This window comes from Ursus maritimus, unplaced genomic scaffold (genome assembly GCF_017311325.1).
Source record: "Ursus maritimus isolate PB19 unplaced genomic scaffold, ASM1731132v1 scaffold_4, whole genome shotgun sequence".
NCBI classification, from domain to species: domain Eukaryota; kingdom Metazoa; phylum Chordata; class Mammalia; order Carnivora; family Ursidae; genus Ursus; species Ursus maritimus.
The window spans coordinates 24044616-24188794 of NW_024426552.1; positions in this window are offsets into that span (position 1 = coordinate 24044616).

Here is a 144179-nt window from a genome sequence, read left to right on the forward strand (position 1 = left end):
TGAGAAGTTCGCTTAAACCTATGAAAATCAGAAATTTTATTCTAGCCTCTCTTTGTGTTTACAAGCACTGAAGAATCACATCTTAAAAAAAAATGTGTATCTTCTTGGCAGGGCCATTATCTTTCTTGATGTGATATGAGCATATTAGAGTTGATTCCCATGTGAAATTACTAATGGTGTTAGATGGAAAGAAAGGTAAAATTAAAATGAATTCACTTCAGACTAACAAGATATGAAATCAGAGATGTGGGAGATTGAGGGATTTAAACTTTGTACCTTATTTTTAATACAGAAAGATCACAAACACCTGGGAAATGTCTTGTGTTCAGGTGGAAAATGAAAGTGCAATATGTTTAGAGGTATCTGGAGGCCTGATTGCATTTATTTTTGGAAGGGCGAGGTGCTGTTAATACAAACACTGGTATATCCCCAGAGTTTCAAAGCAAGCATTAGGTGGTTTCCCATATGAAATATGTCCCACGTCCCAAAATGTTCTGCTTTGATAATAATAACAAAAAGAATCTTGTACTGAAATGTACGTACCCTTTGTAAATATCTGTTATATTTAGCTTGGATTCCATACCTTGGCTGAAAATAAGATTTTGATCCCATTGGGTCAGGACATAAAAAAAAAAAAAAAAAAAAAGGAAAAAGTCCCTTTGCCTAACGAATGGTATATGACTCCCAATGTTTTAGAAAAAGAATGTAGATATTTTCTCTGTATTCTCATCAATCTCATCACCTTGATTGATGCTTAAAGTGAAAGAAGTGGGAGGAAGTAGGTGGTTAAAAATCTGAAAGATCAATAAATTAAAATAAACTGCTTTAATATTCACTTTATGGAATACCATTAGCATTCAGATCATTGCCCAATAAAACTGTCATCTTAAATATTGTATCTTTAGAATAATAATTAAAATCTAATATAGTAAGGAATTCAATATGCATGCTTCTAATTTCTATGTAATGTGATTTTGTTGATCATGTAACATTATTGCAGATTATGATCACAATTTAAAGTAATAAACTATTAAAACACAATGATTTAATAGGTGTATACAGATGCATATACATTCATGTAATATTTCTCTGAAATTCTATTTTTCCTACCTGTATTTTATAGATAAAATTTTGAGCTCATTAAAATTGTATATACACCTTAAGACACTAATATAGTGATAAAATATTTATTCTGTATAGTTTGAGTCTTCTTATCAACTTCCTAAATGAATGCTAGTGTAAAAACAAACCAAAACAAACAAAGCACATCATATTCTATGTGAAAATCAAGGTCTATCATAAGAACATGGTAAATTTTCTCTTTAGAAAAAAATTATATATATATGTTATATGTATATATATATATGTTATATATGTGTGTGTGTGTGTATATATATATATAAATATGTTATACATAACATACATAACCAAGAAGTAAGCCAATTTCAGAATCTCAGAATTACATGTTATTTAATAATTGAGAAAACATTGGATTTAAACTATGTTCCTGGCACAGTTACATACATTTGTTTTTAATTCAAAGTGCACTTGAGCTTCTACGGCAATACTTATAAACTTTAACTGAGGAAATTAAATGATGTAGAGTCATTAGTGAGTATAAATGGACATTCAACTTTCACATATTGCTTAAGATTCTTGGACACTGACAGAAACCCGACTTAAATTAACATAGGAAAAAATAAACAATATTTTCTCAGAGAACCTAATAAAAAATGTAAATAGCCAAAATAGAAAAGGCAAAGATGAAATTAGGCTTACTGGACTAATTTCACTGGACTGGGGTCTACAATGCAACCAGGACTCTATACTGATTTCTTTTTTTTTTTTTTTTTTCAATATGCTTGCTGGCTTTTTTTTTTTTTTTAACTTTAAAATGGTTTCTTCTAAACAGTAGGAAATGTAACCATTAAACACGCTAGTGCTTTTTTTATGACTGACAACTTTCACCAACATGAAGAAATTGTCTTTCTTCCAGAGTAATAGTTTGAAAAATTTCAAGCAAAAACACTGATTGGGGAAATTGTCCAGTTGCTTGCCTTTGGAATAATCAGTCATGATGTGGTATACTCACGAGACTGGTTCAGATTTTGGATTAAGGGACTCATTTCTTCTTGTGTTAGGGAGGTTTCCCCAGAGGCAGAGCACTGGGGACCCATTTATTCAAGTTAGAAGTTATTGTAGAGAAGAAGGAAACAATGAGTGTAAAAGCCGTCACAATTTGTCTATTATATTTTTCTAATGTGTCACAGAACTGGGGCAAATTTATGTTGAAACTAATAATCACAGACTAATATTCTTCTGCCTGCATTATTATCTGTATTTTAGAAGTTTCCATCATCTTAAAATATAACCCTAATATTTCTCTGAAATAGCAAAATCTAAACCATGTGCATCCTATGAGCCAGAATTTTAAGTCAGCATTCAAATAAAATCCACAATATCTTTTTTTTTTTTTTTTGCTGCTTAAATTACCTTTATGATATCACTTTTTATGCCAACATCCAAAGCAGTACTTATGCCATCGTTGCTCACCAAGAGCCTCCTTGCCCACTGGAAAAATGAATGTAACTGTCGAGTCCTTTAGCGATATTGTGGAGACTTTCCATACTCTTTGCAAGGGGTGCAATGTTTGTCCCAAGGTGTCACATCTTCCATCTTTGGCAAAAATGCTTCCACCAAAGGTGGTGAAGCCAATCAGTGTCAATATCTAACATAATAGAGGCAATAAATATTCTTTCTAGCAAAGCCCTAGCAGAACTTTACATTTGGTCTTAGCAGGTGAAGAGACATAGTAAATAAGGCAAGTACTGGGGACGGCAAATGCAGACCAGCAGAGCCAATCCATTGAGGTCCTATCCTGACAAACACTGAACACTTTTTCTTTATCCCAGAATAAAGGGAAAGAACAATTCACTAAAGAAAATTTCCATGTAGACATGGAAATGGGGTGCAACGGAAGCTGTGGCATACAACCTGGAACACCAGAGTGAAGTCTCCCTGATTCTGACATTTGTCCAGGTGGAGAGAGGCACCACCTTGAGCTGCCACTGCCAATTACTCATTAAAATGGAGTGATATGTTATGTCTGAATACACCGAGGTCTCACTCAGCCTTCCTCAATCAAAGGAGGAATCTTTCCTCCAATCTGTGGAGGAAAACAAAAACTGATGGCAAAGGCTGGAAAACCTGCAATAACTACTTATTCTAAAATCTATAACTCCGTCTATAAATATGATTGAATACACAAAGAACATCGATATCTGAGAAAAAGCAACAGCATAAAAAGTAGGGACTGAATAAAGAAACAAAAAAATTGGAGAAGTAGTAAATTTAGAGATAAAAGAGCACTTAAATCGAGTAAAAATATACAGGGTGGGGACAGAAGCTAATTAAGGCAACAGTAGGACTCAAGGAAATCTTCCAGAATGTAGAGCAAATACTGAAAGAGGTGAAAAGAGAATGAAATTTTTAGAGAAATGAAGATTAATCCAGGAAATCCAACAGGAATTTCTCTTTAAGAAAACTGAGAAAAAGCATGGAAAATAATTAATAAAGATATAAGTGACTAAAGTGTTCCTGATCTCTGAAGAAGATATTAATTTTCAGATTAAAAGGTCTCATAGAGTATCAGCATGGGAAAAATGATGTAACACCTAGAAATGTTACTGTGAAAGTTTGAAACAAGAATAAAGATATACCAATAAATGATAATAGAAATAATAATTATACAAGTTATAAATAAAGGTTATAAATATACAGAAATCTGATTGGCATCATCGTATTTATCTGAAAGTAAGATGTTAGAAGAAAATTATCATTGATTTACGTTACAAAGTAGGATGAGTTTAACTCTGCAATTTTATATCCACTGACAATATTAATCAAGAGTGAATTTTAAATTAGCACATTTTCTGAAATGAATAATTTTAAAAATCCATAAATTCAACAAAGTCCCAATGGAAAAATTAGCAGACTTCTTGTAGATCTCATCAAGCCAATTCCAAAATCATATAGAAATGCAAAGTGTAAGAACTTATACTACATGATGTCAAAACTTACTATAAAGCTATAGTAACCAGGAAAAAATGATATTGGCCTAAAGATGTCAAATAAATCAATGACCAGAATAGAGTGTCTGGAAATAGAATCAATACATATGCAGTCTATTAATTTTTGAAAAACGTGCTGGCAGGAATGTAAAATGGTATGGTCATTTTGGGAAGTAGGAAAGTTTTTGAGTTTTGGTTGTCAATTTTAAGATTGATTGATTAATTTTTAGAGACAGAGAGTGTAAGCAGGGGGAGGGGCCACGGGAGAGGGAGAGAAAATCTTCCAAATGTGGAACCCAGTGCAGTGCTGGATCCCAGGACCCCAAGATCATGACCTGAGCTGAAAGCAGAAGTCAGATGTTCAAGTGACTATGTCACCCAGACACCTTGTTGTTGTCATTATTTTTAAGAAATCAAACATAAAACTACCATATGACCCAGTCATTCCACCCTTAGAAATATATGAAAGAAAGAAAGAAATGTATGAAAGAAAGAAAGAAAGAAAGAAAGAAAGAAAGAAAGAAAGAAAGAAGGAAAGAAAGAGAATCCATAGAAGCGCTTGTAAATGGATGCTTATTAACATTTCATTTATAGGAGTTAAAAAACAGAAAAAAACCAAAGTGTACAACAAAGGTGGTGGATCTATAAAATGGAGTACTACTCAGCAAGAAAAAATAGAACAATTGTGTTAATTGAAATAAGTTACATTTAAAAAGTATGAACTGTATAATTCTATTTATGCACAATTCTAGAAAATATAAACTAATGCAGTGACAAAAAGCAGACCAATGTGGCCAGAGAGGTAGATTGAAGAGAAGAGGGATGGAGAGCTGTGAGGGCAAAGATATTACAATGAAAATGTAACCTTGATCAATTATTTTGTACCATTTATTAGGTACTTACTTTATGCCACCGTATTCTCGATGACAATTTTTAGATTTTATTCCATACCCAGAGCAAAACTCTCAACACCACTGGGGCAGAGACCAAGTCCTATATTTCTTTATTTCTCTAGCACATAGGAAATTGTCTTGCAAATAAGAGACAATCGCTCTCAATTAAATATGATGGTGAAACCAATGAAACTGGAAAAAATCACATTTATGGAATAATTTCCCTTTTCTAGCATGTTGCTATTGAGAGAATGAAACAATTTCCATGATGGCAAAGACTAGGAAGCTTTCAGCATTCTTGGAACCTTTCCTGATTTGTGAAGGAGTTTNNCAGGGAAAGAGAGACAGAAATAGAAAATTAGAAAATGAGGCAGGGGAGGGAGACAGAGAAGAGGATATTAAGGGAGGAGGTGATAAGTGTGGGGAGAGCAGAGAAGGAGCAAGAAACAGTAAGAAAACAGCAGTGAATAGCATCAAGGGATTAAGAGAAATGGGTTACTCGCCGTTATATCACTACTTGCTCCCCACTGATCTCTCCCTCTGGAAACATTGTTACGGCATACCTAACCTACTCAGAGGAGTTTTATCATCCCCCAGGCTGGGTTCGGCTTTATCCCTTACATGCCTTATTTAACTGAATTTTAACCTTTGTTTAAAGGCAGTTTTCAGAATTGCAGGACAGAAACGTCATGCAGTAGTCCCTGGGATAATCCCACAACAAGGCTGATTTCTACCTGCATTCTAGAGACAGGTGTAGTTTGAAATATCACACGGAAATACAGGATCGCAGGGAAATCAACAGCAGTGGGCTTCGGAGTCAGCGAGGGAGAAGTGCAGTCGTGAATAAAATCAAGTTTAGAGCCCTCCCCCTTTATTTTCATCTCCTCCCTTCCAATTTCTGAAAACGGAAACATCTATAGCTGGTCATTTACGCTGCCTGTGGAGGTCTAATGACTGCTCTGCTAAGGAAACCTACTGAGCCGGAGGTAGAAAATAATGACTATCTGGCAGAGGATGTCATCCAGAAGGTCAAAGAGTGAAACTTGCAAGGCATCTGCAGCCGAATGAAATGCCATCCCTGTGCAGCTATTGAGGTGAATTCAGTCTGGCACCAAAGTAATTTGTCTCTGAGCAGCTTCTGCTGAAGTAGGGAAACTCACATGACAGCGCTCGTGACTGAGAGGGGTTCAAAGGGTCAGTGATCCAATTGCAGTTACAAATTTCCCATGAATTCATAGAACTTGATATCGAAACTCTAGCTCATGAATGCTGAGTCCATTCTATTTGTTTTGTTTTTACAAACTCACAAACCACCATGTAATATTTAAAGCATATTTTCCAGGTTCATATATAATGGTGTTAAAATGGCAACATTGATAACACTTAGAAGTCCTCAAACTGAAATCTAAGCGAAGGAATGCGTAACAAAGAAATCAGAATGAGTGGGTTTTGTTCACAGAACGTCTTATGGATTTTTGGGATTCTTTTCCATTAACTTCTGCTCATTGAGGATTATTATGGACTAGGTCTCTTAATTCAGTTATCTTAGATGAGAATTCACAAATCTGTTGTTTTACTAAATTGATTATCAGTTTATGGACATCTCCTTGCGTATTTCAATTCCCCTTTAAGATGGCAGGATATTAATCTCTCAGAGGCAAAAAAAGCTCAAAATACTGTACGTATCCTTAGGTCATAGAAGCAATCATTTCCCTGTCTCCTCCTTGGCCCCTAGGAGCTGATGAAGGCAGTCTGCACATACAAAGAATTTTTGTTTGAATCTGTTACATATATAGCAGTTAGTGGACAGGCTTAAAGATGAAGAACAAAGGGATAAAAAAATTGGCTAGACATGTGGCTACTTGTGGAGGAAATAACCCCTTCACCAGCATCCTTTCTCAATGTTAGGAAAGTCAAGGAGAGAGAAAAATTGTGATTGTCTAAAGCTTTTATACACTTATTTTTCAAAATGAGTGTATATGTATTGATTTGAGTGATTAAAAAGTACTACATGCTCCTTATAAAATTTGAAATAAAATTATTGGAAATGCATCAAATAATAATAAAAGGTTACAGCGTATAACATTTATTAAGAGCACATAGTGTCCTACACACTGCTAAGTGTCGTATATATATTAACGTTTAATTCTACAATGATTCTCTGACATAAGTATGGTTATTAGACCCATTTATATATAAGAAAATGGAGACTTATAAAACCTAAGATTAAATAATCTGCCAGAGACCCCTCTTGTGACTGATAAGTCAGGCTATTGAACTCCCCAACCTTTATCCTGAGCACAACCCTCTGCTGCTTCCCAAGGTCGTGACTTTAAGTTTATTATAATAATGTTCCCAGAGACAGCAATTGTAACTCTTTGTTAAGCCTGTTATATACATCATTCCATATTTTTTAATTTATATATTGTTATAAATTGACATATTAATATAGACAAAGAGGCATCTCTTTTTTAACCTCGATGAAATATATCATTAAGTAAAATATCAGAGGCAGTGATATATCTCCATTTCAGTATCCATTGTCACTGCCCATAATTTCACTGATTGCATATCAAAAATTGCAGTAATGCATGAATGTACAATACTCATTAAACAAAGTCCTATAAATGAGTACTTAAGACTGTTTTGAATCTTTTGTTATTTACACATGATGCTGTTAATTAAAATCTACCTACATGTATATTTATGCACTTGTCGATCCATTTACAAATTAAATAACTATTGACAGGTTGAAAATTTAGAATCTACTTTTATTCATATATTTCAAAATGTGATGGTTTGTTTTCTATAACTGATCTAATACTTCTTATGAATATGACTAAGTAATGATATCTTAGGCTTTTCTGGTTCAAATCATCTCCTTTTTATGACCATTCTAAACTAAGCTGTATTTCCCCAAAATTCATAGGTTGAAGTCCTAACTTCCAATGTGACTGCATTTGGAGATAAGGACTTTAAGGAGGTAATTAAGTTCAAATGTGGTCATAGGGTAGGGCCTTAATCTAATAGGACTGGTATTTTTATAAACAGGGGAAGATATACCAGGATTACGTGCTCACAGAGGAAAGGCCACGTGAGGACATAACAACACAGCAAGGAAGTGGCCAGTTGCAAACCAAAGATAGTCCTCACCAAAAACCAACCCTGCTCGTATCTCGATATTGGACTTCCAGCTTCCAGAACTGTGGGAAATAAATTTCTGTTGTTTAAGCCACCCAGTCTGTGGTAGTCTGTTGTGACAGCCCTAGCAGACTAATACAGATGACTAAGGCTCTTTCTAATAAATGCTCCATATTTGCTATGTCTTATACTTTCCCCTTTCCTCTCCACAAGTGATATGATATATATATTGGGGCATAGGAAATGGAAGCTTATGTGATTTGGTCCCTGTAGGAAATAATGGGGCCTCATGGCCTAATATTTATCTAGCTTTGACTTTGAGTGGTTGGTTGAATACAGTTCTTGCCCTGAGGACTGCTGAGGTTCAGTGGCTCTGATTTTTCATTTGGGGATTATAACCTATTGGGAAAGACTGAAAAGAAATTTTTAAAAGTCCAATACAAAAATATTTAATTAAAGTTATCATTAGTGCCAAGAGAGGTACTATAATCACACAAAAGGGCCATTTGGGAAGTCTTCCATGGAGAAATGACACCAGAGTTGAAAACCCAGGAAGCAACAACCACAAGAGCCCTCAGAAGAAAGAGCAAATGGTGGGAATAAAGAATAGCAGTGGTCAGGAGGGAGCACAGTGTACCCATGGAGGGAAAGAAGGGCACAGTATGAGTTTGAAGAATTCTGTAGAGGCAAATAGATAATTCAGTATATAGAGTCTACAATGTGTACCTCATTTCTACAGGACACTGGGAAGCCAAATTAAGAGGTTAAACTGAGTAGTGTCATGATATGATTGCAATTGCAAATTATTTCTCTGCATGCGGAGGGCAAGAGAGGAAGAAGGAAGCCTGGTTAAGATTCTTGCCCTTGCATTAAAGAAATTCTGGGGGGCATACAGGAGCACGAGGGCCATGAAGGTAGACAGAAATAGATGTGTTTGAAGCATGTTTTGAAGCTGAAGCAATGAAACTTTGTAACTGACAGTTCATGGGTAAGAGAGTTACTACATAAGAAAGAGTTCAAAGTTTTAGGGAGGGGGAAATGAGGTGACACTGGTATCACTAAATAATAGAGGTTATGCTGAGGGAGAAGCAGATTTAAATAGGAAGGGAAACGTTTGGGAAGCATTTAGTGAGGGGTATCTGTAAGGCAGGTGTGGAAACAGTATAGAATTTGCTTATATTTCCTAAGATAACATGCTGGGAATTTTAGTAGATTGTGTTCAAAATTTGTTACATATTGAAAGATTTTTTTTAAAAATGTTGTACCTGTAAAAACAATCTCAGCATATGGGTCATCCTCTTCTCCATCCCCTCAATACCATTGGCAATATGATCTTTTAAAGTTGTATCTATCTGATGGAATAAAATTAATTTATTGTCTTAATTTGCTTGTATTTGTTTCATTGGTGAGTTGAAGAGTCTCATGATTATTGGCCATTTGTGTATAGATTTTTTTGAAGTTCGTAGTAGTATATTAATTTCCTTGTTGTGTTATTAATCCTCGCTTTAATCTCGACAAGAGAAGCAGTATAATGTAGTCATAGGTCCATGGGTTTTGGGGCCACACTGTCTTGGTTCAAATCCTGGCTCTGCCACTTAATAATTGTGTGCCTCTAGGCATATTTTGAAAATCTTTGTGCCTGAGTTTTTTGATATTTAAAATGGAGATAATAGTAATCTAATGTCGTTGTAAGGATTGATTGAGGTAATATAGCAGACCACTTACAACAATGCCAGGTATAGTAAGCTTTATAAATTGCATTCTCTCAATAATCTCACACCTCTTTTACTACTCTTCCGGTTGTAATTTCAGTGTCATCTTTTATGTCAAGATTTTACAACAGCGCCCAAATTGAAGCAAGATGTCAAACTAAGTTCTGGTTAAATGTCACTCTGGTTTTCCCAATCCCATTGCCAGTCCCCTACAATGGGTGATCTTTGACTCCAATATCATTTATCTAAACCATCCTTGTATCTTCCTACTTGATTTTACTACTGACCACTATGATCTTTTCCTCTTTTTTTTTTTTTTAATCTCCCACTGACATCAACACCAGCTTTGATACCTTTTCTATCCGCCAGGACCCATTAACTCATTCAGAAAATACTTATGACATGCCAACTCTTCAGAACCTCACAGGCTGCTCTGGGTTGAAGGATATAAATGAAAATTAAAATAGAGAAAGATAAATATATATATATATAAAATTAAGTAAATATATGCATATATATTAAATATATAAAATATACTGAAATACTAAAATAGAGAATGACATATATATTAAAAGGTATGCACAGAGGAAATAGCACATGATTTAACTCATTAAAAAGAAGTAGAATTTATCTACGAAAGTAAATATGTGGCTAATATAAACAATAGCATGAACAAAGGAGTGGTGTATACAGAAGGCTTCCAGATCATTAGGTTCATGGCAGGAAGTGGTCATGGTTAAAGCCAGATTGAGGAGAGCCATGGAAAGCATTATAAATCACAATCAGAGGCTCTGGCTTGATGTACTGTAAGCCACAGAGATTATTTCAAAGGTTTTAGGGAATGAAGTCTTATGACCAGAATGTATTTAGAATAATATATTATGGAATAAATTCATTTTGAGAGAGGATTTAAAACTAAAAGCAAGGACATTAGGCAGAAGTAAATTTAAAATACTAGGTAAAATATTGGGGGATATAAATTAAAACAGTGCTGATAAGAAGGATGAGAAAGATGAAGAATCTAGAAGTGTTTAGGAACTTCATTAGGCTGAATTTTGTAACTGGTTTAGAGCAAATGGTTTGAAATAAGAAATAGTTTAGAAAAACTCAAATATTTCTGTCTGGAGTAAATGAATGAATGACATCATTATTAATTGTAAGTAAAAACAGAAAAGTCATCGGTTTTAAGGGAGTTTATGTTGAGGGGTGTGTTTTTGAGTATTTGATAGATATATCTAGTAACTAACTGGTTCTCCGAGTGTAAAGGATAATGGGTTGAATACTCATATAAAAAGAATTTACAGTGTTAATTAGGGCCTAGAAGGGGAGGTAATCGATGGAAGAATCTAAAAATAATGATTAGCCAGGGTTTCTGACTATACAAACTAGAAAAATCATATTGGTTGTCCTAAGCTAAAAAGAGCAGCAGAACTGAAGGGAGACTGAAGAGAAAATGGTCAGTAATCATGGGGAGTTTGGAGGCTAGGCAGAGAACCATGTGAATCTGCTCCTAGAAACACTATCCCTTGTCCTCATGCCCCACTCCCAAATATATGGCTGCCTTGGAATTTATGTAGCTGACAAGTTCTGTCAAAAGACATACCAAGGTACATTAAAATGTTCAAGTTTGTTTATACAAGTATAGATATGAATGTGCAGTCTAAACCAAAAGTGGTTGGGAGTGTTCTGCCCACAGGAGCTAAGGGGAAGTCTTTTATATGGCTGATGAGGAAGAAAAGCAAGAACACTGATTGGCTATGGCTTAAGTAGCAGCCCTATTTGGGAAAGTCTGCTGGGCTGTTTGTGATTGGTTGTTCTTATATTTCATTTTTTCAGATAGGACTACATTTATAGGAATTGACTCTGGCTTAGGTTTTGGCCTGCTTATGTAGGCTACCAAGGCATTAGAGTCATCTCTGTTTAACAACCTCCTTGTTTAATTAATTTAACAGTGCTAACAATCCATTTGATTTGGACTCATTCAGTCTGGTAGCAAAGTCTGAGCCATCAGAGTCAGCAGTCTAGGTCATTGGTCCACACCCCCATGGCCAGTTACCATGGAACTGTGGATAGACTTGGTCTTGCCAATCCTTACCTCTTTTACCAAGTGTCACAGAAGGATTTTACTTCAAGGGGCCAAAGCAGTGGGAAGAGGTGAGGGAAGCAGGGCAGGAATTATTATTATTATTAATTATTATTATTATTATTATTTTAAGCAGAATGGTTAGATGGAAACAATAGTGAATTTTTGCATCGGAAGTAAAGAAAATTAAAATATTTCAAAGTGTGAGGGGAAACACACACACACACAAAGACACACAAACTCTCCATATGTGCACATGTTTCAGGAACATTAATGAACAAAGTGGACTTAAAGTTTTCAACTGAATTATCATTTGTTCTTTGTAGATTGTCATTTCATATTTCATATAACCAAGCCAATTTTGTTATCTTAACAAAAGAAACTTACCTTCAGCATTCTGACATCTTTTAAAACATACTTTAGGAATTTTTATCTGAAACTACCCATGAATGTATTTGATCATTATTTCCCTCCTGCTATTATAACAGACTTCAACTTTGATATGCAAAACCTTCAGCAGTTCCTTATTTTTTGTACATAAAGAAATGGATAATTAGTGAGTTAGTAAGGCTGATTAGCATTTTTTAAAAATCTGCCCATTTAGCTGCTAAATTTGTATCAGTTTCAACATAATGATGTTCATAATAAGATATGATTTTCTGGGAGTTATAAAATTTCAGAAAGCTGAAATTTAGCAGTCTCAGAATAAAAAATTTATCTGCTTATGATTTCATTTAAGTTTGCATATCATATTTAATTATTTTAATAACTCGTCTTGGCTTACTTTTCAAAGACCAATAATCCTACACATTTTGTGGTTAAAAAAAATTTAAATAAATAAATAAAATCCAAAGAACTAGACTTATACATTTTATAATAATACCAGATGTTCCATCTCTTTAGCAGCATGAAAAATGTGATGATATTTTGTCAGTCTGAAAATTATAAACTAAAGTCAAACTAAGATGTAAGATTGCTAATACTAAGAATACCATATCTTTTACTGTAATATTTTGCATCTTCACCTTCATTTTCAAATCCTTTCCTATTCTTCTTCCATTTCTATCATAGCTAATATTCCATTTTCTCTGCTCTTCTTCAGTTGTTTCCCCTCCTTCATCTTATTTAGAATAATTAATGGAAAACCTTAAATATGAACAAAATAATGTACCAAAATATATATTGAAAATGATTGGTTAGGGTCACCTGAGTGGCTCAGTCTGTCAACTCCAACTCTGGATTTAGGAGCAGGTCATGATCTCACAGTCCTGAGATGGAACCCTGTGTTGGGCTCTGTGCTGGGGGTGGAGACTAAGATTTTCTCTCTCTCCTTTCGTCCCTCCCCCCACTTTAAAAAACAAAACAAAATGAGATGATTGGGCTCTATTACAAAGCTGTAATCATCAAGACAGTATGGTACTGGCACAAAAACGGACACATAGATCAATGGAACAGAATAGAGAACCCAAAAATGGACCCTCAACTCTATGGTAAAATAATCTTCAACAAAGTGGGAAAGAACATTCAATGGAAAAAAGACAGTCTCTTCAACAAATGGTGTTGGGAAAATTGGACAGCCACCCACAGAATGAAACTGGACCATTTCCTTACACCATACACAGAAATAGACTCAAAATGAATGAAAGACCCAAATGTGAGACAGGACTCCAACAAAATCTTTAAGGAGAACACAGACAGCAACCTCTTAGATCTCAGCTGCAGCAACTTCTTGTTAGACACGTCTCCAAAGGCAAGGGAAACAAAGGCAAAAATGAACTATTAAGACTTCATCAAGATAAAAGCTTTTGCACATCAAAAGAAACAGTCAACAAAACCAAAGACAATGACAGAATAGGAGAAGATATTTGCAAATGAGATATATGCAAATGACATATCAGATAAATGGCTAGTATCCAAAATCAATGAAGAATTTATCAAACTCCACACCCAAGGAACAAATAATCCAATAAAGAAATGGACAGAAGATGTGAACAGACATTTCTCCAAAGAAGACACACAAATGGCCTATAGACACATGAAAAAGTGCTCAATATCACTTGGCATCAGGGAAATACAAATCAAAACCACAATGAGATACCACCTCACACCAATTAGAATGGCTAATATTAACAGGTCAGGAAACAACAGATGTTGGCGAGGATGCAGAGACTGGGGAACTCTCCTACACTGTTGGTGGGAATGAAATCTGGCGCAGCCACTCTGGAAAACAGTATGGAGGTTCCTCAAAAAGTTGAAAATAGAGCTACCCAATGACCCAACAATTCCACTACTGGATATTTACCCCAAAGATACAAATGTAGTGATCTGAAGGGGCACCTGCACCCCAATGTTTATAGCAGCAATCTCCACAACAGCCAAACTATGGAAAGAGACCATATGTCCTTCAACAGATGAATGGATAAAGAAGATATATATAGATATATATATATACACACACACACACACAATGGAATAATACACAGCCATCAAAAAAAATGAAATCTTTCCATTTGCAATGACGTGGATGGAACTAAAGGGTATTATGCTAAATGAAATAAGTCAATCAGAGAAAGGTAATTATCATATGATCTCACTGATAGGAGCAATTTAAGAAATAAGGGAGAGGATCATAGGGGAAGAGAGGAAAAAATGAAATAAGATGAAACCAGAGAGGAGACAAACCATAAGAGACTCTTAATCCCAGGAAACAAACTGATGATTGCTGGAGGGGAGCCGGGTGGGGGGATGGAGTAGCTGGGTGATGGACACTGGGGAGGGTATGTGTTGTGGTCAGCACTGGGTGTTGTGTAAGACTGATGAATCACAGACCTGTACCCCAGAAACAAATAATACATTATATGTTAATCAAAAGAAAAATAAAAGGAAATATTGACACAAATATCATATTGACACAACGTGATAAATAATAAATTTTAAAATTCTAAAAAAAAAAAAACCCAAGATGATTGGTTAAATTGTCTTTTAAGAGAGAAGGATCATGGAAGGTATTAAAAAAGATGAGGAAAATTATATATGAAAACAGAACATTGCAAATTACTGATCCTATAAAATCATTACAACACAGAAAATTTTAAAATACTGGATAAAATATTTTTATTTTTTATTTTTTTTTTTTTTAAGATTTTATTTATTTATGTGACAGAGAGACAGCCAGAGAGAGAGGGAACACAGCAGGCGAGTGAGAGAGGAAGAAACAGGCTCCCAGCAGAGGAGCCTGATGTGGGACTCGATCCCGGAACGCCGGGATTACGCCCTGAGCCGAAGGCAGACGCTTTAACGACTGCGCTACCCAGGCGCCCCGGATAAAATATTTTTAAAAAGAAGTGTTAAATGCATGGCTGACCTGATAAGATGAAAGGAAAATTATCAGGCCAGAATGAGAGAAGGGAAGGACTTCAGAGATGTAGGCAGGCACTGGAGCTCAAGACTGCCCTGAGGGTGTGGGCATTACCTAGTGATAAATGACTTTGTTTCAGTGGCCTACGGGAGAGAAAGGGTAGACAGGAGACAGAGCCTCAGGCCTTTGCATCAAGCTAAGACTCCAGAGTACTACAACTTCAGGGGAAAAAAAAAAGCCTCCATACAAAAGGAGATGGAAAAGAAACTTGTCTACTTGGACTGTTGCTATGAATGGAAAGAAGAAGAGGAAAAATAGAATTTATGATGACAATAAACCCCATAGGTCCATATAGAACTCAGTTAAAGTCACACTTGTTGTGTGTTCCAAAAGCTAATTAATTTTGAGTAAGCAACAATTTCAAGTGCCATAATCTGAAAACAAAGCATATCTTCAAAACATTGCTATCAATTAAATGGTTACTGGTGATATCTTGTTAGCATTACCAGTAAGTTTATAAAAAATTTCAGGCAGAATGCCCATCACCACTTTGACTTAATATGTATTTCAGGTCTTAGCCAGGATAGAGAAATCGAGGTGAATAAATACAGAAACAAAGGAAAATAAAGTAAAATAAAATAAATATTGTAGGGGCACCCCAGTCAGTGGACCTTGCGACTCTTGACTAGGGCTTGTGGATTCAAGCCCCACATTGGGTGTGATTACTTAAAAATAAAAAATCTTTTAAAAAAAGTAAACATTGTAAATTCTTAGAAAAGAATAAAGAGGAATTTTTGTGACTACAAATTACATAGAGACTAAATAAGACGTTAAAAGCATTAGGTGAATATGCACATTTTTTTTAAAACAATGGGGAGCACAGGAAGGAATGTTGACTATGACAAAATAATCTAAAGAATATAAATATAAGATAACAGAAATGTATGTTGCAAATATATGAGATATCCTCAATGAAGGGGGCCTGGGGGAAAAGAAAGGACTGACCTCAGGAACTTTGGGAAATTGGATTTTGAGTGGAAACTTTATCTAAATCCGCAAGGAACTGTGTATAACTGTTCTAAGTTGATTAATTTGTTTCACTTGGGAATCTGAGTAAAAATCCTGTAAGTGCTTTATGTGCACACTGAGGTCCAACCCATTAGTCAATGAATGATGACAAATGATGGAGACATGCTCAATGGACATAGAAGCCACATCTAAAGAGCTTCCAATGGCCAAAGCTGGAACAGGTTGAGCTGCAAAATAAATAGCATAGTACTGCATTACAACCCAAAGTATAAAATACCACTAAGTCTGATATGAATGAATAAATGAATTCTAATATAAATGAATGGATGGATGGATGGATGGATGGATGGATGGATGAACAAATGAATGAATAGCTGAGGGGTTAAGAGACATATCTTCCTTACAGAGTAATTTCAAATATTTTATATAAGTACTCCCTACTCCAGTATGTGGAGTATAGCCCATCTCTCCTTGAGTGTAGGCTGAACTTAGTGATTGCTTTTAAATAAGTAAGTGTGGAAGGGGGTGAAAATTAACTTTACAGATGAGACACCTGGCAAACCATATTTTCACCAGGTGCCCAAGGTTAACATCATCAGTGGTAACTAATGTTGATATATTCTCACTGATACGATGAAACAAGAAGGCACTTCATCTCTGTGTTATTCTTCTCCAAAACCCATAACCCCAAACTAATAATGAGAAAAACATTAGAAAATCCAAATTGAAAAACATCCTACAAAATACCTGACCAATACTCCTCAGAACTGTTAATATCATCAAAAACAAAACAAAACAAAAACCAAAAATGTCACAGACCAGAGAATTTTAAGTAGGCATGATAGCAAAATAAACTGCTGTATCCCAGATTTGATTCTGGAACAGAAAAAGGCATTAGTGGAAAAACTAGTGAAGTTCCAATAAAATATGGAGTTTGTTTGCTTAATATAATGTACAAACATTTATTTCTTAGTTGTGACAAATGTAGGATAGGTTATGATTTTAGCAAAAGGGAAGACTCTTGAGGGGTATGTATATCTTTGTAACTGTGAATATAAACTTATTTATAAAAAGTTTATTAAAAGTAGAAGTTTTAGGTTACATGCAAATTGTAAAATGCTACAAACTGGGACGGATAGTTGAACATTGCTAACCCATAGATCTTTAGTAGCCAAAACATACTTTTTAACCATAATAGAAATTAGATAAAGTAATAGAAAAGTAGGTAAAAGATACTGACAAACATTTTACAAGTAAAATATTCATATAAATCATTAAGATTTGTGTGAAGATGCTCAAATTTATTAGTTATCAGGAAAATAAAAATTAAAATCATAATTATTCATATTTTAGCCTTCAGCAGATTGATAATGTAGGAGTTGCGGGGTGCCTGGATGGCTCAGTTGTTAAGTGTCTGCCTTCAACTCAAGGTCCTGGGATCGATGCCCACATCTGGCTCCCTGCTTAGTGGGGAACTTGCTTTTCCCTCTCTCTCTACCTGCCACTTCCCCTGCTTGTGCTCTCTCTGTCAAATAAATAAAAAAATAAAATCTTAAAAACAAGTGTAGGAGTTGAATAATAACAAGGGTGATGATGATCTGGAGTGCCTAGAGACCATATTCTCCTTATGGAAGAGTTCATTGTAGAAATAATTTGGCAAACAATTCGGTATTTTAAGCAAAGTGGAAAATGTGCATATTTCCTCATACAGTAATTTCTTTCCTAGGTATTCAATGTTCATTATGGGTCATAATAAGATGTAGCATAGTAGAATTGTAAGCACAAAAATCTGTAAGTAACTGATTTTTCAAATGAGAGTAGAATAGATAAATTTTATTATTTATACAATGGAATACTGTACAGTGATTGAACTATGGCCACATACATAAACATGGGTGACTCTTACAACATAGTAGTGAACAATAAAAAGCAAGTTATATAAGGATTCACACAGGATAATCCTACGTATTTAATATGTAAAAACAAGCAAATAAGTCTGTTTGCAAAACTACAGTGGAAAAGATAATATTAAATAGGATATTTGGAACTATGGTTAGATCTGGGGGTTAAGCTTGGGATGTGATCATGGAGAGGTTTCAAAGATATCATTTATATTTTATATCTAAAACTAGGTGGTGATGTATAGTAATTTTTTTTCTGAAGTTCCCTACTTATTCTCTATGCTGTATATTTGTGGAAAGGATTGTAATTAACGCAGTGGGGCAAAGTAAAACTAGGTACATATGTGTTACACGTTAAAGATTCCAAATAATTCAGAAAGGTAAGGATTTCAAAGAAAATGTAAAAGTAATAAAAACGTAGTTATATTGTATATATTTACATTAAAGATCAAAAAATAGAAACAATGATTAGGAACTGCTTTCTCAAGAAAATAAGAGTCAGAGATCAATCTTTTCTTCAAATGTGGAAATGAGTTATCTACTGGCAGTGTCAGGAAATTTTACCTTTCATGGATGTAGTTAAATGGGAAACAGTCCCTCATAAGGTTCTTGCTTAAACTGAAAAAGAAAATCTTGAAAACATTTTGCAAAAAGAGGACATACTAAGAAGAAGTAATAGCAAGTATTTTAAAAGTGGTGAGTGCAGGAATAGCCGATTAAAAGTAGAAGTTTTGGGGGCCCAAAGAATTTTACATGGTTTACTAACCATCACAGGAATAATAATAATAATAATAATAATAATAATAATAATAATAATAATAATAATAATAATAATAATAATAATAATAATAATAAAAATAATAGATCTGTATGCTTCTGGTAACTTCCCTAAGATGAGTGGTACTTAAAATATATCAGAGAACTGGAATAAATCTGCCACCTTAGACTTAAAAAAAATAAATTGATTTGTTACAAATTATGTTATATGAGGAGACACTTGGAGATCAGCATGGACCAAGGCATGGAGAGTTTTAAATAATACCAAGTAGACCTTTTTCAAGGACAATGAGAAGCTTCTCTAAAAGTTTGAGGCATGGAATATCCTGAGTAGCTATGCATTTCACTGCTCTGTGTATAGTAAATTGAAGGGGAATTCACTATCCATATTCCAGGTAAGAAATTATGTTGTCCTGGAGTAAGATGGTGGCAGTAAGATACAGAAATATACAAACTCAGAAAATTAACTTGAGAGGACTTGGTAAATTGACTATCCCTAGTATGAGAAAATGAAGAGTCAGAAATTACACCCAGAATGCTAGTTTGTGCATCTTGGTTGATGAGTCACAAACTGAGTCAGATTGTGAATGCAGAGAGGTGACAGCCCATTTTTAATATGTGGAGTATGAGGTGCCTAATGAAACCTCTTCACAGAAATATCCAGAAAATAAACATCCAGAAATGGAGAGGAGAATGATTGAAAGCAGACAAATAAGTATGGACCTCATCAACCATGAATAAAGGAGTCATCAAAATGGATCTGATCACCCAGGAAGAGTGTGTAGAGTGAAAAGAAAAGAGGATAACACAGAGCCTGGAGACCAGCACTGAAGGTAAGGCAAAAGCAGCCTGAAGGAGGAATGAGAAAGGCCCAACTGTTCTCATGGTAATTTAAAAAGTTTAGAGTAAATCAAAGGGGAGGCAGTTTTAGATATTTCCAACAATTTAGCATGGTTCTGATAGTTCCATAAACTTTTCCAATGTGGAATTAATCCACCGTCTTGGAAGAAGGGGTCTCAGTGGAGTAATGGGACCTGAATGATTGAAAGGAGTTGAAAGTAAGTGGCAGATGGTGACAAGGTATATAATACTTTCATTCAAAATGAATGTCTTCAAGAGAAAAGGGAATTTTGTCCTACGTTGGAATGTATGTAAGCGAAGTTAGAGGATTCTTATCCAGAGGCCAGAACTCTAACAAAGTTTTTCTAGTCCTCAATATTTGTGAAATTTTGGTGAGAACAAGGACAATTTGTAATGGTTAATAAAAGTGGACTTCAATACTTTTTGTTGTTTGGTTAGGTTTTTAAATTTTTTTTAAAGATTTTATTTATTTATTTTGTGAGCGAGAGAGTGAGCACGAGCAGAAGCGGAGGTAGAAGGAGAGACAGAATCTCAAGCAGACTCCATGCTTAGCATGGAGCCCAACGCAAGGCTCAATCCCATGACCCTGAGATCATATGCTGAGCAGAAATCAAGAGTCAGCGGCTTAACCGACTAAGCCACCCAGGCACCCCCGGACTTCAAGGTTTTTATATCAATCATTTATTTTGCATCTCATTTTAACTTAAACAATTAGTTTGGAAGAAACAAATATACTTGAGGAAGTTCTGTTCATTATCACACTATAGCATGTGAGAGTATTAAAATGTGAGCACGTGAAAGAGCTATAAAATATACTTGTATATATGAATATTGTGTTTATTGAGTATTTTACAATTTAATAGGACTACACAATAATAATTTTGGTTATATTTAAAATTTTATGTATGCCTGGCTTGTCCCTTAGTAATACACTTTTTGGTAACACACTTTCTAATAGATTTATTTCATAAAGCCTTTTTGGATGGATTTTTATGTTCTTACTTTACCATGTGGTAGTTCATTTCAGCAAAAGTGACTTCACTTAAAACTGCACAGTATTTTATAGATTTAGAAAGTGCTCTATTAGACATGCTATGTAATTTTCAATAGATAAACATGGGGAAATATTTGAGTGGTGATGATGAAGTTCAGGTTATTTTCCATGTTTTATGCCCTGAGTACTCGCTTGCACAGTGGGGATTTCTCTGTGTTCATAAAGATTAATTTCTCAGCATACAGGCTGTAGGGCAGTGTTTTCTTCAACAAATCTACTCCTTTTTAAAAGTGAGCGATTCATCCCCAGGTGTATTTTAGTTCACCATGTGTGCATATGCCAATGAATGGCTGACATCATCAATAACCACAGAGAAAGACCCTGGGGAAAATGTTAAACATATTCACTTGAAGATATAAATAACAATAGCAAGCAAAGTACATTTGACCAATTCTTCACTCAAGAGGTGACTTGTATGTAGTTTATTAAGAAACAAATTATTGCCTTCAATGCTGTTCATCATCCAGCTGGTCCTGCATTTTAGATTTTCTAAGCAATATACAGCTCAATAGAGCTTATATTTACTTGGGCCTATGGAAAATTATGAAATAATAAAAGATAAAAATCTTTAAAAGTATAACTATTTTAAAAAGCGTTTTTCTTTTTACCTAATGAAAATATGTTCATTAAAGAATATTTAGTAAATGTTGCTCAGAAAGGAAGAAAATTAAATTATCTATGTTCTGTGTTCTCAACCAGAGATAAACACCAAAACAACTGATGATATTTTGTTGGATATGTGTCCAATTATTTCAACCTCATTATTTTAACATTTTTCTCTTGGATGTGTGTGATATATATCTATGTAAAATGTATATATGCCTTATAAAAATGTCATATAGGGGAGCATGGGTGGCTCAGTCAGTTAAGCATCTGCCTTCAGCTCAGGTCATGATCTCCCGGTCCTGGGATCAAGCCCCACATTGGGCTCTCTGCTCAGGAGGGAGCCTGCTTCTCCCTCTCCCTCTGCCCTTATGCCCTGCTCATGATCTCTCTCTCTCTCACAAATTAAAAAAAGAAAAATCTAAAAATGTCATGAAGAATGAACACTTTCGTGATCTGATTCATCACTATATTTAGTGTTTTTAAGAAAATAAAATATTTTTTACGGAAAATAAGTGGTAGCTAATATTACATTTTACTTGGTCTGGACTTAATAAAACCAAAAGGGAATCATGTGCACTTACATTGGTGAATGGCAAGCGCCATGGTTAAACTTTAAAAAAAGAAAATTTTTTTTATGTCCTTTGATTTTCAGTTACACATGTCAATTTGAATGAAATATCATTTTCCCTCAAATAATGTTAACATTTTATCAACCTCTGCATGGATATCTCCTTACTCTGATTAAATGATTCTGTCCTCATTCTGTATACACAGCAGGAGTGAAATTTTACTCTAGCTGCTTAATAGTAATGGCTTTTAAAATCCTCCATTCTTCAGTTACTAGCCAACCTGTAAGAACGTAGTCTTTTGTACCATAATACAGTATAACTAGGTTAGATCATTAACAAATATAATTCAAAACAGATTTAACAGAAGGGAGGGGAATGGATGGATAATTGCTTAAGCGCCTGGTTTTTTAAGGTCAAGGAAAACAAAGTCGCTTTCTAGACCAAAGTTTTAGTTGGAGATGCCATTGTACTATAATTTAAAAATTACTTCACGTTAAACCAATTTAATGATTCTCCTTACCCCCTATTCTGCTCACAAGCTCACACTCATCGTGGGGTTCTTTGTCTCTCCACCCTCCCACCCCTTAGATGTTTATCCACAAAGCATATACCTGAGCGGCATTTGGAATATATTTATACTAGAAAATTATTCCTTCTTTATCTAAAACTGAAATTTAGCTGTGCATCTTGCATTTTGCTGTCAACTCTCTACTTACAAAATGGGAGACTCTAAGAGATAGCTTCTTAAAGACATTATCATTTACAGTGAAATCAAAGTGTAAATTAGGAATAAAGGAAAGACAGGTAAAAAAGGCAAACATGTCTGCATAGATGGACTCGAATAGGAGTTTCCGTGACTGTAACGTGGTCTTTGTTACTGTAACATGAATTATGGAGAAAGAGAGTAGAAAAATGGCAAGAGATGAGTTAACATCTCAACAGAGAAATCATTTTCAGGAAGGAAGAGTGGTTGGATAGACAAACTTAGAGAAAGAGGAGAGATATAGAGGTAGAGATTCAATTTCCCAATGGTTGTATGACAACTGTAGTTTGCAAGCATGTGAGGGCCATTCTGTGTTAGGCCTCATAAAAATTTTGGATGTTTTTAATCTCCTTAGAGAATAAATAAAGGATAAGTGAGGTATGGAAATGTAAAAAATTTTGATTCTGCTTCTCAATTATGTGTATTAATGAAATTCTCCTCAAATTGACTCATGGGTGCTTTCAGTGGGCAAAGGCCCATGGATCTCCGATTATTCCTATGACTAGACCTCCAGTTGCAGTCCATGATACTTAAAAAAAACTATTGTGCCCTTTTATGTGACAAAATGAAATGTGTCTTCTTGTAAAAAACAGAGTATTTGTACATTGTGCAGGGACAAGATTAGGGCAAGATTATTTGCAGATTTCAAGTGTGTGGCAATATGTATTGTGTGAAAGAGAATACAGGAGCACCTGAGTGGCTCAGTCGGTCAAGCATCTGACTCCTGATTTCGGCTCAGGTCATGATCTGAGGGTCGTCAGATAGAGCCTGGCCTCCAGCTCCACACCACAGTGGGGAGTCTGCTTGAGATTCTCCCCCTCCCTCCCTCTCTCTTGCTCTCTCAAATAAATAAATAAATCTTAAAAAGAAAAAGGAAGAAGACAAATATATTATTGGTTTAGGATTATAAAAAAAGGACCCAAACTTTCCATACCATGGTGTGTATATGTGTGTGTGTGTGTGTGTGTGTGTGTGTTACATAAATGAGGGTATGGCAACATAATTGCTGTTTTTCATTGAAATGATTTTGTCAAACCTAGATTCTCTCATAGAATCTACATTGAATAGCGAATGTCATTTTTTTTTCTTAAGATTTTATTTATTTATTTGAGAGAGAGAGAGAGACAGATAGTAACTGAGAGCATGAGCAGGGAGGAGAGGGAGAAGCAGGCTTCCCGCTGAGCAGGGAGCCAGATGTGGGGCTCTATCCCAGGACACTGGGATCATGACCTGAGCAGAAGGCAGACACTCAACCGACTGAGCCACCCAGGCTCCCTACAAATGTCCTTTTTCAGAGAGCCTTCCAACTTAAAAAATTATACACACAGAAGGGCATTCTTTGTGGCATTATCAGATTTTCTTTTGAAATTATTGATACATTATTGTTTTCCTAACACAGTATTATATAGTTCCTATGTGAATCAGATTTTGACTTACATAAAAAAGCAGAAATATAAAATGGTAATAGCCTATATGCTTACTCGGTTTACACATTTCTTTATATTACATTTTATGGTAGCTTTTCCTGATCAGGGAAAGATAAAATCATTTTATAGTTTAGTTGTTTGCATTTTGTATTCTTTTAGGCACATTAACAATGGAAGTGCTTGAATCATAAGTATTGACTTCCTCCTTGTGTCAATATTTTATCTAAATAAGTACCTTTTCTGGCCAAGGAAAAGTATACTGTACTTGTTAAAATAAATCAGCAAAACTTATTAAGCTTTTATTTGTGGTGGAACCCTCTACATAATCAAGAAAGAACATCCAACATGAGGAAAACAAAATAAATGAAGTGATCAACTCTATTAAATATCCTGATTTCTAGTGATGGAATTTTATGAAATCGGAATTTCTATTCTTAATAGTTATTGATTAAATTAGGCAAATGGCATGAATTTTTTTTAAGGTTTTATTTATTTGAGAGAGAGGAGAGCAGGAGCAACTGGGGAGGGGAAGAGGGAGAAGCAGACTCCCCACTGAGCAGGGAGCCCCACGGGGGGCTTGATCCCAGGACCTTGAGATCATGACCTCAGCCCAAGGCAGATGCACAACCAACTGAGCCACTGAAGTGTCCCCAGGCAAGTGACATGAATCTTTTTTAGAAATTATAGGAAAAAAAAAAAAAACATGATTGACACTAAGTGGGAAGTGTTTGAATTTTAGGAGTGATAATTGTTCAGACCCTAAAATCTGTGACAACTTCCAAACAAATTGACAGATAAAATTTGGGAATCAGATGGGTAGAGATTAAATATCAGATCCATTACTAATGAAATAATGTAAAACATGTCTTAAATTTGAGGACTCTTGGACTTCAAAATGATCTGCTGCGATCCTCTCTTCAAATTTTACTCATTCTCTGAGTAACAGGAAAGTCTGGACCCCTGAAAGACCGCTGCATTGCATTCATGGTTGAGCTCTGAGCCAAGTTTTCTGCAAAGGATAATCTGCAATGGGCATGCAGGTCATGTTCAGTCCTCTCTCTCAGATAAAAGGGAAAGTTCTCTAAGAAGGAGTGAGCGGCAAGTAAGTGACTTGTGAACAGGAGATGGAAATGTTCTTTCCATATCTTTGCCTCCGGAGGAGTAGACCAGAATGGCATGCTCAACCTCTCCAAGAAAAAGAGGAAAAGTTTGCTGTGCACATCTGTAACTTTAGGGGCATCTAGAAGGCTCCCTGCTCCTCTAAAACACAGAGCATTTTACCTGAAGTTCCACAATTACCCCGTCACCTGTTTAACCATTCCCTCCATACTTCTTTCTCCTCTCAAGAATATAGAAGAGTAGCCACTAACGATATTTGTTAATCAAGGGATAAACTTTTCATTTTGGTACAGTGAAATTCTATGTTTCAAAGTATTTTGCTAATTTGAAGCTTAATTCATTTTATTTAAAAAGAAAACACTCTGCTACTTGCACGGACTTTAAATGCCAGACATTGTTCTCTCTCCATCTTGCTCCCTTCATTCATGGGCCATGTATTCTAATTCAAACCCAAAAGACTGAGTGGTGTAGAGGTCTCTTCAAAATCGTGTAAAATGTATTTTGATTAGCAAAATATCTACTTATAGTCTTTGATTCTGCTTGTTTCCCAAGCAGATTAGCTTCTGCCTAGCAGATACTCCTGGATTTGGACTTTAGTAAGAAAGAACATGCTGCCCATGGACACTTGGGCGGAAATACAGGGAGCCTGAAGTTTGGTTGAGTTACAAAATTCCAGGTGGTCTGGACTATAAAATAAAAAACTAAACAGTGAGCAATTTTGTAAATGTTCCTGTGAAATGTGTGTTCTTTAAGATGGCTCCTATTTTTCTAAGAAAGGCTTAGGGTTTCTGTCCCTAAAGGCATAGAAAGTTTTTCACAATTTTAAAGAAAAATACAACTAGGATTTCCATGCACTTTTATACTGCACAAATTGCATTCCTCTAAGCTTTCAGCCAAAAGGCATGTATTTCATTCCTTAGTGATAAATTTCTACTCCACTGCCTTCAGCTAATATTAGGGATGCTCTTTCTGAATTGGATACAGGGCTCAGCTATCAGAATCCCCAGATGCGCCAAACCCTTGAAAAATGGTGGGCACTTGGGAGGAGGTGGCGGCAACTGACTCGTTCTCTGACTGGCTAATTACTCCAGCTTCTCAATTCCTGAGACTGTCAGGCTTATTATAGTCTGCTTAACTTTTCTCTACACTCATCATCCACTGGAAATTTGCCATATTTTTAGGTGTTTTATTCCTGTCTTAGCTTTCTAGGAGTTATTGGTATTGTTTCTAATAACCATACAAAGTCCATTTCAGTTTGGATATTTGCAACCTCAGTTTATGAGTCAATGAGCATATCAAGGGCAGGATTTGAATGTAGCCAAACGGTTTCTTACCTACTATGTCTGTGAATAGTCTGTCTATGCTGAAGTATTTGTGTGGCTTTAATGAAAGTGAAGGCTTCATAAGCTAAACAAAAGTATGTTTGGTCAGAATAATAAACCAATAAAAATTCTCTGTGCAGTGCTTCTATTTTTCTCAAACATGATTAAGTACAGACACAACCAAGCTCAAGTAAACTATGGTACTAACATACTGTGATATCCCTAGTCTCTTCTTTCTATAATTTCTCCCCAAAATATGCTTCAGATGATCTCCTTTGTTTCCAAGAATAAAAATAAGAGTTTACTAATGATTGCTGAACTAAATTAAACAGAAAATGGACACTTTTTTTTCTTTTTTGCCAATATGTTTATTTTTTCCCTGCCTAGCATAAAATTTCGTCCTGCACTCTTCTCATGATTTTTTACCATCTTTTCCAAATCTTGATGGATCACTCTGGGGCATTCCCTCCACCACCCCCTTCCCACACTTACACACATCACACAAACCATTGTGAAAATCCTTTCTTGCCTCTCACACTACCACATCTTTGTTCTTCCCATTTCCCTGCACCAGTCTGGGTCTTGGTAAAAACACTTGGCACGTTCCAATAGTACAACTGAGAATAATTTAATAAAGCTTCCATTAAAAAGGAAAGGCAAAACAGCAGGAAATGGATAGGGAACCCCACTTGTCCCCAGGCTCCCACCATTGACTACAATCAGCTGGGGACAGTGAGGTTAATAACAACCAACACATTGTGACAAGTCAGAAAGACGCCACAGAAACAAACTTCTGGACCTTATTCTTCTCCTTCTATCTCCTTTGGCCAAAGCTGAAGGGAGGCCAGAGAGCAGGGACATAAACTGGTCCTCAGATTTTGATACTGGGCATAAGGCAGTGCAGATTTAGGGGAGAAGTGGTTAGGGAGAAGAAGAGAGAAAATAGAAAATATTCAGTTCAACGTCTCCCCTCTTCCCAAGGTTTTCTTTTCATCTATGTATTTCTAAGACTTTGGTATTCCCAAAGACTATCCCTGGCGATTTTCACCTCACTCTATTAGACACTTCATAGATGTTATCCTATTTTGGAATGATCTTTAGACTCATATCCTACTGATAAAATATGCCGTAAAAGCTGGCTTTACAAATATGCGTTATCATTTCCCTATAAATATTATCCTTCTCTTATAAGGTATAATTCTTTTGCTGCCATAAGAGCAGATATATAGAACTCTTCTCCTTAATATTTGATATCCAGGCAGTCATCAAGTTCCTTCCAAGCAATCAATCAATCATGGCTTAGCGCGTAAATATTTCTAAACTGTGTTTCCTCTTTTCTATCTCTACCGCTAAGGCACTGTCCATATGCGCTCATTTCCAGAAGGTTTATATGGTCAATAGTGTCATCTGGAGAGTGGTCAAAGATTCTGAGGATTGGCAGAGTCACTGGATTTGGTACCATGGAGAACTCTATGGATATATGAGAGATTACTTTTAACAAAGATGGGACCAATCTCTGGAAATTTATTAACAAATGGGTTATAAGTTGAAAGAACCAGCATGGCTGTAAGGTAATGGAGAGAGGGAGAAGCTCAGTTTGATGTGACAAAATGTTAGAGGGAAGTTTTATTGTTTTATTTATTGTTTTGAGGTGGCTTTTTTGGATAAAGGAAACATAAGTTTGGGGAAGGTTTATGATAAGCAGCAACAGTAGGAGAGCATTTTTGGGGAAAAAAAGCAATAAGTGATAAAAATAATAAATGATAATAAAAATTGCAGGATCCTGGCAAAGGATGTTAAGAAGGGGAGATGGGAAAATTAAAGTTAGTTTATATTTTTTTAAAATAAAAATACTGGGAATAAACAAAAATTTTAAGGTCAAAAAGAAGAAAACAAAATACATTGATGATCATTTGTACATTTGTATATTACTCCATGATGTAGATGAAACAATTTATTAGGCCATTCCTCGATATTTTATATTTGGACATACACTGTATTTGCATTTTTTTCTTTTTGGTTATTATGGAAAATGCAGCAATAAATATCCTTACACATAGAATCTCAAATAAAAGTGAATTTACTTTTGAAGGATCAAGTCATACAATATAATTACTCAGTAAAAATTTATATACGCTTTTCTAATTTTAATATTTTCTCTAAATCCTTTTCAAAAGTTTGAACCCATTCACATTATTCAACCTGTGTAACTGAATCTTTGTACCCTTTGACCAATATCTCCACATTTCTCCCAATCCCCAACCCCTGGCAACCATCACTTTAGTCTCTGATTTTATGAATTCAAATTTTTTAGGCTCTACATATAAGTGAGATCGTGCAGTATTTATCTGTATCTGGCTTACTTCATTGACTGTAATGACCTTTAGTTTCATCCAAACATAACTGATATGCCTTATCCATGTTGTCCCAAATAGCAGGATTTCCTTAATTTTTTAAAGCTGAAAAATATTTTATGTATATGTACCAAATCTGTATCCATTCCTCTGAGCACTCTTACTTTTCCCAGGAAGAGAAGTCACAGGCCAACGGAGTCTGGCTCAGAACTGAGCTGTGCAGCCTTAGGGGAGAAATGACAAAAATAAAGTAAAGCTGATCGTCTTACCCTCTTCAAAGCGTCCATCCTTGTTTGTTTGTCTTCCTTCAACACGCTTTTGGGACCTCTCCACTGAACTCATTGGTTCTCAGAAAGGTACTTTCATCTATGGGTGATTGTCAAAATCAGTAACTCTGTGAGAGGATGAGAGCTGGGAACTCCTATCCTGCCATCTTGCTGATGTCACTCCCTACTTAATTCAGAATGGGTACTTCAAAACATTTTATCTGCCTGCCCAATGTCACAGTACATCTTTCTATTGTTCTGAGCTTCTATCATGCTCTTTAGTAAAAGTTTTTAGGTTTCATATTTAGAATGTGTGCCTTTTCAAACATTTATTCCTAAATGTGTTATAGTTTTATCCTTATTGCAAAACGTGTATTTCTTCATTTTAATTTCTAAATCCTTGATAATATAAAGAGAAATATTAATGTTTATACTTTATCTTATTTATTTATTTATTTGAGAAAGAAACAGAGACCAGGTGGTGGTGAAGAAAGGGACAGAGGGAGAGAAAGAGAGAGAGAATCTCAAGGAGACTCCCTGTTGAGCGTGGAGCTCAAGGCGGGGCTCTAGCCCAGGACCTTGATATCATGACCTGAGCCAAAATCGAGAGTCAGCAGCCTAACCAACTGAGCCACCCAAGCATTCCTGTACTTTCTTATATTATGCTATCTTCTGGATTTTCTTATTAATGCAAATAATTAAAAACTATAATCACCTTAATATTTTAGGTGGGATATAAAATATATACATTTCAAGGGGAATGAATATGTATATCCAAATCGATTTTAGTTGATGCAATGTTGAATTTTTAGAGATGAGTGTAATTATTCATTAGGTTTTTATTTTTTATTATTTTTTATTTATCCATTGATATCATCCCCCAGCCTTCTTGACCTCAAGATTGTAATAATAAATATAAAACTTGATGTATTTTTTCTAATTTATTTTTAAGATCCAAACATAACTGATATGCTTTAGAGAGTATGCCAATTTTCAAAGAAATTTCAGTTACATATTGTCTTATTTCTTCAAAAGCCAAACTATTTGGCAAATGTAACTGTGCTTATTTTCCAGATAACAGAACAAAGTTTTGAAAAATTTGAAATATGTGTCCATGATCATTAAATGTTAGAACCTGGTTTTCAGTCCATCTCTGAATGTAAATCTAGTGAACTTTTTATGAAATCCTTTATTTCCAAGTTTATCTTAGTGGTAACATTTAGTAGCTCCAGTTGAAATATATTGCCTGAAAGAAGGGAATGTACTTTATACTATACTAATTAATTCATGATTTATTTCAGAAACAAAATGTTTATAGAATTTTAAAATAAAACTGGCAAGGAATTTTTTTAAAATCTTGATTTTTCATTAACACAAAAAAATTGTAGAGTATTACCTATAGGTTTCATTTTAATAATTTTTCTTTTTAAGTTAAGAATGTATTTTACAAGGGGGGAGGAAGTTGCTCTTGCTAGAAAAAGAATAATAGTGTATCTTGGTCTAAATGATGCCATAGATCAGAAAATTGTTTTACTGTCACCTAATGAAAATAACTATAAAAAAACTTGAGAAAAATATTTTCCATTTTAAAATAGCCCCAGGTATTTCCTAACTCAGTGAAAACATCTTAAGGACAAACTTATCTTAAATGAGTGCTAAGGTCTGTTTGTTTTTATTCATTTTTCTATTTGAAAGCTTAGTCTATCTATTATTTTCTCTGGAGTTTTATTTGATGGAATGTAAAATATTGATGGTATATAATGAACACACTAATGAAAAGCACTAAATTTAAGCACTTAGGAACTTTCAAAAGTGCAGCATCATGAAAAGTTTGTGGATTTTGTAGTCAGATAAATTTAGGTTTTAAACATGAACATGCCAGTTACTAGTTTGGCCGTCCTACATATATATAATTTAACGCTTCTAGGCTACCGTGACTCTGTTGAACTGAAATTAACTGCATGTAGTGCATTGATTCACTGGCTGGTAATAATCTTTGAATATTTTTTCACCTGATAAAGAAAAAGTTGAAAGTGCAAATCAGTGTATGATCAATTAGGATTAAAAATAAACACTACAAGGTGCCTGGCTGGCTCAGTCAGTAGAGCATGTGATGTGATCTCGGGGCTGTGATTCAAGCCCCACATTTGTTGTAGAGATTACTTTTAAAAAGACAGAGAAAAAAATAGCTAGAGGACTCCCCTCAAGAAAAATTTAAAAATAAGATAAAATAAACATTTTTTTTAAAAAAGCTGCAAATCCTTCCTAACACAAACCTTGATGAGTCAAATAACATTCATCTAGAAAAGCGTTTCTCAAACTCAGCACTATTGACATTTTTGGCAGATGATTATTTAGTGTGGGGGCTACTGTGTGAATGGGAGATGTATGGCTATATATATGGCCTTTACCTTCTAGATCTCCCAACCCCTTATGACAACCAAAATTGTCTCCAGACATTACCAATATCTTGGGGGGGAGGGTGGGAATCACACCCTTTGAGAACCATTAATGTGGAAAATAGAGTTTTGCCTTACTAAACAAGGACCTTGGAATGAGAAGCATGACATAACTCTGTTAAATCAGAGGTTTCTTACATAATTTATGCTATTATCTTCTGCTTACTGAAAGTGAAAGCCAATATGTCTTGTCTTATTTCCTGGCATTGCAAAAAAAAAAAAAATCTTATAAAGTTTCAAAGGAATTATTGATTTTTAAATCTTGCTTTCCTGAGTCTACATGTTTGAGAGTTGTGGCTAGCTATGAAGTGATACACTTTATAAAAAATAATGTTCTGAAAATTTTAGCAAGATTTTGTTTCAGAGTGAAAATTAGTGATTATCAGTGCTAATTTTTTAACACTGTGACTTGAAATACCTTTTTAAGGAAACAATAAATTATTAGCAATTTCACAAAACATTAATCGAAAAACCTAAATAAAGATGGTACTTATTTTAATTAAACTATTTGATTGTATTCATCATATATATATGTATATTTATGTATACATATTTTTAACAGTATGTATTTGAAAGACTCAGAATTGTTTTCCAAGTAAGAGTATGGGGATGTATATTAGTGCATTAGAGTGAACTATTGTTTTAAATGAAGACATTTGCATATCAACAATCACAAATCTTATTGGTTTTTTTAATTATACTTTTCCATAGAAATAAATCATATATATATATATATATATATATATATTTTTTTTTTTTTTTTAAAGTAGGGCTCATACCCAACACAGGGCTCGAATTCATGATCCTGAGATCAAGACCTGAGCTGAGATGGAGTTGGACGCTTAACTGACAAAGCCACCCAGGAGCCCTCATTGGATATATTTTTTATTGGATTGTGTGTTTTCCTTTGCTTCATGTTTTCTGCACAGAACCCTTTAAAGAGCCATATTTCTGCCCTTTTGCTGTTCTCTGTTATTCTTCCCCAGGGGACAAGATGTGACTTCCCTGGTGGTAGGAAGGAACTGAACCTGGGCAGGTCAACTCCTTCTCTCTCCATTTTTTGGTGATCTTCCTAGAGCAAGCATGGACTTTTCTTCCTGACACCATTAAATCTATAAAGTTGTGCAGTAAGCCCGTGATTATCCAACTCCACCAGTGACTGTCTAGATATGTATCTAGGTAAGAGGTGACACATTTGTAAGCAGATTGTTTATCCAGGAAAAAAGCCAAAATTTTTGTCTCCATTTGGTTGGCACCTATGTCTATCATTTGACTTTGAACATGAGTTACAGTAAACAGAGTGTTTTTTAATGGATTTCAAGTGATTCTGATAAAGTTTTTTATCCTAATAGGAGCTACTAGATGAGAAACACTCTGTTGCATTTTTTTTTCTTAATTTGAGGATAGAATACAGGATTATTTATCGGCAATAACTGAAAATAACATATTTTTAACAGTATGTATTTGAAGGACTCAGAATTGTTTTCCAAGTAAGAGTATGGAGATGTATATTAGTGCATTAGAGTGAACTATTGTTTTAAATCAAGACATTTGCATATCAACAATCACAAATCTTACTGTTTTTTTTAATTATACTTTTCCATAGAAATAAATCATCATTAATTGAAAGAAAAATATGGAAAATAGATATTTATAATTTCATCATCTTGGTCTATTCAAACAATACAAGTTTGAAATTCTTAGTATTATAAAGTTATTTTATGCAGTTTGTATTTAATTTTACTTAATGTTTCCTTTCTAATAAATATTAGCTGGGTCATTTTTGTAAATGGGATAATAATCACAGCAATACTGATAATAATAAAATCAACCAGATTTTATAATGTGCTCATCACAATTCCACTTACTGGGCCTCTATTTGCTCATTTAGTATTTGCACCAGTCCTACAAAGTAGGTATTATTATAATCCCTTAAAAAAAAATAGAGGCACTGAGAAAACGTTGATATTCTAAATCCAGAATTATAAAAATTGTGTCTTTTTTTAAAGATTTTATTTATTTACTTGACAGAGCTATAGAGAGCACAAGTAGACAGAGCAGCAGGCAGAGAGAGAGGGAGAAGCAGGCTCTCTGCCAAGCAGGAAGCCCCACATAGGAATCAATCCCAGGAATCTGAGCTGAAGGCAGACGCTTAATCAACTGAGCCACCCAGGCACCCCCAAAAATGTGTCTTTAATACCAAATTTAAGTATGTGTTGTCAAAACAAAATAACAATGTGCTTAATGGTCTAGTGACCACAGACACAATTGTAATATATATATATTCCTTTATTATAATTAAAAAGAAGCCTTATGGGGCACCTGGATGGCTCAGTTAGTAAGGGGCTGATTCTTGATTTCAGCTCAGGTCATGATCTCAGGGTCATGGAATCAAGCCCTGCATTGGGTTCCACACTGGGTGTAGAACTGGCTTAGGATTCTCTCCCTCCCTCTTCTTCTGCCCCTACCCTCCACCTCTCTCAATCTCTAAAAAACATAATAAAATAAAATAAAATAAAATAAAATAAAATAAAATAAAATAAAATAAAATAATAAAATAAATAAAATAAAATAAATAATTTTTTAAAAGGCTTTACTACAAAGAGCAGGGGACACTGCAGCCCTTTCAGTTGGTTGAGCAAGTTATTTGATTCAGGGTATCTTACCAAGGAGAGATTCAGAGAGACTCTATACTTTTAATTAGTTCAAAGTTACTTCTCTCATTTATATATTAAATGAAAGAGTTGAACTTGCTTGGGCCACCTTCAGACACACTTGGCTCAATGTACCCTTTCCACTTACATGACTACACCCTACTCTAGCTTAAAGAAAACCACTGGCATAAAGATTTAAGTCCTGTGATTATGAAGACTTCAATTCTTTGCATATATTTACAAGCAGTAACTAGTTAAAAATAGGAGATTTAAAATGTGTTTACAATGGTAAATGTACATATACGTTGAAACCAAAAAACTTTCTCAGTTAAAAAGCGCTGCAATCTAATGTAAAGCATACATGCTAGCTCTCTTTCCTCACACTATTAAATATATGTGAATATTAGTCCATTACCAATATAATTTGACCTTTACTCTTCTTCCTAAATAAAAAGTTATGAAAAGGTCCATTTTCATAACAACTAGCATATCATCAGGCTAAAATAGAGAACTGGATATGATATAAAATATGTATGATGTAAATATATATAAAAGTATGACATAAAATATATATATTACTATATTTTTTCACATGCATTATTAAAACAGTTTAAATTTATTTCTATACCATGCTGATGTTGAAATAAATGCAAATAGTCTTTTAAATTATTTCTAGTAAAGATCAATTTATCTAATTATTGACTTTTTTTCTCAAATTTGGGTACTTGAAGAAAGAGAAAACATCCTAAATAGAAAGCAAAATATGTCTTAATAACTAAAGAAAAAAAGATATTCTTCTTATATGAAGAATAAATTTGTTTGATTGAGCCAAGTTGATAATTACTTTATCATGAACCATCAGAATTGTGGTTGTATTTATCAGTAGACAAGTTTACTCTGATATCTATTCCTCAAACCTTATTTAACAAAGAAAGATTAGGGTTTAATAATAGAACTTACAAACTGTCTTCGTAATTAATGATATCAAAAACATGCAGCTGCTGTGTACTATACCATAAGCAAGTGTTATGCATTATTAAAAGTACTTTACATAATGTGTGTGTGTGTATGTATGTGTGTATTTAATTGAAAGCAATCATGTAAGTGAGGTATTACTCTATTATTCTCTGAAGACTAGGCAAATTAAATAATTCCCTAAGGTAAAAATGATAGGGAAATGACTGATTAATCTAAAGTCCAACCCGGCAACATGCAAAAGAATGAAACTGGGCCACTTTCTTACAATAAATTCAAAATGGGTTACAGATCTATATGTGAGACCTGAAACCATAAAAATCCTAGAAGAAAACATAAGCAGTAACTTCTTTGGCATCAGCCACAGCAACTTCTTTCTAGATATGTCTCCTGTGACAAGGGAAACAAAAGCAAAAATAAACTATTGGGACTACTTCAAAATAAAAACCTTCTGCACAGCACAAGAAACAATCAACAAAACTAAAAGACAATCTACTAAATGAGAGAACATATTTGCAAGTGACATATCTGATAAAGGATTAGTATCCAAAATATATAAAGAACTTATACAAGTCAACACAAGAAAACCCACAAATAATCCAATTAAAAATGAGAAGACAAGAACAGATATTTCTTCAAAGAAGACACATCAATGGCCAATAGACACATGAAAAGATGCACAACATCACTTATCATCAGGAAAATGCAAATCAAAACCAAAATGAGCTATCACCTCACACCTGTCAGAATGGCTAAACTCAAAAACATAAGAAACAACAAGTGTTGGTGAGGATGTGGAGAAATAGGAACTCTCTTACACTGCTGGTGGGAATGCAAACTGGTGCAGATACTGTGGAAGACAGTATGTAGGTTCCTCAAAAATAAAACTACCCTACAATCTAGCAATTGCATTACTAGGTATCTACTCAAAGAATACAAAAATACTAATTAAAAGGGATATATGTACCCTAATGTTTATAGCAGCATTATCTAGAACAGCCAAATTATGGAATCAGCCCAAGTGTCCATTGACTGATGAATAGAAGATGTGATACAAGTACACGCGTGCGTGCACACAGACACACATATACACACAATGGAATATTACTCAGCCATGAAAAAGAATGGAATCCTGCCATTCACAATGACATGGATGGAGCTAGAGAGTATTAAGCTAAGCAAAATAAGTCAGTCAGAGAAAGACAAATACCATATGATTTCATTCATATATGGACTTTAAGAAACCAAACAAAGGGGAAAAAATAGAGGGAGAGGCAAACCAGGAGACTCTTAACTCTAGAGAAGAAACTGATGGTTACCGGGGGGGAGGTTGGTGTGGGAACGGGGAAATAGGTGATGGGAATTAGGAGTGCATTTTGTTGTGATGAGCACCAGGTGTTGTATGGAAGCTTTGAATCACTATATTGTAAACCTGAAACTAGCATAACACTGCATGTTGGCTAATTGGAATTTAAAAAAAAAACCTTGAAAAATAAAAATAAGTAAAGTCCAACCTATTAGACTCTGTAGCATATCTGTATTTAAAGTTACTCACTGAACTTCATATGCATTTCTCAACTAAATTATGTTATCATTAACCTGTGAAAACAAGCCAATTCAGGATGGACTTCTCAAATTGTGCTTAATTTTGAAACAGCACTTCTTGGATGCATGTGGATGGTATTGAATCTCTCCCTTAATTCTGTTCTTCTTCAGTTTGTTTTCCACCCCCCCCATTTGAGTTCATTAATTCTGATGCACTAACCAGAGCCATGTAGGAAATGAGGAGAGGGCAAGCATATACAGAGTTCTGCTGACAGTCTGAAAATTCAGGAATAAAGATCTAGAAATTTGGGAGTCAAACCCTCATTTGTGTAAAACATATTTTTTGTGTGTTCTGTCTTACTAAGTAGTATAGGAAGGAAGTGATACATAATTTTAAAAACTTTGAACCTCTTTTCAAGAGCTAGTTCTGCCCTGGGCTTTTATATATAAGGAGACTCAAGAGTCCTTTCATGCTGAGCTAGAATGGACTGACTCCCACAGAGCTGCAAAGAGCCAGCATTCACAAGAAAAATGATGCGACTCCGTGGAAAAGAAGTTTCACCATATTTCTGTCTTGCAATAGAATTCTCTCTTCTTTACAGTAGTTATTTTTAATAGGTATGACTCCTGGGCCTCAAAATCAGATGTGCAAGAAATATCATCTGTCTTTATCATCTAAAATTTGGCAGCTCTATCCTGCTGGAATCACAGAAAATTTGGGGGAACTCCCTCCCCAACCTATGATTGTAAGCAGTGGTGTTATTTACAAAGCTCCAAGGTGTTTGAAGAGATGGCTCTCTTGTCATCTGTCATCTAATTGCATAATGACAACTGATTTTCTGCCTTTGTACAATATTTTTAATGCTGCCAGCTTTATCCAGCTTCTGGGCCATATACAGGAATGTGAAAATTTCTAGATTCTGGCTATGATTCTGCTTCCAACTGAATCACATACCTCTCTTTTTCAGAGCACTTGTCATCTTTCTTGGGAGCTTCCAGGAAGCAGGAGTACTCCTGTAAAAATGTAAGTAGAGGCCTCTCCCTCCTTGCCCAATCTAGTGTGCCATCTATGTAACATATGTGAAATCTCTATAATGAGAAATAGGAAAACACATAAAAAAGTACCCATGGATATCTAAAACATTATCCAGGAACATTTGCTATGTAGTAAATCCACCATAACAATTTTATTTTCCTTTCAGATATATTTTTCAAGGTGGTTGGACCAATATTTCTTTGCTAAGTGAAACTTTCCCTAAAGTGAGCAGTTACCTGGGTTCACACCTGTTTTTTGTTGTGGTTGTGGTGGTAGGTTTTGTTTTTGTCTCTTGTGGGGTTTTTTGGGCACACCTGAGTTTGTGACAGAGATTAGTACTTGCTGCAGACTGATTGTGAAACAAGAACGATAAAAATTGGTGAAGGTGATTAGTGTTGATGTAACACCCAAACACTAACAACCAAATTGATGTTTGGGAAGTGTTATGGACTGAATGTTTGTATCAGTCCCAAACTCATTTGTTGAAATCGAATCCCTAGTATGATGGTATTTGGAAGTGGGGACTTTGGGAGATAATTATTCAGGAGGGTGGAGTCCTCATAAATGGAATTAGTGGCCTTATCAAACAGACTGGAGAGATATCGCTCCCTCTTTCTGCTGAGGACACAAGGAAAAGTTGGCTCTTTGTAACCTAGAAGAGTTCTCTCACCGGAACCCAACCATGTTGCCACCCTGATCTCAGACTTCCAGCCTTCAGAACCATGAGAAAGAAAATTCTTTGTTTAAAGGCCACCAAATCTATGGTACTGCTATAGCCTCCAAACAGACTAAGACAGAGAGCGTACATTTTACTAGATCATAAAATGGATAGGTAGAAAGGAAAAGTCTGCACAATTATCAACTTTCTTTAGGATACCAGTCATATATTATGAAAACAATAATAATCATAGATTATGTAATTCAAAATTTTAAAATTTCATCAAGTAAATTTTCAGATTTATGTTGATTATTTTTGAGTACTTCAAACCTCAAGGTGGAAAAAGCATTGAACCACATATTGACTTTTAGGTATGCCTGGGGTAATACCTTCTACTTTGCCAACCAGAGTATAAACTTTCGAGAAACAAATAATTGAAAAAAATCTGCTCATAGGCATGTCTGTTCCCCTTTTTTTGTGAGCCATCTGTGTTATCTGGAATGAATTTAGCTCACTCCTTTTTTAGGATTTGGGACTTTGCCTTGATAAACTTGCAGGAATTTTTCTGGAGGGAGCATCTATAGCGAATCATATCTACGGACTGAAAAAAGGCAGCCACCTTTATTTTGGCTATTTGAAATTTTGTCATGTGAGGTTATAAAGTGCCATGAAAGAAAGGGCACGATTTCAGAGGTGGAAGCATTAAAGGGAACGGTAGGATAAAAGAGTATAAACACATAATGGTTAAGACCAGATTTACTTATTCAACAAATTTAATTTTCTTTTTTTTTTAAGATTTTATTTATTTGACAGAGAGACAGCCAGAGAGGGAACACAAGCAGGGGGAGTGGGAGAGGAAGAAGCAGGCTCCTAGAGGAGAAGCCTGATGTGGGGCTCGATCCCAGAATGCTTGGATCACGCCCTGAGCCAAAGGCAGACGCTTAAAGACTGCGCCACCCAGGCGCCCCAACAAATTTAATTTTCTAAGGAAAGCAATCTTATAAAAAAAAAAAAAAGTAGCAAAATCATTCCTAAGAAGTAGGATAATAAATGAAATAGGAATTCAAATAAAAACAAATTCTTGAAATTTCAAATGGTTTCTGACAACCTAGATCGCAAACTTATTTCCATTTTGAAAAAATAGCTTCTTAAAATATTATGCCAGTCATATCACATTGCCTAAAATGTAAATAAAATGCATTCATAGATGTAAAGTTTAAATACACAGATGTTCAACAACATATGTGAGTTCTGAAACCTCCTGATGGGCTAAATAAATTACATAAATTAGTACTGTTAATTACTCTCCAAAGGGCAATGTCAAAATGATAGATGGATAATTCTGATTATTGAATGTTCTCTGTCAAGCTTAGAAAATGAGTGAGATCAATACAACCAGAGCAGTATTTTGATATACCCGATATTTTCAATATTTTTTTGGTCCTTTCCTTCTCTATTAGTTTCCTTATTATGATGATCAGTAAAATAAATAACAACCATATCTTTTGGTTTGTATGCTAGATTTTGGAATAATCTTCATAAAAAAGAAATGAAAAAGTAATAACATTCTTAATTAGCATCATATTTATTCTACTAAGGTTATCCACAGCCTTTTGTTTCTAGCCATTCAATTTGTTGTCTTTTAATTATAGGAAATCACAAACAAAGTATTTGAACATAACAATATATCGAAAACCTTGCTTCTTACCTACTTACCAGGGAACATTTCAATCAGTATTTCCTATATGCTGTGCTTATCTTTTTATGGAAGACAAATTATAATTTCACTATTGAACAAAATCATGATACTAATTAATTTATAATAAGTAAAATAAGAAGTTGTCAGGTCCTTACCTGGTTGGGGGAGGATGGAGTACCCTAATTGCCTGCAAAGGAAGCAAGAATCAACACCTCTCACTCATGGCTGTCCTATAAATCTAGGTCTTTTAAACTAAGAAAGTAGACTCCAGAAGTTTAAAGCCACATGCAACATATCACAGAGAGAGTAATTCAATCCAGAAGATATAATGGCAAATATGAGTGGTCTATCTAGATGAAAAATCAATTCCAAATAATTTGCCCATCATAGAATAAGCAAAAGATAAGATGGCAACATTCTATGAGCTATTTTTGAGCTAGTAATAGGAATTCTCTTTATATTAAGTAGAATTCTCTTTATATTAAATTATCTTTATATTAAATTCCTGATATTTTATTTTGGGGAACAGGCGTGTTATGGTATATTGTACTGGATGGTTAAGGAAACTTGAGTAGAATAGATAGGCTTTTACTAAAAGATATGAGAAGGAAAAACTCCTGTTTTTCTTCTCTACTCTCATTCTACTCACAGAATATCTTACTTCTGATAGTGTGATGTCTGTTTTTTGTTTTTTCTCACACCAAGCAATTCTTTGACTCCAGCTGAGTATCCTACAATTCAATTCAGTTCTGATACTATCTACGTGGACTTACCATTAGATTCCATCAGTTAAGTATCATGCCCTCCCCAACACACACAGACACAGACACACACACACTTCCAGATGTCGGTCTTGTGATTGCAATTGCCCGGGTTGGTTTTTACCTGTGCCTCTGACAATCAGATATAAATTAGAGGTCCCCAGGACCTCTTCATTGGGTTCATTCATAGAGTTCTTCATTGGTTCTTCATTCATAGACCTCTTCATTGGTTCTTCATAGAGTTTCTCACAGAACTCAGGAAAACAGTTTACTTACTGGGTGACCAGTTATTATAAAAAGATATAACTCAGGAGGAGCTGGATGGAAGAGATACAGAGGGTAAGGTGTAGGGGGCAGTCTCAGAGCTCCCATGCCCTCCACAGGTGATCCACCATCCCCGGACCTCCAAGGATTGACCGACCACAAAGATCTCTGAACATCCAAGGGCTTTCATGGAGGCTTCATTATATAGGCATATTTGGTTATTTTATTGGCCACTACTGATGAAGTCAATCTGCAGTTCATTTCCCCTGCCTGGAGGTCAGAGGGTATGGGCGAGGCTGAAAGTTCTAACCCTGTAATCATAGGGATTGCTCCTCTGGTACAAAGCCCCCTCATCCTTAGAGACTTTACAACAGTCACTGCATTAACAGAAACTCAGGAGTGGTTGAAAAAGACCTTAAGAATTAACAAAAAAACACCTATATCTTTCTTATCACTTAGGAAATTCCAAGGGTTTGGGGAGCTCTGTGTCATGAACTGGGACAGAGATGTCAGAGATAGGAGAATGAAGAAAGCAAGGAAAGAAAAGAGATAGAGAGTATTAAGAGGACTGGCTGGAGAGAAAAACTATAGTAAAGCTAACAATTTCATCATATATTATTAGTATGTGCATGGGAGAAGAAAGAATAGACAAGAATACTTTAAAAAGTGAAAGAACACTCTATCATTACTGTAATTTTCATTTAACTCTTTTAATAAATATCCATTCATTCATTTAATTCATGTTTATTGGCCATCTATTATTAACTCCCCACACTCCACTGATCTTAATATTCTGGGGGATAAAAATAACTTTAAAATAATTCTTGCCCCCTAGGAGCATATGCTTTTATTAACTTACACTCTAAACAATCAGCATATGTGCTCAGTTGTTAATCACTCATTTCCCTTGAGTAATTACTCATTTCCACTTTCCTATTTAATTGGTTTAAGTCATACAGCATTTGTTTCCTTGTAGCCATTTAAAAACTACACAGAGTTGTACCAAATTAGGCCATGTCTCATGACACTAATGTGACAATTTTTATATACCTCTGACTTGGTATGTGATTGTTCTCACCCAACATATTGGTTCTAAGTTAACATCAACTCTATTTATGTTTATTTCCTGGAAATTGTGGGGTTTTCTTTTGCTTCACAATGAACTAAATTTTGAAGGTCCTTCCTTCCTTCCTCCCTTCCTTCCTTCCTTCCTTCCTTCCTTCCTTCCTTCCTTCCTTCTTTCAATTTTTTTGAAGTCTTATTCCATTTAATTAGTTCATAAAATTAACATAGATTTACAATCATAAAAGGAATCACAGAAATGGTTTAAGTCAATAAACAGATGCAGTCTATTGATTAACAGTTTATTTAGATAATGACAAATATGGTTCTAATTTGGAATAGTTTTAACACAAAATGTTAGATTTAAAAGATCAGTATCATTAAAGAGAAGGGTTTTTTTTTTAATTTCCTTTTGAAAACTGATGATTGTTAATATTATGCTGAACTTCAAATATACAATACTCTGCTGAAACTCTGTTCTCTCTTCCTCACATACACACACACACACACACACACACACACACACACACACATTCTAAAACATACACGCACACACATACCTCTCCTATAGCCTTCAGGAAATTCTACTCCATTCTCTGAGTACTGAGAAGTAAATGATTTATGAACTCACTTTTTGAGGAGTGTATTTTTTCTTTGGGCACCTACTATGATGGAAAATATTTCAAGATGCTATTTTTTTTAGAGTTAAGGTCCAAGATTGCCGACAAAATATAAGAGATTTTAAAGTCATTTTTAGAAGTATTAGGCTCAACTCCTTCCATATAAAATTACAATATGATGAATCCATTTGACTATTTGAAAGCATATTTCCACTAAATATTATATGCTTCTTTAGAGACATAGAAACATTCGTTTGCCCTATTTGATCTTTTGGAGAATATTCTCTATGACCCAATTGATTTCTCAAGATCCTTTCTTTTTTAGAAGGAATATGTCGGCTCTCAAGTGTCTAGTAGTTCTTTTTATCTGATCTGGGCTCTTTAAAACCCACAAGCCTGTTTGGGTTATCAGATCTACTTTAAAATGCTGCCATTCATCTGTTCAATTTAATGCTTGCTCAGGAGGGAGCTGCTGTATTGACTAAGGGCTATGCCACAATGCAGTTTGGAAAATGAGAAAAGAAAGAAAAGCAGGCCCAAGCTAAGTATACCATTAACTCTGCCTAAGACTGCAATACATCAATAAAGCATTAGACGTAATCATGTTTTATATAGTTAGTCAACCACAGAAAAGAATAATCAGAGATATTTATTCAGAAAGGAACAAGAACACTGTTTAGTCTTTTAAGCATTTACTATTCTTTTCTCCCTTGAAAATGATGTGTAGTGATTAGTTTTCATCTGTACAGGCATTTTCTTTCTTAAAAATTAAAACATGTCCTATCACAAAGAATAGAAATTAAGAAGAAAGATGTAGCTTTTGCCTTGTACAACGCTTAAAGAACGGTTATTAAACAGAAAATATATAGACTAGGGCCATTCTTACTGGCAGATAACATTTTTGTGTTATATATTGATTGAAGAAGAATGAAAATGCTGTTGCTTTTCAATACTCTATTGAATGGACCTACTTTGTACTCATTAATAACTAGTTAAGTCTCAGGGCATTACAACTTGCTTTTAATTTACAGTCAGCTTAGTAAACTACTAGATGCCTCTTCTCTTTGTATTAGAAAGTCATTTAACTTACTTAAAAGGAGAGTTACCTAAATTAAGAAAAAAAAAAAAAAAGGAATGACAAAGAAAAGAAGGAGGAAGGAAGGAAGCCTGACTATGGTTTATGCCTGTAAGACATGCAATTGGGTAGAAAGATCATGGCATCTTTCTCTCAGCTCTGAATGATTTCTCTACTGTTCATTGGGAAAACAATTTGAGATAAGCCATTTTCTTTTGTACCACATTGTCTTATAGTGGGAATTTGCAGAAATAATACTTACATCAACAGATCGTTGCAAAGAGCAAAAGAAATCATTACAATTATATATATAATTGTATATAATTATATATATATTCTATAAAGCAAAATTGCTGTGCAGCGATTCTAAACCCCTGCTTCCAGAAAATGCAGGTATCCTGTGAGCCAAGGTGAGTTGCTACTTTTCACTAAAGTAGCTTTAGGGTAATATTTCCCCAATTCTCAGAAATAATCAGTCAATAAAATGTTCTCCATTTTCAGCTTTTTAAGTCATTTGTTTTTTCTTACACAGTTGGTAATTGCCACCTCTACACAATCCAAATAAATGACCAAAAATTAATAGGATGCTTTGAAATTGACAGACTTAGAACACACTGCAAACCCTCTTTCCTCTTTCAAATAAATAGAAACTGCAGAAACAACACAGGAAACAGTTTAATACATAACTGACTTCTTACTAATACGGATTGAGCTGTTACAGGAATCTTCCACCTGCTTCAGGCACATGCACGTGTGTACACACACACATGTGCATAGCTTTTAATACAAAGTTAAACTTGTAAGTAACAAAGGGAACATCTCAATGCGAGAAACAAAGAATGAATTCAAAATGATAAAAATCAGGTAGGACTGAAGTCTAAGGACTCATAAGGGAGGCACAGACACATGTACAAGTTTATGATTAAAACCCGGAGTATGCAGATTAAAGTCTACTGGGAAGAGCTTATTTTCTAGTACTTGGACTAATAGAACAAAGCTACCCCAAATAGCAAGGAGTCATTAGGGAATAGGAAAGACCTCGTCAGATAAGTTTAGGAAAACAGCAAGTATATTTGTTATAAATCCTCCAAAGTGGTGAAGTCAGGAAAAAAGAATGAGAAAGCACCTCTATCTATGAGTTGCCCATGTTTGTGAGGCCTGAATTGATGATGCCCAGGTGGTACTGGAATTGTAATGCATAGGAATTTGTAATTATGATGCAATTTAGTGGCTCAGATTTGTTTATTTTTTGCTGCATATTTAGTTAATTACGCACCACAATTTCTTAAGGAAAGGTCCTTTCTAAACAGAATGCAAATACTCCTATTACAATAGATTAAATTTCTTTTTTTCTCATTTATACTGAAAACTTTTCCTGAGGTCTTAACTCTCTTCGACTTTTTGCTTATTTAATTCTATTCTATTCTCATGTTCCTCTACTTGTGAATGCTACAGTGCTGTATTCTCCTACGGAACCATAATACAACTATCAAAACCCAGAGCTTGATACAGATACATTACCACTATAGGAATCTCAAATCCCATTCAAGTTTTGACAATTGTCCCAAGAACATCTCTTATAGGCCAAAGGACCCAGTAGTAAATCATGCCTTGAACAGTCTGGAACAACATCTCAAACTTAATTTAACTTTCATGGCCTTGATCCTTTGAAGTTTACAGCTGGATATGTTGAAGAATATGCTTTAATTTGAGTTGTCTCATGTTTTCACATAGCTAGATTCAGGTTATGTATCTTCAGCAGAAATATGGTGATGCTGTATTTTTCTCTTTGTTTTCTATTATATTACATACTGTTGTTCCCCTCACCCCCCATTGCCAATAATGTTCAATGAGATAGTTGATGAAGGTGATGTGTGTTAGGCTGCTTCCTGGTTAGACTCTAATATCCATGCTAGGCAGCATCCTTCATTCTGCTCAGATTTTGAAAACCTGCCTGGGGGTTTCCAGCTATGTATACCCATGTACTCTCTGCTTGGGCTCCGATACCCTGTTCAGGCTCTCCGGTATCTCCCATCCTCACCCTGCTTAGTTTCTCAATTTGCATACTAGGCTACCATCTGAATTTAATGTCTTCTTCACCCTGCAGGATTTTGATAGCCCACAAAGAGCTTTCCCTCGCTATCCCTTTTCATCTTGTTTTGTCTGTGACATCCCATGACAGATGCCAGTCATCATTTGATGCCGTCTCCATAGCACTCAGTCTCTGAAAGCCCATACCAGACAAATTCTTCCCATGGAATCCCTCCTGTCTATGCTCCTTCTCCAACATTCCATGCAGGATGCCTTTCCTTAAAGACACCCCCCCATACTCTGCTATACCTAAACGCTGTAGAACTGAATTGACCAGGAAAATAAAAGGAAAAGAAAGAAGAGCTGGATTGTATCTTTATACAATATTAGAGTCTCTCTTGCTTTAATCGTTACGTTTAACATATTTACATCCATCCGAATTACAGGTATATCTGGAATTGTTTCTATCATGTCATTTTGCTTTCTTTGAATTTACTATTATTTTTCATTATTATTTTGTCCCCTACTATCTTCATGTTTTACTAATCAATTTGTTTGCTTTTTCCCAAAGTTCTATGAGTTGGAAACCTCATATATAATGTTATATTATTATAATTAAAAGTAGTTGAGATAAAATTCAGTGAAACAAATAGATTTTAAGATTGTAATCTAAGGGTGCCTGGGTGGCTCATTTGGTTAGGTCATGATCCCAAGATCTTGGGATTGAGCCCCCATTGAACTCTCTGCTCAGCAAGGAGCCTGCTTCTCCCGCTCCCTCTGCCATTCCTCCTGCTTGTGCTCTCTTTCTCTCTCAAATAAGTAAATAAAATCTCTCTTTTTAAAAAAAGATTGTAATCTAACGAGTTTAATAAATAGATAAAACATGTCATCAAAATTAGGATTAAGATACAGAATATTCCAATCATCCACTGACTTCCCTTGCGTTCTCTTTCAGTCAATTCCACCATCCATAGGCAACCACTGCTCAGATTTGCAGCGCCATAAAATAATTTTGCCTTTGAACTTAATCTAAATTGGAATCAACAGCATGGGCTGACTCCTTTCTCTGGGGTAGTTTTGTAGATCATGCCGACCACAAGTTACATGGTCTTTTTATTCCCAACATACAGTGGAACAACAACAACAAAAAAAACCCAGAAGTGCAATAAATATTCCTATTTAAAAAGAGGAAGAATGGAAAGCATAGCGATCATTGGTCCATAGTACTATTAAAAGCTTTCTGGGAAAATATCCGTCATTTATCTCCCCTATTCTAGTGGTTCTTAGCTGGGAATGATGTGCTCCCAGGGGATTTATGACAGTGACTAGAGGTATTCTTAGTTGTCAAAAATCAGGGGTGTGTGCTACAGATACATAGTATATAGAGGACAGAGATGCGGATAAACATCCTACAGTGAACAGAACAGTTGCCCTCAACAAAAAAGTTATCAATCCCAGAATATCAATAGTGTTAAGAGTAAGAAACTCTTTGCCCCATTCTAAGGGTTAGGATGATTCTTACTAAGCCTATGTTCTCCTTTCTGAGAGTGACCCCCTGTCCAATGGTCTCCTGGGCTCTTGGTTCCGTCCCTAGTGTATATTTTCATTTCTCTCATTGTCTGGCCATTTCTGAAGAGGGCTTTGGAAATTATACCCTTCTTGGTAGACAAACAAATTTCTCAGACTACTTCTTAATGTGAAGGGGGGAGCTAGAGGTCCTTTTATATATTGAATATTACGGCTAATTTGGATACTTTTATATTAAGTCCGATCACTTCCGTGTGCCAAAAGTCAAACTCACAACACCTATATTCTTTAATATGTGAAAGCTGTAATATGCTATCCTAATTGGCAGTATAGTGACAATATAAATATCTTTTGAATAAAACAAAAATGTTTTGAAAGGAATCTCACACACACACTATAGATAGATGATGATAGATAGATAGATAGATAGATAGATGATAGATAGATTAACAGTACCCTTCTAAATAATGTTAATATCTTAAAATGGCCAAACAGAATCCATTATAGTTTTAAAACTTGTAAATCTTTAATTTAAAAATAATTATAAGATGTAGTCATCTGTCCGGGTTAAAAGAGACTAGAAAATGCTCAAACTGCATGTTATCATCTTATAGTAGGAATGGAGTCAATACTTACGTAGGTGGACTTTACCTCATCTGACAGGGAAAGATAGTAGAGGCTATTGATTAGGAGAAGAGCTTGGGGGAGTGACATTTACAGTACAAAGGATTAAGTTTAATGAGCAGCCTTACTACTTATCAATAGAAGGCTTAACCTTATCCCCACATTAGTTAGGCATTATTGTGCAAAATAATTTAAAGTAGATTAAATGATTTTATTGACTACCCATAAATGTCTGGAAGAAGATAAACAACAGTTTCCTCCTGATACAAAATTGTTTTCGGAGTCCTGAACACATTTCTTTCTCTGTGTTTTTACCTTTCACACACCATAAGGTTGAAAAAAAAAAGAAACTTTGTTGTTAAATTATAACTGACTTTTAATTTTAGGATAAAATATTTCCTGAATTATATATTCTTTCCTTAGATATTATCTTAAAATTTGTTCCACAAGGAGTTCATAATATAGTTTTTAAACTTGGAATGATAAATACATTTCAGAAAAAACACTTAGGATACTGAAATATAAAAAGAAAATAAGATACCTAGGAAGGTACTTTTCCTCTATTACCATATTAATTGAAAAGAATTCAAATAGACTCTTTCTGGTCACATGAAATCTCAGAGTAAAGAAAATTGGTAAAGTTTATGTCTTTCCTCCAATTACTACTAAAGTCATTTAAAAATAGGATGGGTATGGGGTGCCTGGGTGGCTCAGTCGGTTAAGCATCTGCCTTCAGCTCAGGTCATGATCTCAGGGTCCTGGGATCAAGCCCCCACATCAAGCCCTCACACTGAGCCACACATGGGGCTCCCTGCTCCTTGGGGAGCCTGCTTCTCCTTCTCCCTCCGCCTGCCACTCCCCTGCTTGTGCACTCTCTCTGTCTTTGACAAATAAATTAATAAAATCTTAAAAAAAATAAAATTAAAATAAGAATAAGGTGGATATAGGCAAAAGTGAGATATAATTGGAGCAAAGGCATTCATTTAATATGCAAAAATAACGAGCTTCATTTCCACTTACACCAGTGGGTAATGTTCCCCAGCATGCAAAGTTTACATTAATTCCAAATACATTTTTTCAAGATCAGTTCCTTACTTCCCATCCTTTCAAGAATTTCTGACTCTTCCTAAGGTTCTAGAATAAAGGCATTATTGGCCTAGTTCTCAGTTTTATAAATTAGGAGGAACTGACTGAATTTATAGAATAGAGGGCTGGGTTCTGGAACAAATTTATAACTCTATATCCTCAATATCTCATTTCCTTTTCTAACAAATTTTTGTTTGCTTATTTTATTGAATTAAAATTTACATACAGAAAAATACACAGATCTTAATTGTAAAATATGATGACTCTTGGCAAAAGTGTTCATTAATGTAAACATTACCTGGATTAAGGTATAAATTTCACCATCCCAGAAGTTTCCCTCATGGCTTCCTCTAGTCTACACCCAACCCTGGTTTTAGAATCTTATCCAAATGTGATCATACAAGTAGAATGCACTTTTTTGTTTGTTTGTTTATTTCATTCAACACAATGTGCCATTAATCCATACTGCTATATGTTGCAATAGTTTATTTTTTTTATTACTGAGTTGTTTCCAACGGATAAATATATCATAATTTGTTTAACAATTCTGCTGATGGACATCTGAATTGTTTCCAGTTTTGTCTATAATGAATAAAAGCATCATTAACATGCTTATACAATCCTTTGTAGACACATGATTTAATTTTTTGGAGTGAAATTACTGGGTCATAAGGTAGATTTATGTTTCACTTTTAAAGAAGTTGCAAAACATTTTTTCAAAAGGGCTGTGAGTTTGATTGTTCTATATCATTGCCAACAGGTGATACTGTTAGACTTAAATTTTAGCCTTTCTAGTAGGTATATAGTGGTATCTCCTTGTGGATTTAATTTACGTTTCTGTGATAACTAATGATGCTGTGAATTCTTTCATCTGTTTTGGTTTTGTTGTTATTGTTTGCCATTTAATCATCTTTGAAAAGTGTTCAATTATTTTCCCCATGCTTTATTGGATTCTTCATAATTTTATTATTGAGTTATAAAATTCTTTATAGATTCTATATATAAGTCCTTTTTTCAGATATATATTTTGTGAAAGTTTTCTCCTAGTCTGTGGCTTGCCAATTCATTTTCTTAATGAATAGAAATTTGAGGTGGGGCAAATATAATTTAGCAATTGTCCCTTTATGATTATTGCTTTCTGTATACTCTCTAGGAAAACTTCATAACATCAAGATATTGAAGATCTCTTGCTAAGTTTATTAAGAAGCCTTGTAGACTTAAATTTTTCATTTAATTCTTGGATTTCTCTTGATTTGTTTATTATGTAAGGTAGTGGTCTTAATCATTACTAGTTACATGTTAGATAGATACAGATACATACATATCTATTTATGGAATTATTACATATATATTCAATTGTTTCAGTAGCATCTGTTGACTTTCCATTCCTCATTACATTGAGTTTGCTAGAGTAATTTGACCATGTAAGTTAGGATCTATTTCCAGACCCTCTTATGTGCTTTTATTTTCCATTTATATATTATCCCTCTCTCCTAGATAGATAGGGAGATGATAGGCTATATAGAAATATTATTATATCCATATATTTTTATGTCTCCCAGAATATTATATAATAACTTTATAATTTCCAGCACAGAGATTTGTCAATTTGTTTTATTAAAGTTAATAGGTATCCCATTTTTCAATACTTTCTTAATTTTACTTTTTATTTATGCATTGCCAATGTCTAGAAATATAGATGATTATTTTTAAATTTATTTTTTGAAAGAGAGACAGAGCATGCGCATGAGTGGGGGGAGGGACAGAGGGAGAGAAATGTTAAGCAGACTCCCCGCTGAGCAAGGAGCCCACACAGATTGGATCCCAGGACCCATGAGATCGTGGCTTGAGCCAAAACCAAGAGTGAAGTGTACCAACTGAGCCACCCAGGCACCCCTAGAAATGTAGATGATTGTTAAAAATAGTGTTTAAGTCCAAAGCCTTAACCACTAGACCATTCTGATGAGCACATGGTGTTATACACAACTGATAAATTATCGAACACTACATCTGAAAAAAAAAATAATGCTTACTTTGTTTCTCTGGATCTTGCTAAATATATTTACTAGTTCTAGTTTTATTTTACGTACTTTTTTAAAAATTTACATATATAATCATGTTTGCAAATAAAGGCAGTTTTGCTTCTTTCTTTTTAATCATCGTGTCTTTTATTTCTTTTTATTTTATCTCACCATATAGGACTAGTACCATTTAATAATAAATTAGAAATAGTACATGGAGACATCTTTTTCTTGTTCCCATTCTTGGGGAATAGCATTCTGTGTTTCATTAACTATAATATTATCTGTAAATTTTTCATAGATGCTCTTATTTTCCTAGTTCTCAGAGTTTTTACCATAAATATTGAAGTTTGTCAAATGTTTTTATTGTCTCTATCAATAGATTATTATCCTCCTTTATTCTCATAATATTAACCAAATCATATGTATTATTTCTATATACTGTTGGATTCCATTGATTTTTGTTATTGTTTTGTTTTCTTTTTTCAAATGTCTTTATACGGTTTGGGGATCAAAGATAAAATGTCTCACAAAAATAGCTGGAAAGTCATACCTCCTCTTATATCTTCTGAAGGAGTTTCATGGAATTGGTATTATTTTTTCTTATAAGTTTCATAAAATTCCTCAGTAAATTCATCAGGGTGTGTATATTTCCATGTGAGAAAGTATTTAATTACAAAACCTTGTTTTTAATAGATACAAAGCTGTCCAGATTATACCTTTCTTCTTTTGTCCGTTTTAATTTGTTCTTATTTAAGAAATTCTCAAATTTTATCTGTTATCTAATTTCTAAGCTTTAAGTTGAATACAATACCTTTATTATTCCTTTGCATTTTTTTAGTATTCATTGTGACATCGAGCCCTTTACATCCTGATTTTGATAATTTGAGTTTTCTATTTTTTTCATCATTCTATATAGAAGTAACTTCTATCAATTGTTTAAAAATAAAACAAACAGTGCTATTTTAATTTTTCTCTATTGTTTATTTTCTTTTTCCTTGATTGTGTTATTATTTTTTCCTTCTTCATACTTTGTCTTTCATTTCTTGTATTTTTCTTTTTTAAGCTTGAAATTTAAGATTATTATATTCTCTCCTTCTTCAAACTTGTAATCATTACTTGACCTAGAATTCACAAATATTAATATGCCATCTTTTCATTATTAACCAATTTGAAATATATTTAAATACCCACATGATATATTTTTGACTCGTAGATTCTTTGAAATTTTGTTTAAATTTTGATGATATTCTAGGTCTCTTTCTTTCATTGATTTCTAATTTAATGCTGGCATGGCCAGGAAACATACTCAATATGAAGTCATACTGCTGAAATTTATCAATAATTATTTTATGGCTTAGCATGTGGTTTATATTTCTAAGTGTTCCAAACATACTAGAAAAGAATGTGTATTCTTCAGTCTGGGGATTAGTGTTCTTTAAAATTCAATCACATTATAATACTCATTGTTCATATCTTCTGTATTGTTACCGAAATTTTATCTAGGTGACTTATCAATTTTTGATAAACTGTGGTAAGTCCCTAACTCCAAATTGTGATTTTTTAAATTAATTTTTTCAGTGCTGTCAGTTTTTGCTCCATATATTGAAGTTCAGTTATTAGGTATCTTAGACTTATGATATATTTAATTCTATTGAATTAGTATTTTATCATAATGCAATAAAGTTCTGCATAGGAGATAATATACCATTATTATATTTAATGTATATTTTTATGACTGTTATATAGCCAATCCAGCTTTCTTACCCTATTTTTTTCAAGATATATCTTTTACTAAGGTTTGTTTTTCTGCTTATCTGGATATTTGTATTTAAAGTGTGTTCTTTGTAGACAACATGTTTTGGGGTGTTAATACCTAAGCATTTTGACAATGATTTCTTTTAATATGCATGCTTAATCCATATATTTTTAAAACTACATTTTAAAAATAGTAAAACATATTTTACTAATACATTTTAGTTTAAGATGACCATTTTGCTATTTGTCACATCTTCATTTTTTTACTTTATTCCTGTTTTTTTTTTGCCATTTAATTTCTGTGTTGTTTTTGCAGTCATCTCTCTTTTTAGTTTTAAAAGTTCCGCTTGGGATAGCCACAAATCTTATGTATTTTTAACTTATCAAAGTCTACTTAAACATAATATTGTAGCACTTCACTTAATGATTTCTTGTGTTCTCCACTCTTTATTGTAGGTCCCAGTTTTCATTTCATGTCATTTCTCTTGAGACTGAATAAATCATATATAGTTCAACCCTGTTGGTGACAAATTCTCTTGGCTTCATTCACCTGAAAATGACTTTAATTAACCTTTATTTTTGAAGGACTTTTTGATAATTTTAGAATTATCTATCTTTTTGTTTACTTCATTAATGATATTCTGCCATTGTCTTCTGGCTTTATTGTTTATGAAAAAAAATGTCATTCATCACATTTTTTTGTGCACCTTAAGGCACTCCAATAGGATGCAAACACCAAGAGTGAACCCTAAGATAAACTGTGGAGAATTTTGCTGACTATAATATGTCAATATATGTTCATCCTTGGTATAAAATGCACTATTTTGGTTAGTGATGTTAATAATGGGGGAAGCTATGCATGTGTAAGGCAGAGATCATATAGAAAACCTCTATACTTTCCTCTCAATTTTGTTGTAAACCTAAAACTGCTCTAAAAAATAAAAGTCTTTTAAAAATATAAATTAGAACAAGCTATTCTCAAATCTGCAGTAGGATATCTGCTAAAACCCTGAAACTAAAGCATGAGAATATATCCAACCCACAAACCAGTATTTCTAGATAGACTGAAGAGAAATGAGAAAATATTTCCATTTGTACCAAAGCACGTGCAAAATGTTCATGGCATCATTATTTATAAGATCCGTAAGTGAAAATGATGTAAATATCCATCAACAATATACTGAATTAAATATGTTTAGAATTATCATGGGATGGGATATAACACAACTACACAGCATTACAAATAAACTACTTCTACATGCAATAACATAAATTATTATCACCAGCTCTATGATTTCATGTCTAAATTTAAAAAATTGGCAATATTATATCAATGGTACAAGTCTGAATAATGGTTGCTTCAGCTTGGAATTGATATTAAAGGCTCAGTGTTGGGAGAATGACCAAATTTTCCTGTAATGTTGGACGTGTGCAATATCTTAATCTGGGTGGTACTTAAACACACATACACACAATCATAACCAAATACATATATATACATATACATTTGAACTATCAAGTTTTCTGCATTTAACTCTAAACATACAATCATCAATAAAAATTATTTTAAAATAAATGCTTAAATTATTACAAAAAACAATGAAATGTCAACTATTTTGTAGAATAGAATTCTTTGTATAATTGGTGATACAGTGAAAGTTGGTCTGAATACTCTGAAGAACAATGTCACAAAGTCTGAGGAAGTAAAAGATATTCCAGCCCTAAGGCTCAGCAATCCCAGATAATCTTGGAGAAATGCCAATTTTAGAACACTAAGATACATATACTATAATGTCTAAAACAGCATTATTTGTGATAGCCAAACACTGGAAATAACTTAAAATTTCATGAACTGAAAAATGGCCACTTAAATTATGGCATTTTCACATGTACAATATGAAACAGGTACAATATAAAACAGGTGTACAAGGATGAACTAGGACTCAAACTCCAAATATTATGATCACAGTTTTGAGGGAAATAAAGTTACCAAGGAAGTCACACAGTATGATGATATTAGCACAACATATAAAATATCAAACCATATTATATCAGCAACAAATATACTAAAAGTATAATGAAATGTATGAAATGAAATATGGAAATTCTTAAATTGGGAATAAGTAGTCAAGGAGCTTCAACCATATTATTTATGTTTTACTTATTTATATGGACTGGATATATTAAGATTTATTATTCTTACATAAACATCTTAATACATAAATATTTTCAAAACAAATGATATTAACAATACATGTGGAAGGTAAACTACAAAATAAATCCAATAAAGCATAACTTTTATAGAAAGACTACAAAATCCTAGAGAACATAGTCAGCAATCTCTTTGATACCGGCCACAGCAACTTTTTTCATGACACATCTCCAAAGGCAAGAGAAACAAAAGAAAAAATGAACTTGTGGGACTTCATCAAGATAAAAAGCTTCCGCACAGCCAAGGAAACAGTCAAAAAAACTAAGAGGCAGCCCACAGAATGGGAGAATATATTTGCAAATGACACTACAGATAAAAGACTGGTATCGAAGATCTATAAAGAACTTCTCAAACTCAATACACAAGAAACAAATAAACAAATCAAAAAATGGGCAGAAGATATGAACAGACACTTTTCCAATGAAGACATACAAATGGCTAACAGACACATGAAAAAATGTTCAAAATCATTAGCCATCAGGGAAATTCAAATCAAAACCACACTGAGATACCATCTTATGCCAGTTAGAATGGCAGAAATTGACAAGGCAGGAAACAGCAAATGTTGGAGAGGATGTGGAGAAAGGGGATCCCTCCTACATTGTTGGTGGGAATGCAAGTTGGTATAGCCACTCTGGAAAACAGTGTGGAGGTCCCTTAAAAAGTTAAAAATTGAGCTACCCTATGACCCAGCCATTGCACTACTGGATATTTACCCCAAAGATACAGATGTAGTGAAGAGAAGGGCCATATGCACCCCAATGTTCATAGCAGCATCGTCCACAATAGCTAAATAGTGGAAGGAGCTGAGATGCCCTTCAACAGACGACTGGATTAAGAAGATGTGGTCCATATATACAATGGAATATTACTCAGCCATCAAAAAGAATGATTTCTCAACATTTGCTGCAACACGGACAGGACTGGAGGAGATAATGCTAAGCGAAATAAGTCAAGCAGAGAAAGACAATTATCATATGGTTTCACTCATTTATGGAACATAAGAAGTAGGAAGATCGGTAGGAGAAGAAAGGAGGGTAAACAGAAGGGGGAATGAACCATGAGAGACTATGGACTCTGAGAAACAAACTGAGGGCTTTGGCGGGGGGAATGGGATAGGCTGGTGATGGGTACTAAGGAGGGCACGTATTGCATGGTGCACTGGGTGTTATATGCAAGTAATGAATCATGGAACTTTAAAAAAAATAAAATATAAAAAAGAAAAACTACAATCAACAATATTTTTAAGGAAAATATTTAAAATGACAGTAAATGATTGCATGCACCTGATTGAACATGGAGTCAGGAATAACTGTCATGTTCATTAGCATTGCCTTGACAGTGGATATGTTTCATAGCTCTGTAACTACTATGTAAATAAAAAACTGCATTTATCTACTAAAACATGGCTTAATAATGGCCCATTTATTTCTACCAAATGCAGTCATGATGACAGTAGAGAATATGAGGGATGTTGATCTAATTATCCCACTAAATGCATATCATGTGTGAAGGGGAGCAGAATGCTCATTTTCTAGTTATTAATTCAGATCAACTAAGAAAAGTGTGGAGTAAAAGTCTTACATTTTCTTTACTAGTTGCAAGTGATGAACTATATGTGAAGAGAAGCATGAGCATTCATGGAATTTCTATTCAGTGGTCGTGCTCAGCTTCAGAAGAACAAGGAACAATGTCAATTACAGATAAACACTTGGAAGAACTGAGACAATTCTTTTGAGAAGCCAGGAAGCTGAATAAAAGCATTGGAATGTACACACATAAACTCTAGAAGAAAATGTTGGTGTAAATGCTGTATTCAATAACTTGATATCTCAGTGGAAAACTTTCCAGTTTCCTCAACACACAGGTGTTTTTATCTGTTCCTTACTGTTTGAAAATCTAGACTGACTGCTTATTAAACTGTTTCCCAGTTCTTGGCTGGGTCCCTATGGGCTCCTTGTTTCTCTTTTCTAGATCCCAAGGTTTCAGGCTGCTTTAATTTTCACAGGACTTATTTCTGTGTGCTCTGTTTTGAAGCGTCCCAGCAAAAAGTGGTTGTAGAGTAGAGCATATTTATCCCCATAGTTCTCTTTCCTTGGGACCATTAAAGTTAAGTGCCTAAATTCTTCAATGTTTAATAAGAGAAGCTGTTAACCACAATATTAATATCACCAATAAAAACGAAAACACATGTCTTAACTTGGACCACTATAAAAACAAAACAAAAACAAAAACATAGAATGAGTGGCTTAAAGAACAAACATTTGTTAATCATGGTTATGGAGGCTGGGAAGTCCAAGGTCAAGATGCCAGCAGATTTGTGTCCTGGTAAGAGCCCTCTCCCTGCCTTGCAGACAGCAAGCTTTATGTGGCAGAGAGAGAGAGAGAGAGAGAGAGAGAGAGAGAGAGAGACATGCGCGCGCTGGTCTCTTCCTTTTCTTATAACACTAATCCCATCATAAGTGCCCTATCTTTATGACCTCATTTAAACCTAATTACCTCCTAAATGCCCCCCCCCCCACAGATCATCAAATTGAGGGTTGGCACTTCAACAGAGATGTAAATTCAGAGAGAATATGAGACAGAATGAAAGAGAATGATTTATTTCAAGGAATTGGCTCCCGTGATTGTGATTTGTTGGGGCTGGTAGTTCTGGAATCTGTAGGGCAGGCTAGCAAGGTGGAACTCAGGCAGGGTTTCTATGTCACAGTCTTGAGGCAGAATTCCTTCTTCAGGAAACTCCAATCTTTGCTCTTAAGGCCTTCAACAGATTATGGAGGGTAACGTGCTTTACTTAAAGTTTACTGATTATCAGAGTTAATCTCACTGTGTAGTAACATCTGGACTAGTGTTTGACCAAACAACTGGACATAGCTAGTCAAGCTGATACATAAAATTAAGGGTCATAATATATAAATCATTCAATATGAATCTGCTTCCTGTCTTCTTTTACTGTGTTTCTAATGTTTAGGGAAGTTTATAATTTTGCTCTGGAAGTTATTTTAATGATTCTATATTAATGAAATATGCTCTTTCTTTTTTGACTCCCTGTTTTAAACTCCATTAAAATGAAGTTGTATCCTTTTCTTTCCCCTCCCTACAATTACATGATCACCCACGCTTAGTAAATATTAATCACTTTAATTTCTCTTTGTTTTCGTACATATATTTCATTTTTTACAATTTGATTTGCTACCGTTAAATAATACTCTTTGACACCTAGGAATTATAATGAGGCCATCTGCAAACTAATTTTATTTTCTAGCTATGTACCAAATCCATCTGCTCCCATTTTGTGTTAGACAGATGATTTCTACATTGTCAGAGCATATACAATTCACAGTCCAATCTATCCACTCTATTCTTCTTTTTTTTAAATCTGTTTGATTGACAAATACCCTTTCTATCTGGAGTTCATCCTTTCTTGATGTTCTCAGGAAGGCTCTTGCAAGGAATATTTACTAAGTTTTCTTGTGCGTTCAAAATGTTTTTAAACGTCAAGGTCAACCTGCCTTGCCTCACACTTTCTTTCCTATTTTATTGATTTTTCTATACTCTCTCTTCTGAGTGGAATGTGGTTGTGACTGTGACAACTTTCCATTATAAAATGGTGACCATATGTAAGTAACCATACAAACTGGAGCAGTTTTAAGAATGAAATGGGAAAATATAATGGTACAGTAGATATACCAGGATCTTAGGCATAAAATCTGACTGAATGAATCAGGATTGGTGGGGTTTTATTCAGAGACAAGTGTGATTTATTATTACATGGTTTCAGGAAAAATTCACAGATAGACGGGGAAATGAGACCGGAAATGAGAGGTGTCCAAAAAGAGCAGATATTTGAAAAAGTCCACAAGGAATGGCTTTAGCTCAGTCCTTCAAAGATGATCTGTAGAAAGTATGGGCAAAACCTCAGCATTTTTCCTGGTAAGAAGGCTGCCGCCACACCGCCTGTGGAGCCGCAGCATTGATTCGGGAGAAGGACAAGGCACAGACAGGTTAGCTTGCAAAAGAGAGCGTGGGTGCAGGGGACCACCAGGCGCACCACTGCCAAGAGTGTGATCCCCTGGAACAGCTGCAACCTCGCGTATTTATTGGCAATAAACAATCAAAGACAATCAAGGGGATGATCCATATTACATCCTAGTGAATATGAATAGCAGTACATCACGGGGAATGTCACGGGATTAGATGATGTAACATTTGGTACGTGAGGCCTATTATTAAACGTGTCTCTATGGGCCCTGCGGGCTATTGTCAAGAGCAATCAAGTTTCCGTTGGGGCAGCGTTCTGCCCCTCAGCGGACCAGGCGTTCCTGGACGCTCATTATCTGATGGCAGCGTTCCACCCTGAGCGAGCTGGGCATTCCCAGCCGCTGGGCAAGCCGGGCGTTCCCAACTCTGTGCTCTGACATTTACGCTAAAGCCCTCAAGGTCACAAACATGTTTTCCTATTATATTCTTAGCATAAGCTCTCGGCCAGGGGCTTCTGCAGAAGACTGATTAGGGCTTGGAGTATTTGTGCCTCTGTGCACACTGTCACTGTGTCCTATTCACAGGACAAAACTTCTGAGCCAATTGTTGTTCTCTGTTCGTGCAGACATATCTGGTCTGGCCACGTGTGCATAGTTACCTGATACAGTTGCAGGTGTTGACTCCTGGGAATAGCAACCTATATGGAGGCTTCATGCAAACATATGGTAGAGGGATCCCACAGAATGTGAGCGGAGCACTAACAACGTGCTTAGTTTCCCATTTAAGAGAGACTTACCATAAGCTTCTCTATTCTTCAAATTGTAGCTAGTTACAATTTCCAAGCAGAAAATATCTACAAGGAAAGAATCGGTGGCAAGAAATGTAACCCCCACTGCTATAGCTGTTTTGTAGGACATAGTTGATCATTTCATCATCCTTCTCTTCCATTGATTCTTGTGTGTCTCTGTGTGTGCATGTGTATGTATGCTGTAAGGTAAGCGCTCTTCTTCCTCCATCCCCAAATACGTTTACATTGTTTCCAGGACAAAATTGTTGAAAGCATTATTTCCTTATTGAGTGACTATTACATCACTGTCAAAAAAGCCCACAAATTAAGCATATAAGTCAGGACTTATTTCTGGATTTCCTTTTCTTTTCCATCATCTATATGTCCACTTATCCACAAATGAGTATGTCCATCTATGCCATACTGCTTTAATGACTGGGCTTAAAAAGACTGTGTACGGACCCAGAAATAAAAAGATGTTAATCCTCTGGTTTTGCTCTTCTTTCTAATCATTTTGGGTATAATAGGTTTTTTGAATTTCTATATAAAATTCAGAGTTAGCTTAATAATTTCTATAAGGAAACCTGCTGGGATTTTGAGTTAATCTATAGATTAATTTGGGGAGACTTAATATCATAATAACATGAGTCTTCCAATTGAAGCATGCTGTATGTCTTAATTCATTTAGACCTTTCTCTCAGCCAAGTGATGAAGATTTCATGGAACAGGTATAGCATATATTATGCTTGATTTATTCTTAAGTGTTAATGTTTTTGATGATATTATTAATGGCCTGGATTGTAACCTGAATAAACTTATTTTCTTTTCATATTGTACTGGCTACAACTTCCACACAATACTGAATTGCAGTTGTAAGAATAGATGTCTCTACTTTGTTCCAGAACTTAAGGGGAAATAATTCTGTCTTTCATTTTGGGCCAACTTCTGCCCTTGTGACCCAGTCACATAGGATTCCATGCTCAGAAGGTCCCTATTTTTGCTTTAATGCTCTTCTGACATGGCTTTGAGATTCATAATAATTTGATCTTTGTATCTGTGATTTATAAGTGAAGTTCTATTGGGTCACTGGAGCATGACAGTGAGTGGAGGAGATGTGTATGATATGCTTGTCTGCTGTTCCTTGCTGTTCTATTTGCATATAGTGTTTGCAACGTCCCATGAGCACAGAATCCCCGGAGATCCATAATGCCTGACAGTTCAGCAAGACTCAAGTAAGTACAAGCTACACAAATTAGATCTATGAATGAGTGAGCAGATCATTCTGAAAGGCCATGCTTTCCATTCAAACCAGAACTTGCCTTGAAGGAAGAAAGAAGGCAATGACTTTCTAAGAAATACAGACAACCAGGGAACACCATACCATTTTCCTTCTGTTAACTTGCCTGTATCGAAGTCCTAACCCGTAGTAAGTATTAATGTGAACTTATTTGGTTATGGGTCTTTTACAAAGGTAATCAAGTTAAAATGAGGTCATTCGGGTGGGCCTTAAATAAGACTGGTGTCCTTAGAAATAGGGAGTATTTGAAGGCAGACACACAGGAATAATGTCATGTGAAGGATAAAGATAGCCCAGGAGAGAGGCCTGGAACAGATCCTTCCTCACAGTCCTCAAAAGGAAACAACTGATGTGCTGATATCTTGCTACTCAACTTCTAGCCTCCAGAACTATGAGACAAATGTCTATTGTTTAAGCCACCCAGATTGTGGTAGTTTGTTATGACATCCCTAGTAAATAAATATGTTCTTCTATATGTTGTATTGGAGAAATTAGAAAATTCCAAGTTTGACTCCCATAATTTTTTCCTCCAGAACAGCTTATTATAAAATATATTAAACATTTGACAACATAAAGTATTATAGAGCATGTATAACAACCCAAACACACACACACACACACACACACACACGTTTTTGCATTATCTTATAAGTTTGGTGAGTATCCCATCTTAATATTGAATTCCCTGTCTACTTTTTTGCATGTGCCTATGCAGCTGAATGTTCCTGGAAAGAACACACATTGTGCTAAATTCTCTCAATTTAACTATGTGACTGCTAACTTCAGAGCAGTTGGGCATTATTGTTACTCAGAAATCAAACTACACTTCTCAGTTTGTTTTTCATCCCGTTTTACTAGAAAGCTATTACATACTTCCTCCTTTTCCCAGTTCCATCCATGTCATTGCAAATGGTGATATTCATACTTTCTGATGGTTGACTAATATTCCATTGTATATATGAACCACATCTTCTTTATCCATTCATCTGTTGAAAGAAATCTCGGCTCCTTCCATAGTTTGGCTATTGTGGACATTGCTGCTATGAACATTGGAGCTCATGTGCCACTTCTTTTCACTACATCTGTATCTTTAGGGTAAATACCTAGTAATGCAATTGCTGGGTCCTAGGGTAGCGTTTTTAACATCTTGAATAACCTCCATACTGTTTTCCAGAGTGGCTTAGCCAACTTGCATTCCCACTAACAGTGTAAGATGGTTCCCCTTTCTCCACATCCTCGCCAACATTTGTTGTTTCCTGCCTGGTTAATTTCTGCCATTCTAACTGGTGTAAGGTGGTATTTCATTGTGGTTTTTATTTGTATTTCCCTAGTGGCTAGTGATGTTGAATATTTTTTCAAGTGTCAGTTTATATGTCTTCTTTGGAAAATTGTCTATTCATGTCTTCTGCCCATTTCTTGACTGGATTTTTTGAGTGTTGAGTTTAAGTTCTTTTTAGATTTTGGATACCAGCCCTTTATCTGGTATGTCATTTGCAAATATCTTCTCCCATTCTGTGGGTTACCTCTTAGTTTTGTTGACTGTTTCCTTGGCTGTGCAGAAGCTTTTATCTTGATGAAGTCCCAAAAGTTCATTTTTGCTTTTGTTTCCCTTGCCTTTAGAGATTGTCTTGAAAGAAGTTGCTGTGGTCAATGTCAAAGAGTTTACTGCCTATGTTCTTCTCTATGATTTTGATAGATTCCTGTCTCACATTGAGGTCTTTCATCCATTTTGAGTTTATCTTTGTGTATGGTATAAGAGAATGGTCCAGTTTCATTCTTCTAAATGTGGCTGTCCAATTTTCCCGGCACCATTTATTGAAGAAACTGTCTTTTTCCATTGGATATTCTTTCCTGCTTTGTTTAAGACTAATTGACCATAGAGTTGAGGGTCCATTTCTGGGCTCTCTCTTCTGTTCCATTGATCTGTGTGTCTGTTTTTTTGTCAGTAGCATGCTATCTTGATAATCACAGCTTTGTAATATAGCTTGAAGTCAGGCACCAAAAACCATAAGATACCTAGGAATAAACCTAACTAAAGAGATAAAGGATCTATACCCTAGAAACTACAGAACACTTATGAAAGAAATTGAGGAAGACACAAAGAGATGGAAAAATATTCCATGCTCATGGATTGGAAGAATAAACATTGTGAAAATGTTTATGCTCCCAGGAGCAATCTACACTTTTAATGCAATCCTTATTAAAATACCATCGACATTTTTCACAGATATGGAAAAAACAATACTAAAATTTGTATGGAACCAGAAAAGACCCTGAATCTGCCAGGGTAATGTTGAAAAAGAAAACCAAAGCTGGGGGCATTACGATGCCTGATGTCAACTATATTACAAAGCTGTGATCATCAAGACAGCATGGTATTGGCACAAGAAAATTCTTTCAATTCCAATTCTGCCTTCAGCTACTGTCTCACTTTCTTTCACAAGAACATACTTTGGAAGAGCTGCTTATGCCAAACTTTCTTAATCTCCCTTTCTCTCCTGAGCCTCCTTCATCAATCATTTATGTTCACCCCTCTGCATTCCTTTCGTCAAGCTACAGATTAATTTCCCACTGTTGAAGCTAATGATTAATATGCAATCCTTAACTTGACCTATCAATAGCATATAAACACATTTATTGTGCTTTTATAACATGATAGCATATAACACATATCAACACATTATTACTATTTATATATCAATAGCATATAACGTAACCTCTGTGTCTTGGAAGAGTGGCTTCATTTGGCTTCCTGTTTCCTATTTCTGTCTGATGTCCTTTCTACTCCTCTGGCATCTCTTTAGACTTCTATGCTGGTTTATCCTTACTTCCTGACCTTTTAGTGCTGGATACCAAGGTACTCAGACTTTGATATTCTTCTTTTCTGTAGCTATACAACTTCTATTTGATTTCACATAATTATATGGCTTTAATAATGATCTATATGCCAAATGTCTGGCAGATTGATATATACAGGTGCAGACCTCTCTGGAGAGAGAATCCACTTAACTACTGTGCTTATCACAAATGTGATGTCTATTAATCTGTAACATTGTAATGTATAAAAATGTATAAAATAGTAGTTTAATGTTTAGCTCTGTGTCTAAACATCACACTGTACTACTTCCTATAATATTCTTTATATAAGGATTAATACAAAATTATAAACTGTTTAACCATTATTTTACATATAATTCAGGATAAATTTTATAGATTTTCCTCAATTTGTAATAGAAGCATTCTAATATATATATATTTATAGTTATATGTTCCCTTGTGTGATAGATATATACTTATATGTATGATATATTCGTATATATATACTTACATATTATATGTATTCATATATAAGTGTATGCATATATATGTGTGTGTGTGTATGTTATTTCATATTATAGTAGTTCTAATAATTATGTTTCCTTTTATGGCATGAGTGCCAGTACAGGGGGAGAAATGCTTGCGTTATTTTTGCTTGTCATATAAAGTAAGGAGGATTAGGACAGGAAATCTCACAAATGACTTCAATGCTGAAATAGCATGTATATAAAAACAATTGGATTATGAAATTAACTTGTAATAATATAATCATAATTAAAATACATTACTTATTAAGGAGCATTAACACTAAAACTTGCACCTTACCTTCAAATAATTATCTGTATTTGTGTAATTATATCATTCAGAGTTTTAAATTTGGACTATTGAAATGTCGATATCTCATAGAACAATAAAGCAATTTCAATTTTTATAAATTAAAGTGCATCGTCCGTGAAATAGGATGATCTTCTAATAAAGCTTATGAATGAAGTTTCTCTGGCCAAAAATACTGATTTCTTTTATGAGGAGATTTCAATAACTACTATAACACAGTTTTGTTTCGTCATTTCAAAGAATCTAAGGCATCTTAGTTGTGAAAAGATGTGGCCAACTTATAGTTGTCATATATAGTGAGAAATAGTGATCTTCTGTTAAAATTAACAGGAATATTCTGAAAAATTGGAAATTGCCACCTTACCTACAACTTGCCGTGAAAAACTGTCTATATTAGTTTTTAGTTTCCTAGCAACATCCCTAAATTTTAACAGTGAATTAATGTATAAAATACATTTTTACTCTGCCTGGCACAGAAATAACTTTTTCTAGAGTACACACGGAATTATGAGAAGATGCGGCTTTCCAGGGTTACATTTTCATAATGTGACAGGTTATGTCACAGGACACAGAACAAAATTAGAAAACATGGTTTCTATTTTAAGAGAAAAATTGCATTAAAATTGTGACTTTCTTCTTTAGTAACTCCATTGGGTATTGCATATATACTTCACTAATTAGTTTTAAACTGTGTATTCGAATGGATAGCTCCGTTACTCCTATATGTTAACAGTTGTCTCTTGAAATAATTACTATTTAGGTTTGTAAAGTATTCATTAAATGTCTGCCAAATTACTTAAAAATCATAATAGACATTTAATGGGTGCTTTAAAACTGAAATAGAAATTACATTTGATTATAAGTAACTGTAGGTTTATAAAGCTATCATTATATGTCTATTAAGACCATTTAACTTAAGTGTTACATAATTAGAGAAGAGCCAGGATTTTAATTGCACATTTGCAAACTGCTAGCTCGCTTTGCTAAATATTCATTTTATCCACTGCAGAAAAGTGTGAGTGAGGTATGAAGATTTCATAATTTTTTTCCTTGAGCAATTTTTCCCTGCATGAGAATCCATGAGATTAGATGATCTAACAAATGCATATTACATGCAATAATAAGACCATATGCAAAAAGTAAGAAATTTACATTGAACATATATCTTCATAAGGATACATTTCACTTATCCCCTCCCCCCCCCACACACACACAAAAAAAACTCTTGATAGGCAAGAGGTATTCCCTTTCCTGCGTTTCAGATTACTGATTAATATCGGTGCATGACCAAATAGCTGAAATAGAAAATAATTGATATCAAATTATAATTCAGTGCTTACTGCTTTGGTCCCAGAAAGTACATCCCAAGTTGCCAATAGAAAAGCATAATTTCCCATTAATTACCTCACTAAGCAGTTGCTTGTTACCACAGAAGTTAAGTGGGGATTAAAAGAGACTAAATTACACTTTTATGCCTTGAAGTGCCAACTCATCTTGAAGTCAAGATTGGTATACAAAATGCAGAGACGTAAGATTGTATAATTTGGTTGCAGGTTCAATTCAGTAGATAAAGTGCCTCAGACGGCAGGCTTTTAGAGGCACTAAAATTCCTTTTGCAAAGGTATCCACTTTTAGTTCCTCAGTGTATCTCCATTAGACACCTGAGGTTGCCTCTTGTAAACCTGAAGAAGAAAACATTCTGCTGAGAGGAAATTTATTTATATATCATTTCTTCTCTGAATGCTTTTTCTTCTTGGAAACATTTGCATTTAAACAAGCTTTTGATTTCTTTGGAATCCATCTGCCTACACTTACCCTATTTTTTACCCCTGAATAAACGTCACCTGTGAAGTATGTTGTAAATACTGTTGCTACTCCATTTTCTTAATGTTGTACCTATCCATTTAATGTCACCGTGCTGACTGAGTTTGACACATCTCACTCAGGACATGGCACTAAGATCTTTAGTCTCTCCATGCAGTCTTGATTAGTAAAGGTGATCTTCTGAGACAGTTGGATTCATAACTCACTTAGTATCTTTGGATTCATTAAAAAAAAAAAACTAACAAAGGGGGAGAGCTAGACAAACAATAGTACATATTTTAATTTTCATGGCAATCCACTGAATTTCTCCATCTCATCACAATTCCCTAAATTTAAGTTATTCCAGATCTCAAGAAGTCCCTTACTTTTTTTTTTTTTTTTAATTTTTGGCCGTCTTCTAACTTAAATCATTACAAAAAGTAGAATCTTCTGGGCCAACTCACCACTTTACCCTCAGACCTTGGCTGGGACTACTCACAGGGTCATGTTTGGCGAGTTCTAGTTAGCTTCATGTGTGTTAGACATGGTGAAAGTCCAATGTTCTACGTTCAAAAGGAAATACTTTCCTTGGAAAATTAATTTGAATTTGTTGCTAATATTTTTTCAAAAATGGAAACTTTCATAATTAAAAATCTATATTTCTTTTGATTTGTTCAATACAGGAAAATGAACCTCATGAGAATTTTCGTGGATTTGAATGTTGGCTGTTCTCCATTGTCCTAGGCATAGTGTCAAATCACATCACTCCTTATTATCACTTCAATGACAATGAAGCTGCAAGCTGCCATTTGTAATCACACTTGCATTATTATTTTTCTGCACATACATAGATCATTTCATTTATTTACACAGCTTGTTTCTCCCCTGTAACTGTCCTCCCTTTGACACCTAATCATCTCAAGGCTCTAGGCTGAGTAAAAAAGCATATTTACTATTAAACGAAGTTTCCTTTAAATTGTATCCATTCCCCAGAAGGGACTGTAGGAATGTGTTCACTATGTTCCTATGTTCCTTAAGATATGCAAAAATGAGACATTTTTTTCCTTTTTGACAAGGTCTCTGGAAAATTAAGTAAGCTTCAGTCCTCACAAAACCTGGATCCAAAGCTGGCTGTGTAAAAATGAAATTCAAGTCGCAGTTACCATCAGAATAGAGTAAAAATTTCTAATGACAGCTTTTTTTTTAATCTCCCAGGAGACAGTCTTTGATAAATCTGACAAATTAATGACACGATGATTTCCTGGAAGAATTTGAAGAAAAATAAAACAGAGGTATCATTTGCCTCCACGACATGGTATTTCTTTCTGCAGACATAAAAAGGTTAGCCCTGGCCCCTTTGTCAATAACAAGTCAGAAATATGGTCTCATGGAAATTAAGAATTAGGTTTGTGTATGAAAGTACCATTTTAATGAGTCTGGGATGGATGCATTCTGTTTCCACTTTTATCTAGCTCTCATTTAAAATTAGTTTTTGTGGATACAGTCTGATAGGCAATGTATTTAAAGCAAATAGATGTTTGTATATTTTTAGGCTATAGGAGGAAATGAGAGGAGATATCTATATAAAGCCAAATAGAATCTTTCAGCCCAGTAAGTTGTAGAAATGATTTCCTATAACTATTCAAAGATATTCATTCCTTTTGAAGCAGTACATTGGTACTCTTGGGAGTTGAAAAACAAACCAAAAAAGAAAGAAATGAAGATGAGATTAAATAATTTAGAAACTTGTTTTTTATTAAGTATATTTAAGATTTTCATTATGGCATACGTAGAAAGAAGGACAGACATAAAAAAATATATGGTTTGTTAACAGATCATGAAACTGGCACATCCATGTAACTGTCACATAATTCATAAATCAGAGCATTACTAGCCCCTACAAGCCCCTATCCTAAGCCCTTCCGCCTTACTTCTTACCCTCCTGCTCATAGTAACTCTCCTGACTTAACATCATGAAATGTTTTTGCCTGTTTGAACCTCGACAAAGTTGAATACAGCACTGTGTATTATTTGGGTACGAATTCAAACAACATTCTCATATACAGGTACTTTCTTGAATACATGCAATTTTGATGTACAAATGAATATTCTTGTAAAAAAATATATGCTACGTATTTTTTTATGTTTTGTGTACACCTAGGATTTTACCTAATACTATATAGTGAGAGCCTATGTTCAAATTTGGTAGATAATTATAGGCAATTTTCCAAAGCAATTGTGCCAATTTACATTCCCCAAAACTGTGAATAAGAGTTCCGGCTTCCACATCCCGACCCCCACTTGGTATTGTCAATTTTTCTTTATTTGCATTACTATTATTATTATTATTATTATTCATTTTTATTTTAGCTATTCCAGTGGAGATGTACTGGTATTAAATTGCATTTCTGTAATTACTAATAAAATTGAGTACATTTGCATTTTTATTAGCCATTTGGATATATTTTTTGATAGAACTGTTGTCTTTTTTAAAAGCTCAGTTTCATTTGGGCTTGCCTGTTTCTTTCCTTATATTTATTTGGAAATAATTTTAAATTTACAAAACAATCTCAAAGCAACTAAAAAACAAAGTTTCCCTATACCTTTCCCTCAACTTTCCCTAATATTAACATCTTATAGAACCATGGTACATTTATCAAAATGAAGAATTAATATTCATGTAATAATGTTAACTAAACGTCAGACTTCATTCCATTATCACCAGTTTTTTTCACTAATGAACTGAATAATCTACCAATGATTCATGAATTATGTAGTTCTCTGTGTGCGTGATAGAGACAGATACTCTTCCCTATTCTGCAGGAGCCCTGGATACTATTCTCTGTAATCTGTTCAGGTGTTTCCCTCCCTCCTTCTTTCCAGCCTTGAGGAGCTTGCTCACATGCACTTCATGATCAGTAGCCTCCTGAATAATACAGGTGTACTGGTGACTCCCTACACACCTCCAGTGTTTTCTCTCTCTCCCTTTCTCTCTTCCACCTTCTTCTCTCTCTTTCTCTCTTCCTCTCTCTCTGCTGAATTCTCCTCTCCAGCACTCAGGTCTATGAACTCTAGCCAGGATGGTCTCCCTTGTGCCCCAGCTCTGTGTCCAAAACAATTCGGGATATCTTCTGAGTTCTCTTATCCTTCTTCACAACATTCTAGAAACTCTATCAAGGCAGGAACACCATAATCATCAGGTTCCACAGATTGGTTTCCTGTCTCTCAGGATCACTGTGCTAAGTTTACTGAGATCTGATGTCTTGAAAACTGCTTTATCATATATTTTATCATTGATTCAGGGCAAGAGTATAAATCCACTTCTGTTACTCCATCTTACCTAGAAACATAATGGCATTCTCTCTTAGTTAAGATTTGCTTTATTACCATAATATTCAATTATGTAAATATTTTAGGACATAAAACTTTACTTTTTTTTCCTGAAAAGAACAATCGGAGGGTCTAAGAATTCTTATTCTGAGTAAATTAAAGCTTGATAAAGAAAGAAGATCCACAAACAGTATATTGATCATCACCTAGGTAAGTACAGGTTACTATCAGAATATGAAAGAGCAATTTTAAATTAAATTGATTATTCTGGAAGGAATTTCTGAAAACTGTGATGCTTTAGCTAAATTTTGAAGAATACTTAAATGTAAACTAGAGGGGAAAAAAAGAGCAATAAATTAAGTTGAAAAGATACCATAAAAGATTCATATACTACTTTCAATGAGACACTACTGCAAGTGGTTTAATAGAGTAGAATAACAAATATCCAGAAAATGCCAACAGAAGAAACCACTAATATGTAAATTAGCTAATTAAAAAATTAGTAGAGGAGATTAAATTCAGCTTGGCTGGAGAGGATGTATACATTGAAATTCCCATTGAATCCCCTGCCTCTCCCTTCATGTTGAATTTATCTGATTAAAGTATGTCTGACAAGTTCCCCTGAACTACTGTCACTCAGATACCTTTTTATAAGTATCCCCAGAAAGGTTTTGGGGTTTTATTTAAATGCAAAGAAGGTTTCATTCTATACCCTTAAAGAAGAGCGGATAACAGCTTACATTCTTCCTAAATATTGGAAGGAAGGAAGTTTAGCTTAGATACTTTTAGTTTTAAAGTCTCTAGAGGTATGCACTTTATTACAACCTCTGGAAATTATCTGCCTTATTTACGTCTTTTAAAAAATGACAGCCAGGGGGGCGCCTGGGTGGCTCAGTCATTAAGCGTTTGCCTTGGGCTCAGGTCATGAACCCAGGGTCCTGGGATCGAGCCCCATATTGGGCTCCCTGCTCGGCGGGGAGCCTGCTTCTCCCTCTCCCGCTTCCCCTGCTTGTGTTGTCTCTCTCGGTCAAATAAATAAATAAAATCTTTTAAAAAATGGCAGCCAGGAAATTGTATCAGTGGATTTATTATATCTAAAATTTAATGAAATAAACAAAATCATAGAATTTTCCCTAAGACACTTTATGCTGTCTCTGGTAATTAAAAAGCTTTATTTCAAATTGCTTACGGTTCATTTTTTAACCCTTTTGGCTATGATTTTGTGTGTCTTTACCGCTGGGCATTGATTGCAATATTTAGAAATCATTTTTCAGTGGTAAGTCAAGTGTTACTTATCATGATCTGAGTTTTCCTAACTTTCTTAAAGACAATGTAGGCTGAGAAGATGACTCTGACAGTTGTATTTGAATTGACACAAAGAAGACTAGAAATTTACTTCTGTAATGAATTGTGTAATATTTCCTTTTAATGTGTCAACTCCTCTCTTTAATACTGCAATTTATCCATCAAAACAAGTTCATAAAAAGAAAAACAAATTTTATGTAAAAGTAAAGTAAGGTATTAAAATTCACTTGTTGAATGTATTTTAAAGGAAACTGACATAGAGTTGAAAAATATACGAAATCCCACTGCTAATTAGTGACAATTGATGATAAAGCAGTAGTGTGTGTGTGTGTGTGTGTGTGTGTGTGTGTGTGTGTTGTTTTGTTAGACTTTACCACACCTCTGCCACGTTTTAAAATCTACAGTATGGTTGTTGTGGGCGATCTTATGGCCAATTGAAAGTGTGAATGAAACAGCAGGAAAACTTTGTGGAAAAGTTTAGACGGAATTATTTTCTGAACTACAGAATCTGTTGATCTCAAGATTTCCAATATATCGCACTGTAACTTGTTATTAAATCATTCAGGAGTACCTTTCTAGGAGGAATGACAATCATGCCATCACTTAGCGTACATTTCTTGTTACACACCTGTCATAATTCTTTGTATTCTGTTATTATCCGTCTCAGTGCCCATTTTTCCAGACAAAATGCTGCTTTGGGATTTTAAAATGAGAAATGAAAATCTATTTATAGATTGCTAAAAAGATATCCCTATCTGCAAACATATCCTGATGTGTTAGTCCATCTTCGCAGGTTAACAAATAAGTCCCCAAATTTCAGTGTCTAGCGGTAAATATTTATTTCTTGATTACATTACTTAAGAATTGCTGGCCAGTTGTTTTTTCCATTGTTTTTGAAGTAACCTGAAAATTTTTCCAGGAATTGAGCTGCTGCAATCATAAGGCTTCCCTCAATTGTTTCTGTTCTCTTAGTAACTATAGTATTGCACTATCTATTGTCCACTTATAAAAAAAATAATGTTTCGTATATTTGGTCCAGTTGTCTGTTAAGTTGGACAGGAAAATCCTATCTCTGTTAATTTACCTTGACTTGCAGGAATCAGCCATCTTATTTTAAACGATTTATGGGGAAAAAAATATAGAGGTGAACCCACTTAAACACATTTTGGAATGAAAATTACAATATAAGTTTCCGGTATACCTTACCTTAACCAAATGATCAAAATTAATATCATCAGTAATGGAATGTACCAATATCATGTGCCTCCTTATATAAAATACCAAGAAAGACACAAGATCACTTCTGTGGTATTTTTGCCAAAAACGTATAATTTGAATTTAATTATGAACAAATACCAGACATGGAGGTATATTCTATTAAATACTGGGCCACTATTCTTCAAACATTTCAATATCATAAAAACAAAAGAAAAAGAACTGTTCTAGATTGAAGGAGACTAAGAAGAAATGATGACCGAATGCAATGTGTGACCCTGAGTTAAATACTGGCCTATAGAAAGGTCTTTATTAGGACAAATATTGCCTTTGAATAAGGTCAATAGAGTGAAGAATATTGTTACATCAGTGTTAACATCTCAGTTCCAATCATTGCACTGTGGTTATGAACATTGCTAACGTTCGGAGAAGCAGTATGAAGTGTATTTGGGAATTCTTTGTACTGTTTCTACTTTATATATATTCTTTTCTGTGCATCAAAAATTATTTCAAAATGGAAATTCAAAATACAAAATAAATAAAAAACAAAATATTCCAGGGGCGCCTGGGTGGCACAGCGGTTAAGCTTTTGCCTTCGGCTCAGGGCGTGATCCCGGCGTTCTGGGATCGAGCCCCACATCAGGCTCTTCTGCTATGACCCTGCTTCTTCCTCTCCCACTCCCCCTGCTTGTGTTCCCTCTCTCGCTGGCTGTCTCTATCTCTGTTGAATAGGTGAATAAAATCTTAAAAAAAAAAATATTCCAATATAAAATGAAGCTACAAAAGGACAAAATAACCCAGGGCATTGACTTATTCTTGTGTCATGTTCCTGGAAGAACCAGTTCTACTGACAATATCACTAATGCCTTGGGACACTCCCACCTGCTGCTCATTCACTATGATGCCTACCTTTCTGTTCCATTATTAGTGCCATATATACTCTCCTACTTCCTATCTTTTTGTGTTAAATTGCAATCTGGAATTATAAATCCATACTTCCAAGGCTGACAGCTATCACATTTTTTGTCGACTTATGAAAAGTTTATTCTCAGTGCAAAAGAAACGACTTTTCTGTATCTCTATATTTTATCCTCCTCTAAATTCTAGATAATTATGTTAGTTAAAATAAAGTGAGTTGAAAAGTAGTTTTCAAGGATAAGTGTGGTTAATTCACTCCATACCATTAATTTAACATTTTCAATGTGTATATTCTCTGTCAAGAAAGGTACTTACTAAGTACAGAATGCCACTTTGAAAGTAATGGCAACTGCTTCTTTCTCATGATACAGTTTTTCAAGGTTTTCCTTACTGAATTAGCTTTAAGTTCAACTGAGCTACAGAAAACGATGTCTTTACCATATTAGACACATTGCTTCTCTTTTTCATAAACTTGGTGGTCTAGAGCTCACAGTGCAGCTCCACAAGCATCATTGACTCAGTGTGTGTTGTTTCTCAGCCCTCCTCAATCTTTAGCTCCCCGCTGGGGTCCAGAGTGACTGCTCTAATGCTAGTCATTATGATAGCAGTCCAGCTTTCAAGAAGGAAGATATGATAAAGGAAGGTTACCCCTTCATAGAAATGGCTTGCACATTCGTTTATGTCCCGTTGGCCAGAAATTAATTGCAGGGTCACAGCTAAACACCAAGGAGACTGGGAAATGCTGTCTCTCAGGGCAGCCATGTACATGGGTGTTCTGTTACTCTCTAAAAGTAGAATAGATACAGGGGAACAGCAGTTTTTTCAAAAGGTACAAAATAGAATACATAGAAAGATAAAAAGATCTGTAAATGATCCAAATAAGAATCTTTTCGTGCATAATTTTCCGATAATTTATCACTTAAAATGTTATGGAATAGCCTTTCGCTTTTGTACAAAACATCAAAAAAATATTGTCACTTACTGAGAGTGTCTTAATCATCACCCATCTCCACATTTAAAATTCTGCTTCGGATGTTTATTCACTTAAACTAGAAATCAGTAAGACGATTAAAAAGAAGTATTGCCTTTCATTATTCTAGAAGTTAACACAGTCCTGGGGCTGAAAAACAGTTATTACAAGCAAATATTTGACAAAACCATTGAATATGTCCAAATTGTATGGTGCTGAACACATTTATTAGGAAATCTTATTCACAGAGCATTGTGCACATATCTGATTTTTTCTATCCTATCATCTCTTGGACAGCTTCACAGTGCATGCCATAGAAATATGTCATTATAGACTTTAATTGCATGCACTTTATGGCTGCTGCCAACATAAGGGTAAAAAGATTAATCACTTCTGCAGTCAGTGAACATACTAGGCCCTTTTAAAGATTTTGATCTTATTCATTTTTCCAAAAGGTTCATTTGAATGCACAGAAGTATGTTTTGATTGACTACCTTCTCCACTATTTCTATAGTCAAACTAAAAGCCAAGACATTTATCAACAAGAGGAAAAACCCATTTGGAATACAATACACCTGGGAGTAACAACATTGAATAAAACTAGCTGTTGCAGTTGAAAGAACTTTGCATTGTTTTAAATAAAATGGTAAAGAAATGCCCTATATTAAATAAGGTAAATCATTTTTCCAAAAAAGCACAGTTATATGTTTAGAAACAAAAGTTATGAAGGTATTAGAGGATGCTTTATGCTTTTAAGATGCCCTTAAACAAAAGTGCAAGAGGCTGCTCTTCAACTCAAAAGTTGAACCGAACAGTATGCAGAACTTTCTGTAGATTTAAGAAAAAAATATTCTGTGCTCAATTCTCTGTTCATGCCTATGACCCCTAGTTATCTACAATGCTTTCAATATGGCTTTTTCTGGAACACTTTTCCTGCATTACTCTAAGTAGTTTCTGTTACTCTGGAGGGAAGTATGTATTATCAAAAGCAATGTCCATTCATGGTGCCACTTCTAGAATCTTAGTCAAGGCTCAACAACTAATCTTAGACTCCTGTCCTTTAAAATAGATTCAGGATTTCATTTCTGCTATGTCCAGTCATGCCAACCATACTTACTTCTAGTTTATTGAATGGAAAAGCTTGCAATAGTTGATAATATTGATTGATCTATGAATGGGAAATGCTATCCCATGACTAGAGAAAACAATCAAATATAAAGGGTGCCACAATTGACAAATGATATCAGGGTAAATTAGATCTAAATCTTACCTCTGTGGGGTCTCACTGTCACATTTGCCCTGTGGGAAAACCTCAACATTTCTAGCATAGTTGTTCCAGGTAACAACTGAGGGAAAATAATAAAAAACAATTTTTTTTAAGATTTTATTTATTGATTTGAGAGAGAAAGAGAGTAAGAGAGAGAAGCAGACTCCCCACTGAGCAGGGAGCCTGATATGGAGCTAGATCCCAGGACCCCAAGATCATGACCTGAGCCAAAGGCAGACACTTAACTGGCTGAGCCACCCAGGCACCCCATTTACCAAAATATTTCAAGTAGCACCTCAGATTACCTAACTTCTACCCCGCAGAGATATGGCTTGACCCACAGATCAGAGTTTAAAATCCCTTTTTACAACACTATAAAATGAAATCATTCCCTTGGAGGAGGATGGCAAATCTTAAATGATAGAGAAGAGATATTAATAATGTGGTTTGAGAGTTCTTTGACATATCAGTAAGTCATTGACTGATAATGATTAACTAAACGATTTTGTAGCTAAATAGGGGATTAGCCCAAATTGTGAACAGTCTCCTCTAGCTTTATTTTTTCATGCTAAATAGTTTTCTTGAAAATTCAAGTGAACATTGGAAAACTTCTCTGAGACCACATACCCAAATACCAGCCTTATGAATAAGCAAATTCTTTCCTTACTCTGAAGGAACCCTGTTTTCCATACATACAATCTCTTCGTTATGATCGTCAGTGTCCTTTTACAATTTCCATGGCCACCTTGTTCACTTTGTATTGCTAGAAGCTAGTATATACAGGAGCTGACTCGTCCAGTTTTCATTTAAGAAATAATGACTGAATGTCCCCCAAACTGCCCACATATTTGGAGCACCGTCTTTACAAGGAAATCATTCAGAACAAGATCTAACTGATTCAGCCTGGAAAAGAGCCAGATAACTCTTTCAGTGAATAGAGAGACCACTTTTACTTATTTTTACAAATTGATCAGTAAGAAGTATAGCCTTTGACTTTTTTTTTATTTCACTTAATGTCTGAAATATCTGATCTCTCAAAATCATAGACCCAAGTTGATGCCCTTATTTCAATGTCCACATGTCTTTCATTATAGAAGTTTAAAAAATATATCTGTTTCCCTGGGGGGAAAAAATAAAAAAATAAAAAAACAGTTTCTGGGAAATCCAATCTCAATCTCACCATTTTCCTCTAAAAGCACAAACAAAATGATGCATTTTTACAGAATGGCTTACCATCTGCCACAACTATGCAGGGTTAAACATGGGGAACATGGTCTTAATGACTTATTACAGTTTCAGTCTTGCTCAAATATATATTCTCTAAATGCAAATTTCTCTGCATCTTTGAGCCAAAAAAACCTGGCAATTCAGAATCTATGCCAATTATTTTGCAATGCATAGTAACCCTAGATATGTCACCAACCAACACAACATTCTGCCTATTCAAAACTGTATTGGTGGAAGGATGTCAGACCAGCACTGAACACGAAAATCAAATGTGAGCAGAGATGCAAATGCTCACTTTGAGTGATTGCAATGGGTGCAGACTGCTTTGGGAATACGGCAAGGTCATTCTGAGATGTAGGCAAGAGGAAGATGATTTGGAATTTAATATGACCCCCAACCCCATTTTGTACAAAAGGAACAAATAAATACCACACATATGTACCAACATGTGCCCCCTGCATTTTAGAAATTCAGCTTCTTGGGAAAGACAAACTATTCATCATTCTGTTATCAGAATAATTAAAAAAAACAACAATATTCAAAATGAAACTTTCTATAATTATAGAAGCCAAAGACAGAAAATAGCCAGAGTATTAGGTAAAAATATTTTTTAATTGGGATGCTCTTCTAAACAGGTATTACTGTATTTTTCTGTCCTCATTATTATAAACAAGACAGCTTCAATGTTAAGCTATTTCATATGCAAACACTCTTTATTTTAAATCTGTGCATTTAATAAAGAATTTCTTTAGGAACACCTGGGAGGCTCATTCAGTTAAGCATCTGCCTTTGGCTCAGGTCATGACCCTAGGGTCCTGGGATCCAGCCTGCATGGGCTCCCTGCTCAGCAGGGAGTCTGCTTCTCTCTCTCCCTCTGCTCCTTCCCCCTGCTCATGCTCTCCCTCGCTCTGCTCCTTTCTCTCAAATAAATAAATAAGATTTTTTTTAAAAAAATAAAGAACTTCCTTAGTGAATATTGACAACTACTTTCCCAAATCTGTTGTTATCATAGATTTTCCTTTTCAAATATTAGGTAATCCTTGACATTAAAAAAGAAAAAATTGCATGTCACTATCCCTCAAATATCTACCGAGTCTTATTATCTATTTTTCTGTTTCTACTTCTAACATTCTACAGAGCAGAGCAGCCACAAGTGAGAGTATACCCCATAACCTTGCCCATAGCCCTATAGCGTCAAGGAGTAGTACATGAAGCTTTTAGATAGTACTGATAAAGGAGTCAACAACACAAAGTTTGGATCTCTGATTCTCTGAATACTAACAGGCTGAACAGACACTATAAATAGCACAGCTGTGCGGATACGCATGCACTGTCACCTCAGTTTCCGGGCAATCTGATTGTTAATGCAACATTATTTTCGTTTGTTCATCAGTACAGCAAGCTGTTAGTATAACAGAATTGGCTGCTTACTTCTGCTTCTGCGATTATGGAGGCCTAAACAAAAGTAAGATGATTTAAAACCTATTTCATAAACTGTGTGTGGTAAGCAGAATAATCTCCTTTCCCATCCTTGCAAAGATGCCCACGCCCTAATCCCTGGAACTTGAGGATATGAATGTTATGTGTCAAAGGAACCCTGCAGATGGAAAGGTCACACACCTTGGCGAGAGTCCCCTGGATTATCTGGGTTTGCCCAGTTTAACCATATGGGCCTTTAAAAGTGCAAAAGGGAGGCAGACATGAGACAATGGAAGAAACAGGAGTTATTCAAAGCATGAGAGGGACCTGATTATCAGTACCGACTCTGAAAATAGGAGAAGGTTGCAAGTGCCACACAGCGTGGGTGGTTTCTAGAAGCTCAGATGGACAGCCGGCAAGAAACTGGCCCCAGGAACACAGCCCTGCAGACACCCTCATTTCCCCCTTGTTTAAAATTATAAGCACAGACCCAGTGAAGCCATGCTGTTCCTGGACTTTTGCCGATGAAAATTATAGATAATAAATGGATTTTGTTTTATCCATGCATTTTTGGTAATTTGTTTACCTGCAATAGAAAACAGAGTGTGTGACATACCAACTTTTACCCTTGAGAGTTAGTGGTCCGTTAGGACCTAAATAGCACAGATATGCAGCTTTGATTATTCTCTAATACTTATTATGCTCCTGTCTTTAAAAAGACAATGTCAATCTTAGTTGAGAAAGTCTGAATTCATACATAATAAGGATTCAAGGTAGTTTATTATATCATTAGTTTACATAACTGTATAAAGAACTGTATTGGTGTACTGTTACTGCCATAATAGGTTACTACAAATTTGGCGGCTTACAACAACGAATTTATTATCTTACATTTGCTTAGGTCAGAAATATAACCTGGGTCTCACTGAGCTAAAATCAAAGTGTTAGCAGACCTGTGTTTCTTTCTGAAGGTTCTGGTAGGGAAGCCATTTCCCTTAACTTTTCCAGCCTCTTGAGGCTGCCTGCATGCCCTCAGTCACAAGCTCCTTTCTCCTTCTTCAAAGCCATCAACATGGTATTTCTCTGACCATTATTTCACGTCTCCCTCTTACCATAGTTGGGAAAGGTCCTCCCTTTTTAAGGACTCACATAATTAGATCGCACCCAGCCAGAATCCAGGATAATCTTCCCCTCTCAAGGTCTATACCGTAAATCACACCTGTAAATTCACTTAGCCATATTTTACAAAAGCCTCTCATTGTTCTGCAGAAAAAAAATGGGGAAATTATTAGCTTGCTTTGAGTGCGTAACAATTGTATTTTTTTTCTTCTGCCCTAAAAAAATAATGATTTCCCCTTTAAGATGTAGGGGGTCCTAACCTCTGAAACTTGTTACTATGTTACCTTATAAGGCATAAGGGAATTTTACAGGTGTGATTCCAGGTACAGACCTTGAGAGGGGGAGATTATCCTGGATTCTAGGGGTGGATCCCATCTAATTACAAGAGTCTGGTTCATAATCTTATGAATTGTGAGTCCTACACTGACTTTGCCTCATTTCTGTCTGTTCCAAGATGTTTTCTTTTAGTTAGGCTTCTTAATTCAGTGTTAGTTTAAAATCAAACAAAACTCTCTTCAAAGACAATTTTTATTGAGATCATCAGGAGGTCTTGCAGACTTGAGAATTCTTGGAAGATGTCAGTTAAATGATGCTATTTATTTCATATGCAAACAATGCTTTCTAACTACAACTTCAAGGATGGCTTCTATTCTTATTTATAAAGGCTCACATACCTGTCTCTCTCAGTATCCAAAATTACCATTGGTTTATGACTGTAAACCCTATGTGTTCTGCTCAAATTTCTCAAATGCACTAAAGAAACTAAGTGAAAACAGATCCCCTAACAGGACTTGAATGTGTACTCCATGATGTTTTATGTTTTCAACTGTAGGAAACGGAAGTATTTAAAAAAAATTTTTTTAACTCATGGTTTTGGCTTCCCTACTCCTCACACATGCACACAGATAGAATGTGCATATGTTTTGTTCACTTTGTTCACTTCACGAATTCAGGAAATTTAGTGAATTCTTCCCATTATTTCCCCTTTTGGTCTCCTTTCCATTCTATACACTGATTGGCATTGTTGAATGTGCATAATAAAGAATTTAGGAAAAAGATTTTTACCCTCTGTCTATGGAAAACAGAAAGCAATTTCAGCATGCGTGTGAAATAGAGATTCCATTGTCAGATAATATTGACCTGAGTAATCTTTAATATTTCACTTTATATTTTCCAGAACTTCTTTGATGATCACAATCAGCAATGAGATTATTGCTTTTTTTGTTAAAATACCGTGTTCGATATACTGTTTTACAAAAATAAAACATGCTTAAATTAAAAAGGCTGAATACCTCGATGGACTTCATTTACAACATACTTTACACCAAGTTGTTAAGAAATCCATTAAAAAAAAACCAAAACTACCCCACAAAGAAATCACCCTAATCCTTGCTGTTAAAAATCAACAACTTTACTATTTCAAAATAATGGCAAATTAGAATATTATTCCCTTTTCTCTTTCAGAGTATGATTAGATATAGTTAATTTTATGTGGCTACTACTTTCAATGGGTTATGCTTTGTCTTATGTTTGTTTCATCCTGTTATTAAAATGTTGGTACAAAATACTCCCTATATTAAAAACCTATGTAAAATGGAACATTGGCTGTTTAATTTCAAAAGAAGTTTTATTAATGATTTTATTTATGAGAAGAGTAAAGGAAATTGTTAAATAAACGACTCAATCAAAGTATGCTTTATGCTCCTAATGCCTGTTGTTACAATAGACTCGTTAGGCATTTAGAAAGAAAACTAAAGCCATAGTGATTATGCATAGTATTGTATACTGTAGTATATCTATAATATTATACACAATCTAATATTTTCCTATGGTAAAAGATATCTTCAATAATGCAGACATATCTAACTGGATATAGACTAGTAGACCTGCCCAAGAAAATAATACATCTTGAAATTTTTTAAAAATATTGCTATTATGATAAACACCAATGACATCTAATTAAGTTATTTTATAGCTACTACTAGAATACCGACTTAACAGATTATTTCACTATCTTTTAATCCTTCGAGTACTATTTGTGGTGTCTGATAGTCAACTTCATGTGTCAACTTGACTGGGTTAAGGGATCCCAGATAGCTGGTCAAACATTATTTCTGGGCATGTCTGTGAAGATGTTTCTGAAAGATATTAACATTCGAATTGGTAGACTGAATAAAGTGGATTGTCTTCCACAATATGGGTAGCTTCTTCCAATCCTTTGAGAGCTCAAGAACAGAAAGGTGGAGGAAAGGCAAATTTAATCTCTCTGCTTGATCTGGGTCATCCATCTCCTTCTGCCCTCGGATATTGGTGTTCCTGGTTCTCAGGCTTTTGGACTCAGATTGAGACTTATGCCATTGGTTCCCCTGATTCCCAGGCCCTCTGGTTTGGACTGGGCTACACTACTGACTTTCCTGAGCTACACTTGCAGGTCTGTTGTGGGACTTCTCAGCTTCCATAATCATGTTAGCCAATACTTCATAATAAGTCTCTTTTTATATATCTGTATATATCTTATTGGTTCTATTTCTCCAGAGAACGCTAACTTATATATTCTGTATCAGGCAGCATATTAAGTAATAGAGAGATATTAGTGACCAGAACAGGGTCTGGGGTCTTGAAACTCAGGTTTAATTTTCAGTGCCTCCCAGCACAAATCACATTGTAACTAGAGTTGCCCAAAGAAGAATATCACTGATATGATAGAGAAGAAAATAGAATCAAAGTTGAACAAAGTGCATGTATATTATACAATCCCCATATTCCAAAGTTTGATTTTAAATCAATCAATGCATGGAAATCAATGTCATGGAAAACAAAGTCAATTAATTTATAGAGCTGATTATTTATAGAGTTTATGTTTTTCATTTTTTTGTATTTTTTTCTTAGTTCAAGAATAGCATTGCCTAATATTTAATATTATCATCTCATATTGGTTGTTTGGCTTGCACTTTCTTTTTTCTTTCTTTCTTCTGTTTTTTAACCTGTAAAATTTTCTGCTGGTGGGGACTTCCATTTCTGGCCAAGTTGGAGGGAACTGGACCAACTTTACCTTCCTGCCTGAAATGACAAACAAAAAATATGAAACAACATTTTTTAAGGGAAATGCTAATTTTTATCTCAAGGAGATATGAATATGCATCCATTAGAATGGTTAAAATTAAAATAGCTGATCCTACCAAGTGTTGATGCAGATGTGGAAGAACTGTAACTTCCTCACACTGATCATGGAAACATAAAATGGCACAACCATTTTAGAAAATGTTGTGGCCCGTTCCTTAAAAATTAAAGATATAACTGCCATATAATGCAGTCATTCCACTCTTCAGCATATATACCCACCAGAAATAGAAGCATATGCTGTACAAGGCCTTGTATATGGATATTCATAGCACTATTATTTATGATAGACCAAAACAGACATAACTAGAATTCCTATCAACAGGTGAATGGATAAATATACTTGATATATTCACGGAAAAAATGAATTATTATAACCTGCTACAACATGAATGTATCCCAAATAATTATGCTAAGTGAAAGAAGCCACACAAAAAGAAGAATACATACTGTTTTATTCCATTTATATAAAGTTACAGAAAACTAAAACTAATCCATAGTGACAGAAAGCTGACCAGTGATTGCCTGAGGCCAAGGGTGGGGTGGAATGGAAATAAGAATGAGGGATTACTTGGTGGCACAAGGAAACTTCCCCAGGTGGTGGGAATTATATATTCATTTTCTTGAGATTGCAGGTGGTTTCACAGGAGTAAAAATATGTACAATATATTCAAATTGACATTTTAAACATGTGCAATTAATTTGTATGTCAACTGCATTTCACCAAGCCAATAAAAAAAGCTAGTAATGAATGATACTTAGATGTCTCAGTAAGCAGGATGCTTCCATATGATCTCGAATGAAATATTAACTGTAAAAGCATTTGCTATGCTGTAAGAAAAATACATTTTTGCTATAGGCAAATAAGCTTTTGTGTGTGATGTCTTGAATATCCGTTGACTGCTTTATGGTGTTATACAGAATTTTAAAATTGTCAGTAGACTGCAGGTAGAAATACTTAAAAGTGACTCTCATTTCCTTGGCTAAAATCTCTAGTGAATGGCGATCCAGCAAAGTATATTACAAGTGTTTTATTTCAAAGGCAGTTATATTTTAGTGCTGAGTGAGGGGCACCTTTATAGGGTCTACGGGACCCCATAGAATTTTTTAGTTTAGCATTTCCATCTAATGAATTAAATTTATTATGCCAAGGAGACATTTGGAATTGGCCATTTCCATATACTGGACATAACTTGAAAATTCATGATTTTTGAGTTTTGGAGAGAACAAACTATATCATTTTAGAAAGTATGTATTTTCTAACATTCTAATAACAGCAAAATTTGAATAGACTCTTAATTTCAGATTAAAAAACATACATTTGCATAATTTATTTTAATAACCAGTTTTGAGTACATGTGTATAATGTAAAATAATGGACAGCTCAATAATTTTATTCTAAGAACAAGGGAATTTCTCTGAAATATTATATTTTCAGGGTTTGAGTTTTACCAAGATGACAAACATTATCCCAAAAACGTCAGCTTCTCAGTTACAAATTTACAGAAATACTGATGTAAAATAATGACCGCATATATTTAAATGTTCAGTGCTCTTAAGAAGGAAGGAAAACAGACACAAAAGCACATTTTGAGTCCCTCTGAAGTTTAGAATACATAAGTAGAATCTACTTCCAATTTTACTATAACTATACTTTCACACCTATATGGAAAAAAGTTTCTTCCAAATTTTAAGAAGTTCTATTGGACTCAACAGAATTTTTGAGAGAAAAAAAGCATATTGTTTATTTTACAACTATTTTCTAAAGTGGACCTAACCTCAGGATATAAAAAACTGTTTTTCTAATTGAACATTTTATTTACATCAAGTATCAACTATTTTGAAGAATTTTTACTGCCTTGTGTCTGTTTTCTTCCCTGTCTATACTTTTCCTATAAATCTATTTTGCTGTGCTACTGGAATTTCATAGGAACTCTACATAACTCCTTATTAGTCCACCTACTGAGCTCTAAGTGAGCTGTTCCTCATGGTTATCACTAAGATTTTATGAGTGGCAAATCACTACCACTAAAAAGTAAGACGTTTTGAATCTCTCCTCCCCAATATTTGTGTCTTTTTTTTTTTTTAAGATTTTATTTTATTTATTTGACAGAGACAGCCAGTGAGTGAGGGAACACAAGCAGGGGTAGTGGGAGAGGAAGAAGCAGGCTCCTAGCAGAGGAGCCTGATGTGGGGCTCGATCCCAGAACGCTGGGATCACACCCTGAGCTGAAGGCAGACACTTAACGACTGAGCCACCCAGGTGCCCCCCAATATTTGTGTCTTAACGTAAACCTATTCAAGTTGAGAAATATTATAATTAATATGAAAATATAAAAGTTTAACTACAGTGCTATCTCTTAAGAACTCTTTGCTTATTTAATTACCAATTTCGTTATCTATTCTTTTAGCCTGCATTGAACTCTCAACTCTTAGAGCTTTGATAGATAATGCATTTCAACTTTTGGATTAACTCCAATGAAATTAATAGAGATTACCAGTACAGGGTCTTGAGAAGAATCCTGCAGCCATGATGGCTTTCCGCTGGTGAAGAAAGTGGTTGTCCCTGTGGTATTAGCATCCCCTGTTGAAGAGCTACCCACCCGCAAGCTGTTCCTTTGGTTTATGCTCTGTGTGTCTTAGATGATCATCTATCTGATTAATGGTGTTTCAATTTGCTTATTGCTACATTCTAAAAAATGCATACCTTGGTTCTGCCATCCAGAAATATACTACTGTCTCTGAAATAGAATCACTGGAAGGAAGTATGTGAGGGTACGTGCCTTGAAAGTCAGAGACCCATGGGGATTCATTACGAACTAAAGGATGAATATTTCTTAAGGGAAGCCAAATCTCCTACCAAGATAATAGAGAAGAACATTTATTAACCCATATTTATACTTTTAAAAATAAAATTAAGGGGTGCCTGGATGGCTCAGTCAGTTAAGAATCTGCCTTCAGCTTAGCTCATGATCCCAGGGTCCTAGGATCCCGCCCCTCATCAGGCTCCCTCCTCAGCAGGAAGTCTGCTTCTCTCTCTGCCCCTCCCCCTCCTCGTGCTCTCTAAATAAATAAATAAAATCTTTAAAAAAATAAAATAAAAATAAAATTAAATTCTCAAGACAAAGTGACATTTACTTTGAAATTGGCACTCAGTTCATTTGAATAATAATCTACTATGTATTAATATTTTTAAACTTATTCTCCTAGGTATCAAGTAAATATTTTTCTTGATTAATATAAAAATGTTTTCTACTTCCCACATATTACTATTATGAAGCACAAAGTCCCTCTTTTTATTTATAGTATAACCTTTTTTTAATTTTGAAATTCTATTAAGCCGAGTCAGACTTTACTAATAATGGCACTATGCAAGTGTTCAAAATAATTTTAATTGTTTCAACTTTTAGTGAAATTAGTTCTAATTAAAATCTTTATCTGGGTAAAACTTTAAAAATAGAATGGTTAGAGGCAGCTTTCTTTCATTTTACATAGCTACTTTTATTTAATCTTGCAACTTCCTTACATTTTTTCAAACTGTCTTCTGATTCGAAAATTATTTTGTCATTTTCTTTTCAGTATTAACTGTCCTTCCCCCTAAGAAAATTATTTATTAATAGTAAAATATCACCAAAAAGTATTTTTAATGTTTAACCTTAGCACAAAATTGAGAGTACTATGAAAGGGTTTCTATTACATATTACACCATGAAGGATACTTCTTATAGATTCAGTATAATTTTAGACCATTTTATGATGCTTACTTTTTCCATCATTTTAAATGTTTAAGGGCTGATGTAAACTGCAATCTGGGAAACAGATTTATGGGGACATTTTTAAATACATTTTCCATTTCTCTGAATAACAATTCACTTGGTTTTGCAATAGATCAAGTTTTGACATTAAATTTGGATGTGATGTTGCATGTCATGGCAATTCATTGTCCTTATCAAAGTCTCTACGTTGAAAGAAAGCCACACTTCACTTTTTAAAAGCAGTAAACTCAAATCTTGTTGTAAAGTACATAAATTATTTATAATTATAGCATAGGCATTATGTTTAAGAAATTTAAAAATTCTGTAAGTCAATAGCAATATCATCTTAAAATTATAGAAAAATAAGATTGGGATGGTTCTTAAATTTCACCTAATCCAACCATGCCTGTAATAACAAAACTCTATACTAGTAACAAAACTCTAAATGCTCTAACAGGCACTTAGGATATGCGTGACCACTTCCAGCTAGGATGAAGTCAGTGAATCTTTAGGCGATCATTTCATCTCAGGACACCCTTTCTTCAACCACTGGACCTACTTCTAAACTATAAAGCCATAAAAACCAAATTAAATTCATAACTTCTTCCACATGAGAGTTGTTGAAATATTTGTAAAGCAGCTCTTTCTCCACTCCAGTTAAATATTCCAGTGTTGTTCATATTTATTGCAAAGTTGGCACAAATTTCCTTCTCATCAAGCTTACTTTTTCTCTGGATATAACCCAATTAGTCTAGATGTCTTTAAATCTTTTATATCCATTACTGAAAGCAATCCTTTATGTGGAATCTGACCTACAGCAATTAAAAGTAAATAATCAACTCCAATAATACAAATGGCATGCTTCTTCTGTTATCACAAACTAAGAACACATTCAGCCTATGTAATGACCATTATATTATACAATGAAATCTTTATATGTCTTTCACATACCTGCTCAAACTCCACATTCCTTTCATCTTGAACGCTTATGGTAGGATTTAGAAATTCAAGTAGAGAAACAAGTAGTTTTGTTGTTTATAAAGCTATAGTCAGTAACAAACTTGGGTGTCCTCTGAACTTAATTTGTTAATTATTCTCAGACTCAAAGAAAATGGTCTACTATTAAGACCACAGTTTTTGTTGTCTGTAGGCAACCTCTGTAGATCTCTAGATTCAGCTTCATCATCTGTCAAGTGAGAATCATATTTCTATCTATCCTGAAATGATGGTTCATGAGAAATTCATTAGATTTTCTGCATAACAGCTGACATAGTAAGCACTGAAATAAATTAAGTAGATGAGGGTTGGTGGAGCCTAAGATCTCATACTTGTCACTTAAACTTTTTTTTTTGTTTTGTTTTGTTTTTACCAAATTAAAAGCTGAATTATGGCACTAAAATCTTTCTTGTCAGAACACAGGGAGGAATACACTTTATATAGTAGTTTCAAGAGCTTTTATCTAATGAGAAATAGACATGTGTAAAACAAATTAGAAATTAACATGAAAGCTATATGCAATGCATAACTTCAGTAAACATGGAACGTTGATGTTTGTGCACTGAGGTATAGCTGAAGAGATCAGAGTGGGCTCCATAGAGAATACAGGCTTGAACACAAAACAAAAGATGGAAAGACAGTTTTTAGGCAAACCAGCAAATGCAGATGTCCTGCACAGAGCTATAAGAAATCATGGCATCATCAGGGATGAGAAATAGTGAAACATAAACCATGAAGAAAGGACAGGAGAAAAGGAGAATCACCAGCACATAATTCATAATGGTACTGCAAATCATATATAGGATTTTAGATTTTTATTCTGCATGCTAAGGGAAATTTTGGGAATAAGCAGGTGGATACCATATTAAAGTTGTAATCATATTGTAAGGTTTGAAATATGAGTGTGACAGGAATAGAACACGTGAAGTTGAGCACAAGTGTGCCCGATGGCAGGGAAACCTATAAGAAAGAAGTGAAACAATTCAGTTGAGAAAATGTGAGGATCTAATGCAAGAAAATGGAAATCAGAATGTGAGGAACAAATAGTTATGGAGCATACTAGCAGTAAAACATTTTGAAATATTAATGTGGAAACTTAAAAGCAGACATTTGGAAGAAAATTGAGGCGGCTTGATTTTTGAAGCAGGAGAGATTTTGATTTCATTCTCTGAGAGAATAAGGAAAGGATTACAAATTGGATGAATTTTGCAACTGTTAGATTATATTTTAAGCTAATATACTTTAAGGTGTTAGAAGCCCAAACAAGGATGAGGGAGAATGAGAGAGGCTTGGGGAACATCAATAAGTGGCAATCTAAGACACAAAGTAAAATTGCTCGGGTAGAGTATGCAGAATAAGGGGAGATCTAAGTCCAATCCTTCTGGAATGCCAATGATTATGGGATATGTTTTAATGTGTGTATTTGCATGTTGAGGGAAAATGTCAATAGGTAGATTGAAGGTACATGAAATTGAGTTAAATTCCCAAAGAGAGGGAAGAAAACATGATCCCATGCCATATCAGTGGATTGCACTGTAGAAGAGATGGATGCCTTCCTTTGAGACTGGTAGGAAAGAGGCATGCCAAAGTGCTGATATAGATAAATGTGCAAGAGATGGGAGAAATTCGAAGGAATTCCTTCTTGATAGAGTTCATTTCCTAGAAAAAGGAAAGCAGAATAATCTGGTAAATATAAGGAGACAAAATTGAAATTATGAGATTTAAGAACACAAAAGTTGTAAAATAGTTGCTGATGTTAATAGGATAGAGAATTTCCAAAAACATGAGGATGACCCAGCAATGTTAAAGGCACAGGGGAAGTCATAATCTTCCTATGTATAATGAAAAATATATCCATGATGCTATAATTGTCTCCAACAGAATTGAGCTATTTGTTGTGAGATGAAAGAAGACAGATATTTTATGGGGCAGAGGCAGAGGGACCACAACCACAAGGGAAAGATAGCTATTTCTAGGAATGTCATCTGCAATGCTGTCTCACCAGAGTTCAACCCTCCATTCATGTCTCATTGCATGCTAGTCATTCCCTGCTTGTCTCTTCAAGAGTTTCTAGATATAACCTGAAGTAACATCCATTCCCCACTTTTATTCAAAAAATGCCCAGCCTTAACATCACAACTGTTTCCTCTGCACGAGAGAGATTTTTCCAAATGTTCCACCGTTGTCTGAGCCTTTCTTTGAAATGCTATTAAACATAAAAATCAATACTTAATATTTTAGTTTTTTACCTGTTTGAATTTTTTCATGAGTATTGGTATTATGGTATAATTTAATGTCTCAGTACTTGTCTTATACTGTATATCCATAAGTGTCCTTTGACAAAAATTATTATGTATGTTTACAATAAAAATTTTTGGGGTGCCTGGGTGGCTCAGTCAGTTGAGCATCTAACTCTTGATTTTGTCTCAGGTCATGATCTCAGGGTTGTGAGATTGAGCTCCGTGTCAGGCTCCATGCTCAGCTCGGAATCTGCTTTTTCCTCTCCCTCTGCTCCCCTCTCCCCACTCTTTCTTTCTTTCTCTCTCAAATAAATAAATAAATAAATTTTAAAAATAAAATAAAATGAAAAAATTATTAATTTGACATCACTGATTCAACATGAACAACTCTTTCTTGATGGGCATTATAGACTGAGGACCAGTAAACTTTTTCTCAAAAGACAAGATAGTAAAAATGTTCATCTTCGTGGCCCAAATATCTCTTTGAAGTACTCAAAATAGCCATACACAACATGTAAACTAATGGTATATATTTATATATATTTTGTATATATTATATATATTTAGATATAGATATATAGATAGAGATAGATGATGATAGATAGATAGATGATAGATAGATAGATAATAGATAGATAGATAGATAGATGATAGATAGATAGATAGATAGATAGATAGATAGATGATAGATGATAGATAGATGATAGATAGATGATAGATAGATAGATAGATAGATAGATAGATATTTTTTTTTTAGTGTGGGGGGTCATATACAAATAGGCAGCAGGTGAGATTTGCCCAATAGTCTATAGTTCAATGATTCATGTTTTAGAGTAAAATTGCTAACATACAGTGGTTTGAAACCTGCTAAGTGATCAACATTTCCATGTGTTGGTGAGACACTTTTTATTTTATTTTATTTTATTTATTTATTTATTCATTTATTTTGAGATACACTTTTTATTTTAAATTTTATATCTAGCAAGTCATGTAAAGATTTTTAGTCTTTGGTTTATGAGACAGTGTAGCATGTGTGTCCTGGCACATGAGTCTTACCAGTTATAAGGCATAAGGCAGATCATGTAACACCTTTATGCCTCAATTTCCTCAATCCTATCAAAAGAGGTAGCTGTCTATAATAGGGTTTCTGTGAGCATTCAGTAAATTAGTAATACATCATTTGGCTTGGATGAGTGTCTGGTACATAATAAAAACCCAATAGATACTAGGTTTTCAGAAGAATGTTACTCAAAAAAATTTTTCTACATTAAAATGGGATTGCTAAGAAATAAAAAGTCTTTCACTAATCTAGTGATAGGACCAATGTTAAAAAATAGGCTTCCCGACTTTAAATATCAACATTATTCCACATGTCTCAGTGAAAAGAAATTTCTGAGTTTAACTCTTAATGAAATATTTAGTTGTCATCAAACAAAATATCTTTGGCTTAACCGCACTCCAGAAAAACAGTTTTGTTGTATCTTGAGACACATTACTGCTCATTGCACATAAAGAAATCCTAGATTCAGTAGATCTATTTCAGGCAAGAAAAAGTGGAAATATATTTGGTCTGTCTAGAGAGAATGAAAAGATGAGAACTTTAATTCTCAGTATTAAATACAATAAAACCATAACTTTTAAAAGATGTATTATTAAATGTTTGTTTCTCATTAAAACTTAAATAATAGTAGAGACTAAAGTAATTAAATGTTATAAAGCCTCTTTTAAGATATTCTGATCAATTAAAGTTCTCTATATAAAATGAGTTGCCTCAAGTTCTTTCACTAGGTGATAGATGATGGATAGATAGATAAATAGATGATAGAGTCTTTGCAAGGACACCAGACTTGTGAAGTCAGATACATGTATTTGGTAAAGTTAATTTTGAACCAGTGATGTTAATGTGTATCTTGTAGTTCTTGAATCTTATTTATGTCTGGAAAAACATAACTTTACAAAAATACTTAAATTTGTTATAAATAAAGAGAAAACAAAGCAGTGATGGAAAATATCATGTTGTTTTTAATGTAATACTGAGCTCTGCCCTGACTATACTGCCACTGAATTATGAAATGTTAGAAATAATGTCAGAACACTTGGCATATAAAAATATTGATATAAACTACTCAAGACATAAGCATAAATGATGTTTATTTAGTGATGCCAAAATGTACAAACCAGAGTATCTGATACAGTGATCTTAAATTCAAGAAGTAGGAAAAAATATGTTCAAGTCTATAGCTGATTCTCTATAAATAAATCATATTTCTATGAATAATTGTAGGGACAGATGAATTCATGTAGCATAAAATATAAAAAGACAGTTTGATGGGCTTGTATCTATTTTATAAAACATTCTTCTTGCTAGATATATGTGGTTGCTCACTTTTTAAATCATCTGTAATAACAGATGCATATATCTCTAAAGAAGTGTGTAACACCTAGGACTGTCCTACCTCAACATTGATGAACAGAAGTAAAGGAGCCTGATGGCCATTAAACAGTCAAAAAACATTATTTTGCTGAAGAGGAAATAGAGACACTGAGAAGAAAAGCAATAGCTTTTTTCTTTGGCAGCTAATGAATGTCACAATTAGGACTAAAACCCAGATCTCAAAATATGACTTCAAACTATGTAAACTTCTTTTTTAAAATATTCTGCTTATAATTGACAAATGCGTTAGGTGTTCTCAATGGAAGTCACCAAAATGCCCGCATCATATTGTTAAGAGGTTTTAAGAGACCAAGGGATGGAGGAGTTTCAAGAAGAAATTATTTCTACAGTTGGGTCCATGGCTACTGTGAACTGACAGTAAGTATAGAGATTTTTAGGGTAACATATTTTAAAATGCATAAAATTTTACCACATATAAATTAACAATAAATTAAAGATTTTCTCCATACAATTTTTAAATTACCATATTGAAAGATAAGTAAGTGGATGATACAGGAATGGCTCACAAAATGGCACCATTCTACCTTCTGATAAATTATTTTCATAGGTTCCAAAAATACTACCATCAACATTCTTGAGATAATCACTCCAGGTCCACTGCGGCCATTACAAATGTTAACACAGAAAGATCTAAATATCTCTACATTTAATATGGATGACAGGATTTGGTTAAATCAATAGCTACTGAAAAGTGACTTTTCTCTACCTTTAATTGACTGTGCTTACTTGATTCAGTATTAAGATTAGCTCTAAACAATTTATAGAGGGTCATAATTTCCACAAAATCAATGTCAAAGAATGAGTTGAAAATGCTTTCATTTGAAGTAGAGATTCAAGTGAGACTTCTCATAGGAATAGTTTAAAACAGAAGCTCATACTCAGCACAAGCCCCCATGAGTTCCCCATGGGGAGGCACCTGCTATGGGGTTACATGTCAAGGAAACTAGAAAAGTCACAAAATTTTAATATGATTTTAAAAACTTTTTCTGCCAGTGTCTCTGTGATAATGAAATTTTGAGCATTCATGTTAAACACTAGTTTTAATTCTTATCCCATAACTTTTGAAAAAAAAATTCAGAAACCAAAAGAACTCAAAGGAAAACTTTGTTTCTTGTGAGTGTGGGAAGTGGAAAATATTGCAGTAGCAGAGCTCTGGAAATTGTTTAATGCTCTCAGTATTACAGGGCAGACACAGAAGTAAAAACTCTTCTATGGAAGAATAAAGACAAAAATCAGAGACTGATGTTCAAGTGATAGGAGATATTATAGTCAAGCTGAGGCCAGTACTGCCATGAAACTAGGTGGTCAAAGAGACCAAAGCCACCTGTGCCCATGTAGTATAGGACTGTGCTCATTTGCATACTGGACTTCAAAGCAAAAATTACTGTGGTTGTATTTAGTCCATCCACTATGGCAAATGGAAAAAAATAGTGGAAATCTCTACGTATTTATTTTTTGTTGATTTTAACTTTATAATTTTTATTTTCATGCATGGCTTATAATGTTCATAGCAAAGCAATGCATCCCCATGTACACCCAGTCACATACAGAAACATTAGCTAATAGTTGTTTTTCAGATATGGTAAATTAGCAAAGGTGTTCAGATACCTCTGCTTTGGAAGTAAGATGTGAAGCTTTCCCTAGATTGCAAGAAGTCTGGAAATTCTAAAAATCTGCAAGGAGTAGAAGAAAGAAGCAGAGAATTCAGTCATAAGTTGGTGATAAATAATGCCTAGGAAACAGGCCTCAGCCTAGAAAATGTCCCTGGCAGAATGGAAGACCCAACAGGTAAAAAGGAAAGCCCAAATTTCCCTAAGTAGATAAGAAATTAATCTCATAGCAAGAAACAGTTACAAATAAAGCACAGAACAGTATACAGAAGATACAGCAAAGAAACAGCAGCTTCTGATCTAGTACAAGAAAAAAACTAGTACATAATGTACAGATGCAACATAAATGTGGAAAAACCCTGACCAGCCCCCCTTTTTCAAGATCATGCAAAATGAAGTTTAAAGCAGGAATAAAAGAATATAACAAGTGGCTAAGGAAACATTTAGAGTGGGGTTCCATATTTCAGTTCTGTCTCTTACTATGAGACCTTGAATTTGTCACGAAAATCTCTCTAAATATCTCAGCATTATAAGTCCTGACATCTGTGAAATGGCTATCTCTCTGATTTCTTATAAAGAGTTAATAAAATTGTTTGTGAAATGTTTAGCTGATTGCCTGACACGTTGTATATATTCAATAGATAGCAGCCAGTAGTAGTATTCGTTTTGTTAAAATACATACACAGATTTAATGCTTATTGTCAGAGATGATCACATGAAATACAAGACACAAGACAAAACTATACTTGAAAAATTAAGGTGTCCACAGCATCAACTTTAGGAAAAGTACTTGATATCAAGTTAAGTAATTCATTACTGGGATGTCTTTAAAAGAGACATTTAGAGAAAGACTCACAAGCAGGAGGCAGCCATGTGAAGAAGGAGGTAGAGATTATTAGAGTTTTGCAGCCACAAAGCAAGGAACTTGAAGCTAGAAGAGGCAAGGAGAGAAATCCTCCTTAGAGTCTCTAGTGGCAATGCAGAACCATGAGAGAATAAGTTTCTGTTATGTTAGACTCTCAAGTGTGTGGTGATTTGTTATGGCAAACTTAGGAGACCAATATGACTCCTTCAAAAAATATAAAGAATTAATAGTTTAAAAAGAGCACAGGGGCATTGCAAATATAATACATTTATTGAGCACAGTGTGCCTGCTGTATATAAAAACTGTGAGGATTCATAGAGAATGCAAAGACGAATAGCTCCTAGTAATGAGAAACATTTGAGGTCCAGGTAACTCTTAAAGAATTCATTTATTTAAATTTTTTTTTTTTGCCTTTAACTTTTACTTTCTGGACAATTTTCAAAAAGCATCGTATTCTTAGTTGAGATACCCATTTTTAAAGTAAAAATGTCTAACACCTAGAGGTCTTGTTGGGAAGGAAATACTTTTCCTCTACCCTCTTAGGCTCAATGTCTGGGAGTGTGTGAATTAAACAAAAGACAGATAAAGAGGAGAAAAGATATACAATTTTTGTTAATATTTACATATACTAGAGTTCATAGAAATGTGAAATTCAAAAAAGGAAAAGGAGTTTGGATTTCAAGGGACCATAAACTATAGTAAAGTGATTACTATATATATATATGGGGGAAGCTAATGGAAGATAAAGGTTATTTTAGTAAGGTTTATTTACAAGGCTCATCTTGCTTCCAACTGATGATGAGTCATTGCCCTCTTTTTGTTAAGGTAGAGAGGGACACCTCTACAAAGAGAAGTTTATACCCTATGTTCAGGCAGAAAAGAGAAGGACAGAGAACTCTTCCTGCATCTGTTGATTCCCCACTGCTTTTAGCTCCTAAGAGTCCTGATGCCAAAGTATTTTGAGGTGGCATATCCTGGACCCCTTCAGTCCTAAACAGCCATCTTACCAAAATTCTGTGGACCACAAATAAAATCACCAAGTATATAAATACACATACACTTACTACCATAATTTATGATTGTTATTATTATTTACTAGTTACGATGAAAAAGCTAGGGTTATAATGGTTTCCAATTGTCTAAGACCATAATGATATTTAAAGGTATAGCCCACACTCACACTGGCACTTGTCTGAATGAAGTTTGCCTTCTGAATCACTATTATATTGCCATGTAACCTGGTTTCATATCTGTATAGCTTATTGTAATACAAGAAGTAATGAATCTGGGGGGGGGAGTCATTTACATTTTCATTGTGTTCTCATCATATTTGGTTTTCATTTATTGCCTTATGCACTCAACTATAATTTTTGTTGTTACAAGGTTTAAATGCCAGCAAACAGATAAGTGATAAACAAGTTGGCGCAAGATTATCATTTCCTCTAGAAAGATATTCCTTAAAAATATTCTCTAGATGTTTAGGCAGCAGATGGTATCTAATAAGTTAAACTCCAGTGGGAGTCATGAGTGAGTGATGATTAAATTTTAAATCAAATCATGTTCTCAGAAGTATCTTGATATCTCGTTTTGTTAATTGCACTCTGAATGGTTCAAGTCTTAGAAGTAATCAATGCAATTCCATGTGTCTACATTTAGTAAGAAATGTTCATTTACAACCTTTTACAGATAATCAGCAAGACATAGAATTATAAAATTCTGTTCACTATTTTATTTAACAATCCAAGATTTATTGAGCTCTTAATATGTGTCAAGCTCTAAAGCAGGTGAAAGGGATAAATGATACATGATTTTTCCCTCAATAAACACATAATCTAGTAAAAGAGACTGAAATTTGAGCACTAAGAATGCCTCTATGGCATAGGGACTTGAGAACATGTAGAACAGAGCCATTGTACAAAGAAAAAGGTGAAATATATTTTGAGTAGGTCAGAGACTAATCATGAAAGTAGGAATTACTGGGCAGACAAAGCAAGGACAGATATTTAAGACAAAGAGAATTCCATAAGCCAGATTAGAAATAGAATGAATAAATTTGAAGGTCAGCAACTTTTTTTCTTAGCAAGCATAACCTAATATTTACTATGTATTCACTATGAGATGAGGATGTGAAGGTACTAGAACACCCACAAACTCCTGGTGTGAGCACAAAATGCGGCAGCCACTTTGTAAAGCAGTTGACAATTTCTTAAAAAGTCAAACATATTCCTATAATATGATCTAGCAATTGAACTCGTTGGTATTTACCCAAAAGAAATGAAAGCATACATCAAGACAAAGACATAGAAATGGAAATACTTATAGAAGATTTGTTTGGAATAATCTGAAACTGGAAACAGCTCACATAATTGTAGAATATTCGTACAGTGGAATACTACTCAATAATACAAAGGAATTATCTATTGATACATATGTCAATATGGATGAAACTCAAAATAATCATGCTGAGTCAAAGAAGTCAGAAGAAATAGTACTTTTTGTGTGATTCCATTTACATAAAATTATAGGATATTCAAAAAATCTATTTTTTTAAGATTTTATTTATTTATTTGACAGAGAGAGAGACAGCCAGCGAGAGAGGGAACACAAGCAGGGGGAGTGGGAGAGGAAGAAGCAGGCTCCTAGCGGAGGAGCCTGATGTGGGGCTCTATCCCAGAACGCCGGGATCACGCCCTGAGCCCAAGGCAGACGCTTAACGACTGAGCCACCCAGGCACCCCTCAAACAAATCTATTTTGACAGAAAGCAGATCAGTGTCTGGGAATGATATGGGGACTGACAAAATGGCAGGAGAGAAATGAATTATGGACAGGCACTAGGAATCTTTAGAGAATGATGAATATTTTCAGTATCTTGATTTTGTAATGAATTCATGGGCTTATATATTTGTCAATAGTAACTCAAATTTACACTTTAAATATATGCAGTTAATCGTGTATAAACTATACCACATATTTGTATGTGCACAAGGATAGATAAGCCTAGAAATAAAACATTTATCTGACGTATGCGACCCAGCAATGTTGTGAACAAATGTTTTTTTAAGTAATGATCACAGTTCAATAGCATATACATATGAGGAAAATGGCATCTTACACTCTAGGTCACAGTGTATTTAAAAATTATTTCCAGATTGATAATTTTGTCCAATTCAGAAAGACAAGCAATAAACGTTAGACTACAATATAGGAGCTTATCTTTGGACTTGGGATAGGAAAGATTTAGTAAGCAAGATAAAACGAAACAAAACACCACTGACCATAGAGGAAATTTTTATGCACTTGAATACATTCAATTTAGAATTGCTATTTAGGGGTGTCTGAATGGCGCAGCCCCTTAAGCATCTGACTCTTGATTTCAGCTCAGTCTTGATCTGAAGGTTGTGGGATCCAGCCTGCATCAGGTTTTGTGCTGGGCATGGAGACTGCTTAATATTTTCTCTCTCCCTCTCCCTCCTCCCTTTTCCCTGAGCATGCACACACCCTCTCTCTCTCTCTCTCAAAAAAAAAAAAAAAAAAATTGCTATTCATCAGCATATATAACTACAAAGGTAAAAAGGAATGTCAAGAACAGAGAAGACATGTATGATTCATATATCCAACAACAGACTCTTATCCAGATTGCATAATGTGGTGCAACAAACCATTAAGAAACACGTAGTTCATTTAATTTTAAAAATAAAAACAAATTTAGTAGACATTTCACAGAAGAAGATATCTATATGGACAATATGTATGAGGAGATAAAAATAAAATGATTGTATACTTATTACATTACCAAAAGTTACTGATAGTCCAAGTTACCGATATTAATTTACTTAAAAACTAGGAATAGAAATTTCCTTATGTCAGTTAAGTGTATCATCAAATAAATTTCAACGAACTATGTAAAGGTAATTGTTGAAGTCTTAGGAAAGTATTTCTGTTCTCACCATTTTTTTTCAATAGAGTATCAGATATCCCAGCAAGTTAAATAACAGACGGAAATAAGACAATAGCAACACAAACAAAACAAAACAAAAAACAGAAAAACACAAGAATTCTAAAGCAGGAATCAATTCTGTCAGTATTTGTAGATGGCATTATTGCATATGCAGACCATTTAGAATAATAAAAGAGAATTTATGATATCTAGCAATATCACTTGCTACCAGGTAATATACAAATATCAAATGCAAGTCTGTATTTACTAAAAAAATAGAAAATAAAGTTTTAGAAATGTACCATTTAAAGAAACATTAAAAGTCTTTCAATAAGAAGAAATGAATTTAACAAAATTTGTGGGTTATTGCTAAACACACACACACACACACACACACACAAACTGTAAAACAGTAGTTGAGATGGTAGATTATGTTAATGTACTGGAAGATTCCATCCTGTAATGTCAATTATTCTAAAATAAATCTATAATTCAATTCAATTCCAATCAAAATCCCAGCTGTCTTTGGTTGTTGTAATTGACAAGCTAGTTCTAAATTTATATGGAAATGAAAACTGCCAAGAATAATCAAAGGAATCCTGAAGAGGATTAACAAAGTTGGAGGAATTACACTACTGAACATCAAGGCTTATAATAGGGCTAAATTAGTTACAACTGTATACTATTTCTGCAATGATGAAAAATGGAATAACAGATCAGAAGAAGGTCTCCCAAAACAGACTTGCAAAAGGCCATTTGACAAATGACAAAAATGAGAGCGCAAAAGAGAAAAGGTCTTCAGTACATTATGTTGGATCCATTAGTTATTCAAATGGGAAAAGTTTTGTCTTGACCCCTTGCTCATATGAAAGGCAAAATTTTATTCCAGATATTTTATAGAACGTAAAGTTAAGCCAGTAAAATGTTAGACCATTATATGGGAGCATACTTTTAGAGAATTTTGGCAGGGAAGGGAGGTATATTAATAAAAAAAAATAGTGATACATTTGACTGTATTAAAATAGAGACCAATTGTAAACAATTATAGTCCATCCCATTAAGTCAGTGAAAAGGCAAAACTAAAAACTAAAGAAAATACCTTTGTAGCACAGATAATCAAAGAAGACTATAGGCAGAATGCATACACCTTCCTTCAAAATCATAAGAAAATACAACCAATAGAAAAGTAGACAAGAGCCTTGAAAAGAAATTGTATATAACCTAGTATCCAAATGGACAATAAACAGACACAATTTTTTTCTCAATATTTTTAATAATCATGGAACTATAAGCTAAAAAACCTAAGTGAAATATCCCTATATGCTCACCAAAATTGCTGAAGTAAAATAATTGGCAATGCTAAATTTTGGCAACAATGCAAAACAGCAAGAAAATGTATATATTGCTATTGGGTATGTATATTTTAGAACTACTTTAGAAACTTTTGAATGTTTATTACATATTAAAATTGAACCTTTACATTCCATGTAACCCAACAAAATTCTCTCCTCTCTTTCTTCTCTCTTTCTCTCATCTCTCTCATCTCTCTCTCCCTCTCTGTAACCATCTCATCAAGAGTAGCAGGGATTATGTGTATTTATATATGAGTCAGTTTTCATGTATTTGGCATATTAGTGAACCAAAATAATGAAAATGAACACTAACTACATGAATGAATCTTACATCATAAAACATCGATCTAAAAAGACAGATAGGAAAGAGTACATATCAGCCCAGTTACATTAATTGCAGAAAGAAGTAACACTACCCCTTGATGTTAGTGGTTATGTGTATGATAGGGGTGCGTGTGATGACTGAAAAGGAAGACGAATAAAATTCAGGGATGCTAATAATATTTCTGATGTACTTGGGCCTAACTTGGCTATTTTCACTTTTTACTAATTTTTGGCATGGCACTTACGTTTACAGTGTTCTGAACTCATGATTACTATTAAATAAAGTCAACGTGGTTGTGCTAAAACCCATTATAAGATTATACCATTTTCAAAATACAAAGAAGAGGGACTCTTGGATGGCTCAGATCATGATTCCCAGGTCCTGGGATCGAGCCCACATTAGGCTCCCAGATCAGCGATCCCTCTGCCTCTCTGCCTGCTTGTGCTCTCTCTGTCTGTCTGTCTCTCTTTCTCAAATGAATAAATAAAAAAAAAATACAAAGAAGAATAAAAATATGAAAACCATGAGAAGAAGTATAGTTATGAAGTCAAAAGATCAATGTTTCCGAGGCAGAAAGCATAACAGCTTAGGATGCAATAATCAATTCAAAAGTAGCTGAAAACCTGCAAAGTTTAAATAAGACCTGACTTCACAGAGCAAATAGCAAGAAAATGTGTTTACTTGTTTTACCACTCTATGCCATCTCCTAGCATAATATTGAGTGTATAGCATATGCAATGCCCTATTTGTATTCCATTATCTTCAAGGATTATGTTAATGGTTATGTTAAACACGGACGGCATATTTTAATCAACATATGCACTCTTGCTTATTACTTAGTTTTGAATGCTTACATTTTCCCATTTGAATAGATTTATAATAATATTTGTAATCAGAATTGCTTGTTGGAACTCAAGATCAATATGGATTTTGATATAACAGTAAACACATATTTGATAACAGATACAAGCAATTGTGAAATAGATTTCATAGTGATTAATAACATACAGTATCCACTTATTCATAAAGTCTTTGAATTCATTGGCATAATTTTTAAGTAGGTGCTCTTAAAGGTTTGCACTGTAAAGTATATGCTCAAGGGAATAAGATAAATATGTACATCATTTCTGATAACCAATATCAATTGTCATTTCAAACATCACATTTCTAAATCTCAACACTTTCCTACAAGTCCTCTTGTGTTTGAGGTGCCAGGGTATTAGCAGATCAATTACTGTCACCCAGAACTGCAGTCCAGTATCCTCAGGGAAATAAGCAGCATCAGATTTTAGAATAACTAACAGCAACAGGATTATATAGACAAGCATATAAAATACAGGAAATAATCAAATTATAAAAAATTTTCACAGATTGAAATCTCATCTACATAACAAAGTGGATAAGGGATTATAGGGATTTCATATAGATAGATAGATGATAGAGAGAGAGAGATACATGGAAATGATATCAGTTATAATTTAGTTTTTCTTTAAGCAACGAGTAGCCAGGAGATCATATTGTCTAAGGATCATAGCAGTATTTCCCATTCAACAGGATGACTTAGAATATGGCTGTAACCCCATTAATAGATATTGCTCTTTCCACTCCTCTTAAACTGTCCATGTTTGTGACCTGCTTGTAACACAGAGAATGAGTGGCAAGAAGTGGCCCTCAGTGACTTCTGGGCCCGGGTCATAAAAGTAATGCAGCTTCTGTATTGTTCACTGGAACATTATCACTGAAGCCCTGGGCTGTCATGTAGGAAGTCTAGTGGCCCTAAGGCCACCATGCTGAGGAAGCCCAGGTCATATGGAGAGGCCATATGCTGGTGTTTACACTGACAGTCCAGCTGAGACCTAGGATAGAAGCCAGCAGTAACCACTAGACGTGTGAGTGGATATTCCCTTGGATCATTCCAGCTCCAAGCAGTGGAGCTCACCCAGACCGAAAGGCTTCTCAAGTGGGGATCCACCCCTTGGGGAGCAGACACAAGCATCTGCACTGTACTTTCTCTGGACTTTTGAATTTAGAAGAGATTTTGAAATAAATGTTATTGTTAAGCCACTAAGTGCCGAGGTATTCTGATATTCACAACAGTAACTAAAAGAAACAAAAAACATATCAATTAATCATATTTGAAAATCATTCATGAGAATCTGTGACTCAACTTCAACTATTTTCAGGTGAGCCAATACAAGTTCGACAGCATTTCAGCGTGACAATTATTCTTTGCCAGTGACTGTTATGAGTTCCTGATACCAACCCTCACTGAAGAGTTCATGTGCTTAAATCCTCACGAAATGGCAATATGAAGATAATACCAGACATTTAGGAATCAAATATGAGACAGGATGGAATTATACTTGAGAAAGAGCACATTTTTCTTGGTTAGCTTCATTTGTGAAATGACTTTGCTGATTTGGGAGATCTGAAAGTAAAATAATTTAATTTTTAAACTAGATAAATATATGTTAACATAATATATTTCTTTAAAAGAAAAATGCCTGAGCTGAGGTTAAATGTATTTGTAAATCTAGTTTGTATAATAGTTCAGAAATCTTCTCTAAACGATACTTTACTCGCCAAATCACAATCATCATTTATTTTTGTGATGAAGACTAAAAATTGCCTTAGTGGTATACCAAAATTATTTATTTTGGTTTATTTATAATACTTTCTCAATTTTATTTGCAAATTTGAAAGGAAGAATAACTTTAAGCAAATACATTGTATTTAATGAAGAAGCCCATTTCCTTAATTTTCAGTAAGTTGAGTATATGCATACACACACACACACACACACACACACACACACAAGGAAATAATAAACTTGGTAATTTAAGATAATAACATTTAGTCCAGTCTAGCCTATTTTGCCATGTGGAAATGCAGATATAAGGTGGTTGGATTTCCAAGTTTCAAAATAATCCTTAATCAGTATTTCAGTATGAAATACCCTATTTGTTTTAACTTTCGCTCAATGCATTAAAGCAGATTTATCTAGTTTATAGTGTAATTCATTGAATATGAAATTAAACATGATCACTAACTGGCACAAGTGACACAATAGCAAAAAGAAAAATTAGCATCATTTGAGGGAGAAGCCCTACAGGTTACTCTCATATTAGTAATTGAAAGTGGTTGCCCATAAGTGAAAAAGGAAAAAAAAAATGTCCTATGTCATCTCAAGATAAAAGGCTGGTATAGTATCAGTCAATAACAAAATGCAAATGTGGTAAACCATGAAAAATTATTTACTACAAATCAATAATGAGGTGGAAAAGAGGTAGAGTACAGATGAACTGTTGATGTTGCCGTTTAAATTGAGAATGCCAGATAATGAAAAAGAAAGCTATCATCGGGCTACATATTTAAGGTGACTTGCCGCAAAATAAAGCTGAAGACCCCTGGGCAGAAATGCAATTCTTGTGCATATTGAATGTCTGGAATGCTTCATACATCTGTTACACATTTGTATAAAAGCAATTCTCTATCCAAGCCCATTTAGTCTTTATGCTTCTTTTACCTGTGTGTGCATACGGAGTAAATCTGCAAACTTTATAAGAAAATATATTACTGCCTTAGAGGAAAAACGTAGCTCTTCCATATAGAAACTGAAGAAAATTAGGTTTCACGACCTCTGCATTTAGGAGGTTGTAAATATGTAGGTAGGAGTTCTCTATGTATAAATTCTATATAAACTGTCTTGAAGTTCTGATGGCTTTTTGCTCCCAGACTAAGAATCTGTACATGTAAAAAATGACCAGAACTTCTGGTTTCAGCTTCAACATGAAAAAAACTTTGGGAACTGTCATAGCTATCTCTACAAAAAAAAAAAAAAAAAAAAAAAAAAAAGGCTGAACAAATTGAAAAGCAATGACTTTTCTTGCACTCGTCTGACAATTGTAGTGCTCTGAATTTGGAGAGACAGGTGAACATGGAGAAAAGAGCCTGAGATTAGTTTAGCTGGAGCAGACACTGATGAATCTATAAACTGGCAGACAATTACACAGTCATTGATGAATTCCTGGAGGCTGAGAGTAAGAAACTAGGGGGGCTGCAGTCTTAGAAGGACCCCCACACTTTTGAGGGTTTGTAACAACCAGGAATACCCCCAGGTTCTCATTGTGAAGAGCCAAGAAAACTCAACTCATGCCTCTGGCAAGGGTGGAGGCAAGGAGGAAAGTAATTATTTTGAAATACACCAATGTATTCTGCATAACAAAAGTCTATTCTCCACTGAAAAATAATTTGAGATTTATCTCAATAGGCAGAAGAGCAATTATGTAATTCTAGCTCTCTCTAACTTTCCTGCTCACCTAAATAGGGATGGGGGATAAGAAAAAAAAAAAGGTAAGAAATATTTGTTAGGGACATGAGCAGGAAGACAAAATCATTTAAAAAACTGAGATTTTTGTTATAGAATATTTTTTTGTTATATAATATTTCCTTTCCCCGCCCTTTACTACCATAGCAATTAAGCACTAGTAAAATAATAGTGGATTACAGATGAAAGAGCTACAAGGCTCAAATTTTATTAAAGAAGAAATCCTTGGGGGACCACAAGGAAAACAAGAATAGCAGAGGAATTTGAAGTCTTTGCACCCATGACTATGACTGCAACAAACCCTAACCACAGCCTGATGCCTACCAAGATTAGCATAGAGCTTCACACTAAAGCCTACTTCCCTCAGTTCCAATTTATTGATGTATCATGCCTGGGTTTCAACAGAACATCATAATTATGGTAAAAGGCAGGTAAACAGTCTGAAGAGACAAAGCAAGAAGCAGAATCAGATAACTAACAAATATTAGAATTATCATGAGGGATTTAAAGTATGATTAATTTATTAAGAACTCTAAGGGAAAAGATAAATAACAAGCAATCCAGATGAATGACATAAGCAAAAAGATGGAAATTCTAAGAATATAGAAATATTTTAAATACTTGAAATCAAAAACATTGTAGCAAAAATAAATAATGCTTTAACAAGCACATTAATAAAATGAAAAGAGCTGAAAAAAGTTGGTGATCCTGAAGATTATGTCAATAGAACCTTCTCAAAGTGAAATACACAGAAAAAAGAAAAAAAGAAAAAGAATATAATAGTCAAGAACTACTGGCCAGAATACTGAGCAACAGGAACTCTCATTTATTGCTGTTGGGAATACAAAATGGCACAGCCACTTTGGAAGGGGGTTTGACAGTTTCTTACCAAACTAAACAAAGACTTGCTATATGACCAATAATTGTGCTCCAAGTATCTACCTAACTGATTTCAAAACTTACGTCCACATAAAAATTTGTACACAAATGTTTATAGCACTTTTATTCATAATCACCAAAACCTAGAAATAACCAAGATGCTCTTCAGTAAGTGGATGGGTATCCAAACTGTGGTACATCCATACAATGAAATATTATTCAGCAATAAAACTAAAGAGCTATCAAGCTGCAAAAAAATATATGATAAACCTTAAATGCATATTTCTAAGTAAAAGAAGCCAGTCTGAAAAGACTACATACTATATGATTCCAGTTATGTGATATTCTGGAAACGGCAAAACAGTAAAGGTAGTAAACACATCAGTGATTGCCTGGGTTTGGCAGTGGAGGAAGTCAGGATAGGTGAAGGGTTTTTTTAGGGCTGTAAAATTATTCTGTATGAATCTGTAATCATGAATGCATGACATTTTGCATTTTCCAAAACCCATAGAACTTTATAGCACAGAGAGTTAACCTTAATGTATGCAACTTAGAAAAATACTTTGGGGACATCTGGGTGGCTCAGTCTGTTGAGCGTGATTTAATGTACATAAACATTGTGAAAGCATCCCCACCACCTAGTTGGTTAACTCATCATGCATCACCTCACTTTATATCTATATATCTGTCCACTTATTTTGGAGAGAACATTTAAGTTCTACTCTCAGCAAATTTCAGTTACACAATACGGTGTTATCAACTATAGTCACCATGTTTTATATGAGATCCTCAGACCTTATTCTTATAGCTTATAGTCGCCCCTGGCAACCACTTTTCTACTATTTTTATGAGTTTGACACTTTTTAAAATTTTTTTTTAGATTCCATATATCAGTGATACCATTTTTCTTTCTATGTCTGGCTTATTTCACTTAGCATAATACCCTCAAGGTCCGTCTTCATTCATTCATCCACTGACTGATGCTTAGATTGTTTCCATTTCTTGGCTGTAGTGAATAATGCTGCAATAAACATGGGAACACAGATATCTCTTTTACATCCCGTTTTTATTTCCTTTTGATATATGTGCAGAAGGGAAATTTCTGGATCTTATGGTAGTTCTATTTTTCATTCTTTGAGGAATTTTCATACTGTTTTTTATAGTGGCTGCACCAATTTACATTTCCACCAGCACTGTAAGAGGCTTCCCTTTTCTCCACATCTTTGCCAACCCTTGTTATTTCTTTTCTTCTTGATAGCAATTCTAACAGGTGAGACAATATCTGATTGTGGTTTTGATTTGAATTACTCTGATGACCAGTGATGTTAAACACCTTTTCCTGTACCTATTGGCCATGTATATGTCTTCTTTGGAAAAATGTCTATTCACTTCCTCTGCTCTTTTTTTAAAGATTTTATTTATTTATTTATTTATTTATTTATTTATTTATTTATTTATTTATTTAAGAAAGAGAGAGAAGGAGCACTGGAGTGGGGGGAAGAGCAGAGGGTGCAGGATAAGGACAAGCAAACTCTGCACTGAGCCTGGAGCCCTACCTGGGGCTTGATCCAGGACCCTAAGATCACAACCTGAGCTGAAACTAAGAGTCAGACACTCAACCAACTGAGCCACCCAGGCACCCCTTCCCCTGCCCATTTTTAATAGTTTTTTTGTTTTGTTTTTTGTAATTGAGTTGTATGAGTTTTTAACATATTTAGGTATTAGCCCCTTATCAGATATATGGTTTGCACATATTTCCTCCCATTCAGTATGTTGCCTTTTCATGATTTCCTTTGCTATATAGAGCTTTTTAGTTTGATGCAGTCCCATTTGATAATTCTCCTCTTACTCTTGGGACATTATGACAAATGTAGATAATAACATTGATTCTGCCCACAGCACACTTCAATTAAGACCTCCAGTTTTTGTGTTGTTTTTTTCCCCTTTTTCTTGTTTTTGTTTTTTTGTTTGTTTGTTTGTTTGTTTGTTTGTGTTACAGACTCCTGAATTGAAAAAGTGTGTGGTGTAGTTTATTGGTTTGGCTTTGTGCAATATTGCATGAAATCTGGGGAGACCTTCTAGTATTTCTTTCCTGAATGGGGTTTTTTCCTTTGGTAGTTTTAATAACTTTTTGGCACTCTGTAGTAATTATGGGAGTTGATTCTCTTTTGCTTTTCTATGTTAAGGTAATGACTTTATAGGAATTTAATGCATTGTGGAAATTTCTGATGAACAAGCTGATATGTATTTCAGTAGTTTATAAAATCGCCTATCATGCAAAAATTGCAACACTTCAATTTGATTCTTATGTAACCATGCCATTGTACTGATATTTGGAAAACCTTTATACTATCCACTAGTACGGGAAACTTTTCTGTTACCCATCAATGTATAAGAAACCTTTATATTACTCATTAGCTAAAGGAAAATAATATCTGAAGGATTATTTTTTGTAAGCCTGTTGTAGAATTCTATAGAAATAAGGAGTTAAAATCATGCATACTTAAGGAATTGGTATTATATAGGATGAAACTTCACTGAATTTTACTGCTGGGAAAGAGGAAACATAACATTTGGGAAAAAATGCATGAATTTCTTAATGTTAGTTTTCAGCATGAATTTCTAAGATTGCCTGAAACAAGACTCAAGTGCATGTACTCAGAAAAAGAAAAATAAAGCTGTTTTCAGGCACAATTTCAAACATCAAAGTATGTTAAATATAAAAATAATTTAAATTAATAAATATAAACTTTAACTGAGAAAATAGGGGTATAGCAAAATAGGATAAATAGACAAGAAAGAAAGAATTGGGAAAGATAAAATTCCAAATATATGAATTAGGGGGGAAAAGCATCAAAGATAGTTTTAGAATATTGAACTGTATTTTGCTTCTGGAATAAATCATCTTTGTTAAGGATAACATTACCTACTACACCTAAGGTACAAGTTTTCTTAAATATTATATAGTATTTATCCATTTGGGTTCTTAAATAATATTTTTCTGTACTCTGAGCTATTTCATCAGGCTTCTGAGTTAAGATTTTGATAACCTCATAAAATGACCTGACAAGTTTTCCAGAATGTCCTTCACTCTACATTCTTGAGTTAGTTTGGGAATGTCTTTTTATGTATTGTCTGATAGAAAATGAAAAAGAAAAAAATAAAGAGAGAGAGAGAGCAAAGAAAAGGAAAAGAAAGAAAACTATATTGGTTTCATACCCTTTGTGACAGTTATTCTTAGATATCCTTTGCAACCACCAGTAAGTTGCAATCTGAGTCACCCAGGTGCCCCTAATAACAATTTCTTATATGACAAATTATTATTTGGGAAAAATAAAAATTTTCCTTGAGAAGATATTGAGTAAGCATCATCATTAATCAAAAAGACTGAAATATCCATAAAATATGAAGTATCCAGACATTTATTTGAGAATAGATATATACAACATAAGGAACTAAAACAAAGGAACAAAAATAAATTTTATTTATTTACTTGAGAGAAAGAGAGCACAGAGTGAGAGGGAGAAGCAGACTCCACCCTGAGCAGGGCACCTTATGTGGGGCTAAATCCCAGGACCCTAGGATTATGACCTGAGCCAAAGGCAGACACTTAATTGATGGAGCCACCCAGGTGCCCCAAAGATGAATTTCAAATAATCAAAGGAGACACCAAGTTAGATGGTTGATAGTTGTCAATAATCCAAAATTCATCTATAAGTTCATCTTCATCTTGCACCAAAATAAATTTTATTTTTGTACCAAAATAAATTCTAAATGAATAAAAATGTCATTATAGATTTCATTAATGGCTGTGATGGTGTAACAAGGATTCTACATAACCTCTCATTATAACTAAGAAAACTGCAAATAATATGAAACAATTCGTCTCTGTTATTGTGCACCAACAGGAGTGGGATTCCTGGGAGAAGGGAAAGCAGTTAGCAGACCTCAGTACGATTCCAGCATTCTGCCTACAGTTAATTATTGGTCTGCAGATGCAGGGAAACTCCGCAAAGCTGGGGAAATAACCAAAAAAGAGTCATAAACTTAACAATTCCCAGAGCTTGCATAGAATGGGGGACATTTGAGCTCAGAACAGAGTGGAGAATGACCATATTTAATGCTTTTTCCCAAACAAAGGATTCTCTATTTTCATGTTTCTCTCTTTTTTAAATGTCTTCTCATTTATTTATTTTGCCTCGGTTCAGGCAGTTTGGATTTCCCTCCATGGCCTAGAGACTCAGATAATTTATCTCGCCAGCATTCCTGATCACAAACTGGCGGAAAAGAAAAATAAATGGCAAACTCTTTCCACTGGAACATTTTGTCTTTGTTAAATAAAACATTTCCTCTCTCTGATGATGGCCATTCGGTTGGTTCCTTTGTTATAGATGTCCATATATCAAGGCAAAGGCCTAGGTTTATATTCACGATGAGGATAAAGAACAGAAGCCCGCTTTGTGGATGCACGCACATCTTTCCATTAGTGTAAGTGCTGAAACCAGCCACTCTGACTACCGTATTCTTGAAAAGGAGATTGGTTTGTAAAAAGTGCTGTGTATTCACCAAAGAGCTTCAGGAATGATAAAAAGGCTCTATGAATATTGACTTTAAAAAGTGCTCAAGAATTGAAGTGGAAAAAGAAGTTTAAAAATAGCATGTTTAACAGGAAACAAAATGTAGGGGAAATCTTATTTATTTATACCCCCCAAATATTAACAGATATAAGGTTTTATGTGATGGTCACTTGTTTTCCTCTTGCATCCCTGTATTCTTTTTGATCTTTATATTAAGTAAGTAATCATTTTTATAGTTATTGTGTCAATATTTTTTAGTGGTATACTATCATTATTGGTTTACATCAAGTCCTTGGTACAAAAACCAAGTGAATCCCATACCTACATCCAACATACTCTCTCCCTCTTCTCATAATTATTCACTCGCATGTACTTAATATGGATCCTTAATTACATATGTATAACTTCTATTATTTCCAAATTTATGAAGCAACTTAATGTATATCAGCATTCCTACCAAAAAAAGAAAAAGAGAGAGAAATCAGATTTTCTCTATTAGGGGTGTGTGTGTGTGTGTGTGTGTGTGTGTGTATGCATGCAATGAGTGCACATTGGGGAACTAATGAGCCAAACAGGATTTGAAGGGCCAAGATCCTATTAAAAAAAAAAAGGAACTATAGTGAAACAACCAATTTTCTGCTCATACTTTTTTTCTCACAAGATTTGCTCATTCTTCCCAGAGACAGGGTAGAAGCTGGAAATCCAGAGGGCCTAAACACAGAGATACTGCTAAGTGACAGAGAATCCATTAGAAATTTAGCAATTTCATTAGACTTCGGAAAAGAAAAATTAGAATTCACAGCTATGGAAGCAGCCAGAAGTTAGAGGCAGAGGGTTAAGATACTCATGGGCTGAATTGTGCCCACCCCCAAATTAAGATATTGAATTCCTCACCTTCAGTTAGGAGATAAGACCGGTAAAGAGGTTTTTAAGGTAAAATAAAGTGTATGGGTAGACTCTAAGCCAATACGACCGGTGTTCTTATAAAGGAGATGAGGACACAGACACAGGGAAGACCATGTGAAGACACTGGAAGAGGACAGCCACCTACAGGCCAAGAAAAGAGACCTCAAAAGAAACCAGTTCTACGGACAGCTCAATCTAGCCTCCAGAACTGTGAGGGAATACATTTCTGTTAAGTCATTCAGTCTGTGGAATTTTGTTATAGAAAGTCTAGCAATTAATACAAATTCCAATGAGAAGAAACATATAAAAATTTGAGCCTCACACTGTGCTGGCCTTTCCTTCAATGCATTGGTCAAATTTTTGAACAGCAAAGGAAAGCAAAGCAGGAATCTGATGAAGGGGGTAATGAATACATAAGGAGTCTCATGGTCCTGAGGAAGCAATATTTGAGTTCATATCTTCCAGGATCTCAGGAAAGTTGGAGGACTATGCCCTAAAATCTGGTACAAATTAGGTGGAAAGAGCATTACCAAAACAATAACTGAGGCTTGAATTAGCTCTGGCTCAGATCAGAACAAAGTGGTATGCCACCTTGTATCAGTCTACTTAGAGTAAGATGAACTTTCTCTTGAAGGAGGTGACATCATCCGTGTCTTCCATAATTGCCATGCACAGTGTTAGCCATATAAATGGTTATTCCCAGGTATATGGGGGAAAAAGACAAAGAGACAAAGTATACCTTAGAAACAGACCCACAAATGATTTACATACAGGAGCTATCAGAGTAGATAAATTTAAAATTGTGGTGGTTAATATGTTGAAGAAAATAGAAAGCAAGAAGTATAGAAGTGATTAGGTTTGGGGTAGTTTTTAGGTTTGGAGGCCAAAGAATTTCCTGTCAAATTGGATGTAGATTTTAAAAGAAGTACAGGTACTATAAACATTATATTTGCACCCCTAAAATTCATATGATGACATCCTAACCTTCAATGTAATGGTATTAAGAGGTGGGCTTCTGGGAGGTGATTAGGTCATGAGGGTGGAGTTCCCTTATTAGTGACCTTATACAAGAGTCCCTGGACAGTTCCCTTCCCCTGTCTGCCATTTGAAGATGTAGTGAGAAGAAGTTCACCATCTATGAACCAGAAAGTGGGTTCTCACCAAACACCAAATTGCAGACACCTTGCTCTTAAACTTCCCAGTCTCTAAAACTGTGATCAGTAAATGTTCTTTGCTTGAGAAACTCATTCTATAGTATTTTGTTACAACTAAGACACACTAAGACAATAGAGGAGTTGAAGATGATACCAAGATCTCAAGTTCTTTCTGACACCAAATATATGCTGTTTTTTTCTAACACCAATTCTCTGATATCAACTGTATATCCAGCAGTTAGTGCAAATCCCACAAGTTAAGGGCCCAGTTCAACAAGACTGACCCCACCATAGATGCCTGTCATAAGTCCCAGGACTGGGGCCCCTGGGTGGCTCAGTTGTTAAGTGTCTGCCTTCAGCTCAGGGTGTGATCCCATAGTCCTGGGATGGAGCCCCGCATCAGGCTCCTCCACTGGGAGTCTGCTTCTTCCTCTCCCACTCCCCCTGCTTGTGTTCCCTCTCTCACTGGCTGTCTTTCTCTCTGTCAAATAAATAAATAAAATCTTTTAAAAAAATAAAAAATAAAAAAAATAACTCCCAGGACCAATCCTGATATCTGACCAACAGACTATAAATCAGGGGTTCCCACAACCCCTTTGTCAGTTTGGTAATTTAGTCAAGTGTTCACAAAACCCAGGAAAATACCTTACTAGTGATATTAATGCATTATAAAGGATACAACTCAGGAAGGACCAACTGAAAGAGACGATAGAGCAAGGCGGGGGGAAGGCTGTATTAATCCTCCCTGCCACCATCCCAGAACTTTATTGTGTTCACCAACCTGGAAGCTCTCAAAGCTTGGCTTTTCTATGGAGATTTAATTAAGTAGATATGATTGATTAAATCATTGGCCTTGGGGATTGAATTCAGTCTTCAGCCCCTTTCTCTTCCAGGGTGATTGTGGGTAGAGCTAAAATTCTAACCCTCTAATCACCTAGTTATTTTTACTGTTGACCAGCCCTGTCCTAAAACTATCTATACATTCACCAAGAGTCACCTCATTAGCATAAACTCGGCTATGGTTGAAAGGCATTCCTTATGAATAAACAGAAGGCACTCCTATATTTCAGGAAATCCCAAGGATTTTAGGAGCTCTGTGCCACAATTTTTTATTTTACCAAACAAGGTTTTTTACCTAAACACCTTTACAAACAATTGTAAAGATACAATTTCTATTAATTAAAAATAGGAAAACTTCAGGCAGTTTAGTTTTGAAGGGGAACAACAGTTTAGCTTTGAATATCTTAAATTTGAAAAGTCAAATAGTTTTCTAAGAGGAGATGTTGCGTGGTTGTGTCAACAGCCATAAGCTAAATCAAAATGTGATAAAATATTGCCACAATGATTAACATAAATTGCATCATATTTTCTTATTTAAAATGTGTTCAATCTAATAAATAAGAAAAACACCAAAAATACACTAGAAAGATAACATAAATAGGTTATGCCACTAATTATAGAAGAAACACAAAAGCCTAATTAGCTGCTAAATAACTCAGGACTGAATAAGCCAAGCTAAATAAAATGTGATTTTTTTTTTCTAAACAGATGAAATTAGTGTTGATATTGGCAAAGGTGAATAAGTTACAATAGCATTGATAGGAAGTGTGTAGTGTTATTGGTAGTACTAGTATAAGTTTTTTGGAGAGGAGCAAAGGGATTAGTTAAGAAGACCTAGAATATATTAATTCCCTTCCATGGAGTATATTTTTTTGTACTTTTATAGTAAGAAAATAAGGCTTTTGTAGGAACGATATCTGGAGTACTAAGAATTAATTAATTAATTAATTAATTTATTTCCTAAATGGCTTATAATTATCTTAAGAACCAGAATCATGTCTTATTCCTTTTTTCTTGTTTGGGGTTCATTAAATCTTGTCCAAATCAATTGGAATTCACTGACATCCTATGCCCGAAGTATAGTGGCTGGAATGAATAAATGCTTCGTGACTGTGCGTAAACAATACGTGTTAGTTTCCTAAGGCCGTCGTAACAAATTACTACAGACTTGGTGGCTTCAGACAACAGAAATTTATTCTCTCCCAGTTCCGGAAGATGGAAGTCTGAAATGATATTGGCAGGGTTGGTTCCTTCTCAAGCGTCTGATACAGAAACCACCCCATGCTTCAGTTAAAACAGAAACTGACGTGTATTAAATTTTTAAGAGTTTATTTGAGCAAAAGTCAATTTGAGTTTGGCAGTGCCAAATTGGAAGTGGTTCAGAGTGCTCCTACAATAGAAACAGGGGCAAGACTTTTATAAAGAAGATGCAGAAGTAAACTGAGGAAAGTATTTGTCTGTAGTTTAAGTGGTTGCCTCATCTGGGAAAGCATCGTTGGCTGTTTGTGACTGATTGCCCTTAGGTTTTGATTTTTTAACCTTGAGGCATTTATAGGCTTTAGTTTTGGTTTTCTTACCTAGGCTACTAAGGCATAAGAGCTACCTCTAATGGCCTCCTTGTTTAATTAACTTAACACCTCTCACCCAGCTTTTGGTGGTTGTAGGCAATCTTTTGTATTACGTGGTTTATAGATGCATCATTCCAATCTCTAGTTCCATCTGCCCATGTTGTTCTCTATGTGTGCGGCTTCACATGGTCTTCTTATAAAAGCACCAGTTGTTGGATCTAAGGCCCGTTGTAATCCAGTATGAACTCATCTTAACTAATTACATCTGCAAAGATCTTATTTCCAAAGGGGGTGACATTTTGAGATGACAGGTGGACATGAGTTTTGGGGTACACTATTCAAACCCCTGCACAATGTGATTTTTTCCGTTTGAAAAAAAATATTACATGGTCTATTGCATATCTAAGATATTACTGAAGTGACACTGTTCTTCACTGCCCCTTTGTTTAATCTATGAAGGGATGTTTTATAAGCCTAAAAAAATGTCTATTGCATATCTTATAAAAATCATTCAGTAGCCCTAATTATGTGCAGTTTATTGTTGGGAGTTTTTAATTACTCAAAATTCAATATGTCTACCAATCAATTTAGAATATGTCTACTTGTTTATCATTTCATGAGATACTATGTGATCTATAAATTGGTTTGTGGTGAACAGCTACTCTATTTTCTTTTGTAATGTAGATTTGAAGCTGAGAATTAACAAGACTATATAACGTAGGGGTAGATAAATATGATTCTTTTATTTTTTTCCAAATAAACTTATTAACTTTGAATAAGGTCCCAAGTTTAAGGAACAGTTTTAATTTTTTTGGATTCTTATGTCTTATTTTAGAGTCTCATTCATAGAGAAACATAATGTCATTTTTAAAAACACTTACTGAAACAAGGCAAATCTAAAAATGACTGCTAAGGAAAGTATCTTTGTTTTAGGTTAATCTCCTATTGATTTAGGACACTTGCAAATTAATGAGGCATTGCAATAAATTGACTCATATGTTTTTTCTAATTTCTATAGTAATTTAATTTAATTATTTTATCACATTATCCTCATCTATATATAATATGTCAAATTATCAGAGCTCTAACTCTAAAACTACAATTTTTAGTAGTTTTAATCATTTCTAATAATTTCTGTTTTCAAATTGCTATTTATACAATAAATCTGAAAAGTCTGCTATTAAGTCATTTTAGAGTACTCTAATTAAGCATTTCCACAGAGCTGATTATCGCTTAAATTCTAGACCCATGTGAGTAGAAAATTAGCCTATTCATTTACTATTCTGAATGAGAAAGGAAATTATTATAATAACATTTCTAGTGCATTTAAGATAGAGGAGCATTGATTAACTGGGCAAAGACCTTTTTATGTTTAAATATAACATTTCAGTAGTTGTCATGTACAATTGTTTAGCTATTAGGAATAATAGCAACATTTGCTACTGACGATGGCCATATGTCCCTATTTGCTTGGGTCAGTGCTGATATATAACTGATATTTTTAAGTAATCATTAATCATGCTTCCACCTTCATTCTCAAGAATGTCCTGGTTTGGACATAATAAATATTATATCCACCTACTGATACTATAGGCTTGTCTTTGCCTATAAGTATGAAGATTTAATCACATGCCAAAGATTAACTCTTCACATCTGGAGAGATGAAACCATTATGAATCCTATTTACCAGCAAGAACTGTCCAGTATTGGTTCATGGTAAGCTACATACTCATCCATTTCTATTCAGTAGTATATGCACAGATTCCAAATGAGTTACATGAGTAAAACTGAAGAACAATGCCTTTTCTCTAAGTAAGATTTGAATCCAATTCGGTAACCATGTTTAACTCTTTTAATTAATTTTTTAAGGATTTTATTTATTTGTCAGGGAGAGAGAGCATGGGCATACAAGCAGGGGGAGTGGCAAGCAGAGGGAGAAGCAGGCTGCCCCCCTAAAAAAGGAGCCCAATGTGGGACTCAATCCCAGGACCCTGGGATCATGACCTGAGCTGAAGGCAGACACTTAACCAAGTGAGCCACCCAGGCATAACCTCTTTTAATTATTTTTATAAGAACAACTATTACCTACTGATAACTTGAACAAGTGACATTATAGGTAACTTGTATTTTTAAAATGTTCTTTCTAAATATTTCTCAAATCCATGCACTACTGTCACCAGTCTGAGCCACCATAATTTCTTCTGGACTACAGGAAATGTTACTAGTCTCTGGATATCCACTGTGGGTGTCCTCAAACTTGCTCTTTTTGAAATCTAATGATGTTATATTCCTCCAACCCTGTGTTCTACTCACATAGTATACTCTCTGCCATTACTGTTCATAATGACCAACTGATTATTAGTACAGTTTCCAAATCCTTCATAATTTCATGCTTACCAACTCTCAAACTTCACATACCACACTATTCTTAATGCATTTCACTATTCCTATCTGTGCACACTCCAACCCTTCCTCCTTCTTGCAGATACTTGAGGTGTCATGCTTTCTTCCGCCTTACTCCTTGTGTATGCATTTCTCTTTGCCTAAACACTCATCTTCCCAACACCTACTTTATCACCTCCAATCTATTGCTTATGTAATTCTTTCTATCCAGATTCAGTTCAATTCTTAAGAGAAAAACTTTCTGAATAGATCAGTGGAGACAATATTAGATGGTCTTGAAGACTCATTTATCTCCTTCTTTTTGGTAACTTTGCCAAGAGCCAGCGCAGTTGACCTAAGAAGTCTAGAGGGAGAAAATAATGTCACTGGTTGATATCAATGTGCCTTACATCAAGGACTTGTGTCCTGGGCTATCCTAAGTAGCAATGTTGTGGGGATGAGTTTTGTTCTCATGCTTAGAGTGATATCTCCTGTGCACCCAGGATGGTTTCTCTCTACTAAAACCTTCACCAGAATGCATAGAGCATTTATGCTTGGTCTAGGCAATAGAATAATGAGAGTTCAGAGGACTATATGCACCCTACTACTTCTCCATTTACAAATTTTCCCTAATATATCACAGGTTATATCTGCAACTTGTGGTGCCAGGGTTGTATGTCCAAGACCCCATGTACGATAATCAGCATCATGTATTTTGTATCTTATGGCACTCCTCTTTAGGTCACTTAGTGTAATCTCACCTGTTATATGTTGGTACAATATACGATTATTACAATTGTTTGATTAATGTCTGTCATCTTATTTGAATCTATGCTTCATGAGGGAGTGAGAGGGAGATTGTTTTGTTTTACTTGTGTCTCAAATTTCTGACACAGTTCTTAGTATATGGTAAATGTCAATAAACATTCTTGAATGAACAAAATATTTGATAACTCATTTAACCCAATGAAATGGGTGATAAGAAAAAGATATCTGCAGATGAGATGACATTTCAATGTCTCTCAAGTTATCTCACAGTGACTGATAAATTATATGCTTCTGGCAAGAAAAAGGACAGGCTTAAGTGTTTGGTGAAATGAACCCTTTCTGATAACCTGATGTTACATAGATCATTTAAATTACATAATTTATCAATTAGGGCTACAAAGGAAGAGAGATGATGCAATATTTGTCATCACTTCAGAGGGTGTAATGACATGAATGAGAATGTTGATGAACTGTTTCAAGATATTTCAAAGAAAGGAGATGAGGGCATCTTATATTTAAATACCACCATATTTCAGGCTTTCCACCATATTTCAGGCTTTGTAAGAAGAGCTTTGAGTGAATACTCTAATTTAATCCAGAGCCTACCATAACAGGTCCTCCATGAATATTTCTGGATTTGTGTGTTAATAAATATCAATCTCACAACAGTTTAGGAATAAAATATCATTAAGAAATCTAAAGTATTATTTCCTGAATTTAAAAATCTACCTGTCTTAATCTGTTGCTAAAATGATGAGTAATAGAAATTGTCTATATAAAACTTATTGTGAAATTTCTACCTATTTCTCAAAATGATTACTAATGTTATTATAAGATCTTTATGTTCCTTTGATTCATTTATCATTAACTTTTAAATATCCTTGCTACTTTTGTCAATCTCATTTTTTTTTAAAGATTTTATTTATTTATTTGACAGAGACAGCCAGTGAGAGAGGGAACACAAGCAGGGGGAGTGGGAGAGGAAGAAGCAGGCTCATAGCAGAGGAGCCTGATGTGGGGCTCGATCCCATAACGCCAGGATCACGCCCTGAGCCGAAGGCAGACGCTTAACCGCTGTGCCACCCAGGCGCCCCTTGTCAATCTCATTTTTATCAATGTGATTATATATGAAATAATCTATCATTAATAATAAATGTTATAAAATTTCAGAAATAAGAAAAGCTGATAATAGTAAAATTTCAGAATATTAGTAATGAAAAAAATTCTGTATACTTCCAGAAAAAGAAACAAAAAATTGTCCAACAGACAGGGGCAAAATTTATAATGGTATTGTACTTTCAAATATTTAGATTAGTTTCTAGAATACATACAACAATATCTTTAATGTTTGGGAGGAAAAGTCATTTGATCTTGAAAAACAAATGTATGCACTTTATAAAGCCACACGTTTCACCCAAGCAATAGTTCATTCAATTTATTTTCCATGAATTATTTCTTGGGATGATGTTTGAGACTACCTACTAGAGTTCAAACCTAGAAAGAAGAGAACCTGAGATTAGTGAAAGAAATGGGTATAACCATCAAGAGGCCATAGGATGACTGCAATACAGCAGAGTTAGGGGAAAAAGAGCCCTGGAGACTCCTCCTTACCTCACACCATTTAAAAAATCAGCTCCAGACAAATAATAGATCTAATATGAAGATAAAACATCAAAGTTTCTAGGCAGACTTATAAGACAAAAACTTCATGCCATTGTCATGGGAAAAGATTAATTAAAGAGGATGCTAATATACTGGCCATAAAATAAATACTAAAATCAACTAAACTGTATTAAAATAAAGAAATAAGAACTTCCAATCATAAAATGACATAATGAAGTGATTGAAAATGCAATCTAGTCAATGAAAATTGTCCTCTGCAACACATTAAAGCAAATCTATATGAAGTATTGTCAATCAATAAGAAATTTGGCAGACAACTTAATTTTAAAAATACACAAAAAATGAAGGCACTTTATAAAAAAGGTAAATATAAACACCCCAGACATATAAAAGGATGTTAAAATTGCTTAATAACCAGAGAAATATTAATTAAATCCAAAGTAAGATGCTGTAACTTATCTACAGAATATCTAAAACATAAGAATTAAGATGCTGTAGTTTGATGATGAAGTAGAGTTAGAAATTTGCATATAGTGCTCGGAGTAGTATGTACTGGTACTGCCACAATTGTAAGCCATTTGGCAGTACTACTAAAAACTGGGCTTATGATGTTTACAGCAATATTTATTTTGGACAAATTCATTCTTGGCCAACAAGTAGCCAAGCATTATATTTGGAAATTAGGGCTGATTACAGTCTGAGTAATTCCTCTTGTTTAAAGCCACAGAGGGAGTTTTTATAGCAGATGAAATGAATTCAGGAAAGTGGAAATATGATGACCTAAGCTAGCATAGTGTAATACAGTTAAATATAATCAAGGGATTTAAAATTTCTATTAACAAATCAACTTAGCTAGCTCCCAGACTATCTCATACACAGAATGTTTTTGGCCTACAACATTCTTCCTCTCCTTCTTCTTCTTCTTCTTCTTCTTTTTTTTTTTTTTTTTTTTTTTGGTCAATTTTTCACTCAAATATAAATGCATCCTCTGCTCTCATGTGTGTGTTTGGTCAAAACAAACACATATCAATATAAATCCTACACTGCATCATTATACATACTTTAAATTCTAGATTCCTAAGAAGAGGTTGTATAAAAGATGCTGCTTTTCCACACCCTTATCCTTCCACTGTGAAAATTTCAGAGTATCTCAGCCCTACTATAAACTCTTTGCATGAAGTATGCCTCTGGTCAAAAGAGCCTACCATCCATACCTGTATGTAGGACAAGCTGACAATATTGGGCAATTAACACTCCCCTGGAGCAGCTCTCAGACAAGACTAGTGGGTGTTAATGAATAAATATCAAGCTTATTTGTCTTTTAGGTGAGAAAACCCTGATTTCCATGCTGTAATCTACCCCCCAACTTTTCCCAGGAGAATTAATCTCCGGTTGTCCACAGTGGTAACTTGCTTGATAATACACCATGTATTGTCAGCCTTTCCTCTCTCTTGTAGTATTTCCTAGGATTACCTCTCAAATAAAATCATTGCACAGAGATTGGACTTGGTCACCTGCCTTCTCAGAGTGATCTCCAAGCCCCAGTGGTTAGGAAAGAAATTTTCTTTCCCAAAATTCAATATTCAATAATCTCAATAAGGACAGTTTTTTGGCTTTTGGATTTTCTTTTTTTAATTTCTTCTGGTCTCTCAATTAACTATTCTTTTGTCAGAGATGCTTTCATAAGCTAATTTTTAATAATCATTGGCTTCTAATGCTTTTCAAAAGTAAGCTTCTAAAAATCTTCATGCTTTTGAATGGATGTTGTTAGAGAAGCTGGTACACTGAGAAGCTACAGTCTTTCTAATGGTGACTCCATAGTTTCATCAGAGAGATGAAATTCAACTCTAAGTATCTGTAGAATTTTGTTTCCTCTTTAATACCCGTTAAGGAGAGCACACATGTTGTGGTGAGCACTGGGTGTTATATGCAACTAATGAATCATTGAACACTACATCAAAAACTAATGATGTAATACACAGGGGCTAACTGAACATAATAAAAATAATTAAAAAATAAAAATAAAAAAGATTTTAAAAAAAGAATTTTGTTTCCTCTCATGCACAATTTATCATGTTTTACTGAACTCTACTGAAACTGAATATAGTGACACCGGAACATCAGCACTCCACAAATATCAGAGGTAGTAACCAAAGAGTTAAAATCATTGTACCAAAGACCTTCTATATTTTGGCCAAATAAAATGTTTTTAAGAGAAGTTCAGGCAAAATAAATAAATAAATAAATAAATAAATAAATTTTAAAAGATCATGTTAAAAAGCCAAAAGGTATTCAAAAATCAATGGAAAAGTATCAAAAAGTATTGGCAAAAATGTGACCAGATTAAGATCACATTGATAAAAATATTGTGCTAGCTCTTGTGGAGGAAAGACTTCGATGGAGTATGAGAGGACATTTATAGCAAAGCAGGACAGAGGCAAGAGAAGCTTCCAATAAAATAATAGCTAAATATTTGGTATAGGATTAAAATACAGTTTTGTGGCAAAGTCACAGGAATTTCTAAATGGATTATATTTGGTTGTGAATGATAGTTAGGATTCAAGATATAATTTCCACATTTCCACAATTAATGAAGATGCTGCTGTTTACTAAGATGGAGAAGACAGGTAAAAAAGATCCAAGTTCCCTCTTCTGAACTGTTGATTTTGTTATGCTAAGCTGAACTCAATAGAGGTGTAGAAACAGCCTGGAAGAAGGAAAACAAATTATAATTTTTATATTAAGTAAGACATGATGGTATCCTTAGGGTGGGTGCAGTAAAAAGAGAGAAAACAAAATCTGTCTTGGAGTGAGAATATACGGGACGCCATCATTTATTGAGTACGGTTCGTGAAAGAGATGCAGATTCAAGAATGTCTCCCGAATTCTTTCTGTAAGTATTTGAGTGGACACGTAAATTCTCATAGCAAAATGGAAAACACTGCAGGAGAAGGACTGGGCTGTGGAATGTCATGAATAGCATGAAGGAATAGCATTATAAGTTTATTTGGGAAAAACTGAAAAAAAAAGTGGTAAATCCTGTTGTTAGATAGTCATATTTTTCTTACTCCCATATCTTTGGTAGTCAATTTTGTACAAGTTGTCAGGAGCAGGGAGGGAAATTGTGTCCCCGTTGTAGTGATACTGTTCCTTCCAAGAAAACATTCTTGGAAATAGCTAAAAATGATTAAGGGAAAACTGTTAGTTCAGTGAAATTTACTGGGATTTGAAGATAGTAATAATCACTGAAAAAGAAAGGAGACAGAAATATCTACACATTCACTACTAGTGAATGGAAGATTTACAATAATCTTTTTGAATTTGAATATTAGAAAGAATGAAACAGCTTTACGTACTGATATGGAAAGAATATATTTAAATATTTCAGAATAAATTTGAGTCTATAAAATAAATATACCTAATCATATACAGCAGCCCCACTGATTATATTTGTGATTTTCATTTTTAAAAAAAGATCTATTTTGATAGTACAGAATCTTTCAAATTCATTTAAAAAATTTCTTCAATGAGTTAGAACATTGAGCAATACAACTTATTCTGTAATAAAAAGTCAAAACAAAATCCTTTTATTGGATAAAGCTCTGCCAAATTTTAGGTATATAAAAAATGCAACTTTTAGTAATTAAATTTAATTCTTTTTTAAAGATTTTTATTTATTTATCTGAGAGAGAGCAAAGTGAGAGAGATCAGAGAGGGAGAGGGAGAAGCAGACTCCCCTATGAGCAGAGAGTCCAAGGTGGGGCTTGATCCCAGGACCCTGACATCAGGGCCCCAGGTGAAGGCAGATGCTTAACCAAATGAGCCACAATTTAATTCTTTTTATTTTAAAGATTTATTTATTTATTTATTTATTTATTTATTTATTTATTTATTTATTTAAGAGAGAGAGAGAGAGAGAACACCAACAGAGGGAGGAGCAGAGGAGGGAAAAAGACTCCTCAGACTCCCTGCTGAGCAAGGAGCCTGATGCAGGGCTTTATCCCAGGACCCTGAGGTCATGACCTGAGCCTATATCAAGAGTCCCTTGCTTAATGGATTGAGCCACTCAGGCACTCCAAACTTAATTCTTTAACATATCACAGTTTTTTTTTTTTTTCCTGCACAAACACACATACATAAGCAGGTATAGGAGTATATAGTTTTGACTTACATTATTCTGTTTATTCAGCCACACTTTAATTGATATTCTGAAACATTGTGTTTCCATATGCATAACAGTAGACAGACATGGTTATATGCTCCACAGATTGCACTGTAATAATAGACACTGATATTTAGCTAAGAAGTGCATTTTATATGCCATATTCAGTGATAATTAGGTAATTATATTTTTATATAAAAACTGAACAATTTTTCAATTAAAGAAGATATCATCTTGGAATCTTGAAAAAAATATATTTAAATTTTTAAGTAATGTTTTATCAAGTTTTAAAAATTGGGGGAAAAAAATAGTGACATGGACCAAGCTACTATCATTCACTTAGTTTTCAGGTATTTGGAGGTATCATGCGTAAGCACATTTTCCTAACTTTGCAACTGAAATTGTGTCTTCCTATCCTTAAGTTGATAATCAGAGAAAAAGAATTCCTTACAAATTTATAGCTAACCCAACTCTTGTAAGCTTTTTTCTTTTTAAAAAAAGGGGGGGGCTCCAATTTATGTTACATTTTATTTAATTGTCCAAAATCCTTCAATATATCAAAATATTATAACCTATTTCTGAAGTCCAAATGGGTCCCAAATACTGCTTGACACATAAAATGCATTTCTCCGAACCCAGCTGCTTACTTGAAAGAAAGAAAATAGATCATATGACTTTTTTTTTTATCTGGTTCTTACAAGGATTCATTCTCTTTTAAAGGTCAAATGCCTGTGAGCACCTTGGTTTCTGGTCAATATGTTTTTCTCTTGAAAGCATAAAGGGCAAGAGGGCTACCTGCAATGAGTAGCTGCCTTTGATTCCCAGCTGTGATGTGAATATGCCATGATTGAAAAACAAAGACTGTAGAAGTCGAGCTGATTTCTTTCATTCAAGACCTGCTGTTGAGACAGCACCTGGCCCTTATCATTTCATACTGTATAGCCACAATCTGGTTAGGAAATTCACAATAGCTATTGAATGATAACTCTTATGGCAAAAACAAAATTTAATAAGGAAATATCTGAGATTTGGATACTTTGAGATACACAATTTTACAGTCTCCCTCTTTTTTACTCAATGTGTCAAACTTTTTTAAAGATGTCAAAGATTTTGACCAATTCTGAATACCAAACATAATATGAATGGAATTTTTTCTTTCTATTTTAGTAACAAAGAACCAAAATCTAGAATAGTGCATTTTGAACCCCAACCAACTAGTCAGAAAATGATCAAGAATAAACACCCATTCAGATAATTTTCTAGAAATACATATTTCCTAAGCATTGGAAATTCAACTGTGGAAAAAGTATTATAAAAAGTCCTATTTCCTCCAGGAAATACATACCATGCTTCAGTAATTTTTGGACCAAATAATTATGGATTCATAATTGTCTAAATAGCTCTATTTCAGAAGGTTTAAGGTTAATATCAATATATCCCAACAAAGAAAATTTTATTAAACTTCCAATGTGTTGTATCTATTTAAGGGTACTCAATGAATTCTCAAAATAAAATAAAATCTAAAAAGCAGAATCAAGAAAAACAGCCTCTTCTGATTCTTTTATACTTTGTTTTACAATATGATTGAAAAGCAAGAAAATGAGTCATCAAAATCTAGCAATGTGTTTTTAGAAGTAAAAGAAAAAAAAAAGGAAAGAATGGATTTACCACACTTGGTTAATTCTTCAAAATATTAAATGTCATCTTTAAAGCATATACTAAATCAATGTCCATCTCATCAGCTGCCATCTTTTTTTTTAAAGATTTTATTTATTTATTTGACAGAGATAGAGACAGCCAGCGAGAGAGGGAACACAAGCAGGGGGAGTGGGAGAGGAAGAAGCAGGCTCCCAGCGGAAGAGCCTGACGTGGGGCTGGATCCCAGAACGCCGGGATCACGCCCTGAGCCGAAGGCAGACGCTTAATGACTGAGCCACCCAGGCGCCCCTCATCAGCTGCCATCTTATATCTGGAAATTGGGCCTGAAATTAAATATTTGTAGGAGTTTTTTGGGGGGAGGGACTGGTACTTAGAGAAATTTTTAAAAATTGTCATTGTTTTTCAATTTTAGTGAAGATTTGACACTTCCATCACCTGTGGAACTATACGCCTTAAATGTAATATATTTTGTTTTTTGAGAAAATCTCTCAAATATCCTTTCTTAAATGGGGGAACCCTTTAGGGCATTTGGCTTTATTTCTTGCTTGAGATAAACATACGCAGCCATAGAGAAGAATGAGATCTTGCCATTTTCAACAACATAGATGGACCGAGAGGATATTATGCTATGAAATAAGTCAGACAGAAAAAACAAATACTATATGTTTTCACTTACATGTGGAATCTAAAAAACAAAACAAATGAATAAACAAACAAAAGGCAGAATCAGACCCATAAATACAGAGAACAAACTGATGGTTGCCGTAGGGATGGGGGTGGGTGGATGGGCTATACTGGTGAAGGGAAGTGGGAGACATAGGCTGCCTTCAGTTAGGAATGAATAAGTTACAGGAATAAAGTGTACAGTACACAGAATAGAGTCAATGATATTGTAATAGCATCGCATAGTGATAGATAGTAGCTACACTTGTAATAAGCATAGCATAACCTGAATAGTTGTTGAATCACTATGTTGTATCTGAAACTAATGTAACATTGTGTGCCAACAATACTCAATAAAAGAAAGAAAATGCAGGGCAAGGGTAGAATTTTCAAAGAAATCAAAATACACTTCTTAACATAAGAATGTCACCAAAATACAATTCAAATGACTCATTGTTTTATGTATTTGGCTTATTATATGGATAGTTTGTCACTGAGAAATGAATCTATTGACACCAAGCACTTTTTTTTTTTTTTGGCAAGAAATGGAATTTCATTGAGTCAACAGTATAATCTGGTTTCAAATGCAAACCACATTAAAGAAATCATGTAAATTTCTTTAGAACAGACACTTTTTTTTAGAACAATCTTAAAACTTCTATTAAAGAGCATTGTAAACCTATGAGATAGACACGCAATAAGGAAATTTCTTAAGTTTACATGATCATAGAACACTTTTCTCCCCATCAGGATACCTTAGCAATATGTGGCTTCAATATTTAATGATGCACAATTTTAGTTACTGAAGACTATGTGAGAAAACCTCTCTTCACTGTCTCCTGTACGTGCATTCTAGACTCAAACGCCCTGTTTAAACTCTTCATCTTTTCTTGATCTACATGTATTTGAACTATTTTCCAACTTGGCTGGAATTTTCATATACTCTGAATTGTAAACCATCTAGGAAAAATGTTCTTTAAAGATCTATAGAATTAAAAAAAAAAATTAGTCAGGTGAATGTGAAAAGAATAAATTAGAATTCTTAATTGTGTTAACTTCAAACATTGTGGTCCTATAATATAATAATTGTTTTTTAATAGAATTTGTTTTCCATAAAATTTATGCTAACTTGTTTGGGATAGTATTTGTGAAATATTAGAATCAAAATAAAATGATATTTTCTTTATTATTAAATATAGAACTGGAGCTTTTAGGGGCTAAATAATTATGGAAGTAATGAGACAAAGCCTAGGAAAATAAATTGTCAAAATCTTTAAAAAAAAAAAAAAAGGGTGCCTGAGTAGCGCAGTCGTTAAGCGTCTGCCTTCGGCTCAGGGCGTGATCCTGGCGTTCCGGGATCCAGTCCCACATCGGGCTCCTTGGCTGAGAGCCTGCTTCTTCCTCTCCCACTCCCCCTGCTTATGTTCCCTCTCTAGCTGGCTGTCTCTATCTCTGTCAAATAAATAAATAAAATCTTAAAAAAAAAAAAATTGTCATAAAATGCAGTCCTGGAATGTAGCTCTAAGATTATCCAAACTCACTCCCTTATTTTAAAAATGAGTTGTATACGTGAGGCTTAAAAAGGTGAAGTATCTGAATCTAGGTATTTTTGAAATTGTCATTATTAGCAGTTAATAGTGTTGCTATGCTCTGAGATTAAATTTAGGATATATATTAACACAATAACACCATTACTTATATGGTGTGGGTAGACAAGAGGGCGGTGCTGATGAAGATGCATTTTTACCATGGGTAATGTCTCTTTCCCTCTTACAAAATATTTTTGTGGCGCTATAATAATCTGCCTTTCACAAAACTTCACTGTCACAATGAGAAACTTAAAAGGTTTGTACGTATTCCTGACAAGGTGGCTCTTTCCCTCTTACAAAATATTTTTGTGGCGCTATAATAATCTGCCTTTCACAAAACTTCACTGTCACAATGAGAAACTTAAAAGGTTTGTACGTATTCCTGACAAGGTGGCAATTTAGTATCGCACTAGATCTGTAAAGGCAGGGGATTGAATAGGGAAAGAAAAGAGGAGGTGTAAGTCATAACGTGGAAGATTCTGACTCACCGTGAAGCGGATTCACTGTATGGAAAGGATGAGAGCCTAAGCAAATCCTTCCCAGCGTATGCTGACATGATGACATGCCTTATTTCATGCTCCATTGAGAGAGAATGCAGGAGTTGAGCGTTAATGTTCGTTGTCACTTTCCTCTCTCCTGCTGATATGAGAGCCTTCATTACTGTGTGTAAATGCACTGCAGCATGCAAAGTAATATTCTGTAGGTCATATTTTCCTCTGTCATTATTTGGCCTCTAAAATGGGTGCACAGTTCTGCTATACAAGTTCACTTCTGTGTTCCATACTTCAAAAAAATGATTGTGAATTGGCAGTAAGGGTGTGCAAAATGACTTCTAGATGGAAAAGCTGTAGATCAGCAAAGTATTCTCAATATTAATGACTGAGGTTTTTTGCAATAAGAAAGCCTAGTCCAGTGTAAAAAACATGGCCAAAAACATGGGTTCAAATGCAAGCCCTGGGGTTCAGTAGTTATTTTCCTTTCAGGATTACAAATAGTAGTGTGTCCCCTGAAGAATTATTGGCAAGATTAGAAATAATAAATGATGAATGGAAAGCCTTTTACAAAACCATATGGTAGTTATGACTGGAGAGGCCTAAGTTTATCAGTTAGGGTTCAATCCAAAACAGATCCACTATGAGAGGCATAGAATAATGGATTCATTGCAGGGATTAGAATTTAACAAGTGCAGGAACTGATGAAGTCTATGAAATTCTAGTCATGAATCTAGGCTGGGAACACTAAGTGTATAGTAGGGGAAAGATACAAAAAACTGGAACCCATGAGCTCAAATTGGAATTCACAAGGACAAAGTTGATTTTTAAGTCATCTGTCACCACCTGAGAGCTCTTGATGTAGGGAACTTGCAGAAAATGATACGCTTTGCCATGAAGTTGCACACACATGGCCTAAGACTTTGAGAAGACAGAAGATCTGGTGAGAGCTAGAGGGACCTCCGGCCCAGCTGCTAAGGGACTCCAACGAGGTGAGCCGGCAGATCAGCAGCAATGTGCAAACTGCAACGGTGCTTAGTGCCCTAGTCTGACCATCAGTGCATGCGGGCTGCTGCTTTAGTTCTCTCTTCTGAATCTCATACACATTTCTCTAGTGGTGGGTTCTAATCCAGAAGCGTGCAGAGAAGAGTGCACTAATAAGTTCTAACATGGCTAAATTGACACAATACAAAGCTACTACAATAGGATAAATTATTCTGTTGTTCTGTCATACTTTTGTCATCTCTCCCAAATCTCAGATTTAAATCAACAAAGGACTCCAGAGTAGCTCTGTCTCACATCCTGTTTCCTCCCGTCTGATAGAGCAGCCTCCACTCAGAAATGGACCCTCATCACGAGAGAAGAAAAGAAATAATGTCAAACAACGTTCTTGCTCATAAAGCTTTTGTACAGAGATGACATGTGTTGCTTCTGCTCACCATTCATTGGTAAACATAAATCACCAGGCCAACTCTGATGTCAGTGGGGCCAAAGAAGTTTAATCCTCCTCTAGGAAGGGGAAGCAGGTATTTGCAAACAATAACAGAGTCTCCTACAGTCAACACTTTTTGTCAAAAATATTCCATGCACTCTTTGCTGTATGCCATTATTCTCATACATTCTCCAGGGAAGACAGCACAAGGTGGAATTCAGTTATGGCATCAGATGCAAATCCGGGTCAGTGGATTCCCTTGCTCTAGAGACTTAGAAAACAACAACAACATAAAAAGGCCATACGAATTATTTGCTTCCCTCACACCCTAGATATTATGGTGGAAGAGGGAGAGAATAAACACAATGAGATGAAAATAATAAAGACAAACCCACACAAGAATAGAAAGAATAGCCATGGTGCAGTTTGGAAACCACGATGGGAAAGATGATAATTTCCATGGATTGAATCCATCCCCCTCCCTGGGAGAAGTTCCTTAGTTCATAGTTTGTTAGTGGGTGTGGTTTCACCCTTATAGAGACTGTTCTTTCTCCATTATCTTACCTGGCTACACTTTAAGAGGACATTGGAGAATATGTCCTCCTTGGTGACTGAGCAATTTTCATAGTCTTCCTCGAACCTACAGAAAGTCAGATATCAAAGCATCATTTCATGGGTTGAACAATCATAGTCTTTTAGTCCCAACTGGTACAGTACAACTTTCTAAAAACTTAGCTTCTTATACATTTGATATTGCTCAGTCCCATGTCCCAGGAAACACATCCACAATTTGCTTTGGATTTTTAGACTTCTTTGTATGTACATTGAACATACTCCTTTACTCTTCAAGAGATGTGTTTATTTTCTTTTCAGTCAGTCATTTCATACAACTGAAAGAATTTCTCAGTCACTGCATGAAAGGACCTGCCATCTACATCATTAATTTGGTCTTTGACAAAAGGCTGAGTTGTATCTGGCCTTTGTCACTCAAATATTTTCTCAAGTTTATATTTCAATGTTTACAATTGATAGGAAATTGCCCTATAAACCTCTGAATTTCTGGATCCTTTTCCATGGGTCTATTCCTTTTTGCACATCTCATGAGTAAAACACTGATTCCCCTTTATTCCCCCCTTATTTTCTCAAGGACGCTTATATGGCTAACTTCCCTAGAAGATATATGCCCTCCCTCCAGAATAAAGTTTAGACATGCTTACTATTAAGGATAGTGAAGGTAAAGTATCCTCAAGAGCAAAAGACATGTATGTTTACTATCATAAAATATTTGTGTTGTCCAAGGTAAGAGTTCCTCCTCTCCTATAATGCAACCCATTGCATGTGCAAGCGTCACCTGGCTCTCTTCCTCTCACCCCATGAGAATTAGTGCTCAAGACATAGCCACAAAACGCTGACAACCTGGCTACTACTATTTCTGCAACTTTGTCTCTGACCTAGAAATCTCATGTCTTCTACCAATATCCACCTATAAAATACTTAGTTACTTGAAGTAGTATATAATCTCAGAGCCCTGAAAGTTCTTAGTATTTTTCTGTTATTTCTGCTTGCAAGCTGGCCAATTTATTTTTGTGAGCTCATCTCTTTTATGCACTTTCTTGCCAGATATAGCCAATGAGAACAAAGCACTCTCCTATCACTGTTTTATAATTTCTTGGCCTGAAGTTTGGCCAGTATGTTACTACCTTCTAAGTCATCACAAAAAAATTTTTTATCAAATAATTTACAATGGATTGTGTACTTTCTATATCTAATTAGCTCCTCACTATGCTCTATCTAGCCCCCAAACTAATGGCATACTTTCATTGTTGCTATTATTATTATTGCTGTTGTTATATCAGAAATTGGTTTCCAGGGACACCTGGGTGGCTCAGTCAGTTAAGCCTCTGACTCTGGCTCAGATCACGATCTCAGGGTAGTGGGATCCAGTCCTGCATTGGGCTCCACAACAGCGCAGAGTTTGCTTGAGACTGCTCCTCCCACCCTCTCTCAAATACGTAAATAAATAAAAAAAGAGGGGCGCCTGGGTAGCGCAGTCGTTAAGCGTCTGCCTTTGGCTCAGGGCGTGAGCCCAGCATTCTGGGATCGAGTCCCACATCAGGCTCCTCCGCTAGGAGCCTGCTTCTTCCTCTCCCACTCCCCCTGCTTGTGTTCCCTCTCTCGCTGGCTGTCTCTCTCTGTCAAATGAATAAATAAAATCTATAAAATAAAAATAAATAAATAAATAAATAATTTTTAAAAATAAAGAAAAAAGAAAGAAAAGAAGTGAAAGAAATACAAAGAAAAAGAAATCCATCTCCAACACTACAGATTTCCTGATCCTTTGAGTTCAGACTTGTCTATCCCTTTTGTACCTTCCAGAAAGTCTTAAAAATTAAATTATCTCATTCTCTTAATTATTGTGTATATACCCTATTTTAAATGTTATATTAGTAAGATTTGAATAAGAGAAAGATGATGAACACTACATATTTTTATAAAGCTTTGTCTTGATTCTATAGTCCAATTAAAACTTCTCTCTTTCCTTTTCATTACAAAATATTCTGATGCAGGATTCTTGTTTTGGTTAGCACAATGAATAGAAAGGAGAACGTCTGATGTACACAATATAAATATTTTTAAATAGTTTTCCAGCACAAATTTTAGATTAGACACTAATTACAGATATCTCTGAGTTTTTATGAAACTATGCAATAACTTAATAACAAATAAACTCTGGTATTTGCGTGATACAATGCTAAACTCTCTTGGCTACTTGAAATGATATATTTTCAACCTGGGAATCACATTAGTCCACTTTCCATTTAGTTCTACCCATTTCATTCATTAAAAGCTTAATTGTCATTTTACAAATTATTTTAATAACAAATTTAAACCCTGTACTGAGTGATGCAATTAAAGGAATGACTTCAAATAGTCCAACCGCGTCCAACATTAAATGTAATTATGAAGCAAAAACAGAACTAAGCAAAACTTATTAGTACTGATTGGGAGGCCATAAGGAAGACGCTTGTACTTCAGGTGCCCTTTGATTTAGTGCCAGCAACTTCTAAGCCTCATTTCCTGTCTGTCATGATAAGTCTTACCCCCATCCACACCACTAGCACTTTGCCTTCTTGCTCCTTTTCAAAATCTTGTACTGTGGTTGCCTTTTTCAAATCTTGAGTCTGAGAGACTTGCCTTTTATAAAACATCTGTACACTTGACATCAACTATCTCAGTTCTACACCTCATCCAGGAGAGCCCTCTAGTAGCCTTTGCTTCACGGCTTTCCTATCGGTGCAAAAAATCCTTTGATTATACCAAAAGATGTCTGAACTAGTCATGAGTTTTAACATCTTAACTTGACTTGGAGAGGAGTTCCTCACACTACAGTGAGGTTGTTGTAACACTGATAAATGTTAAAATAAGAGTTTTATAATAAATTAATTTTATATTATTAAATATATTTATATGCATATGTATATACACATATAGATGCACATATATTTTACTATGAAGAATTTTATTCATTTCATAAACAACTAAATTGTAATAATCTATATATTTTATACAGTAAAATTGCTTTACCTCTTCAGCTGGATTCTTTTTAAGCGGAGAAATAAGCACTAGTCATTTGCATTCAATTAAAGTAGAGAGATATAGACTGGTTAATATCATATTTATACATATTTATAAGTATATATACAAATAAGTATTGTATATATAATTGTATATATCTATATATATATATATACAAAGAAGTATATATACAAAGAAGTATTTGTATTGCATATACAAAGAAGTATTATGTATACATATTTATAAGTATTTAAAATATATAAAAAGGACAAAATAATGACTTATATTTAAAACTTAAAGTTGAAATTCATATTAAAAAATTTTATGACATATGTCTAAATAATATATGATTTTCTAAAAATGGAGTACTGATTTGCCAATTTTTAATTATGAGCTTGATAATCAAAAATATTTGCTTGTTCTTTGTATATAAATTGTCTCCCATTGTTATTTGTTATTACCAGTTAATTATTTTATTTGCATGAAACCTCTAGATCATGTTTCAAACTACTTTTACCTTCGAAGATAAGTTACTTCCTAAAAATTGATTGAAACTATGGCATGTCCAGCATTGTATAGCTACAGAATTTCTTTCTTCCCACTGTCAAAAACCTTAGACTCTTACAGCTAAAAGCAAACTTACAATACTATGCGGCTAACCTCTCCTTTATAATTCATAATATCAATACATGTATTTCAGAATAGCCTTATTACCCATCCAGTCAATAAATATGATTGTGCATATTATGCACCAAATTTTATGCTTAGGTACTGGAAATATGCAGAAGAACTAAATGTGTGTCTGACTTCAGAGAGTGGATGACCTAGTAAGCAAGAGAAGTCAAATCTTTATTTTTTTTTAAGATTTTTATTTATTTATTTGAGAGAAAGAGAGCACAAGCGGAAGTAGAGAGAGAGGGAGAGAGATAAGCAAACTCCCCGCTTAGCATGGAGTGCAACACGGGACTCCATCCCAGTGCCCTGAGATCACAACCTGAGCTGAAACTGAGAGTCAGATGCTTAACCGACTGCCCAGATGCCCCAAGAAGTCAAATCTTTAAAAAACTAAATTAATGTGAATCAGTGTGGCTAAGGCTGTAATAAAGTTCTGTACAAGTACATTGAAGGAATGGCTTTATATAGGGAAACCAGGGAAGCCATTACTCAAAAAGTGACACTTGAGCTGAGATTTGTCTAATTTTCATTTTCATTTAGTAATCATTGATTTCTTCATATATTCTATAATTTTAGAAATCAGTGTTGGGACACTTGGGTGGCTCAGTTGGTTAAGCGTCTACCTTTGGCTCAGGTCATGATCTCTGGGTCCTGGATCAAGCCCCGGGTCAGGCTCCCCAATCCCAGGGAGTCTGCGTCTCCCTCTCCTTCTGCCCTTCCTCCCACTTGCACTGGCTCTTTCTCTCTCTCTCTCTCTCTCTTTCTCTCTCTCTCAAATAAGTAAATAAATTTTTTTAAATAAAATTAAATAAGTAAAAATCGGTGGCAAGCCACTCTAAAAAAAGTTTATTTAAAGAAAGTAAAATCAGTGATTCTCTTCATCAGCATTATACTCCCAAGTGATGTAGTCACTGTATTTGGCAAAATCTTCATCTCAGACTCACATGATTTCCTGAGCTCTCACCATCTCAGTTAATCACTTTCCAAAAAAATCAAAATAAGCTTTGTTTGATTTTTTTCTTCCATGCCAGTAAATATATACAAGTCCTCATCATGTTGCCTCTGGCCTTCAAATTTCTAGTACAGACCTACCTTTGCTCTTCTTCTTCCAGATTCTCACTCAGTGCTCAGTGCAGAATGAAAGCCATCAATAGGGCTTAGACCCTATGTGCATATCATCATGTGGGAGGCATGACTTTCTACGTTTATATTTAAGCCTTTGTTCCTACCAACCAAAGTGGAATTAGATTCCCCAGACAAGGGATAGTGGATTGACTCATGTGCAAACTCACAGTCACACTATGCATGAGCATATTTTGAAGTGTTTGTGAAATTAATTTCTTACCCTTGACTGCAGTTGTTTAAAAGCCCGAAAAGCAAGACCATGTCTTTTCTATGTTCATTTTCCTTGATGCCTTTCTATATTCCCCATTCCTAGGGTAAAGCTAACACCCATAAACACTAGCTCGTGTCCGTAATGACCATCATAACAGCATTCCAAATGTCCTCGGGAGGTACTTGAACACCCTGAAGTTATTCTCTTACTAATCCAGATCCATAAATATAAAGTGATTTTAAATATTTTTGGGTTTTGTGTATTGAAATTATGGTCCAGTAAATCCTAGTGTCATGAAATCTGTATACTTTCATTCTTATCAGTCCAACAGTTACTTAATTTGAACAGATCCTTTATATCAATAAATATGATGATTTAGACATAATTAATAAATACAAGTAAATTTCTTTGAAACTGTCATATATTTTCACATATTTTTTTTAAAAATCCATACATCTCATGGAATCCAATTGCTCAAGACATTTTCTACATTTTCAAAAATATTCAAACTACATTACCAAACAATTTTTTACTTGGTAAATTTGAATCCCTACCAAATAGATTGAGCATTGTTACTACTCATTTCCTAAACACAATGTCAATCTTATATTAGGAGGAGGTGCATTGTTTTCAAAACTCTACGATGGTTGGGGCTAAAGTAAATATTCTAAAAAGTTATGCTCTGTTTTTTAATATATATTTAAAATTTTTAATGATGTGCTTACTTAATTTCACAAGTATTTCTTTTCCCAAATATTATTTTGTGCTTATTACTTCTCAGAAGTTATCAACGTTAATCCTAGAGGGACCATCACAATGTTCTATTGATAAAACTGTGGAATCTTACAATAACCGGAGATAATTGTATGGTTATAATCATATGGTAAGACACTTCAAAGAAATGTTCATTTTACTCAGCTCTTTGTTAAAATTCCCTTACAGATTATTTTTTGAAAGTATTGGATGACAAATTTTTTCTTACAATTTTTGGAAAGGAAATTCTTAACTGTTTCCTGATAAACACTACAAAATAAAATCAATATAAATGTTCTGAAAAAAAATTTAAAATAGGATCTAGAGTCTGAGAAATACACACACAATAAACTATTTCAGTGAATTATAATTTGAACTGTAATCTGAACTATAATTTGCTCAATATCTCCTTTTCAAGCTCATAAATTACATGCAGAAACCCAAACTCAATATTTGATTTACATATCTGGGATCCATAAAGCAACAAAAAACATAGTATTTCCATGTCTGTATTTCTAATATAACTAGTTCTTCAAATAATTTCATTTCATTTTTACGTGAGACAAAAGCTTTTTGGAAGATCCATGATTATGGCACACACACGCATCGCTTTTATGCTGCTGTGGGTGTAGGTCTGACGAACACTCAGCAAACAGATGGCTAACCCTCTGAGTGACATTATTCATGTTAAACAAAATGGCTTTCTGACGATCATAATGTAGCACCTGCTCTGGAATTGTTCTTCGAAGGGCAGAGGAAATATGGGATTTGGTGAGGCTGTCAATTGCAGTATCAGGCTTATGTTTGCTGATGGCCTTATAAGAAAGGAAATTGCTCATCAATTAGCAGCAACTCCTCATTTTATAATACTCACCGAAAAGCAGGAATAAAATTCAATTTGTCAAATTACGCATATATATTTGTTTATATTAATGAACAGAAGGACTTTATGTACATGTTGGTAAACCTTAGGGAACAATTTTTTCCAAACGTGCTAAAAAGCTAAACTGAACCAATTACTACTGAAATGGTAATGAAAAAAGACACATAACACAATGTTCAATTTTATTCTTGTATGCTTGCTACTAATTTTCTAATTTTACTTCAAATATCTCTTACTATATTTCACCACTTACACTAGGTGGTTATTTTATGAGTCAGAAATTCTAATTTTGAAATCACCCATCAGATTAAATTATTTTCCTCCTTCTTCTTATATAACCACATTTCTGATTAGTCCTTTTTATTTACAATAACCTTCCCCAATGAAATGTAAACCTATTTGCTCAGAATCTATTGTCAGTGGTCATGTAATATAGTTAGTTTCCCCCAAGGTTTTACTTCTCTACACTAATTTATGATCATTCTGTTAGCATATTTTCAGTTAATTTCTCCAGCTCTTTATTCATTGTAAGTCTGTTCCCTGGCCACTCTGCCAGCCTTTAATATTTCTCAAACGTGTGGCTGAACCATACTAGCATAAGAATAATGACCAATAACACATCGGAAGGAAGAATTGTCCCCAGAGATTTTGAACCTACCACTGTCACCAAAGGCTAAGTACATTGACATTGTATTTGATGCACTCGCATACTTTGGTAAACTAAAGACCATCAATAATCAGCATCAGTAGATGGTAATTTTGCTATACTTTTTTAGTAAAGCAAAGTTTATTTCACAGCACCTCTTCCAGCTGAAAAAGTATCCACTGAGTTTACAAAGATATTCAATTATGTGTATGCTTTTATACCTAGATTCTGCAATGACATTTTAAACCATATTTTGATGTGTTATATACATAAGTGAAGTGGTAGAGTGAGAAAGTTTCACTTAATCTTTAAATATATGTATTTGCCTACTTTGGAAGAAACAAGTACTGTAACTCACATTCTAAAAACCGAGGAAGTAGAGGATGAGTCTGTCACAGTCCAGTCAAGAAGATGGTTGGCCCATTTGTGATTGAGTAACAGATCAGGAAATATTGAACGTCACTGAAGTTCTACTGAAGTTCTTTATCTCCTCCCTTTCAGGAAATTGATCTTTCAGTGCCACTTACATGAAGTACATAAAATAATCTTCAACCTAGCTTAAGAACGATTTCCTAAAAAATTAACTTTCATTTTAAATATTATTTAAAATATCACACAAAGAAATCACAGTAGTTGTGGAAGAGTTACAAATAATATAAGAGTCAGGAAACACAAGATTTGGGGAGGTGGAGTAGATAACGTCTGCTCTAAGACAATAGTTAAGAGTTTACGTAAAGACATTGTTTTTTGAAATAAGAGATTGAGGACTATGTGAAAGTAATCATATTGCAAATATTATGTGTCAAATCAATAGGTTGTACATCTTAAACTTACGTGTTTCCATTATATTTGAATAAAAGATAAGAAATAAGGAAGGAATGAGCAGCATGTTGACAGATTCTGTAAGAATCTTAGACAGATATAGATGACATAGATAGATATAGATATTTAAATTATGTTTCTAGAGAAGTGAGACTCACTACTCCTGACCCCAGCTATCCACAGGGAAAATAAATACGAGTATGTATACATCACTATTCAGGTAGCAAAGTTTTACTCTTAACAAGATGGGAAAGGCCTACAAAGGAAATCACTGCACTTTGTAAGTGATTGCATCTGCCTTAATTCCATTTTGGCTAATACATGTGAAGTACGCTCTAAGGAATAACATAATATTTTGTAATTTTCTACAATATTTCTCTGTGTTGGAGCAATGTTTTGTGAGAAAAATTTTGACCCACCCTGGAGAACTTTTTCAGACCCATGTCTGTGTTGTGGCATTTTATCTGCAGTATATTTAACTCTGTCCTGGTTAGAGATTTTAGATTTCATTAAGAGCTCTCAGTTCTACCTTCTCCTAGATCGATTATCAAAGCACATAGATCTACCTTTAACTTCCAATGCTAAACATAACATAAATTTTCCTTGAGAATGCCAAGCATTGATTTTTAAAAAGGGGGGTTATCTTGAACATATGGTCATGAGATTCTTCAAAATAGCATATTTCAAAGGAGTGAATTGTTTTTCTTTAGAATGCACTCTTTGCTAATATCAGTCTAATACCATGGTAACCAGACATGTGTATGTATATTATTCACAGCAATCTGACTGCTTCTAATTTTTTTTACTGTTTGAAATATTTCAATCCATTTTCATCCTCAGTGGGGTTGTGTTACTCATTAATATCTCTGTTGCAAGTGTTTATTGTTGTTTTTGGAAAAGTAGTTTTCTTAAATTAATTTCAACTTTCATCTTCCCTCAGAGAGACCAATCCTACTCATAAGTATAATATTTAACCCCTTAAATACATTGGGATTTGCACTCGTTGAGCCTTCAAATTCAGTGCCTAAGATATTCCAACTTGGGTTGGTTTATTCCTCTTTCTTTTTTTTTTTTTTTTTTTTTTTTTTTTTTTTTTTTTGACTATTAGGTTAGTTTAGATGTCAAATAATTTCAGATCTTAGACTACCAAAAATAACATTTCTCAGATAGATGCTTGGCCATTTGCCTTTATCTGCAGTTATTCAGACTACATTTTTATTGTTTTTAAAAAATTAACTGTACAAGAGAAAGTTTTAGAGACAATATAAGATATTTTCCCAAAGTCCAATATCTGACAGCTGCTCTATTTCTTTCCTCCACTAATTTTGTGATTGTATTTATATCTGGCTAATAAATCTGGAATAATTGATTATTAAACCTCATGCTATTAATTATGCCTTTATTATCTTAATATTTAAAACATTTATTTTAATATCAGCATATCTTACTAAGAGAGAAAAACTATAAAAATGTATTTATAATATTGTTTTCTTTAATCTTTCTATTTATAATTCTTTACCTTTCTGTCCTTTTATTGATTCTTCATTTTTCAGTACAGGATTCAGAAGTTCCATATATTAATGATTGTATTAACCACCTATCACATTTGCCTAGTTAGCAAAAGTATTACCTCTTTGCTTAAAATTCAGAATACTTAATGCTCTTATGTGATTTAAATTCAATTTTAATATTTCTCTTCCAATTAGAATAAGACCTTTAGCATGCCAGAAAATTTGGTGTTAGCCTTCATTCCTTAGTCTCCAACAGATCCCACATATATATTGTCCCTTTAAAACGCATCTCTTCTCTGTTCAACTTTCTGTATTTCTGCTGCTAAAGTCTTAGTGCAGTTCATCACCATCTTTCTCTTGAACTATAAAAACGGTCCCCAAATTGGTATCCTCATTTCCTTTCTTGCTGCTGTATTCTAACTCATTTTCTGCATAATATTCAGCATAATTAAACAAAGAAAAGTAAAGCAAAACAAATAGGAAAGGTCTGAATTAGATCAGGCTAATGGCTTATTTATGACTTCCTTTTGCCTTTGAAGCCCTACATTTATCTCTCCCTGAACCTCTCTCAACTCTCCTCTTGGGCTACTCTGCTCACACCCATAGTCACCACACTTGAGCTGTGCTCTAGATGACAGTCATTGCATGTGTGTTTCCCTCTGTTAGGGTACACTGGCCTGATTTAGCATTCCTTCACTTCTCAACTTAAGTGAGATTTCAGGTCTCAACACTTTAACAGTTGATATAACATTGTGGTTATAATATGGGCTCTTGAGCAGGACAACTTTTAATGGTCCAAATAATAAAAATAATAATACTTGGGCATTTCAGTGGAGCAGTTGCTTAAGCATCCAACTCTTGGTTTTGGCTCAGTCATGATCTCAGGGTCGTAAGATCGAGCTCCATGTCCGGCTCCATGCTCAAGGTGGAGTCTGCCTGAGATTCTCTCTCCCAGGTGCCTGGGTGGCTCAGTTAAGTGACTGCCCTTGGCTCAGGTCATGATCCTGGAGTCCCAGGATCAAGTACTGCATCTGGCTCCCTGCTTCTCCCTATGATCCTCCCCACTCTTGTGTTCTCTCTCTCTCTCCCATTCTCTCTCTCTCAAATAAATAAATAAAAATCTTTAATAAAAAAAAGAGATTCTCTCTCCTTCTTCCTCTGTCCCTCCCACTCATGCTCACTGTCTCTCTAAAATAAATAAATGAGTAAACAAATAAATATATAATAAATAAATAAATTTTAAAAATCATAAATAAAATAAAATAAAAATAATAATACCAAAATCAACCTTTCATTATCAGCATGCCCTTGGGCAGTTTACTTTATCTCTATATTCCGTTTTCTTCACCTATAAAGTGGGACAAATAATATCGCCTACCTCAAAAATATTTCTTAAGGAATAAATAGGTAATATATATAAAGCACTTTCAATAGTATATAGTATATTTTAAGCACTTAATAGAGATCAATTATTAGAGTTTTATCTCAAGAAAATGTCCTTGGTTGTTCCACTAGTAATTATTATAATAATAACAATAATATAAGTATAGCTACCACTTCAGTAACTTGCTAAATTTCAGGAATTCTCCTTTTTAATTACATTGTGGTAGTCTCTAACACCAAATTCTGATTGTTTCTTTTAATCACATTAAAATCTTACTTACATATGTATTTATTTATGTGTATATGATTCTTACAGCTCACTAAATGATAAGGTCCAGGTGAATACTATGTTTTTTTAAATTTTGTTTATCACTCTATAACTAATATCAATAGCTGTCTAAAAAGAAGAACAATACGTTTTGGATGAATACCACTGATAGAATTGAGGTTCTTTAAGCAACTAAGGGGGGGGCGGGCGGCAAGCTTCTGAGACTAGAGTGAGAACCGTACAATAGGACAGGAAAGTCAATCCACGAACCAAAAAGAAGTGGCTAAAGACAACAATTTTGCAGGCAGCTCTCAGCAATACTTGAACTTTCAAACAAGATAGTTAGCAAGGAGTAGATTCAATAAAGGATCCAGTTGGAATGTTGGTAGGTGAGGAAAGGTGAAATGGGAGGCATTTATCAGAAGACAGTAGGCAAAATTCAGCCAACCTCCAAATAGAGGGCATCTGAAAATCATTATGTTGATATCTGATCATTTGAGGTGTTCAGTTCTGTTTGGATCAAGTAAAACACTCCCAAAAGGGAATGACACTTAGGGAAACCTGTTAGGAATAAGTGTATAGGTGGAGATTTTATCACAAAAGTTGAAATAAAAGCTCATAGTCTAAAATATATTGTGATAATAATGCTGACCAACACAATTAAAGGACTGTTTCCTTAAATAGTCATTGAAACTTTTTCTTTAACCTTAAACAGTCATTGAAATTTCTTCTTTAACCTTTAATTTTCTTCTGTCCTCATTGAGGAATATTTATTTAAGGAAACTTCTTTTTTTTGGTATAAACTATACTAGGCACAATGAAAAGCAAATTAGACAAACTTTCTTTCTGAAATGAATGAAGTTACATTTAATATGTATTTTGCTTGATGATTTCATTATGCTTCACTTTGTCTTTGATTTTCTCACTTCACTTAAATCTTTGTAGCAATTTTTCTTTGCTCTGCCTCCTCTGCCAAACAGCTCATCTTATTTGAATTAAAAATGCAGCTGTCTTCATCAATCTTTCATGGTATATATGGATCTAAAAAATAAATTTCTAAGTACAAAACTCATGACATTATTCAGCTCATGAGCTAAATCAAGATCTGTTTGTCATGATGTAGCTGTTTCCATTCCTATGCAAATTCTGCTTTGTTCTTAGTATTGACATTTTTTTCCATTTCGCAGTTGGCAGAATTAAAGCGTGGACTAAAACATTACAAGTAAACTCCCATTATATTAATTCAAAAGCTCAAATTATCCTAATTATAACTATTAATATAATTAATCTACAAACAAATGCTAATGCCATTGTTAGTTTCTGTGACATGTCAATCATTTCAATTTATATATCTTGCTCAGGATTCTCCATCTTCACATCTCTAAAATGGGAAAGGTTATGCAGAAACAACCAAAATCCTCTGTGAATTAACCACATTGCTTATAAGGCATTAAAGATAAATTATAAATTAAACTACTATTCTTTTCATTTTCTTCACATATTTGAAAACTATTTTGTAAGCTAGAATATGTATTTTGTGCTTTTGATTAAAAATTAATGCTTATTATTTTTATATTGTAGCCACGTGTGCAGATACAGAGAAATGAATTTATTTTCTCCTATCAGATCATTGTATTTGATATGACTGAGAAGTTGCTGTCAAAAGAATGCACATCTAAATAAAAAATAATTATAATTGCGCATTTTCAACTTGCCAACAGTACTAGATTTGTGAAGAAATGCATAGTTTGGACATGTTCTTATTTTGAAACTTTTAAACAAATCTGAATATGCCATTTTACTAAGATCACAGCTCTCTCATCTCTGAATGCATTCAATCATATCATTAATGCATATTAAATTAGTATTAACCTTGTCTCCGCTACACACAATTTTATAAAGAATGATATTCCTATCTGTCAACTAATTGCACCAATAAACTTCACTGCACTGACATAATTAATAGATCATCATATTTAAGAAGGTGACATTTCTCACTTTTTTAGAACATACAACTTGGAATTTGAAAGGAAGAATAAGTTACTGTTACCAGGATTTTAATCTGGAATAGTATCTACTTGGTAGTTAACTGGAACAGCTTTCTTTCCCTTAATGGCAATAACATAGAAAGTACTAATTATCCCTTTTTATAGGTGTAACTGGAACCTAAAACTTTACATAGCATGAGCAGTAAACCACTCTTACCATCTACTTCACTATCTACACCTTAAAATGATAGCTACCAAATCAATAAACAAAAGACTCAATCGTGCTAAAAAATAATATTCCAAGTTTTGAAATTAGCATTCTCTGGTAACTCTGAGTAGTTAAAATAAATAATCACTTAAAAAAAATAACTGGATTTTCAATTCTTATATATTTTTAGATAATTAGAACTTTTGAAACTAAATATTTAAAAACTAATGAATCATTGAGCATTATATCAAAAATTAATGATGTACTATAGCTTGGCTAATTGAATTTAAATAAAAATAAATAAAATACTTTAAAAAATCATAAATCTGTTTTAAAGTTTAAGAGTCATTTTAAAAATATTTTTATCTTTCACTGCCTCTTCTAAGAACATTTACTTTAGCTGAATAGCTAAAGTTGTCCCTTCTAAAATGTGACCATTTGGAGTGCTTCATTAGTAATTACCCTCTTCAAAATGGAAGCCAAACATGATGATCAAAAGTGTATTTATGTCTTGAAACTCTCTCACTACACTCAAGCAAATCGTTTTAAATATATCCATGAACACAGAATAAATCTTAAGAAATGAATTTTCACATAAAACAACTAGAACAACCTTAGATGTGGGAGAAACCAAATGTAACTATATTCTTCATTTGGGATAACTCTAATACGAGAGTCAATCTAGGGCACCTGGGTGGCCCAGTCCGTTAAGCATCTGCCCTCAGATCAGGTTATGATCTCAGAGTTGTGGGATCAAGCCCAGCATTTGGGCTCCCTGCTCAGCGGGGAGCCGA